The sequence below is a fragment of the Triturus cristatus genome, chromosome 8 (assembly GCF_964204655.1).
Source record: "Triturus cristatus chromosome 8, aTriCri1.1, whole genome shotgun sequence".
In the NCBI taxonomy this organism is placed as follows: domain Eukaryota; kingdom Metazoa; phylum Chordata; class Amphibia; order Caudata; family Salamandridae; genus Triturus; species Triturus cristatus.
In genome coordinates, this window is record NC_140591.1 from 600,700,665 (window position 1) to 600,844,843 (window position 144,179).

A 144,179-nucleotide genomic window follows, 5' to 3' on the forward strand; every position below is an offset into this window, starting at 1 on the left:
CATATCGGGGACCAAATCTTCCCTATATACCTCTGTAAAATAGTTAAAGAAGGCATCCACAATATCCTTAGTTTCTGTAGCTGTATCACCTGTTCCTTCTACTTTCACTTCTTTAAACATATTCCTAATCCTGTCTGTCCTAGCTTTCCAGGCAAGTAGTTTACTTGTACCCTCCCCATATTCAAAATGAGCTAATCTGCTAGCCTCCCATTTCTCTTTTACCCGATTATTAATAACAGAGGCTAGTTTCTCTTTCAGTTCTACCAAATTTTGAACAATCTCTTCCTTTTGTAAACTCCCCCTGTTTACAATAGCTGCTTCACCCTGCCTAATTGCCAATTCCAAACTTTCAACTTTAGAGAAATACTTTCTTCTTCTGCTGGCCCTGATAGCACCTAGTCTGCCTCGCAAAAAAGCCTTAGTCGTTTCCCACACAATGTCTAATCTAGTCGTACCCAGATTTTGTTCAATAAAAATTTCAAGTTCCTGCTGAAGAGACTGCATTGCCTCCTGGTCATATAAAACTGTGCGATCCAACCTCCATACTGAATCCAAATCGCGAATCCCGATCACAAGCTCTAAAATGACCGCCGAATGGTCAGATAAGTGTACCCCGACATGCATACTTCTTTCTACTTTACCCAATAATCTTGCGTCGATTAAGAAGTAATCGATTCTAGATTTATGGCGGTATTTTTTATTACAAAAAGTATACCCAATATTCTGACCTGCCCTCTGTCGCCATACGTCAGACAATCCAAATTGCTCCATCAAACCTCTTAATTTAGATGCCATTTTACTGTTTACATGGGCTCTACTACTCGCCGACCGGTCTAACCTGGGGTCTAATACTGTATTAAAGTCTCCAGCAAAAACTACAAAACCCGTAAGGCTCAACATCTCTTTAGCTAGCTCGTCTAATGGACCAACATCATCTTGATTTGGGCCATAATATCCGATAACATTATATAATAGGCCAGAAATCTTCAAATTCACTATCAACCACCTGCCCTTGATATCTGCCTTTTTCCCCTCAATCTGGCAATCTAATCCCTTCCTAACCAACACTAAAATACCTCTTGTTACAAATGTCTGTGGCGTATAGAACACATAATCTAACCACCGAAGCACACCAATAAATTTCTTACTCTCCCCCTCAGTTAAGTGAGACTCTTGAAGAATGATAATGTTTGCTGGAGAATCTTTCAAATACCTCATAATCCTATCTCTCCTGGATTTAACCCTTAGGCCATTTACATTCCATGACATCCAAGTAATTTGGTCTATCCTACCCTCAATCATCTTCACCCGTTTGCTCTCCCTAACACCCAGATGAAAAAGTAGCTCATGAGAACTGTTTTAATGATTATTCCCCCCTCCCCCCCTCCCACCCTCCCACAGCCCAAGCCCCCAACCCTAGCCCCCCCCACTTCCTACCTCCCAACCCCAAGCCCCCCACCCGGGAAAACCCAACCAATGACATTAGGCCCAACCTAGGCCTACCGAGTGCCGGTTCTAGTGGACGTGCTGAATCTATCACCTACATTTTATTGCCCTCAGTAACCTGTGACGGCGTTAATAATTATGAACCTCCGGACTGATCTCCGGCCTGACAATATTCCAAAAAACTATCGACATCTTCCACGGCTCTAAAAGTATGCATCTTATTGTTCCACATAACTTTCAAAAATGCCGGAAATTTCAACTGCACCGTGGCTCCCAACTTTCTCAAGGGTTCAATCCTCTTACCCAACTCCGCAGCGAAGGAATAATTTAAAAATGTTGAGGCTTCCAGAAGGGAAGGAAGAGGATGATTTAAGGGGCTTTATTGTCCATTTATTAAAAACAGAGTTACAGTTGAAGGAAACTGAGGATGAGATTTCGCTGGATATACAGAGGGTACATCGTGACCCTTTTAGACTGAATCCAAACCGCTCGAAACCTAGGAGGATTTTGATTAATTTTTTAACGTATGGGCTAAAAGAGAAAATTTTAGCGGCTGCGTTGAAGAAGGGTCTTTTAACTGCTGGTGAAGCAAGAATCGAGATTAGGTCGGACCTCTCGGTGGTAACTGCAAAAAGGGGAAATGTTAATGTTAATAAAAATTTATAGAGCGCACGTACGCCGAGTGGCTTCATGGCGCTAAGGCTCGAAAAGCTGTCAGAGAAAACATAGAGGCTAGCCCTTTGCAAATAGCCACGTTTTCAGGGATTTCCTGAAATGCAGGAGGTCTGTGCAAGATAGTATTTCCAGAAAAGGAAAGGGGGTGGTGGCGACCAACAGACAATTTGTTGGGGAGGGGGTGGGTTGCGGCTGGCTTGTTCGCGGGGGTGGTAGTCAAGAGACACGACTTGCTCACCTCCGTCACCCCCAAAAACAGTGCGCCCGGGGCAGACCACCCCCTAGCTAAAGTTTGATCAGAAGTACAGTGTTGCTGCAATAAATTTCAGAGTGGGCGTGCTGCCGTCAATGTTACATCACTGAAGTCATAGGGATTGTGAAAATTCCAAGCCTCACACAAAAAGAACATGTGTAGAAAATGTATTCAACAGGACAGTGTGTAGCATGTAGCTATATTACTAAAGTTTGGTGTTTAGCGCACTGCCATTTACAGACAGCCCACTTTCCATTGAAATGGCCACTAAATTTGCTCATCCAGTTTTTTACTTATTAAAATGGCACAAGAGATAATATGTGGAAATCGAGCTTTCAGGAAATATGTCTTGATTTCTTTTGATCCTATTAACATCTTTGTTTTTACCACACTTCAGAATTACAAAAAGTTTGGTTCGTTTGTGCTTTCCAAACAGCCCATATAGGCTGAAATATTTGAACAGTTCATTTACAGGTATTTAAATGTTATTGTGTGTGTTTAGAAAAAAAGACATCTACTGTACTCCTGCAAGATAAAATAGATCACTTTGCAAAATCATCTTGTTTTGCTGAACCGCCATTTGCCAGAGGTAATTGCCTAACATTTGATCTATGTCTTTGAAGCACAGCAAATATTACCAGATGAAAAGAAAACTTAAAGGCACCTTATTGCTCAGTCACCTTCTGAACTATAGCAAGGTTATGCTGTGGCTGCTGCGGCACCCCGAGCACCCCTAATTCCAGCACCTATGCAATTTGAAAAGTGTGGACATTATATATTTTTTACTGGTTTGTAGCGAGAGAAATCACCGTTAGTTGCATATTTTCAATGACTAGATACAAACAAATATAAAAATATCCAGTAGATGGCAGCCCAGACCACACGAACACCTTCAGCCATCATCTTTTCCTGCCATGTGATTTATTCACCGTCAGTCAGCTGATTCACAGGAAACAGGAACAAATTTAACGAGTAACGGCAAAAAGATCAGAACTGTGGGAGTCCGAGTTTCTATAACATTTCGGCTGAAATTCTTCGCTTGCATGGACTAGGAGGGTCTGAAGTGAAGTCCCAGTGGTGGGGGATGTGTCGCACTATGATTTTTCTGACGTGCTTGGTGTTGTTAGTGGCTGTGGTTTGCTGTGCACGAGACAAGGCTGGAACATTTACTCAGCATGGCTGGCCAGTGCCGTACAAGTGAGTACATTCATCTGCAAGTACTGAATGTTTTCTTCTGTTTTTATCCATTACCCTTAGCCTTAGGTTTGTTAGGTAAGTGTGTAACATGAAGCTGAGGTCACAGGTGCTTAATTTTTCAAAAGATTCAAAGCATATTGAGCTGCTCTGCAAAATAGTGCCACTTTTTTAAAAATTCATTCGGCAAGAATTTTAAGGTTGCCAAACTGCCTGGAGGTACACTTTCCTCAATTGTATTTAACTAACGCCAGCACGTTTGCGTTCTCTAACACGTAGTTTCGCTTTCTCGTTGAAAATTGTGGGCGTAAACATTCAAGGGCGCAAAATGCCATTGGCTAAAACGTCAGGACTTTTATCAAGCCACAGGTGATGTGGTACAGCCGCAAAATGGAAACAGTAACTTATGTATTAATTGTAATAGATACCTGTTCTCATCCAATATTGAACAAGCATTTGCAATGCAATAGGTCTCGCATTTGCAAGAGTTTGAGCTAATGCCATTGTAAATGGCAATGCCTTTTATTTAAGTGTTTTGAAACGTGCAAGCGGTGCGTAAACACACACTTTGTACTTATAGTCATTGCCTAAGAGAAGCAAGGTTGGCGGTAACTGCGCCTCTTTTACTGTCAGCCTTGCTTCTCGTAAGCAAGGACTATAAGTACAAAGTGCGTGTTTACGCACCTCTTGCAGGATTTCAAAACACATAAATAAATGGCATTGCTAATAGTTCAAACTCTCGCAAATGCAAGCCCTATTGCATTGAAAATGACTGTTCTGAGATTCGAGAACAAAGTTTCCCCGATGGGGAAAAAAGTGCAGCCTGAGTAACAGCAGAAAGAAAAGGCACGTGGTGACTGCTGTGAAAACAAATGTGGTCATATAACAGCTTGTCACTGTTCATACGCCTCTTGCGCTCAAGCACCTCCCTCCCCCCACTGCTAGCAAACTCTGAGGCAGTTTAGAACTGTTAGCCAGCATTCTGCCCCTTGTGTGAATGCTCAGTGTAGGAGCCCCTTCCGAAAAAGTCAGTGCCTGTCCTGCAATTTAAACATGTACTTAATCCGTGTCTCCCCCTCAAGTCCCTCCATTGCGTACACTGCTCAGAACAGCTGGATTGCAATGCCATGTTGTACGTTCATATAAGGATGCATGTGTCATAAAACCTCAGGCCAATATAAACACCCATGAGCACAACAGTAACATTTTTATCAGAACCCGAGAGAGCCAGAGGGCTAGCGTTGTGTAATAGACATATGGGAGCTTGTCCACTGCATGCGGGTCACTGAAAGGTATATACTGTGTATACCTTATGTTCCCTGAGACACACCATTCCGTCTGAAAACTGGTAAATTTTCAATACTGATAAATAACATAAATACAAGCAATATGTACACCACAAAATGCAGTGATATCGCTTGTCAACACAAAGTACAGTGGGAGGGGGAGGGAAGACCGACAACATGGACAACGAGAGGGGGAGAGAAATAAACAAACTACAGTGGGAGGGGGCGGAAACAAAGTGAACCCAAGGGGGGGAGAAATAAACAAAAACTACATCAGGAGGGGGCGGGAACAAAGTGAACACAGGCAACGGGAGGGGGCTGGAACAAAGTGCCCATGAGAGGGGGAGAGAAATAAACACAAACTGGGGCAGGAACAAAGTGAACACGGGCAACGGGAGGAGGGGGTGGGAAGAAAGTGCCCACAAACAACGGGAGGGAGGGCGGGACAAAGTGAATCACGAACAGTAAACACCATTCCGTCTGGAAACTGGTACATTTTCAATACTGATAATGAACATAAATACAGGCAATATGTACGCCACAAAATCCAGAGATAACGCTTGTCAACACAAAGTACGGTGGGAGGGGGTGGAAAGACAGACAACATAGACAACAAGAGGGGGGAGAAATAAAAACAAACTACGGCGGGAGGGGGCGGGAACAAATTGCCCACGAGAGGAGGGGAGAAATAAACAAACTGGGGCGGGAACAAAGTGAACATGGGCAACGGGAGGAGGGGTGGGAACAAAGTGAACATGGGCAACGGGAGGGGGGTGGGAACAAAGTGAACATGGGCAACGGGAGGGGGGGTGGGAACAAAGTGAACACAGGCAACGGAAGGGAGGGCGGGCACAAAGTGTCCACAAACAACAGGAGGGCGGGCGCAAAGTGAAACACGAACAGTAAAGTTACAAAATAAGGCGAGCCATCACCCCTACTACCACAAGTACTTAATTGGCAAGGCACAGTAATCAGGACACAGTTGGTCGATATAGCATTTAAAATACGAAAGGGACTGTACCTTATTAAAGCAGATGGCCTCACAATTCCTGGAGAACGATGATGGAAGTGAATAGTTCACGACAGATGATTTGGAGAAAAGAGAGCTATACAGAACAAGACAAGCCCGGCGGAGCGTGGCGCGCGCACGCTTAGGGGCGGGGGAGAGCATTCCAGGCAGGGGAGCGGACCCTTTGAAGTGCTCCCAAAAAGCGGATTGCATTGCGGCACGATGCGCGTGATTGTGCGCGTGCTAGCCATGCAATCCGCTTTTTGGGAGCACTTTTAAAACCCCCTTACAATAGTCTCGCTTTGCGATCGCTTACGCGATAGCAAGGCGAGACCTAAAAAGGGTTACCTAAGATCTGAGAGGGTTGACACTGTCTGGAACCTTGTGGATGCAAATGGGCTTCTCTGGTAAGACGGCGCACAAAGACACTCTACTCCATTGATAAGGGTGAAAGGCTGCTTTAATTGAACAGATCAGGAAACTGATCATAACCCCACTATTCCTAGGCAGGTGCCTTACAAAGCTAATAATATTCTCACTAATACATTATAAACTTCCTAATCCAACTCACCCTTCTAAAATCTCACCTCCCTCCTCAAATAATAACTCCTTTTACACCCAAACCAGCCATACAACTTCTGCACCCACTGACGTCACCAAAACACTGCCCTGTAGCCTTTGCCCAATCCATCCCTTTGCCCTATCCCAGCCTCACTGAGCAGTGTTCCCCTCCCTTTGAGAGCCCCCATACAATTGAACCGTTGCTACGCAACCAGGAAAACCCACACGTGTTTTCCTGCCCCACACCCCAACTCATCCCTGAACAAAATCTTGAATAAAGAACCCCCAGAAAAGTGTCACTAACTCCAGAACTTCTCAACCTACAGTTGCAATCCTTAACTGCAGCTCTAACTGATAATACTCATTGCCAAACATCGACAAGTGAACCCCATCCTGGCGGAACAAAGATTGTTCTTCCTGGAGAATCCTCTATATGTTTCAGTACCGAAATACCCATCGTTTTAAACAAAACCTCTAATTTCTCTGTCCTTTCTTCTTTTTTTCTCAATTGCACACAGGACATCCTAGCACCCCTCCAAAATCTTCTCTGTACCAACTTAGTCCATAGTATGTGTTCCTGACATGCATTCATTAATCTTGACAAAATCCATCTTCATTGCATTTAGTAATCCAGTGCCGGACAAAGAAACCGAATAATTTGCCCCAAGATGGAGAACCAATAAATCTCAGCACTCCCTACCTGTCTTACGTTTTGTCAGCATGCTTAACAATTCACCCCACCGAATGCCGCTCTTTCCCCACCAAGAAACTACCACCCTTGCTTTATCAAGTCCAAGTTGTCTGTTGAATAACCTGGCCTCTGCTTGTTTTTCCACCAAACAAACCAAGGAATGTCCTACAATCCACCCAGCAGAAGCATTACTGCATGCCTCCAGCAACATTAAAGATCAAAATGTTCCTTATTTAGAAACCAAATTATCAGCGATAACTGTTTTACCGCCACCTACCAAGTTGTTTTACTGTTTCATCAGAAACACCCAGTCGTTAGGGGCTCTGCCACCGTAACAATCCTAAATAAATGTGTTTAATACTCAAAAGCACACAAACTCAAGGCCCCCAAAACATGCAGTAATTTATGTAAACCTGATACGAGGTCAAGCTAGAACCTAAGTGTACAAACTCCACCTACCTGAAAACTGGACAAACATGCTCTCGGAACCGTTCTGAACATAACCTCCTGACCCCTCCCCAACTGGTCAGTTTTCCAATGAGATAACCATACTCTAATTTCATCACATGAAGCCACAAGATTCTTCCTTAACAAACCAACCTTTCCTCTCGAACCCAACAACTCTGAGATATGAAAGCCTCCATGAAAAAAAAACATACACAAGGAAAACAATGCCGCTTCCAAGGAAGAAAACCAAAAACAAGATTACTTCTAAACAATGTCTAAAAGCAACTTATCTAAAATTGGTCTACGCCTGTTACATCGGGCACCCCCTTCGTAAGCCCACATTGCCAATTTCCTGCTACATACTTCAATCTTCATCGAATCGGATCCCCAAAAACACTTTCCGTAAAAGGATATGCCTGCCTGTTTACCCCAAATAGTGATCTGTGAAAGACCCATATCAATATGGATCATTATGAATTTAACCACATCTGATTGGCCTTAGAGGGAATTCAAGTGAATTCATCCTCTCCTGCATGCTCCTGAACCTAGGAATGCTTGCCTGGCCCATTTGTTTGCTTTTTTAATAGAAATGGCTACCGACTTTTCAATTAGATCAAGTACTCTTCTCTACCCAGCTGCCAAAAGTTCAGTGGCACCCTGGTCCTTTCTGATTCTGCTCCTGGTGCTATCCCAAGGAACGTATGCCACTGTGAACAAGATAATGCATCTGCAATGTTATTTTCAACATGTGGAGGATATCTTGTGTTAATAATAATGTTGAACTTTAGTTAGCTTAGCAGAAAAACTCTTAAAAGCCTGAATATCTTATAATCTTTTGCTCCCCCGCAAAATGCATGGCCACTACCAAAGAAAAGAATTCCAAGAAAGTGATGCTTCACTTCTGTTGAATAACTGGGAGAAAAACAGCTGTGATGCACTCAAAAGGTCTTCTAATTTAAACCATACATCAAATATTCTACATTTTCGAACAATCTTTTAGGGTTATGTGTGCACCAGGATAAGTGGTTCTGCAGACCACTGAATACGAACGTACAACAGAAAACCAGAGGTGTGTCTGGGGATACCAAGTGCACTACAAAAATACACTATCCAGTGTACATCTTTCAAAGATTGTTAAATCACAATCATCACATGAAACCCATTGTATACTGTGAACCAAAACATTTATCAATGAATCAAACGAAATCCAAACAGAGTCGCGTGTTGATTGTGAAAACAGTTCTTTCTTTACTGTCACAGAAGATCAAAGTTCATAGCTGTTGCAGCGACATCCTACTGCAATAAACACATGTTCAAATAAATGGTCTCAATTTCAAAAATTTCCCAATGCATTTCGGGCTGATAAAGCAAAGCCCTTCGTCAGGGGAATCTACAAAACATAAATGACAGCAATGTACATAATTGTCAAAACTACATATATACACATTATAAAGCTTACAATTAAGGCCCATCAGTTAGGCCGGACTCGTGACTTGCATAAAGTGTGTGCCAATGGAAGTAATAGAACGTCAAAAATGAAACCAAAGATATTGGAACTGCCAAAAGGAATAGAAAAGCCAAAAGGAATAGAAAATTCCAAAAAAGATAGAGAATTCCTACCACCGCGGGTGCCGTACAGCTAAGCGTCAAGTGTTCTAATAAAGAAATACCCTCTCCCAGCTTTATACTAGGTGCAGAACAAACGAAAACCATAAAAGATATCGTACCAGGAATAAATAGTAGTAAACACTATATCCGCTACGTGCCAGGTCTTTGTGAAAAAATGATGATGGAGAACCTGAGCGTTAAATAAAGTAACATCAATTAAAAAGAAACGTAAACAGTCCACGACTCATTAAACAAGTGTGTTCGTGATCGTCTTACCAACAAAAGTCGATACTGCGTTCAGTGGTTGTTCCGAGAAAACAGAAATACTGTAAGATACGAAAAAGGCACGCAAATGCGTCAGTAACTCGGGAAGTTTAACTAATGCTCCGTAATGGTGCATAAACCAGAGCCATCGATCGCTTACCAGTCGTCATGTGGCAAAAAGTCCATCACCCAAAGTGTCGACCCAACCGGAATAAGGAGTAGGACGTTGTGAGAGACATGCAGGTTTTAAATAAAATCAGCGAAAATAAAAAGAGGACTGTGTTAGTGAACTCGCCGCAGCCATATTGAAAAGTGCAATGAAGAGTCCCGCGAGGAGTGCAACAAAGCGAGGAAAGACAAATAGAAAGAGGACTGAATTGATGAACTACCACAACCGTGTTGGAAGGTGCAATGTAAGATACAGCAATGACATGTCCTGATTAGAAGACTGAAAAGTCAACAAATAAAATCCAGAGCAAATAGTGAACAATAAAGTTGTACAATTATAACAATTAACAATACTTCTAAACGTTATGCAACGCTCTATAGCACTGTACATGAATTACTTTACAACGAAAATGAATGGCAAAATTGATAAAACAATTAATTGGTAATGAAAACATGATGAACAATATAAACACAATAAACACTAGAATACCAGACAGAGAGATATCAATTGTACACAGAGATGACAATGTGCAAAAACGATCAGAGGAAACATGATAATTCAAATTTATCATTCAGCCCCATAGGGGCAAGTGTTTGTAAAAACCAAATCCAATGCGACTCCCGTTGTGCTAGCATTTTAGACATGTTTCTCCCTGGGATGTCCTCAATAATTTCAAGAACCCCAAATTTAAGCTGAGCAAGTGAGTGTTTGGAATTAGTCCAATGTTGTGCAAGCGGAGAACTGATAGTTTTAGTTCGAATCCGACTTTTGTGTTCGGTTATCCTTGTGCGAAGCGCACGTTCAGTCTTGCCTACATAGCATAAATCGCATGGACATTTTATAATGTAAACTACATGATGACTATTGCAGTTCGCATTAAAATGTAAATCAATCTTTTTGCCTGTTCGTGGATGGGGTAGGCTACTGCCTACCAACACATTATTGCAGTGTGAGCAATTCATGCATTTAGACATTCCTTTGTGTGCCACCTTGGGTTTGATTATACTCTTGGTAAGCAGTTCTTTGAGATTCCGTGATCTCTTATAGGCAAACAATGGAACATCAGTGAAAAGGCCTTGGAGGTCTGGCTCACATTTAAGTAAATCCCATCTCTGCAATATACTTTTTTTTAACAGGTGAGAATCAGTCGAATAAGTGGAAACGAAAACCTCTCTCTTTTTCTCAGTAAGTGGCATTCTCTTTTTAAGCAAATCTTCCCGATTGGACGCTATGGCCCTTATAGCCGCCTGCTCAACAATTTGTACGGGATATCCTCTGTCAAGGAATTTACTTTTAGAGGCTTCAATAGCCTGCGTGCCAACCTCTAGATCAGACGTGATACGCTTGATCCTGAGGAACTGTGAGTACGGGAGTTGGCGTTTTTAAGGCCATGGATGGAAGCTTTGAAACAGCAAGGCATTGTTTCGATCTGTGGATTTAGTAAAAACAGTCGTCCGAATGGCAGAATCTGATAAAGTGAGTTGTACATCCAAGAATGCTATGCTAAAAGGGTCAATCAAATGTGTGAATTGAAACCGAGGATTGATCTGATTAAGTGACACAATCTGAGTTTCAAGGCTGCTCTGCGACCCCTTCCAGACAATCAATATATCGTCGATATATCGACGGTATACAAGGAGATTTGAAGTCCATGCAATATCTGTAAGAATGTGCTCCGTTTCAAATTTAAACATGAAAATGTTCGCGTAGCTGGGAGCCCCGGAAAAACCCATCGATGTACCATTGGATTGTAGGAAAAATTGACCCTTCCACTGAAAGTAGCTATGAAACAAGCAACAATTCAGGATTTCAACAAGAAAAACTTTACTTGCTCTAACATCATCCTGACGCAATAAAGCCCATTCAATGGCATCTATGCCATCCATATGAGGAATAGATGTGTACAAAGAAACAACATCTATTGTACATAACCATAGTTGTTCACCCTCAGGAATATGAATGTCTTGGAGTATTGTCAATAGATGAGTTGTGTCTTGAACATAAGATGGACAACTCTGAACAATTGGTTGAAGGAAAGTATCTAGATAACGACCAAGAGGATCATGAATGGAGTCACATCCCGAGACAATGGGTCTCAAGGGAGGATCGTCCAAATTTTTATGAATTTTTGGGAGCATATACAGGCTCGGCCTTCTTGGAAATTGAGTGAATAAATAGTCTCTTGTTTTGGTGGTAATCCATTGCATGTCTATTGCATGAGACAAAATAGAATCCAAAATCTTCAAAAATTCATCTGTGGGATCTGACTCTAATGGCAAGTATGTGGACCGATCTTGCAACATCTGATCTACCTTCAACTCATATTTACTACGATCCATGACCACTAGAGCACCACCTTTGTCCGCTTTAGTGAAATGTAACGAGTTCTGAGATTGTAATGATTTCAAAGCAAAACTCTCACTCTTGGATAAATTGGAATTACCCAGGGGACGGAAAGGAAACTTAGATATATCTTGTTTGACAAGAGTCTCAAACAAATCTATAGCCTTGTGTGTAATGGGGGATACAAAAGTACTGCGTGGCTTAAACTCAAGGTATTCAACCTCCATGTCTGACTGAGACTCTGTCACAATTGTTGAAAAAAAGAGTCTTAAGCGTAATTTCCTAGTAAATTTGTAGAGAGCAATCAGAGAATCTAAGTTTCTAGACTGAAAAGTTGGTACAAATGAACTACCTTTGTTAAGTACAGCCATCTGCTTGTCAGTCAATGACTTAGAAGAAATGTTAACCACTAGTGTTTCTTTGTGCGACGACTTGTTCCTGTTTTTGTTGAATCGGTGACCTCTACGTGTTTGACTTGTTCTGCAGGTGGCTGTGTAGGTGGTTGGTTTGAAGCCGGACTGGTGGCCAAAAAAGACACCTTAGATGTGCTAGGGACTGGAGATTGACGCTCACCCGATGGGGGTGGTGGTGGAACACTTGTAGTGACAGGTGGTCGAGATAATTGAGTGTCACTAGTAGAGGCTATGCTTTCTTCGGAAGAAGTGGTGGTAGGTTTTTGCCAATTTCGTCTCTGAGAATAAACTTCCGCCCAAGAATAAACTTCATCCAGCTTATAATCAATTGTGTCACGGCGAAATTTCCTCACTTTTCGCTCATGTATTTCTTTAGCATATGCATCTAGTTTCGTATTGATATCAGTAAGGGTACTGGACCATACTTCATTCTCCATACGTGACACCAAGTTAGCCTGAAGTTCCTTGATTTCTGTTTCTAAGCCACTAAGAACAAGTGAAAGTTCTTCAACAATAAGCAAAATCAAGTCAAGGGAGCATTTATTCAAAATAGTGTACCACTTCTCCATAAACTTTTTGTTCATTTTAAATAACATGGGCTTAATTGCTAAACGCAGTCCCCTGGGTATGCGGCTTGCTTTGTGGTATTGGATTAAAGTGGTGGCATGCAGGCGCTGGTTAATCTCTCTGCGCATCAGGTACTCTAGCTGTCGGACTTGTTGCTGAATAGGACCAGAGTTCAAGTCAAAAGTCCTGACCTCCTTGATGAGACCATAAATGTCCGCTGCTTCAGCAGCAGAATATGCTTTTGTTTGTGCTCTATTTTCAGTCAAATGTGCTATGTCGTCGAACGACATGATTACTCAATGGTAAAACACTTAAATTTGTGGTGTAACTGTAGCTGTGTGCAGAAAAATTGAATAACTGGGAGAAAAACAGCTGTGATGCACTCAAAAGGTCTTCTAATTTAAACCATACATCAAATATTCTACATTTTCGAACTATCTTTTAGGGTTATGTGTGCACCAGGATAAGTGGTTCTGCAGACCACTGAATACGAACGTACAACAGAAAACCAGAGGTGTGTCTGGGGATACCAAGTGCACTACAAAAATACACTATCCAGTGTACATCTTTCAAAGATTGTTAAATCACAATCATCACATGAAACCCATTGTATACTGTGAACCAAAACATTTATCAATGAATCAAACGAAATCCAAACAGAGTCGCGTGTTGATTATGAAAACAGTTCTTTCTTTACTGTCACAGAAGATCAAAGTTCATAGCTGTTGCAGCGACATCCTACTGCAATAAACACATGTTCAAATAAATGGTCGGATTCGAACTAAAACTATCAGTTCTCCGCTTGCACAACATTGGACTAATTCCAAACACTCACTTGCTCAGCTTAAATTTGGGGTTCTTGAAATTATTGAGGACATCCCAGGGAGAAACATGTCTAAAATGCTAGCACAACGGGAGTCTCATTGGATTTGGTTTTTACAAACACTTGCCCCTATGGGGCTGAATGATAAATTCGAATTATCATGTTTCCTCTGATCGTTTTTGCACATTGTCATCTCTGTGTACAATTGATATCTCTCTGTCTGGTATTCTAGTGTTTATTGTGTTTATATTGTTCATCATGTTTTCATTACCAATTAATTGTTTTATCAATTTTGCCATTCATTTTCGTTGTAAAGTAATTCATGTACAGTGCTATAGAGCGTTGCATAACGTTTAGAAGTATTGTTAATTGTTATAATTGTACAACTTTATTGTTCACTATTTGCTCTGGATTTTATTTGTTGACTTTTCAGTCTTCTAATCAGGACATGTCATTGCTGTATCTTACATTGCACCTTCCAACACGGTTGTGGTAGTTCATCAATTCAGTCCTCTTTCTATTTGTCTTTCCTCGCTTTGTTGCACTCCTCGCGGGACTCTTCATTGCACTTTTCAATATGGCTGCGGCGAGTTCACTAACACAGTCCTCCTTTTTATTTTCGCTGATTTTATTTAAAACCTGCATGTCTCTCACAACGTCCTACTCCTTATTCCGGTTGGGTCGACACTTTGGGTGATGGACTTTTTGCCACATGACGACTGGTAAGCGATCGATGGCTCTGGTTTATGCACCATTACGGAGCATTAGTTAAACTTCCCGAGTTACTGACGCATTTGCGTGCCTTTTTCGTATCTTACAGTATTTCTGTTTTCTCGGAACAACCACTGAACGCAGTATCGACTTTTGTTGGTAAGACGATCACGAACAAACTTGTTTAATGAGTCGTGGACTGTTTACGTTTCTTTTTAATTGATGTTACTTTATTTAACGCTCAGGTTCTCCATCATCATTTTTTCACAAAGACCTGGCACGTAGCGGATATAGTGTTTACTACTATTTATTCCTGGTACGATATCTTTTATGGTTTTCGTTTGTTCTGCACCTAGTATAAAGCTGGGAGAGGGTATTTCTTTATTAGAACACTTGACGCTTAGCTGTACGGCACCCGCGGTGGTAGGAATTCTCTATCTTTTTTTGAATTTTCTATTCCTTTTGGCTTTTCTATTCCTTTTGGCAGTTCCAATATCTTTGGTTTCATTTTTGACGTTCTATTACTTCCATTGGCACACACTGTATGCAAGTCACGAGTCCGGCCTAACTGATGGGCCTTAATTGTAAGCTTTATAATGTGTATATATGTAGTTTTGACAATTATGTACATTGCTGTCATTTATGTTTTGTAGATTCCCCTGACGAAGGGCTTTGCTTTATCAGCCCGAAATGCATTGGGAAATTTTAGAAATTGAGACCATTTATTTGAACATGTGTTTATTGCAGTAGGATGTCGCTGCAACAGCTATGAACTTTGATCTTCTGTGACAGTAAAGAAAGAACTGTTTTCACAATCAACACGCGACTCTGTTTGGATTTCGTTTGATTCATTGATAAATGTTTTGGTTCACAGTATACAATGGGTTTCATGTGATGATTGTGATTTAACAATCTTTGAAAGATGTACACTGGATAGTGTATTTTTGTAGTGCACTTGGTATCCCCAGACACACCTCTGGTTTTCTGTTGTACGTTCGTATTCAGTGGTCTGCAGAACCACTTATCCTGGTGCACACATAACCCTAAAAGATAGTTCGAAAATGTAGAATATTTGATGTATGGTTTAAATTAGAAGACCTTTTGAGTGCATCACAGCTGTTTTTCTCCCAGTTATTCAATTTTTCTGCACACAGCTACAGTTGCACCACAAATTTAAGTGTTTTACCATTGAGTAATCATGTCGTTCGACGACATAGCACATTTGACTGAAAATAGAGCACAAACAAAAGCATATTCTGCTGCTGAAGCAGCGGACATTTATGGTCTCATCAAGGAGGTCAGGACTTTTGACTTGAACTCTGGTCCTATTCAGCAACAAGTCCGACAGCTAGAGTACCTGATGCGCAGAGAGATTAACCAGCGCCTGCATGCCACCACTTTAATCCAATACCACAAAGCAAGCCGCATACCCAGGGGACTGCGTTTAGCAATTAAGCCCATGTTATTTAAAATGAACAAAAAGTTTATGGAGAAGTGGTACACTATTTTGAATAAATGCTCCCTTGACTTGATTTTGCTTATTGTTGAAGAACTTTCACTTGTTCTTAGTGGCTTAGAAACAGAAATCAAGGAACTTCAGGCTAACTTGGTGTCACGTATGGAGAATGAAGTATGGTCCAGTACCCTTACTGATATCAATACGAAACTAGATGCATATGCTAAAGAAATACATGAGCGAAAAGTGAGGAAATTTCGCCGTGACACAATTGATTATAAGCTGGATGAAGTTTATTCTTGGGCGGAAGTTTATTCTCGGAGACGAAATTGGCAAAAACCTACCACCACTTCTTCCGAAGAAAGCATAGCCTCTACTAGTGACACTCAATTATCTCGACCACCTGTCACTACAAGTGTTCCACCACCACCCCCATCGGGTGAGCGTCAATCTCCAGTCCCTAGCACATCTAAGGTGTCTTTTTTGGCCACCAGTCCGGCTTCAAACCAACCACCTACACAGCCACCTGCAGAACAAGTCAAACACGTAGAGGTCACCGATTCAACAAAAACAGGAACAAGTCGTCGCACAAAGAAACACTAGTGGTTAACATTTCTTCTAAGTCATTGACTGACAAGCAGATGGCTGTACTTAACAAAGGTAGTTCATTTGTACCAACTTTTCAGTCTAGAAACTTAGATTCTCTGATTGCTCTCTACAAATTTACTAGGAAATTACGCTTAAGACTCTTTTTTTCAACAATTGTGACAGAGTCTCAGTCAGACACGGAGGTTGAATACCTTGAGTTTAAGCCACGCAGTACTTTTGTATCCCCCATTACACACAAGGCTATAGATTTGTTTGAGACTCTTGTCAAACAAGATATATCTAAGTTTCCTTTCCGTCCCCTGGGTAATTCCAATTTATCCAAGAGTGAGAGTTTTGCTTTGAAATCATTACAATCTCAGAACTCGTTACATTTCACTAAAGCGGACAAAGGTGGTGCTCTAGTGGTCATGGATCGTAGTAAATATGAGTTGAAGGTAGATCAGATGTTGCAAGATCGGTCCACATACTTGCCATTAGAGTCAGATCCCACAGATGAATTTTTGAAGATTTTGGATTCTATTTTGTCTCATGCAATAGACATGCAATGGATTACCACCAAAACAAGAGACTATTTATTCACTCAATTTCCAAGAAGGCCGAGCCTGTATATGCTCCCAAAAATTCATAAAAATTTGGACGATCCTCCCTTGAGACCCATTGTCTCGGGATGTGACTCCATTCATGATCCTCTTGGTCGTTATCTAGATACTTTCCTTCAACCAATTGTTCAGAGTTGTCCATCTTATGTTCAAGACACAACTCATCTATTGACAATACTCCAAGACATTCATATTCCTGAGGGTGAACAACTATGGTTATGTACAATAGATGTTGTTTCTTTGTACACATCTATTCCTCATATGGATGGCATAGATGCCATTGAATGGGCTTTATTGCGTCAGGATGATGTTAGAGCAAGTAAAGTTTTTCTTGTTGAAATCCTGAATTTTTCTTGTTTCATAGCTACTTTCAGTGGAAGGGTCAATTTTTCCTACAATCCAATGGTACATCGATGGGTTTTTCCGGGGCTCCCAGCTACGCGAACATTTTCATGTTTAAATTTGAAACGGAGCACATTCTTACAGATATTGCATGGACTTCAAATCTCCTTGTATACCATCGATATATCGACGATATATTGATTGTCTGGAAGGGGTCGCAGAGCAGCCTTGAAACTCAGATTGTGTCACTTAATCAGATCAATCCTCGGATTCAATTCACACATTTGATTGACCCTTTTAGCATAGCATTCTTGGATGTACAACTCACTTTATCAGATTCTGCCATTCGGACGACTGTTTTTACTAAATCCACAGATCGAAACAATGCCTTGCTGTTTCAAAGCTTCCATCCATGGCCTTTAAAACGCCACCTCCCGTACTCACAGTTCCTCAGGATCAAGCGTATCACGTCTGATCTAGAGGTTGGCACGCAGGCTATTGAAGCCTCTAAAAGTAAATTCCTTGACAGAGGATATCCCGTACAAATTGTTGAGCAGGCGGCTATAAGGGCCATAGCGTCCAATCGGGAAGATTTGCTTAAAAAGAGAATGCCACTTACTGAGAAAAAGAGAGAGGTTTTCGTTTCCACTTATTCGACTGATTCTCACCTGTTAAAAAAAAGTATATTGCAGAGATGGGATTTACTTAAATGTGAGCCAGACCTCCAAGGCCTTTTCACTGATGTTCCATTGTTTGCCTATAAGAGATCACGGAATCTCAAAGAACTGCTTACCAAGAGTATAATCAAACCCAAGGTGGCACACAAAGGAATGTCTAAATGCATGAATTGCTCACACTGCAATAATGTGTTGGTAGGCAGTAGCCTACCCCATCCACGAACAGGCAAAAAGATTGATTTACATTTTAATGCGAACTGCAATAGTCATCATGTAGTTTACATTATAAAATGTCCATGCGATTTATGCTATGTAGGCAAGACTGAACGTGCGCTTCGCACAAGGATAACCGAACACAAAAGTCGGATTCGAACTAAAACTATCAGTTCTCCGCTTGCACAACATTGGACTAATTCCAAACACTCACTTGCTCAGCTTAAATTTGGGGTTCTTGAAATTATTGAGGACATCCCAGGGAGAAACATGTCTAAAATGCTAGCACAACGGGAGTCGCATTGGATTTGGTTTTTACAAACACTTGCCCCTATGGGGCTGAATGATAAATTTGAATTATCATGTTTCCTCTGATCGTTTTTGCACATTGTCATCTCTGTGTACAATTGATATCTCTCTGTCTGGTATTCTAGTGTTTATTGTGTTTATATTGTTCATCATGTTTTCATTACCAATTAATTGTTTTATCAATTTTGCCATTCATTTTCGTTGTAAAGTAATTCATGTACAGTGCTATAGAGCGTTGCATAACGTTTAGAAGTATTGTTAATTGTTATAATTGTACAACTTTATTGTTCACTATTTGCTCTGGATTTTATTTGTTGACTTTTCAGTCTTCTAATCAGGACATGTCATTGCTGTATCTTACATTGCACCTTCCAACACGGTTGTGGTAGTTCATCAATTCAGTCCTCTTTCTATTTGTCTTTCCTCGCTTTGTTGCACTCCTCGCGGGACTCTTCATTGCACTTTTCAATATGGCTGCGGCGAGTTCACTAACACAGTCCTCTTTTTATTTTCGCTGATTTTATTTAAAACCTGCATGTCTCTCACAACGTCCTACTCCTTATTCCGGTTGGGTCGACACTTTGGGTGATGGACTTTTTGCCACATGACGACTGGTAAGCGATCGATGGCTCTGGTTTATGCACCATTACGGAGCATTAGTTAAACTTCCCGAGTTACTGACGCATTTGCGTGCCTTTTTCGTATCTTACAGTATTTCTGTTTTCTCGGAACAACCACTGAACGCAGTATCGACTTTTGTTGGTAAGACGATCACGAACACACTTGTTTAATGAGTCGTGGACTGTTTACGTTTCTTTTTAATTGATGTTACTTTATTTAACGCTCAGGTTCTCCATCATTTTTTCACAAAGACCTGGCACGTAGCGGATATAGTGTTTACTACTATTTATTCCTGGTACGATATCTTTTATGGTTTTCGTTTGTTCTGCACCTAGTATAAAGCTGGGAGAGGGTATTTCTTTATTAGAACACTTGACGCTTAGCTGTACGGCACCCGCGGTGGTAGGAATTCTCTATCTTTTTTGGAATTTTCTATTCCTTTTGGCTTTTCTATTCCTTTTGGCAGTTCCAATATCTTTGGTTTCATTTTTGACGTTCTATTACTTCCATTGGCACACACTGTATGCAAGTCACGAGTCCGGCCTAACTGATGGGCCTTAATTGTAAGCTTTATAATGTGTATATATGTAGTTTTGACAATTATGTACATTGCTGTCATTTATGTTTTGTAGATTCCCCTGACGAAGGGCTTTGCTTTATCAGCCCGAAAGGCATTGGGAAATTTTTGAAATTGAGACCATTTATTTGAACATGTGTTTATTGCAGTAGGATGTCGCTGCAACAGCTATGAACTTTGATCTTCTGTGACAGTAAAGAAAGAACTGTTTTCACAATCAACACGCGACTCTGTTTGGATTTCGTTTGATTCATTGATAAATGTTTTGGTTCACAGTATACAATGGGTTTCATGTGATGATTGTGATTTAACAATCTTTGAAAGATGTACACTGGATAGTGTATTTTTGTAGTGCACTTGGTATCCCCAGACACACCTCTGGTTTTCTGTTGTCACTTCTGTTGAAGCCATTCATGCGGCCAGGGCTCAGCAGCCCAAAGCCCGTCCCAAAAAAGCCCAAACCTATGTGCACCACAAGTATCTGAAAATAATTGCATTCGCCAAAGTCAGTTATCCTTCAGTTTCCATACTGTCACACCATTAAATTCTTTCAAAAAGGTCATCCAAATCCTCTCTCTCGCTTGCTTTGATGTGCACGCTGGGATGCGGTAAAACTGTGCTTGAAATTGAAAAACCCAGCCTCCTGCAAAAGCTCTGCCCGCTCTCAACACTCTATGCCCAAGCAGCCTTTGCACTTTCGTCAGTTCCAACTTGTGAGAAGCTTTTGCTTCTTCAAACATTTCCATCAAGATATTGATCTTTTCTTGTGGTAATCGAACCTCTATGCATACTGAATCAAATTCAGTATCCAAAATGGTAAATGTAGTTAGAAGTCCATCGTTTTTTCCGGGGCCAATAACACTCCCTGTTCGCCATTGCCCATGAAAATCCAGAAGGGCTCTCTGGCATTCCCCAGAATGTCCTTTCCCCACCAACAAGAAATCATCCAAATAGTGAGTAACATTACGGAAGGCATAAGTGAATTGAAAAAACACTGTAGCAAGGAACTAAACATCTCAAACAAATAACATGAAACTGAAACATCTCATTAGTAACATTCTGTCAATGAAGATAACCCCAATGTTGAAATGTCACCTGGATGCACTAGCAGGCTCCAAAAAGCAGATTTGATGTCTGATTTTTTTTTTTAAATATCTTTATTGCATTTTTATCTTTCCTGTTACATAGGTACTAAGTATCAGCACATATTCCATTTATAACAACATCCTTGATATTATGTCGCAGTTACATCAATCCAATTATTTCAATCACAGAATTATGACATAGTGCATCTTAACTTCGCAGGGATTGTCGTGCGTTTGTAAAGTATCATAGGCAGTATCTGCCCCCCTGTCCTGCCGTCTCATCATTAAGTAGCTGGACATATCAGTCAAATGCGCCCCTTCCGTATTGCAATCTATAGTACTTTAGCTTGTCTGCCTCAGCTCCAACAGTGAAATCTTCACACAGTTATTTCTGAACAGGAAAGTGTGTGAGTACCGCGACCTGTTTACCAGTTGCGTACATTTCGTTTCTTCTTGTCTGTCTTTTCTGCTATTTTTCGTCTCTTATGTGTTTTCCCCTGTTCCCTGTTTTTCTTACTCTTTCTGCAGATTTGATGTCTGATGTTGCCGTTTTCACACCTGTCCCACAAGCTCTCAGCAAAACAATGGCCTCACACACTGAAGATTATTTCACTAAGGTGTCTTCACTGGCAATTAATTCATTAGCAGAATCTCCTTGAGGCCAAAACAGATGATGTATCAATCTTAACTCCCCATGATGTTTTTTGGGAACCACTACCAAATGTGAAATTGTAAGATTTTCCAATTGCCACTCCTAGAACGGGCCCACAATCCTGACTTCCTTCTCCAATTTTTGTCTAACCACATCTGCATTAGCCAACACTGATCTCAAGTTGTTTACCCAACGTCTCTGCCTCCGTCCTTGATAACAGAGCCTGAAACCTTCTGAAAAACCCCCAAACAGACAGTGCCTCTGCCTGGGATAAAATTGAAGCTAGTAACCCGGTATATCAAACTCCATTGGAGTAGGGCCTTTTGCCACCACTTGCTGTTGATCTTTCCCCCTATCAGTACCCGTGTATTGCCTCCTTGCCAATTCAAAGCAACACTTCCCAAGCTTTTAACTACTGGATGCCTCGTTCCACAATTGGCACAGTCATGCTGAATTCTCCATCGAGCTCTGGTACAACTTCCCCTATTTAAGGACCAACCTGTGCCATTCTATTTAAATTGCCCCTTGCCAGCTGTAACCACCACAAGTTGGGTGGCATGCCCTTGAAAGGGGTTGAATTGTAATGGTAAACCACTAGCCGTGTGTACCCATGGCGCCGGCCTAGCTGGCCGCATTAATTGAAATCACAACTCATTATCAATCTCTCCCAGTTCTTTCTCTGTATTCACTGCCAAGTGATCCCGGAACTCATCATATCGAAACCATGCAAAACCACCATAATCAACTTTGGCTCTCCTACCAACATCTATGTATTTAACCCCTTCCATGCTGCGCAGATTCCGCCGCTGTGCTGACGGAATCTTGCGCGGGCGTGGTCATGACGGAACGGTTCCGTCATGAGCACAGCTCAACCGTGGCTCATGACGGAACCGTTCCGTCATGAGCACCGAAGGGGTTAAACATTGCAGCAGTCTCCAGATGGCCGATGCAGAAAACACTGGCATATATTAAAAATGTTGATGTCCAATTGTAAATGGTTGTGGGAACTTTAGGACGCCTTGTCAGCTTCCGTTGCTCCTCTTTCACTTCAATCTCCCTATATAAGAGATTGAAAACTTCTACAAATTCCGTTTTCAAAATTTTCTTGCTGCTGTGTTATACCATGTAAGGCAAATTTTTATTTTTAACACTACCCCTAGAACCATCCTTGCTGTTATCCCCCTCATGTGTGTGTTTCTGCCTCCTTGCTCACATTCTTGTCATCACCCACAATTCCTTTTATCTTTGTCCTCCTGCGACTTCAATGTGTCTTCCTTACTTTCCTTACATTGTGACCCCTCACCTTGTTTACGTTCCTCAGCAGCAACAAGAACATTTGTTGGGCTGTTACCCACACCTACCGACACCATCAGAAGTACCTGTTGAGCCCTCCTTTTAATTTGTGAATACACACTACACTGATTCTTACTGGACCTCAAGAGACTCCGACATTGTTTTATCCTCTCTGCTGTTTTTTGTTGTCCCTGCGTATCTTATTCTATCTGCCCTTTGCTGTTCTTAAACTGCACTACACCAAATCTCTTTCCTCCATTAGAACCCTTACCCACTGTGTGTGACACCTCCGCCTGCACAGTCTCTTCTCCATCTCTTACATTCTCCACCTTCTTGTGAAAGCCCTTCATCCCCATAATCCAACACATTCTCCATCTGCGTATCTCATGCATCTGCACATACTTAACTACTTGTGCTTGGCTGTACCCCATCCCCAACACCGCCATCATCCATCCAATGTGAAAGTGATTGAGGTCTTGCTGTCAGGAAGGTCCCTTCTGATCCATCCTTCTCTTCGGACTGGTGTCCCCAAGTCGTTCTGGACTTGACCGGTGTCTGGAAACATTCACTTACGTGAGAAATCAGCGTTGCACTAGCCTAACCGCCCACGGTGCCTGGTCTGAAAATCAAGACATACCCAGGGGCCCCTCCAGTCGCTCCAAACTGTCCTTGAAGTGCCTTACCAGTCATCAAAAACAATAAATTCTTGCTTGCAGCCCCTATTTCTCTATCCCCACCCAAGTCAGACCGTCTTATTGTAAGTGATACCAACTTGTCCCTTCCAGCCATCCCTTTCATCGCATCAAACTTGCCAGGAGTAACCTCTCTATTTTTCACTTCCCACCTCTGCACCTTGTTAATCAGGGGGCACTTCTCTAAGGCTGCAATACGGAAAGCGGAAATTCGCACTCACCTGGGCACAGACTCTTGACAACGGGGCGGCAACGCTGTAAGTCTCCCCTGCCGCCGAACGACATCACCGGCCGCAGTTGGGGGAGACTACAGCTCCCAGGATACCTAGCGGCATCAGATCACTTCCGCCCACCAGCGCGCCCGGAGGCGCTCAAAAAGCAGAGGCTCCCTCGGTGGAGTGGGGGCACTTCTCTAAGGCTGCAATACGGAAAGCGGAAATTCGCACTCACCTGGGCACAGACTCTTGTCAACGGGGCGGCAACGCTGTAAGTCTCCCCTGCCGCCGAACGACATCACCGGCCACAGTTGGGGGAGACTACAGCTCCCAGGATACCTAGCGGCATCAGATCACTTCCGCCCACCAGCGCGCCCGGAGGCGCTCAAAAAGCAGAGGCTCCCTCGGTGGAGCGGGGGCACTTCTCTAAGGCTGCAATACGGAAAGCGGAAATTCGCACTCACCTGGGCACAGACTCTTGTCAACGGGGCGGCAACGCTGTAAGTCTCCCCTGCCGCCGAACGACATCACCGGCCGCAGTTGGGGGAGACTACAGCTCCCAGGATACCTAGCGGAATCAGATCACTTCCGCCCACCAGCGCGCCCGGAGGCGCTCAAAGAGCAGAGGCTCACTCCGCGTCGCGGGATGCGCGCGGACGGCGCCGGGCGAAGCCCGGGCAAAGGGCGGGCCGTCTGTGGCCATCAGGGGCAGACAGAGGCAGGGCCAGGCTACCCCCCTTTCCGCCTCCGAAAAGTCACCGCGAGGTAGAGGTATGCTATATTCCAGAGAGTAAGATCTGTACGTACATTTGCCTCTTATGGACTGGTTGTGATCATCTTCTTGAAAAGACATTTAGTTGCTAATACAACAGAGCCGGACTGTATTGCTAGTATCTGATTTAAATTCCTGATACCCTAAGTCCCTCCCTACTGAACAAATCACCTACCCTGATATTTACCTCCGACTCCCCAGTTCATACCCCTCAAAAATCCCCGGAGTGCACAGAAGTATCGTCAAAAACTACCCCCTCACAAACCCAAGGACCCTTAACTCGGGGGAAAACTAAAATAAAACTGATCGGTGGAAGGGGGGCACACACAAAAGGTCGCTCTCACATAGAGGGGAAGACTTTATCCCATCCAGTCTTCCGCAACACAGGCACACAGACAGAGGAAAGCTATCAAAATCCCTACGCCCAACTAGAAACCCTTGGTGCAATGATAGAGACGACATCTAAACAATGCAAAAAGTCAATTCAAACAGTAGTAAATCAAGCTATAGAAGAGAAAATGGGCGAAATGGTTTCTACGATTTCTGCTGTTCTTGAAGACAAATTCGCTCAATTAAAAAAACTGGTACTCGAGGGCAGATCACGATCAAATTCGCACAGAGCACAGGCCGTCAATAGTCAATCTATCCCCCAGGAGGCACACTCTTCATCCCCTGTAAAAGAATATCTTAACAACTCCACCGTAAATACCCTTATTCTCCCCTCTATAGTTACACCGGCAAATAATCAGGGTACTAAGGGAGATATAAGATCAAATGTAATAGTGGAACAATCTATAAGATCCCGCGAAAGGCTCCAACAAGATAAAATGACCGCTCCAAAAGTCTTCCCAATTGCAAACAAAGAATGCCTAAACTTACCGCCGGCCGCCTGCCCTTATGCCCTAGTTTTAACAGGCGTCCCACCTTTTAAATAAAGGTTCAATTGAAACATGGGTTTCACTTAGAAACAAGGTCACGGATTGGCTCATTAAACACACCTATTTTCACCCAAACCACATTAATCAGATTCTGATGGTTAGAAGAGTGGGTTGGATCGGGGATTCCCAGAAAAGTATTACCGGAGATTGTATAGTAGTAAATTTTAAATCACCTGGTCTAGTGCGTTCCCTTCTTAGGGTCAACAGGGGAACAACACACGAAAACACAGTAATTAATTTGGTGTCACTTGATTTTTTCTACTACACAGAACCAACTAACGACTACAGAAGGAATGGGTGCATTTTTTCACAAAACAGATTTGAACAACTCGCAACACTAGAGGAGGTGGACTGACAACCAACATTGTCAGACAATCCTACTCCCCCAAATGTAATCCAGACTTACACCGTATCTAAAAGCTACCCTGAGTCTAATCATGGTCAGGGCAAGAGTACGCCACATTCTATTCTTTGCCACCCCGTGCTTACAGCCCAAATAGGGTATTCCCCTACCTTAAAATCTAATAGCGCGCCCGAAAACATAGCTTCCACGATAGATAGACCACACAATTTGGGTAATATTAGTCCACTTATGGACCCTCCTGTAGCCAAATTAAATGTTCGAAGAATTCCCAATAGTTCAAATAAAACTTTTTCGACTGACCCAGATTTAAATATAATCTTCTGGAATGTATCGGGCCTCCGATCAAAGACCAATAATGAAGGGTGGTTGAATTTCATAAAAGAAAACAATATTGTCTCCTTACAGGAGACATGGGCAACCACCCCGATCCATATAAATGGCTACAAAACTTTTTTCAGTCCAGCTCTGGCCTCAACATCAGGTAGAGCAAAGGGCGGTCTAGTCACTTATGTCTCAAATCTAATTCCAACTTTAGAAGTCCAAGCCCTTAAAAATGAGACACATATCTGAGATTACGAGCAACCATAACAAGGATGCCACCCATCTTGATAGTCAACATATACAACAATCTTACAGATGTCAAGTTTATGGAGGCTATAAAAGAAATCCAACACTTTTTATCAGAACAAATCACTCATAATACAGGGAAAGAACCAATACTAATATGGGGAGGTGACTTTAATCTCACACTATGCGAGAACAGACATAATGGCAAATGCGGTTACACAGACCATTTAAACAATAATATTACACTTTTTCCCATTCCCAAAAGGGGTCGCTCTTGAACGAGACCATGATTCTTCTTCAATTAGTTTTTGCTAATGAACTGCATGAGCCTTCAGTTGTTTTTGCCCCAACCTTCAACGGTAAAGGACAATCTTCTTGTATTGACTTTATTCTGGTGGGAAACAATCCCTCAGAGTCGATTACCGCAGTTACTACCCACGACTGCGCATTTAGTGACCATTTCCCACTGTCTATTACTATTCGAACCACTGCTCCACAAAAAAAGGCACAAACATTATATCATGAAGATAACATCTCAATGCCACGACCAAATGGCTATGCACTCAAATGGTCCCACATCGACCCTACCGCTATTTTAGAAACCATACTCAAAGCGGCACGCCCAGCCTTCTTAGTATGTTTAATGGAGACTTCATCTCCTAGTGAGATTGTAGCTAACTATGATAAAATAACATCCGAAGTTAAGAACGCCCTGACAGTGATGTCCAACGGGCAGAAAATTCTAAAGAAAAAACCCAAGTTTCGGTGGTTTAACTCAGCCTGCACCATAGCACACAAAACTCTTAAAAAAGCTCTAAAAAATCCCCAAGAGATGCCATAGAGGTTTCACAAGTTAGGAAAGCATATAACAAAACACTAACATCCAGGAAGAAAGAACTAAAAGAGGCACATTGGATCGCCCTACACGATAGTTGTAACAACAAAGATTCAGCTACTTTCTGGGAGATCGTTAATTCTTTGTTTCTTTCAGGCCCAAAAGATCGTGGCCTACTTGAAACAACTATCACGGAACAAGAGTGGATTAACCACTTCTCAGAAATATTTTCAATCCCTGAGGGGATAAGCCGACAGAACTATATTTCTGCAACTGACCTGATTAACCCACTAGACTTAGATTTTAACCTCCTCGAGGTCAAGTTGGCTTTGAACACAAGCAGATCAGGAAAGGCCCCGGGCCCCGATGGGGTCCCTATGGACCTCTACAAATCGAACATCGACCTCTGGGCCCCCCTACTACTCAAAGTCCTAGAGGCAATGGGAAAGGTAGGACTACCTGATTCCTGGTCGGACTCGATCTTAGTCCCTATTTTTAAAAAGGGCAACAGAAACAGCCCAACTTGCTACCGACCCATATCCCTATTGGACTCTTTAGGAAAAACAGTAGGAAGAATCCTTCTGGCACGCCTACAAGACTGGGCGGAAACAAATAATATACTATCCGATCTCCAATTCGGCTTCAGGGAGGGAAGAGGCACCATCGAACAGGTCTTAAACCTCACACTTTTGAGAGGGAAGTATGTTCAGGCAAAGGGTGGCAGCCTCTGCATGGCATACGTAGACCTCTCCGCAGCCTTCGATTGCGTGGCCCATAACAAGCTGTGGAGCATAATGATTGAAATGGGAATTGACACCAAATTGGTTAATTACATTAGGGGAATCTACTCTAACGCAACCACAAGAGTAAGATCCGGTACAGGGGGGCAGCTAACGTCACCATTCGGGGTCGAGCGGGGAGTCAGGCAAGGCTGCGTCCTGGCTCCCTTCCTTTTTAACTTGTATACAAACGGCTTAAAAGCAGCTCTGCTGAAGGGTAGCCAGGACCAACCATATGTCCAAACGCGCCCGATCCCCGCTCTCCTCTACGCGGATGACGCAGTTATAATTGCTCGCACCCCCCTTGAACTACAACGGGCTTTGGATAGATACAAAAACTTCATGAATAACCTGGATTTAAACATTAACGTCAAAAAGACATTCATAATGACATCAGATAATCAAACCCGTAAAAGAAAAAGTATCTACCTAAACAATATAAGAGTAGAAAATACTACTACCTACCCTTACTTGGGAGTTGTAATAGATAACAAAGGCATTTGGAAAAGCTCAATAGAGAACAGAAAACTTCAATTCCAAAAAGCCACAACGGCATTGACTGTGTTCGCTCGGAGACTGGGCAAGAGAGCGTCAAAAGAAATGCTCGACATTTATCACTCAAGATGCCTTAGTACGGCAATCTATGGGGCAGGGATTTGGGGTAACGTACGAGTATATTCGATTCAAAAGGTAGAGAACACTTTTTTGAAATTCTTATTGGCCGTCCCGTCGTCCACTTCAACTTTTAACATCCACAGTGAACTGGGCCTCCCACACATTACAGATGTGATACGGATGCAGCCAATTCTTCTCTGGCACCGCATCTGGACCACAACTGAATTAAAATTCACGCAGGCACTCATTACTGACTGTATGAACCTGGATCATGGGTCTCAAATTACTTGGTTATCTTATGTTAAAACATTTTTATCAGACCTGGGACTTGACCATTTTTAATCCACATAAATTAAATTTAATCCCAAGAAAGAAACTACGAGATATGTGTTTAAGTCATCTAGCTGACCTACGTTTGGTTCTTGAAATAAGTAAAACCTCTGTACAGTACTCTCTCCCTATCCAAACCACAGATAAAATGGAGCCTTATTTGAACTCAAGTCTAAGTAACTTTGAAAAAATTTTTACTAACAAGACTGCGACTTAATATGTTTCACCGATTAATCACCTTCCTGGTGATAAACGATTGTGCAATCCAACTGACCCCGTGTCCTTGTGATGATCTTTCCGCCCAGTCGACCCTGCATGTAATTATGTTTTGTAAATTCTACATTGAACCAAGAAAGTTATACCTGATTCCTCTTCTGAAACTGTTGGGCCTAAAGCAATGTCGACCAGCCCTAATGGCTCTCCAAATGTTAGAAACAGAATTATTGGCAATAAAATTCTGTGTGCGGCATAGAACAAATCTCTAAACGGAAACCTGTTTTTTAGAAAGTATTTTAATCATGCACTACACAGTAACATAAATTCAAAATGACCAAAAGACGGCTACCACCAATAAATCAAAACATACCCTTTCTCTACGCCCTTTGACTTGTTGGGCAAAACTGTGGTTGAATCAGGACATTCCACTAACCCACTTGATTGTGAAAGACCTTTTGTCCCATGATAAGGCAATGCGTGATGCAATTCCAAATTGCGAATTCGCAATTAGGGATCGCAAATTACCATCAATTTGAACTTGATGGTAATTTGCATAAACTTTGAAAAATGCACTAAAATTTATTTTGCAAAGTTTCATGTTACACACACACACGTGCCCTTGGGGCATGTATGTGCGCAACATGTGGTAACATCTCAATTTCAGGGGTGCAACAGGGTGTCCTTTTGGCACCCTTGCACCCTTGAAATTGCATGAGCAATTTGCGAGTACCTATTTGGTACTCGCAAATTGCGCATGCAATAAGGCCCATAGAAATGAATGAGTAGCTATTCCTTAATTGTGACTCGCAATTTGCGACTTGCAATTAAAGAACATATAGGAATCGCAATTTTTTTTACGATTCCTACATGCATAGGGATTTGCAGGTCCTAAATAGCGATTTGTTAAAATCCGCTTTATAGGATTCGCAAATCCTGAGTTTGATGCATGCAGTCCTTAGTCCTTTGGATTACGTAACATTTCCTATACACTAATGTACACACGTATGATTGATTATCTCTGTGCAATGTGTGTGTGAGATGAAAAGTGCTCTGACACCCTACACTGGTATGAGTGGTGCTATATAACTTATTCAATGCATCTGATAGCGAGTGGTTTGGAGACTTGCTCACGGTTAAAGGGTGCTAGTGAGAGAGTCCGTGGTGGAGGTGGTCAAGGGGGGGGGCGCGCCAACAAACATTGTCGCACAGGATGCCACCAGCGCTAAAGCCAACCCTGCAATAGGCTAGTGTGACATTTTTTGTGGCTATGCGGAGGCAGCTCCTTTGAAATGTACGTGGGGCACAAACAGCTCTGTCCCACACCTCCTGGCAGGATGGCCCATTCCTGCCAACATCTAGCCTCCCCCTTTGTCTCACTGCTTGGGAGGAATACACAAAGGCCAACTGCCATGCTAAGCGGTCATATGGCCCAGAACACAGGCTGCAGGCAAACAAATGATTAGGACAAGAAAATACAATTTTTTTAATAGTGGCCTTTTCTGAATTGTTACTTACAGTCTGACGTTACCATTAAAGAGGATTTTAAATTACAATACTTTTGAGATCAAACATGTAATTTCTACCTGTTTCAAAATGGAAGTTATCACGTATTAAATTTAATAAGCTAACCCAATGTTATCCTATGGGAGACCAAGGCATACACAATAGTGATAAACTAATTTGGTTGTTTTTCACTACCAAACCTAAAGGTACATGTCCAATGTTTTAAATGCAATGCACACTGCCATTTGGTCTGCTTAGGGCCTACCCTAGGGGTGACATATGTATTCAAAAGGGAGGTTTAGATCTGGCAAAAGGTTTATTTTGCCAGGTCAAATTGTTAGTTTAAAACTGCACAAAGGATGCAACGGCAGGCCTGAGACATGGTTTAAGTAACTACTTAAATGGGTGGCACAATGAGTGCTGCAGGCCCACTATTAGCATTTAATTTATAGGCCCTGGGTACATGTTGTACCACATTACTAGGGACTGATAAGGAAATTAAATGTGCCATTTGGGTGTAAGCCAATTTTACTATGTTTAGGGGAGTGAGCACAAGCACTTTAGCACTGGTTAGCAGTGGTAAAGTACACAGAGCCATAAGGCCAATAAAAACCGATTTCAGCAAACAGGAGAGAAGAAAGCAAAAAGGTTGGGGGAAGAACACCCTGAGGGCTGTCGGCTCTAACATGAAACCCCCGACCCCAGCTGAAAGTGGGGAGAACTACCTATCCAGTTGGGAGTTCTTATCACTAATGCAGAAGAACCTAGATAGACCATTAGCCTTTGAGTGGTCGGCCCAGGGTGGTGTTCTAACATAAAGTCTATTCCCTGTAGGGATCTGGGCCACCTGAACAGTTTGAGATTCTCACCCCTCATTTGCATGAGCCATCTGAGGGACAGGAGGTCTGTCTGCACTCGGACGCGAGCCCCAAACAGGTATGGTCTCAGCTTATTAAGTGCCCAGACAACAGCAAAGGCTTCTCTCTCAATAGTACTCCACCTCTGTTCCCTGTGAAACAGCCTCCTACTAATGGAAGCTACAGGTTGGTCTCTGTCTTCCTCATTTAACTGTGATAGTACAGCCCATATGCCATGTTCTGAAGCACCTGTCTGCACTGTAAATTCTTTGGAGAAGTTAGGGGCCTTGAGTACAGGTGCAATGCACATGTCCTCCTTGAGGGTGTCAAACACTTTCTGACAAGCCTCTGTCCATATCACCTTCTTGGGCTCCTTCTTAGAAGTCAGCTTAGTTAAGGGGGCAACAGTCATGGGATAGCCCTTAACAAATCTTCTGTACTATACAGTGAGGCCCAATAGGCCCTCTTTTATGTCTGAGTTTTGGGGGCTTCCCAGGAAGTGATGGTCTAAATATTGGTCTTGAGGGGCTGCACCTTGCCCCCTCCCACCAGATGCACCACCGAACCCTGCACTATCTGACACTTGCTGGCCTTGATACCCAGGCCTGCCTGTTGCAGAGTCTGAAGCCTTTCCTGGATGTGAAACAGTTGGTCTTCCCAGCTGGAGCCACAGACCGCTATGTCAACAAGGTAGGCCGCAACGAAGGCCTCCATTCCAGCTAGGACTCTCTTTACCAACCTCTTGAAGGTGGCAAGGACATTCTTCAATCCAAAGGGCACCACCCTAAATTGGTAAAGGCCCTCTGGAGTACAGAATGCTGATCGCTCTTGAGCCCCCTCAGTCAGGGCAATCAACCAGGACCCAGAAGTCAGTTTAAAAGTGCTGAGGAACTTGCCAGTCGCTAACCTATCTATGACTTCATCAGTACAGGGGATGGGGGGAACTTCATTCTTGGTGACTCAGTTGAAACCCCTATAGTCCACGTAGAACCTTAGTTCTGGGAAGGTGACCGGAGAGGCAACTTTGTGTACCAGCATCACTGTACTGGACCAGGGACTATTGGATTGCTCAGTCACCCCCAATTCAAGCATCTTGGAAACCTCCTCCTAAATGCTAGCCCTCAACTTATCAGATAGCTTGTACATTTTGTTTTTGAAAGGCATACAGTCTCCTGTGTCAATATTATGGGTACACAAATGTGTAAGTCCAGTGGTGAGGGAGAACAGAGAGGCCAAATGCCCCAACTACTTGCTACAGCTGCTCTGGGGCTAGGGTGGGAGAGAGGTTGACACCTTCCACTGACCCATCCTGCTCCTTGGAAGATAGGAGGTCAGAGAGAGATTCACTCTCCACTTCCACGCCATCATCTGCCACTTGGAACATAGTGGCTTCACACCTCTCAAAATGGAGTTTGATCCGATTGACATGGAGTACTCTCTATTGGTTCCTGGGGGCCTTGAGATCCCCCAGTAGGTGATCTCTCCCTTTTTCTCCTTCACCTCATAAGGCCCTGACCAGACGTCTTGTAGGGCCCGGGGCTTCATTGGCTCTGCCACCCACACTTTCTGTCGCGGCTGAATCATAGTGGCCTTCTGGTCATGCCAAAGTTTTATTACCTCTTGGCTGGCTTCAAGGTCCTCAGAAGCCTTTTTCCAGGACCATTGAATCTTAACGAGGTGACCATAGAGGTGCTCATATGGACTGAATCCAGCTCCCTTCTTTGTTATGCCTCTGAAGGCAAAAAGCAAGCATGGTAAGAGGATGTCCCACTTTCACCTCATGGGCTGTGGCAGGTCCATAATTATCCCTTTCAGGGTGTTGTTCAACCTCTCAGCAAGTCCACTGGTCTGGGGGTGATAGGGTTGCGGTGAACTTATAAGTTACCCGACACTCATTTCACATTGACTTCATGTGTACAGACATGAAATATGTGCCCCCTTCAGACACTACTTCTTTGGGGAACCCCACTGTGAGACACTGCTTCCTTGGTGAACCCTACTTGGGTAAAAAAATCCCCTTCTAGGGCCTAGCAACTGCAGGTGTAGTCACAGTCCTCAGAGGTATGGTCTTTGGGTACCTAGTGGGATGGTCCACCAAACCCAGGATAAACCTATTGCATAAGGCAGTTTTGCGGTTCAGGGGCCCAACAATGTCGATGCCCACCATTTCAAAGAGGGTGCCACCGACAGGTAAGGGAACAAGGGGAGCCTTTAGCTTTTGCCCTGACTTCCCACTGGTCTAGCATGTGGGACATGACTTGTAGAATGCATCTGAGGCTGTCGTCTTCATCTGGGACTAATAGAAGTGGTTGACTAGGTCTTGTCCTGCCTCAGATGTCCTGCCAAGTGTATATCATGAGCCAAACTTAGTAGGAAGGCTCAGTAGCACTGAGGGCCCACCAACACATAAGTTGCCCCAGTCTTAGAAACCTTAGGCTCACTATATAGAAGGTACTTCTCCCAATATATGAGGTGATCTCCAGAGACCTCACCAGCTGCCTGGGCCTGAGCCTGAGCTTGCTGCCTGAAGCGCTTGAGTGTTGAGTACTCTTTCTGAGCTCTACGTAACTCCTCCCTGGTGAGGCCACCCTTAACTTGCCATACATCAAGCTCAGGAAGGTTTCCCAGGGCTGTAATATCCTCTCTAGTAGGCTCCAGGGTGGTGTCCTCAGGCAACTCTCCCTCCTTGACCGTGAGCATTTCAGGGGTTGGTTTTCCATGCCCCTTCCTCTTTTTGGCACCTGTCTCGGGCCATTTGTCCAGGCTCCAGGCCCCCATGACTACTCTCTTGGGCTGCCATGGACCTTGTGGTCAGGCAAACCCACTCAGACAACCCTAACATCTCCAGGTGGGACCTGAGCTCCAATTACTTTCTGACCGCATGCTCAAGCTCATTGCATAGGAGACAATCCACAGTCATGGTAGGACTCACAGCTAACTTTATATAACCTGACCCCCCGCCCCCACTCTAAAGGAGCCAGAGCCCACTGGGTAGTGCCTCTCATTGTTGTCTGCTATTACAACTTGGTGAAATGTATTGGGGATTACCTACTCCGAGGACACCAAATGACATCTTCCAGGAGTCATACTTGCTCCTATGTCCCTCAGAGCCTCTGCCCATTGATGGTGACCCGCTGTCTACTTGGAAGTATTAGCAGGCATGTGGGCTTTGGGCACCATCCCTTTATCACCTTGGGATACTGCAGTAACCTTTGTTAGAAATTGGGTTTTTGGTTGACGGGGGTGAGAACCCTTCTTGAGCAGAAACTACAATCCCGGTCAGGGTGAACCACAAAAGTAACAAAATTACCCTGTGCTTAACCCTCTGGTAGCTTGGCACAAAATCAGTCATGCTTAACTTAGAGGCAATGTAGAAAAATAGAGAAAAATGTAATAAATCATTTGACACCAGAATGACAAAACCAAATCATTAGAACCGGAGTTATGAGTTTTTAATGTGTTTAATAAAAACCTTTGCCAAGAAGATCAAAGGGCCAACAGCGGGCATCTAGTCAGGTGAGAATGGGGCAAGTTGAAAGTTATGGCTGACCACAATGGAGCACAGTTAGCCCCAGTTGGCGCTATTGCCGTGTATCCTATCGCCTCGTCGTGACCAACAAAATCCACAGTTCAGTCTGACCTCGATTGAGATGAGGGCCGGCTACGGCATCAGGAAGGACCTGCAAACAGTACCTTGGAAATTGAAGAGGCATCAGAGACCTTGCGGTGAAGTGCAGCAGTGAGGCCTCTCTGGCGTCGGTGTTGCAAGTCGGTGCAGGAGTCGGTGAGTCCTTGAAGTAACATGTGGTGCAGGCCGAACTTCATCCAATTGAAATCAGGAGCGCTGACATCGGCAGTGCTAGGGCTGTCGTGATGTCCTGGGCGGTGCATTGTGCACTTCATGATGTGGTGCCAGTGACTTCAGTGCAGGCAGTGGCTTGGCGTCTGTGTGAAGTGCTGTCATCGGTAGACCCGGGGTTGCGGTGTCGTCGTGGGCGGTGCGTCATGTTCGTCATGCGACGGTGTCTGTGGCTTCGGTGCAGGCAGCGGCGTTGGTTGGCGATGGCAGAGTCAGTTGCCTTGTTATCTGTAGACAAGGGCTGCAATGTTGTTGAGGGCAGTGAACATGGCTAAGGTGCAGGCAGTGGAGTCAGTGGCAGTGTGAAGCGGTGTCGGTTAGACCAGGACTGTGGTGTTGTTGAAGACGCTGCTGCAGTCACCCAACGAGCGATGATCACAGCGTCCGTGCATGCAACGGCATCAATGACGGCATTGGGAATGCTTTTCTTGAGGTTACAGCCCAGCAAACCCTCCAGTGTCCCAGAACTGCTATTGGCACCACTTGGCAGGTTCAGGACTCCCAGCAATAGAGTCCAGGTGCTGTAGATGAAGTCTTTGATGCCCTCAGAATTCCAACAGGAAGCAAACACACGCAAGCCTTTAGAGAACTTGGAAACCAGGATTCCAGAAAAGAAAGCAAAGTCCAGTTCTTTTACTGCCCAAGACAGAAGCAGTACCTGCAGGTCAGCACAGCAAGCAACAAGCAGAGTGGCAGTTCCCCCTCCTACAGCTTCTCCAGCTCTTCTTCTTGACAGAATCTCGTCTTAGTCCAAAAGTGTTCCAAAAATGTGGGGTCACAGCTCCAGTACTTATGAAAGTTTCTACCTTTGAAGTAGGCAAACTGCAAAGGAAAGTCTTTTTAGTGCACAAGACTCTGTCGTCCCTGACCTGGCTCCAGACACACTGCAGGGGGTGGAGACAGCTTTGTGCGAGGACAGGCACAGCTCTATTCAGGTTTCAGTGACAACTCCTCCCAACACTATAGCTCAGGAAGACCCCTCAGCCTGGTGATGGGCAATCATGATCTGCACGGCACACCTCATCACCTTTTGCGTGACTGTTAGAATGAATGCGCAAACAGCCCAACTGTCATCCTAAACCAGAAGTTGATTTCACAGACAGGCAGAGACACAGAATCGTAAAGCAAGAAAATGCCCACTTCTAAAAGGGGCATTTTCAAACACATCATTGAAAACCAACTTCATTAAAAGATGTATTTTTAAAGTCTGAGTTCAAGAAGCATGAACTCCAAATCTCTATCTTTTCCCAATTGAAACATACACTTGTAAGATGTTACAAGGCAGCTTCAATGATAACCTATGGGAGAGATAGCCCTTGTAATAGTGAAAAATTAATTTAGCAAACAGCACTCATGGACACTTCAGTGTCAGATCTGAGACATGGTAGCAGGGCTACTCACGTGGGTGGCACAATCAAGCTTCAGGCCCACTAGTACCATTTGAATTACAGGCCCTGGGCGCACACACTGTACTTTACTAGGGACTTACTAGTAAATCAAATATACCAATCATGGATAACCAATCATATTCACAATTTACACAGAGAGCACTTGCACTGTAGCACTGATCAGCAGCACTGATTAAGTGCCCAGAGACCTAAAACTAGCAAAAACAAAGTCCAGAATACAGTCAAAATGTACAGGACGTAGAATCAAAAAGACTAGGAAATCCACGTCAAAGATGCCAGGTCTAACAGTGTCCCATGAGGTTTGAGGATCTTAGGAAATGAAGATGCCCAAGGATCGAAATGTCTCCTCCAATGGCCGATATCGAGCCCCTGATGGACATTGGTTACAACAGCCTACATATGTACACATGTAGACTTTTCCCAATTAACAGAAAATCCCGAGGTGTCTCCATATAGCTGTAATATTTGTGCCAGGCGGGGTAATGAACTCTGGGTGTTGCAACTATAGAAGCTTGTCATCTGCCTACATTGACACCTTGTCCTCTGACTTGTCCACTGAGCAAAAGAATACTGCTCAATTGAGGGGGTGTACATTATTTTAACAACACTTGAAATCATACTCTGATTTGAATCATCTGTAAGTGAGCCACCCATACATTATACATTCTACAGCAATGTATGTCTCAGAATTTTCACTGAACTTTTGCAAATATTTGCACTTTATTAATCTCCAGTTTTTATTGAAATTGTCTTTAGCAGTATATAACAAATTATGAATAATGTGTTGCAAGGAGAACCTTTAGTTTTCTCACATATTTTCTCACATACTTTTAGTAAAAGGCTTTAATAAAGTACTGCTTGCGCTTAACACTTCACTGGTAGCTAAAGTATCCTCCATATAACTTTTATCATACTGAATAAGACTTGTCTCCTGTACTACACTGTTTCTGTTTGCGGCGCAGTAGCATGGATGAAGTCATCAATGATGTGATCAGTGATGGCATCAATTGTCATTTGAGATCTGTGATGTCGTCAATGATGTCATTTAACATGTCATAAATGATGTAATATGTGAGGTTACAAGCAGTGCATGGTGTTGGGTGCATGGTATGGATAGCTCAGCAAAGTATACAAGTTACATTTCAATAATTGTTTTAGTTTTTAATTGTTAGTCTTTATATTATTACAAGACCTAACTATAACATCACCTTGACCTTTGTTTTTCAGTAACAAAATATATATATATATATATATTCACTGAAAAAACCATAGGTTTCACACATGTTATACTTAGCTGGACATTTCACTCGTAAAAAACCATTGAAATTCCCCCGTTATAGTTAGTGCAGGCAACTATAACTCACGCTACCGCAATCCTCTGCTGATGACATATGTGTCTTAATGAAAAAAAAATATTTGTAATATATGTATAGCTAAAATTTAATGGAAGAAGACATGGGCAAATAAGTGTCTAAATACAGTATTAGCATCAGCAGAGGATTGCGGTCGCGTGAGTTATAGTTGCCTGCACTAACTATAACGGGGGAATTTCAATGGTTTTTTAGGAGTGAAATGTCCAGCTAAGTATACCATGTGTGAAACCTATGGTTTTTTCAGTGAATTTGCAAGGTTTTTAAAATGCTAATTCCTAACTATAACGTGTGTGAAACCTATGGTTTTTTCAGTGAATTTGTACGGTTTTTTAAATGCTAAGTTACTTTACGCCGTTCGTGGAGTGCGCGCCCACTTCACGCAGTTCGTTCCGTGCGCGCACGGTGCGCTTCGCGCACCGTGCGCGCACAGTGAGCACGCGGTGCGCTTCGCGCACCGCGCGCCCACTTTACGCAGTTAGTGCCGTGCACGCACGGTGGGCACGCGGTGCGCACATGGGGGACATATTATGCGCATCTTTGTGAAATTTATTCTTTGTTTATTTCTTACCTGTAATAAGCCATGCACAAATGGTGCCCTTCGGGCGCCATTTGCACACGGGGTGAGGAGGGTGTGGATAATTTTATGCGCTTCGTTGTGAAATGGTATCTATTCATTGTTCAGTTTGACCATATGCTACTCACAAAAGGTGCCCTTCGGGCACCTTTTACACACGGGGTGGGGAAAACGTGGATATTGTTTTTTTTTTTTTTGATTGTTTACCGTATGCGTACGTTAAGCGCAATCGGCGATTTTTAGGATTTTTTTTTTTAATTTTTTGGTCTTTGGGGTTCTTTTGGGACACCCTAACCATGACTAGGTGGTTAGGAGCTGTCTAGCCTGCCCCTTTTCATGTTATCCCACTTTGTTTTTCCTCCCCCCCCTCAGAGTGCGAGAGAGAAAATGGCGGCCGACACTTCCTGGTTTCGACCGATTCGAATGTTTACTAAGATCTAACAGCCAATCAGAATCGCGCTCGCGCACGGCACCGTACGCGTACGGTAAGCTTACCGTAAGCGCACGGTAAGCGCACCGTAAGCTGCCACAGATATATATATTGATTTAAATGCTATTTTCTCAGGAACTACTGAACAGATTTACATCAGACCTACAAAAGGCACTTCCTTGACCTGTAGACTACCTCTCTGCCAAATTTCAAGTAACTCTGTTCAGCCGTTCGGGCTGTAGCTGTGTCTAAAGGTCCTATGGAAAAATGCATGGGGAAAACGCGTTTTGGGACCCCCCTTTTTTCTCAGCCCCCGCTTGACGAATCCCCCCGAGACTTTCAGGGTAGGAGCGGAGCGTAGCGCCCCATTAGTTTTGAAAATTTCGCGAGGATTCGTCGACCGGCGCCAAAGTTATTCAAAATAGAATGTTGCGGTTTTCCTATGGAAACAGGGTCCTAACTATAACTACCTACTGGCGACCGCCAGTAGGTAATATATATATATATAATATATATACATAATATATTTCAGTTAAACTTGGCTGTGATGTAAATCATTCCTCTTGAAAAGTAGTTCATATATAGTTAAACATTTTTAAGCATTACTTAGCTCTACTACGTTGAGCAGGCTGGCCGGGTCTTGCTCAATGATATCAGCCCAGTGATGTGTCATCTGCCACTGTGGCAGTGCATACCGCACCGCACTCTTCCCCCATCACAGCTTGCGTCAGATTTTAGCACTCGCCGAGCCTAGTGCCTGCTGTCAGTATGAGGGGAAGGTGGCGTAAAGCAAAAAAACGTAACTTCCACCTTGCTAAAATTGTGGCCAGGCATTACCCCCAGGTTCCTTATGTCCTCGTCCCATTCATTACTATGTGGAGATAACCATCTCCCGACAGAAAAAAAGGATCAGAAGAATGCTGGGACACTAACCCCGCCCCTCCCACCGGGAGTACACAAGGGGTACTTACCCAGCATTTCACCTGTTCTTTTTTCTGTCTGGCGACAGAATGGTCTTGGATGCTTGTGCTGCTCCTGCTCCTGCTGGGCTGGGGTGGCGTGCGCATCTTCTCTCCTCCACCCCCCCCCCCTCCCCCGCCCGGCTGCCTGGCTTCTCGGGTGTTTTTTTTTTGTGTTGGTCTGCCTGCCGGCCTTGCTGGCAGGCAGGGCTGTTCCTGGCTGGAAATCCTGGTTACCGGCCCTTTGCGGCTGGTGCACCGCCTCCCGGTTGCTTCCGAGTCGCTGAGCACGTCTTTCTGTGGCCTGGCCGGGTGGAAGACGCGCTGCGCTTGATGTCCCTTTGGATTTCTGGAGCTGGATGTTGGTGTGGGGGCCTTGTTCTTGGTGTTCCGGTCCCCACTCCGGGTGAGTCCCGCGTAGCGGTGTTTTGTGTTTTTTTTTCGAAACTTTGCTTGTTCCCTGTTGTATGTCGGATCTCTCCTTGATCATGATGCCTGCCTTGCTTTCTGCCTCCATACGTGATTCGCATGGCAAACGTTTGGTGCTGCCGGGGATTGGGCCTCGTACATGCAATGCAGCAACTGTGCGGCATTGAGTCTTGACGGTTTTCCCTCCTACATGTTGACAGGTTAGGCTTCTGGAGAGAGCCAGGATGGGCGACGGAGGCTCCTGGAGATGCCGGGGATTGTACCCAGGGCCTCATGCATGCGCAGCATGGGCACTTCCACTGAGCTGCATCCCTGCTTCTACCCTCAACAGTACCCTTTCTCGCAGTTGCTATGATGTCACCCTTACTGTGAGGGACTGAGTCACATTTCCTGCGCAATGTTCTTGTTGGTTCGTGACTTAATACTGCCTTCTGTACGGCTTGTGGGACGCATTGTTTCCGGCGGCTCCATTTGGTGTTGTACTTCATGGTGCTGCCGGACTTGGGGCCTGGAGTCCCGTGTTTTTTGTCCCGGACAGTGAGCTTGCTTCGGGGTCGTGTGATTCTGGGCACATCACTTGATCTCCCATGTTTCTGTAATGCATTTGCTGTGTGGTGTGTCGTGTATTGTGTGATCCCTGCTGTATGTGCATGCTCTTGTAGCACGCAGGGATGCGACCTTGAGGCTTGCGCTCACACCTTTGGACCATGTCACTCGGTTGTGTGCATCATGTCTGCCATAGGTTCTGGTCTGGAGGGATCCGTTTTCCGCGCAAAATCCAGGAGTTACCGATTTTGTTTTGCTGCTCTTCACTCGTTCTCCCGGGTGGCGAGCTGCTCTCCGTTACTTTCTGTGTGGCATGCTTTACTTCTCCTGCCTTTTTGGTGGTGGGAAGTCTGTTGGTGATGCTGTGGACAGGCGATGTCTTTTGCTTCCTGTTACTTGGGCTGCTGCCTTTTCCTCACGTTTGGCAGGCTCATCCTGGCTGGGCTGGGGCATGTTGTTGGGCTCTACTCGGGTCATGTGTTCTACCACCATTGTGCCGATGGCAAACCATCGGTTCTATGCTCTTGTCTTCTCGGCTCTGGCGTTGCCTTCGTGGCTACCTTGGGCTGTCTGTTGGGGTGGGGGCCTTGTTCCTGGTGGTGTCCCGGCCTCCTCTCTGGGATTTCGGGGGCTGTGACCTTCCGTATTTCGATGGGTGCTCTGCTTTTCCCTGTTACGGGTTTGCGCGGGGGGGGACTTGCTTGTTTGTGGCTGCCTCTCCTCCTGTATGCTGAGGTCCTTTTCTTTGGGGATTTCTCGACCCTGGCCTGGGCCTTCCCTGTGTCTCTGGGGTGGTGCTCTGAGCTCCGCTGCCTCTGTGGGTCTCTGCCCGTTGCTTCTCCTGGAGGATGTGCCTGTGGCTGCGGTGCCAGGTTGTTGTCTCTGTCTTACTGCTGCTGTTCTGCCTCTCATGGTCCCTTTCCGTGTTGCCTTTACCTGTGCTTCTGCGTGGTTCTTCCTGTCACGCATGTTTGTGCTGCTTTTTGCCCTAGTTGTCTGCTAGCCCTGACATTCGGGCTTGGTGCTGGAGCTCCTTGGCTGTGTCCTGGGCCTGGTTGTTGTGATCCTGGCCTCCGGGGTTTTTGCCTGTGGCCTTTCCTCCCTGGGGATGGCTTCTCTCCTGGGTGGGGTCGCCCGCTTGGGTTTCTGGATGTGCTTGGCGGGCGCTGTGGTGCTGGTCTAGCCTCCTTTTGGGGTCTGTCTCCCTTGCCGGTGTGCTTGGGTTCCCCTGGTCGATCCTCTCTGATCCTCACTGCTGCATGGTGTTCTGGGCGCCTCGTCTGCTCTGGTGCCTCAGTGGGTTTTGGCTTCCCCTGGGGTGTCTTGTGTTTGGCCTCTTGGCTGTTGGCTGTCCTTCTTCCTTCAGCCTTTCCTCCCTGCTTCTTCTGGTCTCGTCTGGTATCAGTGGTGCTGCTGGGTGGCTGTTGTTTGTTGCCTGGATGGATTCCCTGGGTACTGTTGGCCTCTGCTGGGTCTCTTCTGGCCTGCGGTGTTCTTCTCCGGCTTGGTTCGCTGAGGAGTGGCGGGGTGTTGTCCCTGCCCTTTCTGGTGGTTCTTTTTGCCGGAGTTGTGCCTCGGCTTTTTCCTGTCCTCATGTTGTTCCGGGGGCCGTGTTTCGGTCGCTCCTGGTCTGCAGGCTTGCGGTTGCTTCTGCTTGGCCTTCGGCGGTACCTTCTTGCGGTTGCCTGTTGCCTTCGGCCTTCCTCCCTGTTGGCTCCTGTTCTTGGCTGGTCTGCTGATTTCTGTTTGGTACGACCTGCTCAGGGTTGCCTCTTGCTGCAGTCCTGGCCTGCTTGTTGGGGCTGTGTTGGAGGTTTGTTGGGTGGCCTGGCACTTCATTGTGGGTGTCTTTTCTGCCTGTGGGGTGGCTGGTCCCTCTGCTATCGGGTTCCGGTCCTTGCGGGTGTGGTTTGTTCCTGGCGTTGCGGCCTCTTGGTTCTGGCTGTGCCTGTTTGAATCTGTCACCTCTCCTGTTTCCCTGCTTGCCTCTTGTGTATCGTTTGGGCGACGCCAGGGCTGTTTGCTCTCTGGCCTGTGCTCTGCTGCGGCCTTCCCTTCTTTGGCCTTCCCCCGGTTTTGGGTTGGGCCTTCGGGTCCTTCAGGTCGTGCGGGTTGCGTGGCTTCGGCTTTCGCTTCCCGGCTGTCTCCTCGATTGCCGTTTTGTGCCCTGGGGGTTCGTCCCCTGCGCGTGCCCTGCCTTGGGTCGTGCCGGGCTGTGGGGTTTGGTTTGCTTGTGCGTTCCTCCCTGGCTTCTGTTGCTTCTGTGATCGCGTTGTTTTTGTGTTTCCTCTCCCCTGGTGGGTTGGGGTACCATGCTGTGCTGTTTGGGCCAGTCCCGCTCCTTCGGGTCCTCTGGGGATTGATGACCCTCGGTCTCGCTGGCCTCTGTGTTTTTGCCCCTGCCTTCTGCTTGGGCTGCGTGGGGCCGTCTCTGCCTGGCCTGTCTCTGGTTGGGCTTGTCTGTGGTTGATGTTGGCTCCCTTAGGGTTCCCTTGCTATGGTCTTGGGTTCTCTGGGTCGTTTGGCCGTCCGGTTGCACTCCTTCTCTGGTGTTCGGGGTGTGCCTTCTTTGGGCTGTTGCTTCCGACTCCGGTTTCCTCCGGTTTGGGGTGTTTTGCTGCAGCTGTGTTCTGGGGTTCCTGTGGTTCCTCCTGTTCCCCTTTGTTTTTCCAGGTCTCTTTGTCCTGGTTGGTGGGCCTTGTCGGTTCTTGCTGCCTTGGTTTTCCCTCTTTCCCTGTCCGTGGGCTCTGTCTCGCTTTCCGGGCTGGGTGCTGGTGGCTTGTCGGCTGCTGCTGGCCCTTTTCTTTGAGGCCTGCTGCTCTTTTGTGAGGTTCCGGGGGTTTGTCCTCTGGTCTCTCTGGGGTTGGGTCGTTTGCTTCCTTTCTCTTCTGGTTTGATCCTGCCCTTGGTGGGCTTCTCAGCCCTTTTTTTCCCGGGGACGACTTTGGTTGATTTTGGTTTGGGCTTCACATTTCTCTGGCCCTCTTGTCCCCTGGGTGTTTCTTTTCTTTCCGGGGCCTGGGTTCGGCTGGCATGGGTTCTCTGTGCCTGGGTTTGGCTCCTGTTGCCCGGTTCTGGCTTGCTGGCCTGGTGGCTCTTGGCCTTTCTCTTTGGGTGGCCTCCTCGCTGTTGTTTTCTTCTTGCCTCGGATGGCTTGTGTGTCCGTGCTCTCCCCTTCTCTGGTTGGCTGGGGGGTGTTCCTGCTGTGTGCTGGTTGGCCTCTGTGGTTGTCGGTCTGGTCGTCTGGATGTTCTCCCGTTGATTTGTTGGGTGCGTCCAGGATTGGTGGGGCTCCCTCTTGTCGGGGGCTCTGCCTGGGGTTTCGCCGGTTCTGCCTTTTGCTTCCTGCGGTTGCTGCCTTGGTGTGATTTCCTGGGTTGGCTTCTGTTTTGTTTGGAAAGGCCGGCTTTTCTGCTTTGGTATTCTCCACATAGTAATGAATGGGACGAGGACATAGGGGACCTGGGGGTAATGCTCTATTACTTACCAGTAATCTTAATTACTCTGGGCCCCGTTGTCCTCGTCCCATTCATACACCCCGCCCTCCCTCCCGGACGGCCGGCCTTCCTGTTTTGGGCTTGGTTGTTCAGGCAGAATGCTGGGTAAGTACCCCTTATGTACTCCCGGTGGGAGGGGCGGGGTTAGTGTCCCAGTATTCTACTGATCCTTTTTTTCTTTCGGGAGATGGTTATCTCCACATAGTAATGAATGGGACGAGGATAACGGGACCCGGAGTAATGAAGATTTCCGGTAAGTAATAGAGCATTACACCCTTGCGCCGCCATCGACCACTGTGGGCTGAGTGGGCATAGTGTTGCTGCCTGCCTCTGTCATAGTTGACAGAAGGTAGGTAGGAAAACAGAGAAATAGAACAAAAAATGGAAAATAGAAACATCGGGGCAGTCAGAAGGAAACAAAAAGTAACAATGAAGTTGAAAAAAGGGAGAGATATACAAGAATGAGGTGGATGGGCCTCGGAAGTTGGGAAGCTTCCTAGGCAGGAGCAAGCTTGAGTATTCAAAATGACTGCTCCCCTGCACAACGTGTCATGCCGGTTCCACGTTATTTTTTTAACAGGAAATGCTTCTTTGGTGTTATTTTTGAGCGCATTGCACATAATTACGTGCAAGTTTGTGTCATTTTGCTTAATATTTTGTTTTTTTTAGAACCTAGGCAAGTATTGCTCTCCCCTAATTGAGGCCACTTATGTATGACAGAAAAAGTGGATAAACCGAGGTAATGGGTGTTGCAGCAATAGGACTAAGATGGGAAGGCATAGCATTAGCATTAAAGAAGAAGCAAAGGACATCAGGTTGAGGAAGAAAAAGATAAGGAATCTAAATAGCTAGAATATTAGAAACAGGAGCGTTAGGATTGGCAAATGAGGAAATAGAGACCTTAGTAGTAGGGAAATTGAAGGGTGCTAATCAATGATGAACACTGGAAGACTAAGAAGTAAATCGAGACTTGGTCCATTGTGGAAAATTCTTCAATTTAAGGATGGTTAGAGTGAAGTGGTCTTGGCAAGGTGACCAGGAACTTGCCATGTTCATCTAGAATAGGGAGAATAATATTGAATGGAGTCAAGTGAAGTTATTGGTTTTCAAACCACACTGCTGCTTTCTCATTATTGTACCCAGTTTGTTTTTCAAGGATTAAAATAAGATTTTGATACATCTCTCTTGCCAAAGTGACCCTTTCTTTATCCACAATGCAGGCGTTTTGATTACCGTCCAAAAACAGACCCATACTGTCAAGCGCTGTACACTTTCTGCCCAACTGGTTATCCCGATGGACAGATTCCTGCAATGAAAGATGAGGACACAATTGAGGTCTTCAGACTGCAGGCCCCTGTGTGGGAATTCAAGTACGGTGATCTCTTGGGACATTTTGTAAGTACAAAATCACTTCATCTTGTACTTTAACAGTAATTTAAGATACTCGGGTTTATTACTCTAAATCTGATTTACAGAAGTGATATATTAGCTCTTCTGAATAAGAACTATCTTTTTGTGTAGCACTTACTGATCCAGTTTGCCATTTTGTCATTTTCAAATCACTGTCCATACAGGACAAAAAGTTGATTCAGTGTTGTTAAGATTTAAACTTGTGACATTTTTTTATAGTGAATTGTTATAATTAGATTTTTGTAAATATTGTGGATGGATTGCAGTTTATCTAATATAATAAATGCAAATGAAATGTGAAGTGAGCCCATCATCTTTCCTTGATTATGGAAACTTATCAATCTGACCTATGTTTATATATTTGCCCTGATATCTACAGCTCATGTTTACAAAGGGTGCCTCCTATACAGATAGCCATTGCCAGGGTATAGACATGCATTAACAGTCAAATGGGACCTCCATATGCAGCTTTCCTCTAGCACTTGATCCTCAGGATTACGACTACTAATAATAACAATACTCTTTATTTGTATACGGTTAGTAAAACCATTGCAATTATTTAAAAACATACAAACAATATAAAATCTCAAATCAAGGCAGAACACTTTCTTTGGGATGCGCGTCACAAATGTAAAAAAAGACAGTCATATTGTTCTAGTAAATTACAGATGGAACGTTTAAGTTAACGGCAGTAAAGTGCCTGTGCAGAGGGGGTAATAGCAGCAAAAGGTTGTGCTTGAAAGAGGCTGCCACCCATTAGAAGGACACGTTGTAGTCGAAGGTTCGCAACTGATAAAAGCCCAATCAGTTCAAGAGACACTCGCAAATAAATTCATGGCAGTGAACAGGGCTGATATTGAGATATAGCAAAGTGTTAGTAAAAACCTAATTTATCTGAAATAAAAAAAACATGTGCAGTGTGTTATAGCTATGTAAGGTTTACTTGTGGATTGAAGGCTGATGTGGGGGGCAGGTATATCCTGTTACAGGGCACAACGGATGGTCTGGCCTTGACCATAGTGAATACATATGAACCTAATACTGATGACGCAGGGTTCTTTCTTTCCATGCAGGACCTGCTGATGCAGGATCTCAACTCGCCCTTGATGTGGTTGGGTGACTTCTATTGTGTGTTAGACCCTAATCCGGTCAAATCTCCCCTGAAAGTGGGCATGAAATCTCACATGACGAATGCCCTTTCAAGGGGTAATACAAAACATTGGGTTGCAAGATGTTTGGCGGTTGCAACACCCTACACAAACGGTTTACACATGTCCCTCCCTAACACACAATACACACAGTAGGTTGGACAGAGTTCTGATTACTGGGTTCCCACGGCTGGAGGATGTTGAGGTCACACACCTAGCACAATTTTTATCTGATCACTCTCCCGTCTGTCGTAGAGTGGCCTTGCCACGCTGGGCGTCAGGTCTTAAGAGGATGCTGGTGGAAATACTTGCGAACCCGTTGGGGCACGAGGAGTTGGCCGGCAGTTACATTGCTTCAAATTTGGGATCCACAGCCCTTAGGCCCACGGAATGGGGAGCACTTAAAGTGGTGTTGAGGGGTATCTGCCTGGGTCTCACGTGTGGGGTGCACCAGCAACAAGAGGCGGAGCTCCTTGGGGAAGAATGTGAACTAGCAGAAGTGCAGGTTGCTTAGACACCCTGAAATACATGGTCCACCGTCAAATAAAAGACGTATGGGACCGGCTATATAAATACATGCTACAACAGTACCAACAGAGCTTGCCCCGGGAGGGTGAAAAGTTGTGCAGGCTCTTAGCCTGGATCCTGCGCTGGGAGAATGAATGCCCCTCCCCTCGTGACGCACTTAACACCCGGGGGCACCAGTGTCACATCAAGGGCAGACATAGTCCACACATTCAAACACCATCTACAGCGTGTATACACTGCAGACCCTGCTATCAAGGCACAGCAATACACTTTTTTTGGAGGGATTGGACATTGCTACGCTCAGTCCACTGGCATCGGAAGCCCCAGACACCCCTCTGGTTGTGGTGGAATTTAGGACAGCGTAACAGCTCTCCTGCGGTCGAAGGCTCTTGGGGAGATTGCTTCCCACCCAAATTTTATCAGGCATTTTCACGATCATTAACTCAAAGTCTCCTGGATGTATTCCTGGAGTCCAGCGTCAAAGGTCTTACCTCCAACTATGAGACTATGAGAAAGGGGGAGATATGCATGCTTCTCAAACCAGGTGGGGATGTTGCTGACCCAGCTGCATACAGGTCTCTCACAATGATTAATTTAGACATGGGGCTCTGCAAACTGCTAGCTACTTGACTGGCAGGTCATATGGCTCAACTGGTGCATGATGACCAGTGTGGCTTCATACCGGGACGTAACACTGGAATGTTATTCTTCGATCCCTTTTGTGGGTGGGTTGAAATAGCAGAGTGGCCCTGATGACTCCGACAAGGACGTATGAGGAGGGGGACTGGAAGCATTTTGTGACCAAGCCCTTCATCAGGGGAAGTATTACATCGGGTGATTCAACAAATCATTCCTGCGCTTATCAATCGCTTCTGTCGGCGTACCTCAGATGAAGGGCTTGGTCCTGAAATACATTGGGAACATTCAATACAAACATCTGTGGATTACAAATTGATTGTACTTCTACATTGAAGATGAAATGGGAACGTATTATTTCATACCTGCATTGATGATAAAGTTATGGGAGAAACCATTGTGACGGAACAAGGTTTAAAAATTACGTTTGGAGAAAACTTCAAGTTATTGCCTATGAACTTTTTGATTTTGATTTACATAACGGAGATTTAATCCCAGTGGAGTGCTTTTTGGGGACACTGTTGCTACTCTAACAGTGCTACCTTATTTATACTGCAAGAGGCCCATGTATGTCATTTACACTTCTTGCCCCAATCCCTAATCCTCCATTTTACCACATGGGGGCCCCCCAAAGGATGTAACTGTATGTCTTAAGTCATTTGTTTGAGACTTTGATGTTCGAAGGAAGAGCAGTGTATTGTGATGATCGTTTATAGTATAAAATGTTGAGTCCAGGTAAGTTACTTCACCGTCACTTCTTCTAGATGTTTGGTTATGGTTACTTCACCTGAGGCTCTTTATCACTTATTTCTCAAAACACCGATTACTGGAATAATACAAGCCACTGTATATATGTGTAGACACTTCGTCTATTTTTTGTGCAAATAAAAGAATGAACAACTCAGTTTGGCTGAACTTAATACTATGACAGCTTGGATCAGACCACAGAATTCAAATGTTTCTGTATTCTGAATCTTTCTGTTGTGATTTAACTCCACACTGAAATTTCTGTGAGAATAGAAGACTGTCTTTATAAATGAGTTCCATGTGAACAGTTGTTGGTAGCTAATGCACTAGGGCTTGTGCTAGAACCAGTCACCCACCATCAAACCAGCTCAACTATTCAGCCTCTATCCAGCACGCCTGTATGCAGCCTTGGTCTTGTAAAAGATCAACTTAAGAAAAGACAGTCTGAGAGGCTCAGAAAATCCAATAATAAACAAACCGTCAAAGGTCCTCCACCAGCACAGACTGAACAAGTCTATTCCATCTTCAGGCCACCCATTTAGTCTCAAGAAGTAGCCAATGACTCGCGAGAAGAAGAGGTGTTGCGCAGTGGACTAAATATTGCCAAAGAAGCTAATGACAAATCGGAGAATTCCAAACTCTCCCTTCAGTTTGCGACAGCTCTCACACCCATAGGTAGTTATCAACTGCTGACCAACTTAGATAGTGAACCAAGCACAAGAGAGGGAATCTGCCCAGCAAACCGCTTAACAACTAATGAAGCTAACTTGTCAGACACTCACTCCATCTAACTAGAACAGCTACCACTCTCTGTGGTGGTAACAGGAACTGCAAACTACTTATGAACAATCTATAGAGAAGGTTAGGTGCCTAATCAGCAGCTTAACTACTCAGCACTGGGACCCTTCTCAACTACACGCAACTATACAAGACCCATTCCTCATGTTACCATAAAACAGCAATCTCTCATAGATCTTAGCTCGCCGCCTACAAAGTGATCAACGACGAAGGCTGTCTGTCTCACTAAGAAACCCTGCAACCTCATCTTTACACCAAATTACAAATTGAGGGGTCAATTTGATCAAATCAACAGAAGCACTGTGCTTCTCATGGTGCTGGAAATCCCGTCTCTAATGCACATCAAATCATCCAATATCCATTCAGTCACCTTTATAAGCTCCCCAAACCCCGCCAGGGAGGAAACCAATCTTCAGTTGGGCAACTGGACTGCTCGCGGAGCAGGTGTGGGCGGATAAGCAGGCATTTGGAAAATGGGGAATTGAGATCTCCCATGAGGGGATTAAGCTTAACCACAATTCCATATGCTTCACAGCCCAGGAAAGGCCACTCTCCCCAGATCAGCCAGGAAAACGGGGCAAGCAAGATCAAACAAGGAGGCTAAAAGCCAAAGAGAAAACCCATACTATGTCTGTCCTCAGAGGTGCTCGGAGCCACTTGGTCTCAATGATAAGTGGTCAAGACATTGGCACAAATCGACACGATGAGGCAGAACAGCCACAAAGTCAACCTCACCATACCACAGAGGATTGGGCTTGGCTTTCGTGTACCCTGCTACCAGATCCATAATGGCGCAGCAAGAACCGGCAAGGTAACCATCTCACCGATTTCTCTCCAAAGGAAAGTTTCTCAATTTGCGCATGAAACATAGAGGGACTATCTATCTGAGCACTTTTTAGCTTGTATTAAATCCTTCCACTTAGTGATCTTCCAAGAAACGTGGTCTCTAGAGACAATAGAACGTCCGGCATTCTTGGGTTTCAGCAAATCGGCAGTCAAACCTCAAATGCTGCGCCGGTATGCCAGTGGTATCGCCATCTATGTAGCGGTGAACCTCAACTCTCAAATAGAAGAGATCAACATTGACCATCCTAACTTGAAAGCTGTAAAACTCGCCAACCAATGCTCTAACCCTGTTGATAACAAATGTTAATCTCCATCCCTCCTTTGCTAAGAAGCAAGAAACAAGCCGCATTTTATTGCCCTTCACTCCAGCCCAAACTACTTCAAACCTGGCTCCACTCATTATAATGACTGACAATTTTAATATGAACTTACTGCAGGATACAGCTCAAGACCAAATATTAGAAATATTCAATCAGATTTGGCATATTCCTTCATTTCAACCATTCACGTAGAGAAAAGATGCCATAGGGCGACTATTTTAAATGAAGTAGAGCACCGGGGTCTGAGAGCCTTGAATGGTTGCATTAATCGAGATATCCCGGCACAGCCAACCTATCTCTCGGCAACTTCCAACTCAATTGTTGGTTACACTTTTGCCTCCCTCGCTCTATTTTATGTGGTTACTCACTATGACCTGGGAAGCCAGCTGGAAAGCGACCATCAACCCCAAAGGATCCTGCTACACTTACATTGCTCAACGCGTGAACAGGCCCAGCCAGACATGGGCACAAATTCTACCACCAACTACAGAAGGCTTCACTGGTCAACGGGATCCATCGAGAAGGTGGAATGTAAAGCCAGACACAAATGGATACTGGTATGTGAAACAATCTCCAACCCATTGGATCAGTGGGCCCAGCTCTCATTGTTCCTTCTGAATGATCAAGGACAGTCCCAAGGGGCACCAAATGTTCCAGTTCCAGCATGGGTCGATCCCCAGGAGGGTCGCGGCTCAACTCATAACAGCTGAAAAGAAGTTGAACCATGCTCTGCCGTTACTTCAAAATAGTTCAAATCTGACCTTACAGAGTGAGACCCTCCCCTAGTTGAGATCACTTTACAAAAAAGCCACAGAAGTCAGATGAAGATTGGTACTGGTGCAAAATTCTCGTAGCCTCCAGAAGAAATTACGCAAGAGAGTTCAGACGACTGCTGAATCACGCCACAAGCCCACGTTTGCCTCCCTCAACCTCGAACATCTTGGAAGCCACCTGAACCATTTATCTCCAGGACATGTATGGGGAACCAAAGTCATCACAAGGGTCCCATTAAACAGGGTGCCCATGCCTGGAGGCGGTATGTCTAGTAAGTCCTATCGCTTCAGGAGAGGTGGAGAAAATAATCACTACCGGCCGTCATGATGGCGCCCTGAGCCCCAATGGCTTACCGCAAGTGATCTTCAAAGAGAACCCCCACTGTTGGGCTAAGCATCTGTCCACCTTGTATAATCATGTTCTAACCAACCAGGTGATTCCAGACAGCTGTCGAAGAATGATCTTGGTCCCGATTCATAAAGCAGGGTAGTCTGCTCTACCCTCCAACTATCAATTGATCACCCTACAGGACAGGGAAGTTAAATATTTTGGCAAACTTCTGCTTGCTGATTTTGCAGTCTGGGCTGACGCAGGCTCATTGGTTCTAACGTGCTGTATGCCGACAATGTCGTTCTGATCAGTGACACCAATGTCGGCCTACAGCGTTTAATTAATGTAACTGCCCTGTATGCTGCAAATCACGGACTAAGAGACAATCCTGATAAAACAATGTTAATGACCACAAGAAGATGCCCGCCACCAATTTTCCATATAGACGCCTCAGCCTTGGATAACATGCCAGAGTACAAATATCTGGGCATAATCGTCGATGCAGGAGGTGCTTTCACCGAATAATGCAGTGCAATACAAAGGAGAAATAAACCTCTAACCTCCGCTTTCTGCTCCTTAAGGAACTCTTTAAAAGGAATGTCTCTTCAGCCACTCCTTCAGGTCATGGCCGCTAAACATGCTCCCTCACTCACGTATGAGATGACGACCTGCAATAATGCCAAATACTGATGTGAGTTTGCTCTCCCTCACAGGCCATAAGTGACCCAAGAAACTCCCAGGCTCATGGCTACAAACAGCTTTTAATAGAGCCATAAATTCAACTGGGAAAAAAATCTCATCCCTCAAATGATAAAGCTGTGCCGCCAAGAGATCTCACGCTTGGATGATAATAGGCTCATACAGCCTTTTAAAACCCCAGTCATACCTAGGGGAACTGTTCGGGTTAAAATCCAAGCTCAAACTGCTGAATTTCTGTCTAGGAGATCTCTGCACTTCCTATAATTCCCCTGTCTGGAGGAGAACTTCCAGTGAGGCAACATGCTGGCTCTGTAACTACTCAAAGGAAGACATTTGCCACATCGTTTGCACTTGTCCAGCTCTAATGACGAAACAAAAAGGTCTGTTGAGACAGTACTTTATTAGGATCGGAATATGTACATGTCGGCAAGCGACCCTTAGCCTGTCTTCAAGGAGCAGATGCGATGTTCTGTGGCAATTCCTTAAGTTTATGTGCATCGTAGACTCAAAACTCACAAAGACAGAATTATAAAGGAGCACTTCCTTACTATGATTTGACACTGACTGCAAATTGATAGAGACACCAATTTAATAGACATTGAGCAATGATTGAGATGTCCCTGTCTCCAGCCACCTAACTTGCAGGGCACCAATCAATTCAGAATTAAGCAGTACGTTCTTTCTCTTTGCAGGGCACGTAACAGCCATGATTAAGCAGTATGCACTTCTTGTCTCCTTTAGGCTTAACATTAGTGACCCTGTTACAACCTATCTTTTTTCTCTTTTGGCTCAGTATTTCCCTGTATGTTGAAATTAAATCAAGACAAAGCACTAAGCACTTTTTCCAGAGTATTTGCACTACCGATCCTATCTCGTATTATGCCTTGTCATCTTCCTCTTCTGGCCCAGTATTTCCTGTGGGATGAAATTTACGCCAAGCCAAAGTATCCACCACGTTTACCTGAGTATTTGCACTAGCATTGCTATCACTATTTTATGACTTTTATAGTATATTTTTTTAATCTGATATTGGTGCTTAGTAGCGTCAAAATTTCTACAAATTTTGAAGGACGATTGCATTGAGATACGCAAAATGCCGGATTTTACATAATGATGTTTTTAAATTGTTATTGTATAACAATTGTAAGTTTTAATTAACTGAACAATAAAAGATTATTGACTTACTTTATCAAGTACTCCTAGGAATGTCTAAATGTGGCCTTTTGGTTCTTGAAGAGTAATGGTCTAGAAATAAAGTTCGGAGAAGCCGGCTAGAAGTTAAAACTTAGTTACAGCGCTATAGTGTCCAGGGACGCCCAATTCAAGTTGCTTCACTATAATCTAAATTAACCCAAAGCGAGCAGAATATATTCACTCTTGACAGATGCCTACCCAAAATGTGAAGAACGAGAAGCAGCATTTTACATGTTCTGCTCTCTGGTAGAAAAATACTAGGTGACAGTGTCTTATTTTCTCTGAAGGGGTGAAAAGAATGGAATTGGGGAAAGTTCCAACATGCCTATTGTGTTTGATGCTCTTCTCCAAGAGAAAGAAAGTTAGTTGTACATATACAGTTCTTGCTACGCTGCTGGCATAAAGGGGCATTGTGATGACCTGGAAGTTAGCCAGCGCTCCGATCACTAAATGTAGGAAAAATGAAGTGGTGAGATGACTGGGTCTGAAAAAACAGACACCCCATAGCAAAATAAATAGGAGTGTTGGAGGGTGTTAATAATTCATGCCTAGGATGTATTGTTGTTACAATTCAAAGCCAAGGGAAATGCGGACAGTTTGGAATTTCCCAAGAGGTTGTGTGAACATTTAGTGTGTGCGCCTGGGCAGTGGATCTTGCTCAACAGACTTTTTGTCTTGCGAGCCCTTCTAGATGTTGGGTTGCCCTTATTAGACCCTCTGTTGTGGTTCGTGCATTTCTTTTCCATGTGCACATGCTTTGGCCTCGTGTATTGTGATTATTTGTATGGTTTCGGCATGCTAGAATGCTAGGGCGATTCTCTTAGTCTGTTTCCGACTGGCGTTTGTACAGAGAGGATCGTGTTACCCTAGCTACACACTTTAGGCTAATAAAGAAGCTTTAGAAACTACATTGATTGGAGTCTTTCATCACTACACTTGACGTCAAGGACCCCTTTCCTAAAGTGCAGTCGGACCCACAGCCTTTTCCACGAATAAAAATTTGCTAGCATTCGCGCCAAGAATTTTCAATTCTATTAAGGACATGGAGGCGAGGATTATTGCTTCTCTTTCTTTACTGTCAAAACACAGCAGAAAATTACAAAAGTTTTCACATAACAAAAAACTACATTTCCCATGAAGCTCTTGCACCAATCATGTCCCATCAGACCGTATAGGAGCCATCATCTCCTTCCTATGAACCTCTTTCTTTGCTCGAGTCTTTTAGTCCAAGTGCGAACATTAATTCGAAAATCCACTAATGTTATCCTCCAGCGTGGAAGAAATTAACCAAGAACTGGGATATCGTCCAACCCCTTCAACCAGAAGAACTCTTTTTCTGCTTTCTTCTCAGAACCTGGAATAAATGAAGCAGAAAAACCCGTAATCTCTGTTGAGCAGAATCTGTGTTACATACGGATGGGTACTTTATTGCAAGAATTATTGAAATACAACCGATTGGGATAATCCTTGCCTCCGTGTCCTTGATGCGAATGCTAGCAAATTTTGTATTCTATTACAGGTCCGAAGGCTTTGGATTATTGCTCCTTTAACGCTTATCAAATACCACAGTAGTGATATCACCCACCGGTTTATAATAAAATTGTTTAAACGTAGACTCTGATGACCAATCAACTGACTTCATAATGTCTTGAATAGTTGAACCCAACGTAAAAGTTTTGGATGCCATGGCACCACATACTGAATGTGCCCCAAATATCTGGGTATCAATACCAGCTTCTTTCATAACTGATCTCAACCATCTGGCTATCGTAGCTGTAGATACTGGCTTAAACGGTTTTTGCAAAGCAATCAATAGTTGTGTTGAACCCTCTGGTCGCAAGGACTGTGTACATTCTTCATAGGCTTTTAGGCATTGCACCACACACAACTTAGCCTTACTGGGGAAAGCATTATATGCAATACTACGTGACAATGTCTTTTTCCTTACAGTAATGTTAAAAGAAACTACTTCCAGAGTGAATACTCTACCTGTAATGTCCAGAGTTCTCACATCTGAAGAACGCCTGCATACAGATAAGCACAACAGCATAGCTAGTTTAGCTGATAGTTGTTTCCTGGCTAGCAAGGCATTATTCGGCCACTTGTCTATTACCAGTGACACATCCCATAAACATGAATATTTTGGTTTAGGGGGATTAGCTACTCTAATTCCTTTAAGTAACGTACACACCACTGGATGAATACCTACCGGTTTCCCATCGACTTTTGTATGCCCTGCAAATGTGGCTGATCTGAAATTATTTACTGACCGATATGCCAAACCTTCTGAAGCTTTATCGGACAGGAAATTTACAATATGGGATAACTCTGCCCCCACGGGATCCATGTGTCGTTCCAAGCACCAACGTACCCAGCATTTCCAAGCTGATGAATACCTTTTCCGTGTGGAAGGGGCCCAGGCTTGCTTAATGAATTCGGAAGCTTTGTCCGAAAAGCCTGGCATTTCCTATTGTTGCCGGAAAGCTTCCATGCCATCAGGGACAACTGCCCAGATGTCACCATCGGATGCAGTTCTCCGTGAGGGCCCTGGATCATCATCTGAGACCAAGGGAGCATCCTGGGGAAGTTGCAACTCATCTCCAATAGTATCGGGAACCAGGGCTACGACTTCCACAGGGGGGTCACCAAAATCACTTACGCCTGTTGCCGAGCTATCTGAGTCGTCGCTCCGGGAATCAGAATGAAGGAAGGAAAAGCATAATTCAGGCTCATTGACCGATTCTGGGAGAAGGCGTCTGTCGCTTTCGATAAGGGGTCTGGCCTCAAGCTGAAGAACGTCTGTAATTGCCAGTTCAGTCTGGATGCAAAAAGGTTTATCTTGCAAGGACCCCACACTGTCTGTAACCAATGGAACAGTTGAGGTTGGGTCTGATGGGACAAGATTGGTGCAAGAGCATCATGGGAAATGAAGTTTTTGTTATATGAAAAGTTTTTTATTGGCTGCTGTGTTTTGATAGTAAAGAAAGAGAAGTAATCGATCAATCAGGTGTTTGTTAAGCGCGACTGCTCACCCGCTGGGGGTGGGGGGGTCGCAGGTTCCAGTCTATCATGGAGGGGGTCTGTCGAAGAGCCAGATTTTGAGGTTTGTTGCGAAGATGGGGAGCGATGTTGTCTGTCTGAGGTGGAGCGGAAGGTCGTTCCAGGCTCTGGCTGCGCGGAAGGAGAAGGAGCAGCCTCCCGATCTGGTCTTTCTGGTGCGGGGGACCACGGCATAGGAGGGCTGGGCTGATCGTAGGGTCCTTTGGGGTGCATGGAATTTTGAGTCGGCTGTTCAGGTATGCTGGTCCGGTGTCGTGGAGGACCTTGTGAGCGTGGGTTAGCATCTTGAAGGTGACTCTAGCTTCGATGGGGAGCCAGTGGAGTGTAAGCAGGGGCTGAGAGATGTGGCAGTGTCTTGGCATGTAGAGGACCAGTCTTGCGGCGGCGTTTTGGATGTTCTGTAGTTTGCGAGTGAGGTTTTTGTTTATTCCGGCATAGAGTGCATTGCCGTAGTCGAGCCTGCTGGTGACCAGGGCGTGAGTGACGGTCTTTCTGTGTTTGAGGGGGATCCATTTGAAGGTCTTACGTAGGAGGCGGAGAGTGTGGAAGCAGGAAGACGAGACGGAGTTGATCTGGCAGTCCATTTTGAGCTTTGAGTCCAGGATGATTCCTAGGTTGCATGCGTGGGGGTGGGTGGGCGGTCTTCCGAGGGCGGGTGCCACCAGGTGCCGTTCCAGGTGTCGTGGTTTGGGCCAATGATGAGTACTTCTGTTTTGCAGTTGTTTAGTTGGAAGCAGCTGTTTTTCACCCATTTGGCAACGGCTTCCATGCCTTCTCGAAAGTTGTGTCTGGCGGTGCTGGGTTCATTGGATAGGGAGAGGATGAGGTGGGTGTCATCTGCGTATGACACAATGTTGAGTCCGTAGGTTCTGACGATGGGGGTGGGCGGAGCCATGTAGACGTTGAAGAGCGTAGGGCTGAGGGAGGACCCCTGGGGGACTACGCAGGTGGTAAGTGTAGCGTCCGAGAGGAAAGAGGGAAGTCTGATCCGCTGCGTTCTGCCAGAGTGGAAGGAGCGGATCCAGTCGAGGGCCTTGTTTGGGATCCCTGCGTCATGGTGTCTGCGTATTAGGGTGCGGTGAGAGACTGTGTCGAACGCCGCTGAGAGTTCGAGGAGGATGAGGGCTGCTGTTTCTCCTTTGTCCAGTAAGGTGCGGATGTCGTCTGTTGCGGCGAGGAAGGCGGTTTCCGAACTGTGGTTTTTTTCTGAAGCCGGATTGGGAGGAGTCGAGGATGTTGTGCTCTTCGATGAATGTGGCGAGTTGGCTGTTGATGGCTTTCTCGATGACTTTAGCTGGGAACAGGAGCAGGGAGATGGGTCTTTAGTTTTTGAGGTTGGTGGGGTCTGCCAAGGGTTTCTTCAGGAGGGAGTTGATTTCAGCGTGTTTCCAGTCGTCGGGGAACGAGGCGACTGCCAGGGAGCGGTTGATGGTGTGGCAGAGCATGGGTGCGATGGCGTCGGCGGCTCTGTTGAAAATGTGGTGGGGGCAGGGGTACGTGGGGGCCGCGGAGTGGATTGACTTCATCGGCTTCAGTGTGTCTTCGGTGGTGAGGGCTGTCCAGTTGTCGATTGCTGGCTTCAGGGTGTCGGGGTGGTTGGTGAGGGTTCAGTGTGTTGGTTGTCTTCGTCGAAATTGTCGTAGAGGCTCTTGATTTTGTGGTGGAAAAAGGTGCTGAGTTTGTCGCAGAGGTCTTGTGAGGGAGGGATGTCGGTGGACTCGCTGGTGGGTTGGGCGAACTCCTTGATGATGTTGAAGAGTTCTTTTCTGTTGTGTGCATGAGTGGAGATTCTGTCTTCAATCACTTTTTTTCCTCTTTTTTCTGATGAGTTGGTGGTGGGAGTTGGTGGCAGGTCTGAAGTTGTTGTGGGCTTCTGTGGATTTGGTGTTCCTCCAGGCCTTTTCGAGGCGGCGGCAAGTACGTCTGGACTCTTGAAGTTCGGTGGTGAACCATCTAGCTTTCTTGGCGTGGGTGTTGTTGTTTTTCTTGAGGGGGGCTATGGTGTTGGTGCTGTCGGTGATCCATCTGTGCAGGGTTCGGGCTGCGATGTTGAGTTCGTCGTTTTCCACGATGGTTGGGGTGGAGTTGCTGAGTGATGAGGTTAGCTGGTCATCGGTGATTCTGGTCCAGTTTCTTCGTGGGAGCAGGTGCTGGTGTCTGTGGATGGTGGGTGTTCTGAAGGTGAAGTGGATGCATCGATGGTCAGTCGATGGGAATTCGGTGGTGTGGCTGAAGGTGATGGAGTTTCTTGTTGTGAAGAGGGGGTCGAGGGTGTGTCCTGCTGAGTGCGTGGGTTCGGTCACGATCTGGCGAAGTCCAATGTTGTGGAGGTTGTCCAGGAGGGATGTGGTGCTGGGGTCCAGTTGGTTGTCAAGGTGGAAGTTGAGGTCTCCCAGTAGGGTGTAGTTGGTGGATGCGATGGCATGCGGCGAGATGATGTCCGTGATGGAGTTGGCAAAAAGTCTGCGGGTTCCAGGGGGTCAGTAGATAAGGGTTCCTCGGAGGGTGGAGGTAGGGCTGGCCAGTATCTTGAAGTGAAGGTGTTCAATCAGGTCTGTGGGCTCGTCGGGGAGTGTGCTCAGGCGGAGGGTGGATTTGTGGACAATGGCGATTCCTCCTCCCAGGCGGGTTGGGCGGTCCTTCCTGGAGATCTTGTATCCGTGGGGAACGGCGATGGCGATGTCCGGTTCCCGAGGTGGTGTTGGTCCAGGTTTCAGTAAAGAATGCTACGTCCGGGGTGGTGCTGTCGAGGAGGTCCCAGATTTCTGTGGCGTGTTTGTGGATGGATCGGATGTTGAGGAGGATGCATTGCAGAGTCTACGGTTCGGTTGTGTTCTTGCGGGCGGGTTGCGCTGGGTCCATGGTCTTGGCGGTGCTGCAGGTGTGCCGGCAGCGGTGACAGCTGAAGGGTCCATGGGTGTCGGCTAGTGATGCTAACTTGCAGTTGTTGTTGCGGCCTGGGTTAAGAGCGTGGAGTGCCGCTGGGTCGTAGTGTTGGCAGTGCAGAGATCCAGGGTTCCTGGCACTGGTCGCAGTTGGGTCGCGGACGGACGCAGACGGGCTTTCCTTTGGCGCGCCACCGGCACGGCTGCTGCACGGTCGCGCAGTGGCCGCCATTAAGTAGGGGTCGGGGAGGGCTGGACAGCTGGGAGGCGGGAGTGGGGAGGAGAGCTGGATTAAGCCGGTCGCACTGGTCGTGCTGGGGGGGGGGGAAGGGCCGCGGGGGCAGCAGCGGCGGGGAAAAATTGGCTGAAAAAGGAAAAAGGCAAAAAGAGAGAGAAAAGTGCAAATAAGGCAGCAAAAGTGCAAGAAAGAGTGGAGGAGAGGCAACAGAAGGAGAGTGAAAGGGGGAGATAGAAGTGAGGGAAAAAAATGAGTGAAAAAGGAGAGAAAAAGCGGAGCGAGAGAATGGAGACAGAGGTCTGCTGGACCACCAGGGATGAGGTGCACGTGAAACCTGCGGGTGGAGGAGGGCCTCTAACACCAACACTCAAGAGTGCAGGGGCTCGGGGGAAGGCCTCACTTAATGGTGGAGCTGCGAGGGAGGGAGAGCAATTTCACTGACAATGAGTCAGTGGTCTTACAATAATCTGAAGCCTCCAGTCCTGTAATAGAATTCGCATTTCCAAGCTGTATTGCTTCGCCATACCCCGGCTGCTGCATTGTCCTGTGGTTCTTCAATAATACATCCTTAGGGAGTGTCTTGGGTGACACTTTCTATTCGGGTAGGTGCTGAATTTTGGATTATCTGCTTGCCGTTACACCTTGCACTCTGCACCTCGTGTAAACTGCTCACGTGCATGCGCGCATTACTCAACTTGGATTACCAGGCAACGCTTGAGGCCAGAGATCCGTGTCCACTGCCCTACCGCGGGCATGTTGCTGTTGCCTAGCAACGTTTCAAAGAGCCCAGCATAGTCAAGTTGCGTGTTTTACGTGCACGGTGACTGCTACGTGACCCAACGAAGGCACTGATTTTTATTTTCAGCGCATAAAGGAATCCTTGTTTACTTCATTTTTCTTCACGAGTGGAGGCTAATTTTTCTCTACCGCAGTGTGGTATTGGAATTATGTTACACAGCAATCCAGTTTCTTGCCATATACTGTAAAGTAAGTGGGATCTACTGTTTCCCTATTTCAACATCCTGCACTTTTGGAATTTTTCCTGCTCATTGTGTTTTATTGAAGTCTGCCTCTGATTCTCATGTTAAATGGTGAAGGTTTGACAGTAGCAGACACTATAGAGAAAGAGAATACCACTGAACTAGTCCATCCAAAAATGAGTCATTAAAATTTTACAATCAGTCCTCCTCAACCCTTCTGGTCCGCAGGTGCTGAACCACAATTAAAATGGACAGAAGGGAAAGAACATTTTACTAACTACATTGATGACGCAGAAGAAATGTCTTCTGCGCAAAAGAAACAAGTTCTGCTACATTCTTTGAGTCCTGTTGGTTTACAAATGTATCCACACATGACTAAAACACTTGTTGTGGGGGATGTAAATGTATTTTTAGCAGCTTTAAATTACAAAGATAAGCATTTTGCACCCAAAGTATGTGTGGGAATTAGCAGGTACTAATTCTTTCAACGCAAACAAACCACAGCAGAAGCTGTAGATGAGTACGTAAAGCATGCTAGCAATCTTGCCATACAAGAGAGGTTATGGATTAATGTTGATTCTCCTTTAGAAAACATTTCAACATTGGTCAGGAAAGCGGAAATTTCAGAAAAAAAGTGCTACAGCTTTAAAAGATAAAGAAAAAAGAAAGATTCTGTGAACAGGGTTCTTAAGAGTTATAGCGCGATAGATAGTGGTTTGCAGGTCAAATATAATAGCAGAGCAAGAAAAAGGACAGGTGCTGTAGGTGTGACACTAAGGATCACAAAGCTTATAGCAAAAATTGCCCCGGAAAGAATAAAAAATGCAGCAACTGTGGAATCAAGGGCCACTACGCAAAAGTATGCTCGAAAACAAATGCGTAAAGTGTGTTCATGAGAATCTGAAGTATGGTGGCGAAGATAATTCTGAGCAGGAGCTTGAGAGTGACAATTTAAACTCCTACTCTCTACTACCTACCACAGAGATAGAGGGGGCCGAGGGCCTTGGTTTCCTTTTGGGCATATCGGCCCACCAATCTATCGCTGGCGTAGTAATTTACCGACCGCCTGGGCCATCCGGAAAGTTTTTGGAGTCGATTTGTCATGCTATCTCCCCTATTGTGACCAAATGCAGGCACTGCTTGGTACTTGGGATTTTAATATTCACATGGACCTACCAGCTGAACCTGAGTCCTGTAGGCTGTGTGAATCCTTAGAAATGTTTAACTTGACCCCCTATGTCCTTCTTCCCACCCATGAAAGGAGCCACATTTTAGACCAGATTTTTTCTACGGCCAGAATAGATATGGATCTACCCCTCCCCAAAGCATGGTCAGTCCATTTTCTGCTGACCTTTAAAGTCCGGAAGGAATTTGGCAGGCCTCCATCATACTGCAAGCCACGCGCAAGCAGTTACAGGCCCTTATATCAACTCACGGAGCAGGCACTGCATAGTGCACTCAGGCTAAATCCTATCCCTTTTAGCGGAAACCTGGAAAACAATGTGTTCTCCCTGGAGAATTGGCTACAGCTCCATTCTCCGGAGCTTGCCCCTCCCAAAACTCGGTCAGCAATAGCCAGCAGAGCCTCGACCCCATGGTTCAAGGAGGCCTTTAGAAAGAGCAAAAGTGCTTGCAAGCACCTCGAGAGAGCGTGGCGAAAGAATTTTAATCCCGTGGACAAAGCCACGTACAAACTGGCCCTGAAAGCCCATTACTCTAAAGTCCGCGAAGAAAATAAACTTTTTTGTCCACTAAAATTGAACAGGCCGGGAACAAAAGTAAGGAACTTTTTGAAATTAAGACTTCTCATCCCCCGATGCAATAGATAGCCTGTTTACCCCTACCAGCGACTGGACTAACCACCTGGCTCGATAGATAGATATTTTTTTAAAATCTTTATATTAACAAAGCTTGAGAGACCATTCAGTACAAAACAATACCAAAAGTCCCTACGTGGAGAGACCCCAGTAATCAGAAGCGGATTAGATATGAGGGAGAAGAAAGACAATATCATATTACTCATGCCACCAGCATCTAAGTGCCCACCCCTAGTTTTCTGTACTTTCGCCATGGTGCCCACACTCTTTACCATTTCTTGGCACAACCCCTGCTTTTATATACAGTTTCTTCAGCACGTTGGCACCAGTCCAGATCACGTTTCAAATCCTCCAGCAATGGAGGTGCCGATGCCCCCCACCCCCTAACAATGTTACGCTTCGCAATCCCGGCAGCCAGGGCCAACCATGTCCCCACATATCTGGACCAGTCCGTTTCGCCCTTTATCATCAGTAGAAGCCACTTCGGCTCCAGCGGAACCGTTTCTCCCACCACTTCAGACATAACAGTAACGTTGGTCCAGAAGCGGACTATCTCAGGGCATTCCCATAGGATATGCAGAAAAGTACCCTCTTGCTGACATCCCCTAACACACTGCGCCAACGGCATCTTGCCCCATGTATATAGGTGTGTGCAAGGGTAGTAGGTGAGGTAATCTAAACCTTGAGCGTATTGCAATTTCCCTAGGGCTCTGCAAGGCCCCCTGCCAGTCCTCGTCGTCTATGTTGCCGAGGTCCCCGTCCCAGGCATCTCGGAGGGTAGTCAGGGGGTCCGGTACGTTGTTAATTAATTTAAGATATATCGTGGAGGTCGGTTTCTCGGTGATCGGGTCAAGTAGCAACCTGTCGTCCAACGGGGAGTACTCCGGGATAGAAGTACCACTATGCACATGCGAGCGCAACGCGTGAAGGAGTCTAACATAGTGGTATCCCTGTGACTGATGAAGGTTATATTCTATCTGTAGATCTGCGAACTGGCTCGATATTTTTATGACAAAATTAAAATCATCCAAGAGTCCTTCGAGGCACTGTCCCAGGCGTCGGAAGGAAACACAGGCTCACCCCCACGAGTTAACCTGAATTTAGGTTTCTCCCTCTCACAGATCCCACCTATCCCGTTGGACAAATCTCTCGAGATAATGAAAGCTCATAAATCCGGTTCACCCTCCAACCCCTGTCCAGCGAAAGTACTGGCATCCATCGCTGAGGTTATTAATCCAGCCGTTAACTTGATTCTGAACACCTCCCTCTCGGAGGGGCTAATGCCTGAGAGCTGGAAACACACAAAAATTCTCCCGCTCTTAAAGAAACCTACCGCAGATTCACTGGTAGCAAGTAATTACCGGCCAATATCACTGCTGCCTTTCTTTTCTAAGTTCCCGGAGAAATATGTAAATACTATCACCACGGAATATGTGGAGGCCAATCATTTATTGGTTCACCTCCTTTTTAAGTGGCCATCGTCAGACAATATGGTCTCCTCCCTTTCCGTCTCCTATCCCCCCCATGAAAGTAGGAGTCCCACAGGGTTCGATCTTGAGCCCGACTCTTTTTAATGTATATATGTCCCCCCTTGCGATTCTAGCGGAGGAATACGGCGCAAAAATAGTATTCTACGCCAACGACCGGCAACTACTGTTCACCTGCGATAAAGGAACCGTCTTTAAAGGCAGTGAGATAAACGCCTGCCTGTCGGAGGTGTTCTCTTGGCTTAGGCGTAACCAACTGAAATGCAATCCGAAGAAGTTGGAGATCATTTTCTTTGGCTCCAATCCATGCGAGTCATGGCGCCAATGGTGGCTACTGGACATGTCCTACCCGGCAACCTCAGTAACCACTGTGGTGAAAAACCTTGGGGTTAAGCTGGACACTGACATGGCCATGAAGGCCCAGGTCAAACTGTGGCCGGCACCTGTTTTCGGCTATTGAAGATGTTAAAGAACTTCCTTCCCCTGCTTCCGGTCCCACACAGGAAGACAGTAGTCCAGGCACTGATTATATCAAGGCAAGACTACATCAACGTCCTGTACTTGGGCCTACCGGATTATCTGCTAGGCCGCCTGCAGGTGGTCCAGAATGCGTCGGCCATGACTATTCTTATGGTGGGTCCTAGGGCTCATATGACCCCCCACTTGAGATCATTGCACTGGCTTCCAGTCCGGAAGAGGATCCATTTTAAAGCTCTAGTTTTGGCCTTTAAGGCCCTCCACGACTCAGGGGCCCCCTATATCAGGAAAAGGATTCAGCACTATGCCCCTCAATGGACCCTGAGGTCCTCTACACAGCGCTTGTCGACCATCCCAAGGTTCTTCCGCTCCCCTACGGGTGGTCGCTCCTTTTAAGTGGTGACATCCCAGCTATGGAACAGCCTGCCACTTTCTCTCAGACAGGTGAAGGATCTCCTAGTCTTTAGGAGAAAACTCAAAACCTGACTATTCCAACATTAGTACTAGGCCTACCTGCTTTAGTGTACACTGCCTGTCTCGGTCTTTTTAGCGCCGGGACACTCTGTGGAGTAGCCGCGCGCTTTATAAGTACCTAGTTACATTACATTGTTGAAGGGTGTAAATAATATATATATTTTTGTGCAATCAGGGGGGTGGCTATGGTTATGTCTTAAAGTTTTCGTTTAGATTTTCTCATTTAAGGGGGGGGGGGGGGAGTGTGTTGTGGCGCGTGAATGTGTTTCCCTGTGCGCATCTATTGGTCTCGTGTATTGTGATTATTTGTATGGTCTTCGGCATGCTAGAATGCTGGGGCGATTCTCTACTAGTCCATTTCCTACTGGCATTTGTATGGTTTGGCCCTAGTTGCCCACTTTAGGCTATAAAGAAGTTTTGGAAACCACATTAGAGTCTTTCATCATTACAACCTCTGCATTTATTTGGCGTACTTAGAATGTATTGGGAGTAAAGCATTATGGGTCTTTAAACGCTGTACGGTGGCCCCCTATGTGATAATACATGTACAAAACATCACCTCAAATGAGGAACTTTCAGCTGTTGGTTTCATGCCAACACCCAGGGGCCCAGAATCGACCTTCTTTCATCGTAGTGGGACTTTACAAAGATAAAAACAACAGTGTACTCCGCTATACCATGTTACTACCTATGTTTATCTAAACTTCTATATCCTCATATAAGATTTCCCAAATAACATGATCTAAATTCCAACAATAATATAAAATACTGCACTATACTGCCAGAAAGTCACCCAGCCGGGATCCACCTTAGTTATTGTTATTCAGTCTTTATCAGAATAAGACAGTGCATCTTGTGTTCCTATATTTATTCTAATGTCATGATTGCCAATAAGGGTTCCAGTTTTTGAGAATACTACTTTTCACCCCATAAGAAATACTTAAGTCTTATTTGTCTGTTTACTAATTTTGACTGATCATTATCCATACATAGTGTTTCCTTGGCTAAGAATGTGAAGTCACTGTTAAGGACAAGCTAAGATCTGATATTTATATTTTGTAACCAGTCTAACATCTTCGTACATTCTGACAGCATATGGCAATCCTCTTCCTAATGTTCTATACACTTGCACCAATTCCCCTATTCTAATCGACATATCTTTACTATGTTGTGAGTTCAGTAAATGTGTTGAATACTATTCTGCTGGACTACAGCTGTGCACACGTTGACTCTTACGATGGAAATAGCTCAGTCAATCTTTTTCTGGCATCCCACTTTCCATTTCAGTCTCAAACCATTTGTGTTCTAGGTAAATATTGTCATTTGTTATGTGCTTGAGAATGAGACCTTCTCGGTAATGATCCAAGTTATAGCACTAATGATTGTAGGAAGTATTTATCTTTTTGGGTGACAAGTAACTGTTGTCCAAGCATTGATGCAGTGTCGCAGTAGAGTCAGATTATCAAACAGCTCTGCTGTTCTGATTTTGTGAATATGCAATATTTTATGTATTTTTAGACCTAATCAGGTGTATTGTGATATATTGTGAGGTGAATGCATGTGGGGTGAAAGGTGGCGCTCACCTATATCGCGCTCACGTAATATGTATATATTGCGGTGCTCTAAAAGAAGAGGGATGGGGGGGCGTGGCCAAGATGGCGCGGTGAGCGGACGTCTTCCCTGCTGGCTCCCGATCCTTTAAGCCCCTAGACCCGGTTTTTGCGCAGAATCTCCTCCTGTTCTGCGGGGGAATTGGCAGCGGAGGCGGCGGAGTGCTGGTGGGGGCTGCTCTGCAGCTCGGAGCACCCAGGAAGTGCCTATGACACCCAGCGGACCGCCAGAGGGTTGACGCCAGGAGGAGGTGGAGCACTGAGCCGGACCTGACAGGGGCGCTCTCGGATGCTTGACTACGCGAGTGCCCGGGCCCGATGGTGCGGCCTGCCGGTACACAGCGGTGAAGTCCAGAATCTGGCTGTGGGGAATGGCGGAAGGCCCTGAGGGGTGAGCAACCCACTGGCAGCAATCGGAGGTGTGATTCGGCCCCGGGGGGCGCGCAACCCCACCGCGAGTGGCCGCGAGAGGCGGCTGCACGTGGCGCTCTAGCCCGTGAGTGGAGCCCAAGAGCCGCTGAGGTATGAAGAGGCACTGACAGGGGCACAGAGCTGGGCGCTGACCGCGGCGGCTGATTCACGAGAAGAGCTGGGTCGATCGACGCCTTCGCCAAGCACCGGAGCCCCCCCTGGAGCACAGAGGGTGAGACGGACCGCCGGCAGCGCTATAGATCTGGGTGCACTTCTTGACCTTCGGGAGCGGGGCTGCCGGGACGGGAGTAGACGGCAGTGGCAGGAGGTGGCTCGCGATGCAGGGGTGAGATGACCGATAGGAGAAGGACCGGCAGTGGAGGGCCCCACTGAGGGTCTGGGCACACGCGACCGAGTGGGAGAAGCCTACTGACCGCCCCACTGAGGAAGAGCGGACGGGGCGGACTGCCGGTTCGCGGAGAAGGCGGCGGCGGCTGGGCACCCCCCTCACCCTCCCCCCCCCCCCTCACCCCCCACCCCTACAGCAGCTGTCTTACGGACCGGCGGGTACCGTTGGAGGTACAGAAGAGCGATCGGGGGCCCACAGCCCAAGGAAACAGGAGACCGGGTAGGTGAGGGGGAAACTGAGGCCTGCGCAACCCCAGAGTCGGGACCCGGACGCTGGTTGGTGCAGACACGAGGGCACCGCCCGTTAAGGGGCCAGGAGCCAACGGAGGACAGACCGGGGCGGAGAACGGAGCCCCGGCCACGACGGCGGCTTAACGAGCACTGGTCCGGGTGGCTGAGGCTTGGTGAAGATTCTATTGCCTGGCGCGCGGGGCTAACGGGCACCGGAGGAGGGAGCCACAGAGGGAGGAGACTGAGGAGGCTGTCTGAGGGACCCGGAGGCGAAGGAAACGGGCAGAGGACCTCGCGGTGGGCTAGTGGCGCTGACGGCCCGAGCTGCATTACGTCCCCGAGAGCATGGCCGGCAGCAAAGGTGGGAAGAAGGGGGAGCGCACTCTCCCCGAACTACTAGGCAGGCACCAACAGAGAGTGGAACGGGGGCAGCAGTCGCCCCGCTCCTCCGGAGGAGCGCTGGAAACTGACGGTGGGGAGCCTCCGCTCACCAGGTCCCTCTTCGGATCCCTCAGGGAGGATTTCCAAGCCTTGAAAAAAGAGGTAGCCAGTGAGGTGCGGGAGATGCGCCGGGAAGTGGATGGCCTGGGAGAACGGGTAGCCACAGTGGAAGATGCAGGACGGAGGAGAGATGACGAGTTTGAACAATTGCAACAAGAGGTGCTGCGCCTCAGGGACCAACAGATTGATCTCCAAGCGCATGCCGAAGACCTTGAAAACAGATCTCGGCGAAACAACGTTAGGGTTCGAGGAATTCCATCCACAGAAGAGGGGACGGACGCAGCAAGTTATCTGCGGGACCTGTTTCGGGAGGTCTTGGGTGAGTCGGAGGAGTTCCCCATCCGAATTGACAGGGCGCATAGAGTGGGACCGCAGCGCAGGGCATCAGTGCCACCCCCGGATATTCTGGCCTTTCTCCCGGACTTCCCACTTAAAGAACGCATCCTGGCGGAGGCACGGAAGCGGCAGCCCTTGACTTTCCGGGGACATCCGGTCGCCCTCTACCAGGATTTGTCTGCCATCACGCTTCAGAAACGGAAAGCGTTCAAAATTGCCACCGACTTCCTGAGAGAACATGGATCGCCCTATGCCTGGGGTCACCCTTTTAGACTTGTATTCCGATGGAATGGCACTGTGCACCAACTACGCTCCCTGCAGGAGACATGCGGGGCCCTGGGCCTTACCACAATGGAGGACGACATAGCCCCGTAGCGGCGGGGGCGTTCTGGGAGGGACGGATGGCAGCGGGTGTCCAGGCGGCGCTCCCGCGGCCGACCCGTAAGACCGAACTCACCCACCATCAGGGCCAGCATGGCAAACGCGGTGTTGGAGGTGGCCGGGAACACTGGCTCCGGCGACATAGCGCTGACAGCGTAGGAACGCTCCGGGGGTAGATCACCACAGCCAACTTCAATTTGCAGGTTTGGGGGCTGGGGTAGGAAGGGGGCTGGCGGGGTGGGAACGGTGGCTGGACGTCCACTGAAGTACTCTACCAAAGACTTGTTCCCTAGGGGACTGGACTTGGACAATGATGGATCAGGATTTGGGGTTGGGGAGAGAACTATCGGAGGGGAGGGAGTCAGAGTTGGTGGCACGTTGCCGAGGGGTGGGCTGATGGGTAGTTGGGTTTTTTTTTGCTGGGAACTGGGAGGGGAGGGGGAGGGAGGGAGGTCTAAGGGTAAGGTGGGAGTGAGGGGGGGGAACCAGGGAGGGAGGGGGGGGTCGTCCAGTGTGTGACCGAGGTTACGGCGGCGGCGGCGCATATGACATAGTCCATGGGTCCCTGAGGGGCCGGCGCGGTCACACCTATCCCTCCACATGACGCCCACAACACTTAAAATTGTTACGCTTAATGTCAGGGGCCTCAACAACCCGATTAAGAGGCGAGCCGTACTGTCCCTATTAGAAAGCACCCAGGCGGATATTTGTCTTCTTCAGGAGACGCACCTCTTACCCCGAGACTGTCCTAGACTACGCTCTTCCACATTCCCAACACAGTTCTTTTCGTCTAGCAACACTAAAACGGCGGGGGTGGCGATACTGGTTGCTCGGCACTTTCGAGGAGAAGTACTCCACAAGCAAGCGGAACAGAAAGGCAGGCTCTTAGTCTACAGATTCAGAGTGGCAGGTCTCTCCTTCACAATTGGGTCCCTTTATAGCCCGAACGAACGGCAAGAACGCTTTCTTAGCTCGGCGCTGGGGGAGGTCACGGCTACAGAGGACAGGCACATTATTATAGGGGGCGATTTCAACATGGTCTTTGACGCGGCTCTCGATAGATCCGCCCATCGTTCGCCGCAGGCCGGGGAGTTCTCGGCAGGGTGCAGGGCCCAGCTGGCGGATATGGATTTACAAGACCTCTGGTGTCACCTGCACCCTACGGAACAGGACTATTCTTATTATTCACATGCACACAAAACTTATGCGCGGCTGGACCACTTTCTGGTCACTGGGCCTGTATGCGATTTGGCCACAGCAGCGGAAATGGGGGTGATCTCCATGTCGGATCACGCCCCAGTGACGGCTACCTTTTGCTTGCCGCCGGTCTCTCGCCCCCCTCGGGTCTGGCATCTGCGGGACACCCTACTATACAGACGAGACGTAGTCAAGCAAGTAACGACCGCGATTCGGGAATAGCTATCCCACAATGAGACCTCCGCAACCTCCCGGGCGACTCAGTGGGCTGCTCTGAAAGCGGTGCTACGGGGGGAATTTATCGCGATCTCCGCAGCAGATAATGCAAACCGGCGGCATAAACGAGAGGAACTCACACAGAAGGTCCGTGAATTGGAACACATGCACTGCCGGACAGGTGCTCCCCGGATTTGGCGGCAGCTCAAGGGGGCGAGAAAGCTCCTGACGGCTTTGGACATGGATCGCGCGGAATACGCAGCGCTCCGCCTCAGGCACGCCTATTACACAGGGGGGGACAAGTGCGGCCGACTGTTAGCGAGTAAGCTCAGAGTGGCGCGACAGAAACACATGGTGAAGGCGATCTCCGACCCCACGGGGTCGACAGTCACGGAGGATTCCCATATCGCGGAGCTCTTTCGCAGGTACTATGCCGACCTGTACGCCGGGGATCCCCCGGATGCACTCGCAACGCAGAGGTATCTAGACTCGGTCTCTCTGCCATCCTTGACACCTTTGCAGGCAGAGATTCTTGACAAGGAAATACGGACAGAGGAGGTTATAGCCGCCATTGCCAAACTTAAGCACGGTAAATCCCCAGGACCGGACGGTTATACTTCCCTCTTCTATAAAACGTTTTGTACATCGCTAGCGCCGATCCTCACGCGCCTTTTCAACACCTTCGCTGAACCAGGGGCCATACCGCCGGACCTGTTACAAGCGTCCCTCGCGGTCATCCCCAAACCTGGGAAGGACAGGTCGCAATGCGGCTCCTACAGGCCAATATCTCTTTTGAATATAGACCTCAAACTGTACACCGGGATCCTGGCGGCTCGCTTGGCCCCCCTCTTGCCGGGGCTTATAGACCCGGATCAGGCGGGCTTCGTCCCAGGAAGGCAAACGGTAGACGACACCAAAAGGATTACGCATCTCATAGAAAAAGGGTCGCGGATCCAGGGAGAGAGAATGTTGTTATCGGTGGACGCCGAAAAAGCGTTTGACCGAGTTCATTAGCCGTACCTAGAACAGGTGTTAGTGAAGGTAGGGATGGGGGACAAATTCCGCTGCATGATTTTCAATTGTTACAGATCCCCGACAGCGGTGGTGAGGGTGAATGGGTACTGCTCCAAGAGTTTTAATATTGAAAGGGGCACGAGGCAGGGATGCCCGCTGTCGCCTTTACTCTTCGCTTTATACATGGACCCCTTTGCACAGCGGATAAGGGGCAACTCGGCGGTGAGGGGAGTGAAGTTTGGCGGTTTTAGTCATGCCGTTAGCTTATACGCTGATGACGTGATACTATCCTTGGAAGATCCGCTTTATGCTCTACCGGCCTGTATTGAGGAGTTGACCTCCTTTGCGGCAGTAGCAGGATTCAAGATGAATATGGGAAAGTCGGTAGCCTTAGATCTCTCTCTCGCGCCAGCAACCAGAACCCTTCTACAACACCGTGTTCCAATAGTCTGGTCAAAGGATCCAGTGCCCTACCTGGGAATCCAGCTGGCTCCCACCCTGCCCGCTATGGTGACGGCAAACTACACCGCCTTGGGTAGAAAGATACGGGAGGAATTAGCTCGGTGGGACCGCAACACTCTTTCGTTGTTGGGTAGAGTGGCGGCCGTTAAAATGACGATTTTACCTCAGGTTCTATATCTGTTTCGGGCGCTTCCGCTGCAGCCGCCGGTGGGATGGATGCAGTCCGACCTGGGGCGCTTTATCTGGCAGGGCAAGAAGCCCAGAATGAGGAGGGCGCTCTCAATGCTAGCGCCGGAAGCTGGAGGCCTCGGCATTCCGGATCTCCGCAAATACTTTCAAGCGGCGCAGTTGCACTATCTCGTGGAATGGAGCAGGTGGGAGTCCGACAAGCACTGGCTCTTCCAAGATCAGGCAGTGGCGGGAATGCCTCTACAGGAGGTGCCGTTCTTGCGCAGGGCTCACCGCCCCGCTAATCTATATGCCTCCTTTATCACCAGAGTGCCCCTACGGGTCTGGGACGCCACAAATCTCACGCACGGCTTGACCACATTTCCCTCCCCGCTGACGCCCCTGGTGGTTAATCCAGACTTCACCCCAGGAATGGAAGGGGGCGCGTTTGCACACTGGCGTACGGCGGGATGTAGAGCTTTGTGCCATCTGTACACTACGGAGGGGGTCATTCCCTTCACGTGCTTCCGACAAGAATATACATTTCCAGAAACTGAGAGGTTACGCTACTTGCAGGTTCGCCTCTGGGCGCTGAACCCTCGGGTGCGAGAGACGGCTGATAGACGACTCCTCCCTTATGAACGCTGGCTCTTATCGCGCACATCTGACGCTAAGCTCATAAGTGACCTTTATAAATTCCTCCAAATACCCTCTTCGCACTACTATCATCCGGGAAGGGAGCGCTGGGATAAAGAATTGGGTAGGTCCCTGAGTCACGAAGAATGGGAACAGGTAGCTTACAGAGCCAGGCACTCGGCATATCACACAGGCCTTACAGAAACCTTCACTAAAGTCTCAACATATTGGTACTATACCCCGGACCGCATACACGCCATGGACCGTAGTAAAGAGGCCACCTGCTGGAGGGGTTGTGGGCGGGTAGGAACGTTGACGCACATCCTGTGGGATTGCCCCCTACTTGACGCCTACTGGAAGGAGGTGATAGACAATGTAGACTCCCATTTTGACACTGAACTGCCGCGCTTCCCGGCCTATATCTTACTTGGTCTCCCGAATGGGCTTATGTATCCCTTAAAATCCCGCAGAGGCAGGCAGATAGCCATAGCGCTGGGGTCGGCCATTCAGAATATTCTTATACACTGGCGTTCACCCACACTCCCCACGGTCACGTGATGGCTACATAGATTGTGGCATGTGCTAGGTATGGAGAAAATGTCGTTGGCAGTGGCAGGCGATGCGGAGCAGTTTAACGATATTTGGCAACCATTCCAGTCCTTACTGGTCACGGAATTTAGAGAACTGACCTGCCCGAGATACCTTCGACTTCTGCGGCTTACTACGCAGGAGGACTTAACCTCATGACTACGCTTGGAAAGGTGCACCTGGGAGAGGACCACGGGGACAATTGAGATCGATCGGAGGCGCGCACTTGTCGGGGGGAGGGGGGAGTTCAGGGGAAGGGGGATTTGGGAGTTGGGGAGGGGGAGGGGGGGGTTTGGGGTAGGAAGTTGTTTCTCCTTTCTAAGTATCGAAGCGGGTTGAGGTCCTATCGGACGGGTCTTAGTTGCAGAGCCTGCCGCCCCGAATGGAGCCTTGGCCGCCAAGTGATGGCACTCTCTCCGGCGTGTATCCTTTGGGTTCGCTTGTATATGATATACTCCATAACGGGTTTAAACCTACGGGATGGTTCTCCAACATTAGCCTCCTGCAGACAGGGGGACTTTCCAGTTCCCTCCAGTTTAAGACGCGGCCGGCCCCGAGGGGTTGTAGGCGGCATGCTGTGTTTAAGAATGAACTGACAACAGGGCCCTGGAGGGGCTTGAGACATGCTGATATCCATGTGCAGTAACATGGCGGCCCGCAGGGTTGTAGGCGATAGATGCTGATGCCGTTGACGATACTCTGTTAATATTAATAAAAAAGATTTAAACATAAAAGAAGAGGGATTGACTCTACACCGTCCAAATGGGATCAAAACAGTCCCTCAAATTCTAAACCCCAAACTCCTAAGCACATGCTTAAATTATCACAAATTATGTTGATAATTAGACACACTGATTATTCTTTGTTTTCTTTATTTTCGTTGTTCTTTTAGCCAGCCAACACTTGTTTCGTCATAAAGGGAATACCCATGACTTCTTTAGGGCTGTCTTCTCATGGATCCTATGTCTGATCAGTCCTTAAATCCGGTTCTAATTCCGCCCCTGGAAATCACCTGTATAGCGTCCCTGTTTCTCGTTTCTGTCCATATCAAATGGTATTGAGAGTCCCACTCCAAGAATCTTAAATCCTCTACCTGGTGTCAAGTAACAGCGCTGTCTGAATTCAACCGCTACGGTTGATTTCGGACAGCACGGTTACTTGAGGCCACTTAGAGCCTGCAAGCGTACCCTCTTTTAGGTACCCTCATTTCTGCAGAGTAGTTTTTGAAGGCTAACTTACCCAGTAAATGTGTGGACTAGCGGAACGGGAAGCACAAGATTACCGTATGAAAGAGGTGTTTAATTAGGATTCTCGGATTGAGACTCTCAATACCACTTGATACGTTCAGAAATATAGCAGTATTTAAGTTGGATTTCCATTCAGTTCCCCTTAGTCTACTGCCTGTTTCAGTTCTAAATCATATGAGGATAGCGTTATCCAGATTGGTAGGTATCACATGGTACACTTCAATGTCAAAGAAAATAATATTTGTTTATTTGATTGAGTTTTGTTGTTTATTTGATTGTTTTTTTTAAAGTTCTAACTTGTAAAATGAGCCAGTAATGTTTTTGCTTATTTGATATTTCCTTAGACCTTATTGCTACCATGATACCTTGTCGTCAAAGTGAACCCAACAAGAATGTCTCTGAATGTCACATTTGCCATTTTATATTAAACAGAAAATTATGCATGACGCCATTGGATTTCGAAGCATCTTAACAGGCAAAAACTACACAGCAGAATGGTATGAGCTGTTCCAACTGGGCAACTGCACATTCCCCCACCTCAGACCTGGAATAGAAGAACCATACTGGTGCAACCAAGGGGCTGCCTGCTTCTACGAGGGCATAGATGATGAACACTGGAAGCAAAATGGAACGTTAGCTATGGTGACCACAATAACAGGTAGATATCTGTATTATTGTCAACTTCCAGCACTCACCATCGACATGTACAATCAATGTTCTTCAGTTTTTTCATTCAGGCCTGACCAACCGTCTCCATCTATTTATATATCTTGTTTCAGATCTATTTGGGGTAGAAACTATTCATTATATTTGATCAAAAGGGTGTCCATAGCTGCGTAATAAAATCACTTGTACATGTCTTCAGTTTTCTACACTTCAAAGACAGTCATGTTTTTATCATAGATGAATGTGAATAAGTGATCAGACTGTGAGCATTCAGCTAATCATCCTGTATATCCGTTGGGTATCAATTCTTGTATATTAATACAAGTTGCTGAAGGTGGTTCGTGCCACTGATCGATTGAGGAAACAGTTTTGAAAATGACAAGAAACCAAGTTTTGAAGGACTGCTGAAAAACATATTGACTCCTCTCCTCTCATTGGACTAAGCTATAACATATATGCATATCAGGGGCAAGAACTACTTCCACTGATTACACTTTTAAAAGCTATATGGTGTACTCAGCCTGCATGTTATTTCACATAACTCCTCAGATAGAAAGTGACCACTACCACGTGACATAAGAAGGAGAGATGTTCTAAAAGTGATTGTATACCAAATGCCCAAGTAAAATGTATAATCTGATGGGTGTGTATTTGTCATAGTCCAGTGGGACCTGTTTCTCATATTCCAGGGGATCTCAGAGCGGTATTTAATGAAAGTTGTATGTGTTGCAGATCTTTCGCAGTAATTTCCTAATATGGATGTTGAAGTCCTACATCCTCAAGCTCCTTGCTAAAACACAAGACTTTCATTTTATGCTTGCCATCATGCCTGTTCAGGTAGACCTTTACCATCATTAAGGAGATTCTTTTATTATGACAGTGGCAGGGATTGAGGATAATTGCCTGTAGTAAGTATTTGAAGTGAATAGAAGTGATGAAATTAGTGTCCAGAGTTGTTGAAATATGTACGTGCTGAGACTACCTGACGGTCGCCCAAACCTTCTTGTCTTAACTGCTAGATGAAAAATTTCCTGGAAACCTTCTATTGGCAATTAGTCAGTGCTCCATGTGAGAAGTTGGCCTGATGTATGATGTCACTAGTTCTAGTGTACACCTTATATCAGTCCAAATACCCTTATGGTGATTGGTTGTAAAGTCAACCTTCTAGACCAGCTATCCTAGTGGTAGCATGGACAAGAGCAGTCTTAGGCTAAACTCTGAATGGCATGTGAAGCCAGCTGTGATACCATATATAATCCCTTGAATACCAAATGAAAGGACACCACAACAGATATATATAAAATAAAGTGTATTTATTCTAGTCAAACCCTCAGCACTCTTTATGAGATTAGAGGTAAGTACAACAGTCTTATTTATGCATACATTAAGTCACACAGGTAAGTAATACAGTTAGGCCCTAGGGGCCACGCAAACCATATACTAAGTAAGTGGTATAAGGACCACTGTCACGGAAATAGGATAGGCCTAGGCCTAGGGAATCGCTGGGGCTACACTATACTACCAAAGGTTAGGAAGTGGGAGGCCCACGGGATTCAGGTGCAGAGTGGAAACACTCACGCGTAATGCGTATAATCGATAGAAATAGTACAGTTTTGAATTAAATAGATTTAGGACACTTCCGGAGTAGCTAGGAAGTCGAGACTGGAAAACTAGACACTAGGATAGTCACTATCCTGATGAGCACCGGAGTACCCAAGTTACCTAGCCCACAGGCTGCGGGTGCATAGGGGTGAAGTTGCGTCGGGTTTCGTCGTCGACTCCTATGGATGCCTGAAGAAAGATGCTGACAGGCAGTCAGTGAAGAGTGTCCGGTGTATCCCAAGGCTGGGATCAGAAAGAAAGGATACCTGCAAGCAGAAGGGACAGAGTCAAGGTCACTAGCCAGTGACCACGTGGAACCAGGAAGGAACCAGGCGATGTCGTGAAGATTGCAGGTGAAGGTGAAGCTTGTCGCTGCAGCCACGAGGACCAGGGAACGTCGAGGACGACCAGGACCAGGAGGCAAGCTGTCCCACGAAGGCTCTTGCTGTCGGCGGCGTCGAAGTTGGACTAGGACTCACCAAGCCTTGGCAAGCGGAACCCACGAAGAACGGAGGACTTGCTTCTGGTGCAGACCAGGAAGGTCTGGGGTGCTTCTTCTTTGCAGAGAAGCGGGAGCCAGTCTGGAGGAGCCAAACCAGCGCTAAAGATTTCAGGGTGCGTCGTCACAACGGCCACTAGCCAGCGGGCAAGCAACCGGACAGACGCGGCAAGCAGGAAAATGCAGAAGGGCCCCACGCAGGACTCGTGGAGTGTGGGGGGCTGATCTTCGGTGCAGATGGTGCTTGGGGTTGGGGCTTCTCAATCCCCGGTGCACAACTTCGAGGGTGCCTCAGAAGCTGCGCTTGAAGATACTAGCCACTTTTCCCAGGTAGCCGGTCCCATGTCTCTCGTCGCCTCCACGGATCTCAGCACGGCTGTGGATGTGGATCAGGGTCGGAGAAGTCTGGAAGTCAAGGCTCTGGTCGGGCTCTGCAGTCGGTCCCTCGTAGAACTGGAGCAAAGCAAAGGGTAGTCTCTTGATGGTGCCTGTTTGCACAGGGTAGCCACTCCTTGGCCACAAGGGAGATTCTTCAGTCTTCTTCTTTAGTCGAATGTCGAAGGTCCAGAGTTTCTGTTCAAGTTGCAGGTTCAGGATAATCTAAAGTCTTGAGGCCCAACTCCCACTCTTATACTAATCTGGGGGGCTGGGATACCTGCTAGGTCACGCCTTATGGGTGGGACCTGGGAGGGGGGTGGTTACACCCCCTTCCCTTTGTCCAGTTTCGCGCCAGGACTGGGGCTGGAGTGCCCCAGCACCGGTTTGAACTGGACTATGCATGGGACACCTTGTGTGCCCCAGGCATGTCTCATTCCTTTCAGCCCTCCCTGCCCCAATACACTAAAGTCTGTCTGGGGAGGTGCTAGCACCTCCCCAAGCAGGAAACCTATTGTCCAAGCCTCCCTTGCCGGGATCACTCCCAGCAGCAGGAGGTCAGACTTGTGTCTGTGGCAGCAGCATCCATTTTGTGATGCTGAGGCTTTGGTTAGAGTTAAACAGCAAAGTAGGATTTTAACATGTCTCTCCCTCTAGAAGGGAGGAATAATATCCTCATCACCAGAAATGGGATGGGGGTATTATTCCAAAGTGTTAGACACCTTACACGACATGTTTTGATAAAGCCAAACCATAGTTACCATAACCGTTTAAGATTATAAGGCACTTTAAGAGTATATGGTAGGCTATATCATAGAACAGCTATAAGGACATGGTTCCGAAAGCTGCAGACAGGCTCAGCTCATGCTAGAGCACCATCTCACATGTTACCAAGCACTCTGCCTCCAGGATTGTTAAGGCCTGCCATAGGAGTGGCTGATAGGTACACATGTGTCTATATATAAGGTAGATATAGATATACTATATCTAAGCAAGGGGTGATTACACAACCTTGCCCCAGCTGAGTGATCAGCCAGTTGTGTCTGGTTGGAAGGCCAGACCAGGGGTGGCATAATACATGCTGCAGCCCCTGGGAGGCCTAGGGTACACCTATGCCCTGGGTACCTAGGGTACACTGTACAGGGTCCAATAAGGTGATCCTTACCAATTGGTTATGTACCTAGGGTACATGGAGTCCATTTTAAAGAGAGAGCAGACAGCCTGAGACCCTGAATGGCAGGATCTCAGGCCAACTAAGTCGAAAAACCAGCTAGACACTAGGCAAAAAGTTGGGGGTAACCATAGTCAGATATCCACCTTCCTACACTCCAGGTATCTTGACGGCATAAGATATTGTATCTGGTGAGAAGTGTGACTGTTTCATGATGGTCTAAGAGCTTACTAAGTCCAGTGACATTCCAGGAGATCAGTGATAGATGGTTAGCCCTGGAGCAATTCCCAGGATCAGGTTCAAGTTTGGGTTGATGCTAGAAGTACTGCTCACTCCGCTCACTTAAGGAGGAGCAGCCCAGCTCCAGTCCTTGGGTCCAAGGCTGAAGCTAATAAGTCTGTTTTGCATTGTCTCTTATTGTATTTATCTGTGTATACATAAAGCTGATGAATTAATGTTAAGCTCAAGTCAAAACATCCTCATGCCCCCCCTCAAAACTGATCAACGTTCTATATTGAACAGTTGCTCTTGCAGCTTTAAATTCTGTAATAGCGTCTCGAGTTGTTGGGGCCCAGGCCAACGGTCAAGCAGCGACTGAGAGGAGTGACCTGGGTGGTGACGTACTCCCTCCGCCACTCTTCTTGCAAAGCTCAGCTGTCCTCCATTCTTACTCTGAACTTTCTAGGAGCCCTGTGCTCTGTCCGACCTCGGACAAGGAATTTCCTACTTGAGAGTGCAGCCGCAGTCCTCTGCCAGGTGCCATGACACAACGGATTCCTCGCCTGGCCACCTCAACCTGAAACAAATCCACCTTTTAGTAGCAGCTAGTTTTGTTTAATCTTGTCGCCTGTATTAGTTCGCTCCAACCTTTTGAACAGACTCATTAAGAAACTACTAAGCTGAGTTCCATGCTTTTGTTTCCTTGGGCGACAGATGCTTCTAGAGTAGAAGAATGGGGTGGGGTGGAAGTTGGGGGGATGCGGTTCTTGCTATGCGTATTTGTGGTTTGTTCATGACTTCTTCTCATTTTTAGGTACCGGCACACTTACTAAGCTCCCCTGCAACAACGACCCTGCAGATCAATTCCTTACTAGTGTCTTCAGGTCACTCACTTTACTGCTGCATTAGACTCCCTCGGTGGTCCCCACCGAACACATGCATGATCCTACAAGCACACTTAACCCAGATTAAGGACATTCAAGGTACTATCATGGAATGTCAGCGGTCTGCTAGACCGGGTTAAATGCTAGTCAATCTTCGCCTTTGCTCGCCGCCACACACCAGAGGTTCTACTCTTACAAGAAACCCACCCACAGGGCGAACAGTGTCCTTTCTTGGCCCGCAAAGGCTACGACAGGGTCTACCATGCAGGGTATACGCGGGGGTACGGGGAGTCACCATCCTCCCGCACCGCTCATTTCCTCTCACGGTCTCCTAAGTTTCCTGTGACTCTCAAGGGCGTTATATAGCGTTGGAGGGCACCCTGGAGGGGCAGATGATTGTGTTGCTCTCTATCTACATCCCCCCTGGTCACCCTAAGGGGGTACTTTTCTGACCTATCATCACTTCTCTCCCGACTCCCGCATGGTTTCACCATACTGGGCAGTGACTTCAATGCCGTCCCCACACCAACTTTCGATTGTACCCATCAGCTGCCTCCAGGAACCCTGGGACAAAACTTCTCGGGGACTGGATGGCGTCCTGGGGCATCTGTGATACCTGGCGGGTCTGGCATCTGACATTCCAACAATATACAAACACTTCAGCCTCCTATCTCACACATTCCTGTATCGACCTCATACTCTTACCAGCCCTATACTGCTAATCGCTAAACCACATCGACATACTCCCCAGAAGGATTTCAGACCACTCGCCCATCCATCTCAGCCTGGGAGGCTCCCCCTCAGCATCCTAGACCCATGTGGCCCCTCAACATGTGGTATCTCCAAGACCAAAACTTTGTCCGGGCACTAAAGACAGAGCTCCAATCCTACTTCAATCATAACTCCGGAACGGTAGCACAAGTGAGTACTCTATGGTCGGCCGGTAAAGCAACTATTCGGGGCTTCACAAAACACTTGATTAGACAATGGGAACGCGAGCGCCTCTCCCTTATCACGCAACTAGAAACCCAAGCCTCCCGTCTGGACCAACGCCTCCTCATTGACTGTGAGAAACCGTTTTTTGTCAGTTGTGCCTCATTCGGGAGGACATTAGTCTATATTCCTTAGAGGCGGGCAAGCTTCTCTGGTGGGCAACGATAGCCAATATCTACCATTGGGGTGATAAAAATGGGAAAAAATTGTACTGGTTAGCCTCCCATCATCAGGGCAACAGACGAGTCCCAGAGATTAGCGATGCCGCAGGCTATACACCTCGAACCCTAACCTATATTGCATGGACCTGCGCCCTGTATTACTAGGAATTATATTCCTCACCGGCGGGCAGAGGCGAGGCAACCGGAGACCGTCTTTTGCATGAGCTCACCCTCCCATCACTCTCCCAGGCGGCCCTTCTGGTCGTAAAGCGCGACATCGCAGCAAAGTGGTTGAACCCCACCTCCCCAACCATTACAATGTGGCGCAGTGGGGTCGATTGGTGTGCTCAACAGGAGAAGGTGGTGTTTGAGGCTCGGGCTACCCTCAAAAACATGATCGAGTTTTGGGTAAATTGTTGCACCTCTGACGTGGGGGTATCTTAACTGCAATGTGACTGGGACTCGAAATTTCAAAATCTCTTTTGTATAACTCTAAGGTCATCTGGTTGAAGCATGTCTATATGATACTCTTTTGATTCACTTGTGCCTTGCCCTTGTTAGCCACTACACAGCGGTTAAAACCCAATAAAATGTGTTTATAAAAAAAAAAGAATTCTGTGATCGCACTCTTGGGTATTTCTCTGTTTCCTCCCATACGACCATGATGCTCCAGTCAGAAAATGTTGACTGTCTTTTAAGGACTAATTCAGCTGTAGCTGTGGAGCACTGGGTGACAATAGTTTTTTTTCTCCCTTCTTTCGTTGCCCCACAAGCCGCCCGCGCCCACAGCTCCCTCGGCGTCTCTGAACTTAAGTAAACTCTCAGTTTACTTTAGTTCAGAGACGCCGAGGGAGAACTGACAATCCTGTCAGTCAGCATGACGTCGGACCGCCCACCCCCTTCAGAGTCTGAAGGGGGTGGGCAGTCCAATGTCATGTTGACTGACATGATTGTCAGACCAGGGGCAGCAGGCAGCACCACAAGAGCGCATGAATGGGGAAGGTCGGCAAATTTTTCTGCCGTGCCCAGTCATGCGCACTAGTGTCTGCACAGGCTGGCGCATGCCCATTAGGAGAGCGAGGGTTGAGCAAAGGCTCAAACCTCGGTCTCCTAATGGGCAGGCGGGCGGAGAGTAACCGTGCCCCAAGGCAATCCTGGCGCTGCTGGCAGCGCCAGGATTGGCTGAGAGGGGTTGCCACCCACTTGCCAGCAGTGATGCGGCTGTTCCGTTCCTGTAGGCACCAACGGACCCGAGGCAGCGCGGACCTGCTCAGGTAGAATTTCTTTATTTATTTAAAAAAAAAAACCCTCCCGGCCACCACCTCCGTACGACCCTCCCCCTCGCGAGCCGCATCATGCTGTTGCTTAAGTGTAAAACGACCTGTTTCAGCAGTTAAGTTAATTATTTCCAGATGAAAGACTGGTAATTTTGCTTCTCTCCTGCGAGTTGTGCAGCACCCCACTGCAAAAGTGTCAAGTATAAAGTGTCTGTGTTAAGGGTTTAATAGGTTTCCTACTATGTGTGTGGTTCCCATATGTCATAGTCGTGTGTCAGCTGTGGGGGATAGGGAGGGAAAAGATGTCTCTCAGATGCTGTCCAAATCCCCCTCCCATATTGGCGTATGCTATGTTCACAACTTCTGTCAGGAGTGGCTGTCACCCCACCCTCACAGGTGGTCTTGTTATCAACATGGTTTTAGGGGTTTAGGTTGGTCATTTGTCAGATTTTGCCACCAGTTTGTCCATTTATATATCCCACACACCATCCGACTGTCCATTGACTCCTAATATAGACAAAGTGCGCCATGTGTCTATCTCTGCAGTGGCCCCTTTGGTGAGATCCCAGTCAGTTCCTCAGGAGTGGGGCAGAGAGGGGATTTCCATGCCACCACTAGCTGCCTTTTGGTCAAAATGTATGCCAGGTTTATGAATTTCATGACATATTTTTTCTTTTTGGTATGTAGAGGTGCCCCCAGTAAGCATACAAACTAATATCGTGATTGCACCACTCTTGTTAATATATCAGAATAGTTCATATTAAGTCCAAATACTGATTGATGTTCATCTTTATTGGTGATTCATATTCTTCTTTCTCTTGATATAAAACAGAGCAAACAGCCAACGCGTTTCGTTCTCCACTGAGAACTTCTTCAGGGCATTTTAAATTTCCAAAAAACGAACAGAGTTGGTATTTATAAACTGTTGTCTTGGTTTGAATAAGTCTGTCCGCCCAATAATCGTCAGTCAGCTTGTAAGTTGAAGTAAACGCCGTTACTGTATTTCAGTATTCAGTTGGAGTCATCAAATGGTGATATAATAGTCACCATATGCACCATAATGCATGCTTTGAATCAAAGTATCATGGCATTACCCCATGTTGCAGTGACAACGTAGCCATCAATCTCGTAACTCGCGTGAGCCCGCCGTAGTTTCGACAAGTGCACCCAGTAAGCATGTGGTGGGTCCACTGTAAGTGGTCTACCACTTATTTCAGCTGTCTTTGCTACCGATTGCATCCAGAACTGTGTGGCCTCCGGGCAAGACCACACCATATGGTAAAAGTCCACTTCCAGGCACGGGCATAAAGGGCAATTAGGCGTTATACCTGGGAACATAGATTGATCTGCGGTTACGTAAGTTTGGTGCTAGTGGTTACATTGTGTACATTTGAGGCAGGGTATAGTTGAGGCAGGGATTCCTGGACACATTATTTAAAAAATGTAATGCGGACTTCCACTGTTTATCAGTCAGCTCCTGGGGTATGTAGAGGGCCCATTTAGTCTTAAGGTCAGAGTAAAGTTTGTGAACCCTCAGAATCCTACAATATTCGAGAGTGACTGCCGTTTTGTTATCTCCAAGAGTAAGTAGACACAGTGTTGCAGGGATTCTGCACATACACAGAACTATCCACAGGTTTATGGGACCTCGGTGTATAGGGGCTAAGCCTTCCTACCGCCTTAGGTCCCACGAGCTCAGGACCGCTATAGTGTCTCAATCGCTCTCCTACTCACAAACGGAGAAACCAATGATTAGACACCCCAGAACACAACACTCCCGGATCTCTCCGGAATCGTGGTAACAAGATGCACCTTTTTGTAAACACTCTCGTACTTGTCCACAGTAAGATCTGACAGAGACACGCAGATAGTTTAAAATATTTATTTTAACTAACGTGTTCAAAAATGCAGTATACGAGCCACCACCAGCAGCAAAATGCATAATATCAATATAGTTAGCATTGCAGCAAGGCCATATACCATAAAGGGAGATGTAATTTTATAAAGACAGTTGTTAAAGGACTATAAGGCCTAACCACCCTACCCTTGGTAAGCAGAAGTATTATTATATAATAGAAGATCTCTGGGCTTTGTCAGCAGACCCCATACCTCAGGCCATAGATCGTATTTCTACATCACAGGTGCGGGCTGCTCTTGTCACTGGAAAGGTCCCTCGCCAAGTGTGTGTTACCTAAACATGCATCCTCATAATATCAAAGTACGATTCTCCTGCTGAAACAGCTGCATTGGTATGTTATGTCTAAGTGCTAGGGCCTGACCTGAACAGAATAACAAGAGTCAGTGTTTATCGACCTTGCTCACAATGTTCAGACTAAACTCCAGGAACAGGCAGAGAACAAGCACAGCAGAGAGTTCTCATGTGAAAGGCATAAACAAAGTTGTGCAGAAAATAAAGACATGCAGTGTCGTGCGCAAAAGCAGTATCATGGCTACCGAGCTCATGCTAACTTAAAGATGTCGACAATGACTCCAGCTACCATGTGAGAACCGCTAAGTAGCAAGAGTCAGATGGTTGTGGTTCCGTGCGAATGCAGGCTCAACTTAAAATCATATTCAATCAGTTCGGGTTTGTAAAGCACAGCTTCTCACCCATGAGGGTCTCAAGGTCCAGGGAGGAGGGGAGGGGCGCGACTGCTGATCTGTTGCGCTATGGTGTCCAGTCGAAGAGCCAGGTCTTGAGGTCCTTCCTGAATTGGGTCAGTGACTGGGATTGTCTGGGATGGATCGGCAGGGTGTTCCAGGTCTTGGTGGCGAGGTAGGAGAAGTTTCTTCCTCCACTTCTTGTTTTGTGGATCCGAGAGACCGTGGGAGGTGTCTGGTGGGGACATGGAATTAAAGACGGTGGTTCAGGTATGCTGGTCCTGCTTCGCGGAGGACTTTGTAGGCATGCATGAGGAGCTTGAAGGTGATCCTTTTGTTGACTGGGAGCCAGTGGAGTTCTCTGAGGTGTTCAGAGATGTGGCTGTGGCGAGGGATGTCGAGGACCAGTCTGGCTGCGGCGTTTTGAACGTTCTAAAGTTTTCTAAAAGTTTCGGGGTGATGTCGGTGTAGAGTGCATTGCCGTAGTCGAGTCTGCCGCTGATGAGTGTGTGGATGACCGTTTTTATGCATTCGATAGGGATCCATCTGAATGTCTGTCGTAGCAAGCGGAGTGTGTAGAAGCATGATGAGGCGATGGCATTGATCTGATGGTTCATTATGAGCGAGGAGTCCAGTATGATGCAGAGTTTCGTGCGTGGTCTGTGGGGGTGGGTGGAGTTCCCAGTGTGGAGGGCCACCATGAGTAATTCCAAGCAGAGGGTGAGGGTCTTAGGATGAGGACTTCTGTGTTGTCCAAATACAGTTTGAGGCAGCTACACTTCATCCAGGTGGCGACGGCCTTCAATCCTCTGTGGGAGTTGTTTCTCGTGGTTGTTGGTTCATTGGTAAGGGAGAGGATCAGTTGGGTATGTTGAGTCCATAGTTCCTGATGATGGTCACGAGGGGGGGGGGGCATGTAGATGTTGAAGAGGGTGGGGCTCAGGGAAGCACCCTGGGGGACACCGCCACTGCATTCAAAGAGGAACAGAGGTAGTCTGACTTGCTGTGTTCGTCCTGTGTGGAAGGAGTGGATCCAGTCCAGGGCCTTGTCGCGGATGCAGATGTCGTGGAATCTCCTGATTAGGGTGCATGGGAGACGGTATCGAAGGCGGCTGAGAGGTCCAGAAGGATGAGGGCTGCAGTTTCACCTCAGTCGAGGAGAGAGTAGATAAAGTCGGTGGCACCGAGGAGTGCAGTCTCGGTCCTGTGGTTGCTCCTGAAGCCAGATTGGGGGATGTCCAGGATGTGGTTTGCTTCAATGAACTCAGAGTTGGGGGTTGATGGCCTTCTCGATGACCTTGGCTGGGATGGGGAGCAGGGAGATGGGTCTGAAGTTTTTGAGGTCTCTTGTGTCGGCAGATGGTTTCTTTGGCAGAGGTATGATCTCTGCATGTTTCCAGTCATCGGAGAAGGTGGTGGTCTCGATGGAGCAGTTGATAGTGCCACAGAGCTCGGGCGATGGCGGCTCTGTGGAAGATGTGGTGCAGACATGGGTCCGAGGGGGCTCCAGAGTGGATGCTCTTCATGGTCTTGAGAGTGTCGTCAGTAGTGAGCGGGGTCCAGTTGAGCAGGGTTTGTTGAGGTGTGGCGGGATTGGTTGTGGTGGAATTATTTAACTGATAAGATTTTTTCCTATATTGGAATTACTTTTCCACAAACTTTCTTCTAATGAGTGCTTCAGAATCTCTTGAATCCTGACGGCCCAACTCAAATTAGACAACCTTCCTTTATGAAGTGCTCCAAGGGGCCACCTTCTTTTACTTCCCTTATTTCAGCACTTGTTTTATGGCTCCTTTGTGACTTTTATCTTAACAATGATTTATGTAGACAGCACTCGAACTCCTCCAGCCTAAACCACCCCATGTTGTCTGCCTTGAATATGTTGTTGGCATTGTCCTATAGCTCCTGTATAAGGTTTTATTGTCTCATGTCCCAATACGAGCAAAAACTCTACTGCTCGCCAATTACCGGGTTCCGGACTCTGCCTTCTGTCTCTTCTGTTGCTGAGTTGAGGATAAAAAGTTGGTAGAGTCATCTTCGGGGGTAGTTTGCTTCCCCCTTTTATCTCTCCATCACTCTTACAGCCCCATTGACCCCACTGTTGCTCTTGCTATTCATAGAAGTCTCAGTGGCCTAATCTACCCTAACTCAAAGGACAGATCCTTCACAGCTGTAGCACCACGTGGGGCCACCCAGCCCCCATTTTGTCGTGTTTTGTTTAGGTTGGAGGGACTTTGGTCACTTAGCACGGGAGCAGTCCATGACCCACCTGACCCAAAAGACACTTCGATTGGGGATGACCCTATTCCCACTCATGCCTGGAACTAACCCTTAGTTCTTGCAGTAGTCTCAGGATCAGCGCTAACCCAAGCACTGCTGTTTCTCATAACCTCTCACCTCCAGTGTTTCTGTCTTCTTGGCTGCCGCTGATGCATCAGTTAGGCACAACGGACATTTTCCCTCATGATGTGCATGCCCAGTCCCATTCATGGGTAATCAATCTCTATTTCCTGCACTCACTTCCACTTTTGACCTTTCTCTGACTGCCAAGACTTCTTTTGCACTAGACCACTGCACTGGTTTATTCTTTTCACTTTATCTTCACTTGAATATTGGTTTTTACTAGCAGCAGGTGTGAAGTTCACTCCTCAGGCATATGCCACCATCGTGACCCAGGCTATATCCCCAATATCTTTTAAAATGGAATGGGTTGGAATTAGTCAGAAAATAGATGATGAACCTCAGACTTGCATTGGAGAATAACTGGGTCAGCCCTGCTCCAAGCAGTGACTTGTGCAGCGCCACTCCCCCTGCTATGGCGGAGGAGCATCGCCCCCCCCCAGCCCGCAGAGGAAAACAAAAAATAAAATGATAATAAAATAGTTTTATTATCATTTTTTTTCACAGTTGGTGCCGAGTCTTGGAGGCAGGGCCATCATAATGACAGCAGCAGGGAGGAGGAGGCAGAGGAGTGGTGGGCATAGCTGTCAGTGCACATGTCGGTTTGGCCGGTCATCTTAAGAAGGCTAAACCATACCCACACTGACATCTTTCCAACCCAGCTGCGTTGCTGGGTGAAGAACAACAGCAGGCACAGGCTCCCAGCCCTCTGATGGAACGCAAAACCAGCCTGCTCTGCCCAATCCTGATGCTCCTCTCATGGGTATTACCACCATAAGAGCAGTGTCTGGATTAACCGTAGGGGAGCCTCAGCCTTTGACCAGAGGAGCAGAAGAACAGCAAGCAGAAGAGCGCGAGCGGCAGGTAAGTTTTTATTTTTTTGTTTGTTTTGTTCCTGCCATACCACCTTCGCTGCCCCCAAACCAACCCGTGCTGCCACACCACGCTTCCCCAAAACCAGCCGCTACTGGTCTCTTAACAACACATCAACAGGTCCAAACTTCCTCCAGTCTCACCTCATCTATTTCCAAAGAATAAGGCACCTTGGAGGACTATGACCAGTAAAAGACACAGAGTCCCTGACACTCCCTATGATGAATGGACAGGGTAAGTGACTAAGTCAACCTCCTGTATGGCTTCAGCAAGTAGCCTTAAGGGCTGGATGCATCAGCACCACTGGACTCCAACACCTTCTAATGTGAATCGAGTTGTACAGATGCTATACATAAGGGTTAGGTCCCATCTGATGTATCTATGCATAGAGTGAGCTGCTGGCTTGTGCTGGCAGTCTTAACCTTGCTCAGAATGAGGGTCATGTAGACCTGTACTGAAAATATCGCCTATAGACATTTTTCGTGTGTATACAGGTAAAAACACAAAGGCCTAAATTTACTAAGATTTCATGCAATGGGGAAAAGCGGAGCAACCACGTAACAAAGATTGACATGCTGCTATCGTTTGTGCGGACGCACATACCGGCAGCCTTGCACAGTGGCACAGAGGAGTGTGTGCACTGACTAGTGTAGAATGTGTACTGGAGGCCTTACAGTACAGGGTCAGGGCAGCACAGCACACATGTAAAACGTTGGTTTCTGGAGAAATCAAAACAGTCCCTTTGGTCTGCATCTGCTTCCACAAAGCAGGAGTTTCTATCTTCGTTAAGTTTGAGTTGAAACCTATGAGTGCTTACGCTGATACACACCCTCAACACCTTCTTGATAGAAAGTAGTGCAAAGTGGATTTAAAGTTGTAAAAAGAGCACCTTTCCAGTGCAGAATTCCCTTTGCTCTGGAAAGAAAATGAGTGCAGCTGCTTTGTCTGGCAGTAGCGCTAGCGCAAATCCTAGGTCAATCTTGGCCAAAATGTTAGTGTGGGCTGAAAATCAGGGACAGAGGCCAAACACCTTAATCTAGAAACCACCACTGCTCAAGCCAAAATATTTAAAAATTCAATTCAAATTATTCCCTCAGTTTTGAGTGAGGAGCTGTAACTATTTTTGTGAAATGGGGGGAAAGCCATACCAATCACTATCCCTGAAGAGTATGGTTCTGTGAGAGACTACGATATTTGGAAATTCCCATCTAGATATTTTCCGATCACATTTGATTGGTTGACGTATCCTCTAACTGTAAGCCTGTCAGCTGAATTCAATATACATACATTGTTGCCTTTCTTGCCATTGTTCCTTCCTCCTTCAGCTTAGACGTTGTTATAAAAGTACTCAAATAGTATTTGACTCAACGTTATAGTTCAATGAAATGAACCTGTCATGCAGAGCTAATTTCCAATTAACCTGCCGAAAATTATTAAAATAAGCTTTGAGTATGGTTTTCTGGACTATTTACAGAGCGGATTATGCAGTTCTTACCTGGCCAGGTTGCCTTCTTAGATGACCTAAGAATACTGGCAGAAAGTTCGACTTTCTGCGTAGATTTCCTAGTAGTGTTCCACAATGATTACTTGCTGCATCAAGACAGTGTACCCTAGTTTGTTTTTACAGTGAATATCTTCTATTTTCTGTGCAATAAGCCAAATTCCGAGTTTCTCACATTTTTGCCAAGAATCTTTCATTTTTTTTTTAAACAAACTTTATTGCAGTTTTATTAAGACATGACAGTAATCACAGCAATCACTAACGTGAGATGGACCGTGCCTAAATAAATCATGTTCACTAGGGCTCCTGTCAAGGCCTCCCAAACAAATTCTTTTGCATCAGTATTCCTCTACTAGCATCATCATAAGACAGGATCGTTTCCTAAACACTCAATGATGAGTTCTCAGCCTGCACGTGCAATATCAAAGGCACCTGGAAGGAACATCACTCCCACTACCCCTATTCCCCCTCTTGGTCCTGCAATCCCGCACATAGTCGGTAGATCCAGGTTAGGCACGATCTATAGTCCCATCCGGAGGATCCAGTTCATAAGTGTCCCTGCGAGACCTCACTGCAAGCCTCCGCAATAGATGACGGGTTAACAAAACACCCTCTGCCCTCCCCCACCCCTCCAACTCCCGCCCCCCACACTGTCAGACATGTCGCTCCATCCGCTATCTCTCAGTATTAATAATGAGCCACGCTGATTGGACCACTGGTATCACAATATCAGGGGACAAATGGACGGGAGCTACCACTCAATACCCACTACCCTCCAGCCCCGCCACCCGCTCTATAAGGGCGAAGCGGCCATGCGTGTGCACTAGTGTTGTCGTGAAGGAGATCAGTCAATGTCGTCCGTCGGGTTCTTAAGCAAGTCCACCATCGCCACTCATGCTCTGGCTGCAGTCAACATTTTGTCATTATCGGCTCTCTGGGCCATTTGTAGTCTGAGAGTCCCCTCGCAGTCGGCCCACTTTATAAATTCTCGCAGCCATCGCGCAGCATTAGGCGCCGTGGCCGCTTTCCAATGACTGGTGATTTCTCGTTTAGCAAGGACTAGCCCCAAGTCTATGAATTTACTGGTCACTTTGTTACGGGCAGTGTGGGGAAACCAGTGAATTAAGCAAAAACCCGGGGTCTGATCAATGCTCCTATCCGTTATTTCGCCCAGTTTAGCCGTTACCCCCCCCAATACTCATGTAACAATGGACACGCCCAAAACATATGCAAAAACGATTGCCAAGATTCTTTCATGTTGGATTCCACACATTTTCTTTTTGGAATGACCTATTATTATTAGGTAGTTCATTGTTTCAATCATTAAAAAATCTTTACAGTATATATAAAAAAAACATTAATACAACTCTTGGCTTTGCACTGTAATGGTCTCAATCAAGAAGAATGTAACGATTGGATGTTGACATTTGCAATTAGATGAAAAAATGTGCTTCTAGAAAGAGATAACTCATGGTGCAAAAACAGGAGCAAGGTAGTGCTAAAGTGCTTGAGTGTTTACAGTCTGTTATAAAATAAAAAAAGCTGTCATATTCCGAAGATTGGTGCAGTATTATCAAAAAGTACATCAATGATACAGTCAGTGGTAAAATAATAGGCAGTGGATCGGGTTTGCTTGTGCCACCTAAGCCACTGCTGTTTAGTGCATATTTCGGGGTTACAGAGATCTATGGAGAGGAGTTGACATTGCTTGTTTCCACTCAATCCCGCAACTTATTGTTTCATATTCTAAGAGCGGTGTTCCACCATTCTTAAGGTTTGTCAAGTCATTCAAAGTGATGTAATCACCTATTTGGTATGTCGGTTTTGTTTTTATGTGCACACACATTCTGTTAAAGATTAACATTCTGAACACCAGTGGTGCCTCAATTTATTCCCACCAATATTTTGGATGTATCAGAATCAGCTTAAATAAGATCATAGGATTTTGTAATCACCCAAAAGCATCTCTGGACAGACACTTTGGGACCCTCCCCTAAGGACCTTGTCCTAATCCAGTGATCCCAGTCCGAGACATTCACTTTCACCTTCCTGAAAATGTCCCCTCGTTCTTTAGTTTACCCGTATTTCTCCCACCAAGCAAGGACACAACTCGCACAAAGAAGATGAGTTTCCCTTAGTGTTGTGCAAGGCTTCCCTATGTAGTCCTGCACAGTATCCCGGAGGAGGTTTTTTAAAAAAATTATTTCACTTTTTCTGCAAAACAGTGTTTGAGATTGGAGTCTATTTTAAGCATATTTTCTGTATCTTCCAAGATTTCAGCGTTCTGGTGCCAAGATCTGATTTTTAGTCTAGGTCTGTACATTTCCGTGGACTTTCTAATGCCTGCCTGGTCTGATATGCAGATATGGGAAACTCTAATGGATATAGATGAGAACATCTTCCAGTTATCAGTACAAAAATAACACTGATTTAAGGAAAACACCAAAATCTTTATAACTCATTTTTTCTAGTAGTAAAATCTAGGCGAAAATATGATTTTTGTTTTCTGGGCGAATTTCCACTATCTCAAATTGACAGTTCTCAGCTATGAAGTAGGAAAATCTATCACCCGCCCTTGGTCAGTAAAAGAAAACTATTTATTATGAATTATGTTTCTTTAGAATTAAGGACCATATGTACTACAATACTAGTGGCAAAAAGTGGTTGCAAATTGTGACTTGACGACTTGTGTCCAGTATCTAATTTTGTGAATCTTCCTATGTGCTTATAGCTTGATTCTCAAAATAGGGAAACATTGGGGGTCACGGACTGACCTGTCTACTGAATATTAATTAGGCAGGTCATAATTTGCGACCCCCCCCCCCCCCCACACACACACACACACAATTGGCTATATTCACAGGGAAGCTGGCTTGCAAAGGACAGCAAACTGTCATCCCTTGATTGCATTTAAAAAATAAAAATAATATATATTTTTTTTAAAGTACCCTGATTTCCTTAATAGAAAGGAAAACGTTAGTGAGAGCTGGCAGTGGTCCTCTAGATCACAGCCTGCTCCCCCTGAAGCTGCCACCCTGATTCTCCTAGGATAAGAGGCCCGAAAGGGACCTCTTCTCCTTTGTCAATCAGCTAACTCCCCAACTTGGGAATTGGTAACTTATCAATGGTTTGTGACCAGAATTGCATTTGCAAAACACTGATACTTAAGGTTCCAATTCTTTTTTTTTGATGGGATGCCCAAATTACACCCCTTCCAAATCTCCCAAATATCAAATAGGTAACCATTTCTAAACTAATTCTGCAATTCGGAAAACATTTTCCGAATAGTAAAATGTGGTTAGTACAATACAAAACAATTAAACTGTTGCAAACCCTCAGATTCACTGAAATGCATGGTTCGCTACCAGTAAAAAGCTTTTCACATCTGGCGCTGAGTTTTCAGATTATGGTAGACCCGAGACACATATGGCCTCTTGAGATTCGGGTTGGTATATACATCAAAACCATGATGCAATGTTCATTGTAAAAGGAAGACAAAAGTATGTACTGTATTTTATCTTTAAAACGTCCCCCCTACTCATTAGCCCAATGGAACCTGTTTTCCAATTAGGTCTGAAATGAGTTTAAGCATCACATTGAGTAGGATTCGTCTTCATGGACGTTTTAACTTCTGGTAATACATGTTTTGTATTTTGCAGGAAGCATGTTCAATCAGATGGCCAAGTGGGTGAAAGAAGATAATGACACGGGTATTTATTACGAGACGTGGACAGTCCAAGCAACTCCTGAAGTGAACACAACCGTATGGTTTGAGTCATATGACTGCTCCAAATTTGTCCTGAGAACATTTCAGAAGTTGGCAGACTTGGGTGCAGTCTTCACCAAGAAACTGCAAACTAATTACACAAGGATATTCCTTTATAGTGGAGAGCCCTTTTATATAGGAAATGAAACTGTTGTTTTTGGACCTGGAGAAAACAAGACAGCAGCTGCAGAAATCAGGAGCTTTTATTCTGCATTCAGGACTCCTCAGTCAGTCAAAGAGTTTCTTCTAAGTCTTTTAAATATATATGATGAAGTAATTTTGAGAAAAACATTTTACCTCTTTTATAACTTTGAATACTGGTTATTACCAATGAAGTATCCCTATATCAAAATAACATACGAGGAAATCCATCTACCGTAGACATTGACCAATAAAATGATCAACATGACAGACAGAATTCCTATTGCACCAAACCTCTACAGACTATCTGACATGATCCAAGACTGCTTCACTCCACAACCAACAACAAATTCTCAGCACAGACCTCTGCTTCAAAAAAAGAAGTTACCAAGAAAATCAAAACAGTGCTTTATCTTATCGCCCTCTTGATAAACGTGAAATGCTTCCTACCTGAAACAGAGTTCAGGACAAAAGTGCAAGCCTTGGTACTCTACAACAGTGGGGAGAGGCAACACTCTTCTCGGTGGCCTCCCCACCACAGTAGCACTCAAATAAACAATCCCACAAACTGCGGCATGTCTCTACAACATCATCTCAACACTTAAGACACTACACTGCCTCCCAATCAGATCCTAAAGATCAGCGGCATCACCTGCCAGACCATCATCGATACCCAGCTGAGTAATTAACCACCTAAGGCTGAGAGATCGCCAAACCAGAAGCGAGGCCAGTGCCAAGATGAAGATTAAAATAAAAAAAGAAAGAAAAGACCAGAAGGCAGGACTCTCCATCTATGCACCAAAAGATATGGAACAACATCCCAGTCAACATTAAAGCAGCTTCTTCTGTAATGAAATTAAGAATGAACCTAATCTATACTTATGACACAAATTTTTAAAGAGCAGTACCAACCAACATAAGAACCTATATACTACCTGGCTCTTGTAAACAATCTTGAGTCATATCTCAGAGTTCACGGCCACTGCTCAGCGCTCTGTTGCTTCCTAACAATGCTTGTGTAATATAAATATTACTACATGAATAGCTAAATGCCTTTTTGCTGTTTGCTTTTATTAATTGCCCACCAATTAATTTTTTGAAGACGAGGATAGCAACACATTGAGGAGATTAAAAATGTTTTCAAATAGGATCAACACCCACTCTTTAGTCAACGTTGTTACATTGATACTACAGAAATCAGTCTGCCTTTCTCTTCGAGGTGAGATCCGTGTGCTACTGATGCTTTGAGAGCTGCAAAGTTGATATGTGAAAGTAGAAGCTGCAGTGCGGCAACATGCTGCTGCTCAACAAAGAAGCGTGCATGACTTGGCCCAAGCCCGCCCCAGTGACATGATACGCTGAACGTTATTTGGCGTTCGTCCTAAATCTGCACTCCTGTGTACTGCATCATACTATCAGATTCTAAATCACACCCATCCTAGAGATTTAACTGAGCTTGTTCTCACAAATTCGGACAATGACATTAGACCCTTCCCTATTTTTAGACCCCCCCCCCGCTACGTGCCCTAACAGGTTTTGGCAGGTCTCATGCTTTTGAAAGGGTATTACGTTTTTTTCTGCAGCCTATAAACATGAAGTAAGATGTAGACTGACCATAATTTATTAAGACTTGGCATGTCCTACATCATTAATATGACCGGATGTCTTAATCCTCTCAGCTGGGCACAATTTCAGGCTGGTACTCGCATGTTAGTTGCACCATAAATGTCTTGGGTCTGTCCAGGGTAAGTGTGGACATACCCAAGACGTACACAAGTGGGGCTGAGCATAATATTGACCTATGATATATAGTATGCTTTGCGAATGGTGCGCCCTAGAGTGTTGTATCAACATAAGCACCCATCACTGTTACTGAACAGTGTATGGTTTTTAAAAACTCAAACATTCCAAACCTAAGATACATGCCTCGTGCAGGCTTGGACAAGTTTCAATATACCCCATCCACTTTAGAAAGCTTGTTTTCTGATTCCAGTAACACTGAATCCACGCATTGACGGTGAAAGTGCCAATATGTCTTGAGCTGTTTAAAGTAATTAAATAATTTAAGACTCCATTCTGTCATCAAGTGAAAATGTGGCCAATTATTTCAGTGATCCAGTTGCTAAATATAGTTTGGATATTCTGGAGGAAATGTTTCCAGCCTCTTCACATACTTCATATTGTGGTAAATTAATTGGTTCTCAATGAAAACTAGTTCTGTAATTTATTGGCCTTAAGTAGATGTTCAGGCTTCAGCAAGACTGTTTTTTCCACCAAACCTCACAACCAACTTTGTAAAAGATTCTGTATTGTAGCCCGCGTTACACGCCATGGTACTCCTGGCAACTAGGGAAAGACATGTTTACATGTAACCCCCACATATAATTATCTTGAATTCTGAATTAGCAAAAGCGGATCATTACATTGTCATCTGGCCACCTCAAAAAATAAATGTTTCTCTTTGGCATTAATTTGAGAGCATCTTGTTTGCTCACATGTTAAAAGTAATCAGAACTATGCTTTTTCCTACTCTATTTTACGGGCCGGGGACTTTTTTAGTGAGAATGTATAGACCTGCCTCGATTTAATGCAATATAGGAGCAATTTTTGCCTTTCTTCTTTATCTAGCCATGCTCATTTAAGGTTAAAGTGAGGACTCAGGGGCGTGGCCAAGATGGCGGGGTGAGCGGTCGCACTCTCCGTGAGCTCCCGAGACCCTAGACCCCTGGACCGCTCTTTCTAGCAGGATCTCCCCCTGTCCTGCTGGGAAGTCGCTGTGGCGGTGGTGGAGGTGCGGCGACTTCATTTTGCAGTTTGAAGTGGCCCCTGGAAAGTGCCACGGGAGCCCAGAAGTGCGGACGAGGACAGGAGCGGCGCGGAGGCGGGGCCGAGGCCTGGAGGCACGGATCGTGGTGTGGAGCCGGAGTACAGGCTACGATCGAGCTGCCCGGATCGTCTCCGCACAAGCGGTCAAGTCTGGAGGAGGCCCGCTAGTGGAGCTGCGCGGGGTGGAGACGTTGGGCGGCAGCTGGAGGCAAGACCAGGCCCGGGAATTAGCACCGCTCCCCTGCGTCTGGCCGGGGGCACGGCCTATCAGCGAGGGGCTCCTGAGCCAGGGTGCTGGACGAAGCGGCAAAGAGCCCGGCGACTGCCGGTGCGCAGCGGAGGATCGACGGCCGGGGGGCACCGGGCGGGGGTCCCGGTGCTCTGCCGGTGGAGGGACTCGAGACGGGCGGAGCCAGTCCCTAACAGCGCGGCCTCCTGGGTGAGCGGACGGAGAGACGGCTGGGCTGCGAGGAGCGGGCCCCGGGGGAGATTCCGACCCTCGAGGAAGCGAGGTGCAGCAGCGGCGCTGGAGGGCGAGAGCAACGGTGCAGGGACCACAAGCCAGGGACGCCGGTGAGACGTGGCGGCAGAGGGAGCGGGCGAGGGCGGTGTCCCGCGTGAAGAGGACCGAGCTGCAGAAACTCGAGGCCTAACTTTGGCGGGTGTGCTTGTAGAGGAGGCCCCTGTCCGGCTGCGGAGGAGCTTGGGGTCGGCCGGGGCCCCTGTGAGCGTCCCTCTGATCTTCTGACACCAAACACCACTGCTTGGGTGGCCTGGATACAACGTGGGGGACCCCGGGGCCTCGCGGTGCCCAGGGAGTGACTGGAGCAGTAGCCCCCCTGGTCGGCATTCACTTCGGAGATGGATCGGGGAGCGGGACTCTAGAGAAGAGGTGGGCCTCATTGCCTTGCGTGGACCCCCAGAGGTGAGGGGGAGTGGTGACCGACGGCGGCAGCAGCGGATTGAGCAACCCCCCAGCGCATGGTGGAGACGGGTCCGAGGAGCGTGGAGTGGGCCTAGCGGGACCCAGGTGATTGGGAGCGGGCCGCGCCCGATTGCCTTGCCCGATGAGACGACGGTGAGGGGCGGAGGGATCCCCTGGGGCACGACGCTAGAGGTGGGTGCGCAGCAGCACAGCGGATCGAGCACCAGTGACGCTGGAGGGGCTGGCTGCCCTCTGGTCCCTTAACAATGGCAGGCAACAAAGGCAGCAGGAAGGGGGACCGCACTCTCCCTGAGATGCTTGGCAAGAACCACCAGAGAGCGGACAGGGGGCAGCCGTCGCCGGGCCCCTCAAGGGGCTCGCGGGAAGCAAGCGAGGGGGAGCCGCCGGTCACTAGATCTTTCCTGGAGTCCCTCTTCAGCTCCCTCAGGGACGACTTCAAAACGTTGAAACAGGAGGTCGCCGGGGAGGTGCGGGAGGCGAAGAGAGGTGGATGGCCTAGGAGAACGGGTGGCCACCGTGGAGAATGCGAACCAACGAAGAGACGAGGAAATCGAACAGTTGCAGCAGGAGGTGCTGCGCCTCCGGGACCAACAGCTAGACCTTCAGGCGCATAACGAGGACCTTGAAAACAGATCCCGGCGGACCAACATTCGGGTCCGGGGAGTTCCATCCACGGAAGAGGGTTCCGATGTGGCTGGTTATCTTCAGGCCCTGTTCAGGGAGATCTTGGGAGAGTCGGCGGAATTCCCCATTCGGATCGACAGGGCGAACAGAGTGGGGCCACCGAGACGGGCGTCGGCCCCACCGCCGGACATTCTGGCCTTTCTTCCGGACTTTCCGCTCAAGGAGCGCATCCGGGCTGAGGCGCGGAGGCAGCAGTCCATGACCTTTCGAGGTTACTCGGTCGCTTCATACCAGGATTTATCTGCCATTACGCTTCAGAAACGCAAGGCCTTTAAGATCGCAACTGACTGTCTGAGGGAGCGTGGGACGCCCTACACCTGGGGTCACCCTTTTCGTCTTATCTTTCGGTGGAATGGCACCATGCACCAACTACGCTCATTGCAGGAGACATGCGGGGTCCTGAGCATCACCGCGACGGAGGAGGAAGCGACTACGCCGCGCCGGAGGTGCCCGACTAGGGATGGCTGACAGCGGGTGCCGGGGCGGCGCTCCCCTGGGCGTTCTGGGAGACCGGACTCGCCTACCATCCGGGCTGGCATGGACAGCGCTGTGCTCGGGGTGGCCAGGGACACTGCCTCCAGCGACATAGCGGTGACGGCGTAAGACCTCTCCGGGGGGAGATCATCACAGCTTACTTCATTTGGCAGGTTTGGGAGCTCTGGGGGGGGGAGGGGCTGCGGGGCAGGGACTGTGGCTGGACGTCCACTTAAGTAACTTACCGCAGACGTGTTCCCTCGGGGACTCGACTGGGACTCTGGTTTGCTGGGGTTTGGGAGGGGGAGGGGGGAAGAGCGGGGGTCAAGGGTTGTTGGCCTACGGCCGGCGGGTTGGTGGGTTGGAAGTTCGGGGGTTTTGCACAGGCGGTATGGTAGGGGTGGGGGAGGGGGATAGTTTGGGGGGGGATTGGGGAGTTGGGGGGGAACCGGGAGGGGAGGGGGGGTCGTCCAGTGCACCACGGGGGTTCTGGCCGCTGTGGCGGCTTCCATGCGACGGACTCTGCGTATGCGGAGGATTTGTGCTATCTCTTCTGTCATTCCCTATGCCACTTACAACTCTCAACATTGTGACTCTTAATGTTCGGGGCCTCAATAACCCGGTTAAACGGCGCGCGGTGTTGTCCCTACTAGAGAGTACCCGAGCAGACATTTGCCTCCTTCAGGAGACCCACCTGTTACCCCGAGACTGCCACGGACTACGCTCCCACAAATTCCCGACGCAATTCTTTTCTTCCTGCAACACTAAAACGGCGGGGGTGGCGATCTTGGTAGCCAGGCATTTTAAGGGGGAGGTCCTCCATAAGCACACAGAACAGAAAGGCAGGTTGTTGGCCTACAGGTTTCGGGTTGGGGGGCTCTCCTTCACGGTAGGGTCCCTATATAGCCCCAACGAACAACAGGAGCGCTTTCTCCGCTCAGCGCTGGTGGACGTCACTGCTACGCAGGACAGGCACATTATCCTCGGGGGCGACTTTAATATGGTCTTCGATTCGGCCTTGGATAGGTCCGCGGCTCGCTGTCCGCAAACGGGGGAGTTCTCGACCGGGTGTAAGGTGTGGCTAGCGGAGTTGGACCTCCATGATCTCTGGCGCCGCATGCACCCTACTGATAGGGACTACTCTTATTATTCCCACGCACATAAAACCTGGACCATCTCCTGGTCACGGCGCCGGTGTGTCCGCTAGCCACCGCGACGGAGATAGGGGTGATCTCCCTGTCTGATCACGCCCCGGTGTCCGCTACGCTCTGTCTGCTGCCGATTTCATGCCCGCCAAGGGTTTGGCGTCTCCGGGACACCCTGCTGCACAGGAAAGCGGTTGTCACACGTGTGACGGACACGATTCGGGACTATTTGTCCCATAATGATGACTCTGATACACCCCGGGCGACCCAGTGGGCCGCGTTGAAGGCCGTACTCAGGGGGGAATTGATAGCTATCTCTGCGGCTGACAATAAAGAGCGGCGGCACAAGAGGGAGGAGCTCACCCAGCGGGTCCGCGAACTTGAACACATGCACTGCAGGACGGGGGCTCCCCGGATCTGGCTGCAACTCAAGGAGGCGAGGAAGCTCCTGACGGCCTTGGACATGGACCGCGCGGAGTATGCGGCTTTGCGCCTGCGCCACGCTTATTACACGGGAGGGGACAGGTGTGGCCGGCTGCTGGTGAACAGGCTCCGGGTGGCGCAACAGCAGCAGCTGGTGAGGGAGATTTCCAACTCCGCGGGGGCGATGGTTACGGAGGATGCCAGTATAGCCGAGACCTTCCGCGGGTTTTATGCGGACCTCTATTCTGGGGACCCCCCGGATGAGCGTGCGACTGCGACGTACCTGGACTCAGTCTCTCTCCCGTCCTTGGCGCCTCTGCAGGTGGAGTACCTGGACAGGGATATCCGAGTTGAGGAGGTGATATCCGCCATAGCCAATCTTAAGCAAAGCCAGATGGCCAGATGGCTATACGTCCCTCTTCTATAAAACGTTTTGTGCAACGTTGGCCCCGATCCTCACGCGCCTCCTTAATTCGTTCTCTACTCCTGGCGCCATTCCGCCGGACCTGTTGCGGTTATCCCCAAGCCGGGAAAGGACCGGACGCAATGCGATTCTTACAGGCCGATATCACTACTCAATATAGACCTCAAGCTGTACACTGGGATCCTGGCGGCGCAATTGGCTCCCCACCTGCCGGGACTTATAGACCCGGATCAGGCGGGCTTTGTCCCCGGACGGCAGACGGTGGACAACACCATGAGGATAGTTCACCTCATAGAAAAGGCATCACGGATTCCCGGGGAGAGAATGATACTCTCAGTGGACGCTGAAAAAGCGTTTGACCGCGTCCACTGGCCTTACCTGGAGCAGGTTCTGCTGAAGGTGGGTATAGGGGAAAAATTTCGCTCTATGATTCTCAATTGCTACAAATTCCCGACGGCGGTGGTCCGGGTGAATGGCTATAGCTTTCGGAGTTTTGACATCGAGAGGGGCACGAGGCAGGGATGCCCGTTGTCTCCGTTGCTCTTCGCCCTGTATATGGAGCCCTTTGCCCAGAGGATACACGACAATGCAGCGGTGAAGGGGGTGCGGTTTGGCGGCTTTACTCATGCCAGCTACCAGGACATACTTACAGGACTGTTACCCGATGCTCTGGTCGACGGATCTGGTGCCCTATCTAGGGATTCAATTGGTTCCTACCTTACCGGCTATGGTAACTGCTAACTATGCCGGCTTGGGCAGGAAGATTCGGGAGGAAATAGGCCGGTGGGACCGCAGCCACCTTTCGTGGTTGGGCAGAATAGCGGCCGTTAAAATGACGATCTTACCCCAGATTCTGTATCTGTTTAGGGTGCTGCCGCTGCAGCCCCCGGCTGGATGGATCCAGCGGACGCAGTCGGACTTAATGCGCTTCATATGGCAGGGCAAGAAGCCCAGGATGAGGAGGGCGCTTTCCGTGCTGGCGCCGGAGGCTGGGGGACTGGGGATTCCAGACCTCCGCAAATACTTCCAAGCGGCGCAGCTGCGCTACCTGGTGGAGTGGAGCAGGTGGGAATCCGACAAGCACTGGCTCTTTCAGGACCAGGCGGTGGTGGGCAGGCCCCTGCAGGAGGTGCCTTTCTTGCGTAGGGCTCACCCCCCTGCAAATCTATACGCCTCCTTTGTCACGAGGGTACCCTTGCGGGTCTGGGATGCCACCAACGCCATCCATGGCCTGACGACATTCCCCTCGCCGCCTACGCCTCTGATTGATAACCCTGACTTTACCCCGGGATTGGAGGGAGGGGCCTTCGCTTTCTGGCGTGTGGCGGGGTGTCGGGCCTTGTGCCATCTGTACAACCCGGAGGAGGTCGTCCCCTTCTCACGCCTCCGACAGGTCTGCGCGCTCCCGGAGACCGAGAGGCTGCGTTACTTGCAGGTTCGTCACTGGGCACTGCATCCACAGGTGAGAGAGATGGCCGACAGGCGACTCCTCCCTTATGAACGCTGGCTTATATCGCGCACGTCCGACGCAAAGCTCATACCCGACCTGTATCGGCTCCTACAGCCGCCTCCCTCACCCTTCTATAATCCAGGCAGGGAGAGGTGGGAGAGAGAATTGGGCAGGTCCCTCAGTCACAAAGAATGGGAACAGGTAGCGTATAGGGCCAGGCACTCGGCATACCATATGGGGCTCACTGAAACATTCACCAAAGTGTCCACCTACTGGTATTATACCCCCGAGCGGGTACACGACATGGACCGCAGCAAAGATAACACCTGCTGGAGGAGATGTGGGCGGGTGGGTACACTGACACACATCCTCTGGGACTGTCCGCTCCTCGACTCCTACTGGAAAGAAGTGATAGACGATATCGATTCCCACTTTAACACCGAACTGCCACGCCTCCCGGCATACATATTACTGGGCCTACCGAACGGGTTGATGTATCCCTTGAGATCTCGTAGGGGTAGGCAGATAGCTATTGCACTGGGGTCGGCGGTGTAGAACGTCCTCGCATACTGGTGCTCCACCACGGTTCCCACTGTCACGGGCTGGCTTCATAGATTATGGCATGTGCTAGGAATGGAGAAACTGTCGCTTACAGTGGCAGGGGATGCGGAGCAGTTCAATTACCTCTGGCAGCCGTTTCGGTCCCTGCTGGTTACTGAATTTAGGCAACTGACCTGCCCGAGATATCTTCGCCTCTTGCGGCTTACGACGCTTGAGGAATTGACCTCTTGAATGGACACGTGGCGGGGGCCCTTTCTGAGGTGGTGACGGGAGAGGGCGGGGAGGATCAGACCCATGCACTGGACGAGGGGAGGGCGAGAGGGAGGGGGGGGATTTTTGAGGGTTCGGGGAGGGTGGTCAGGAGGAGGGGGCCTTTGATGACTTTGCACTGCCCATAGCGGACTACTGTTTTGTCGGAATGCTCTTTGACGGGCCCACTGCCCGGTATATGGCCCTGCCGCTATGCTTTGACACTGTTTATGATTTGTAACTTTGGTTTCGTCTTTATGGGTTATACCAATAAGATTCCTTAAACGTAAAGTGAGGACTCAAACAACAGGATTTTGTTGTAAAATCAGCCCATTTGAAGCGTTGTCTTTGATTGAGAGGTTCAGATCGTGCAACTTTGAAAACAGACTTGAGGAGCATTGTTGTCCAACCTGAGGATTCAAAAGGAGACCTTGTGCTCCATTCTTGTCCAGTGCATCGGATATTTTAAAAAACAGTGGTTTATGGTCTGCATGTTTGTCACTATTGGCTTTTATAGATAGATAGATGGATAGATAGATGGATAGATAGATAGATGGATAGATAGATAGATAGATAGATAGATAGATAGATAGATAGATGGATAGATGGATAGATGGATAGGTATTTATTAATTGTATGATTAATTAAAATCAATAAAAATTTCAAGTAAACATTTAAAATGTACTAGACCAGAGGGGTGTTATTATGGCGATCTCCGCAAACAGACATGGAAGGTTGTTACATACTAGTCCGCAGCTCACTATACTGGATGAACATTAGCCTTCCGAATAACTACGCTTCCAACACAGATGACAGGGGGTACCTTTACACATTACTCGATCTGGTAGCCCCTTAAGCAGGTATACCGTTGATATGGTTGTGGGATTTTAACTGTGTGATATACGACTATTGTGATAGGCACCTGACTAGACCCTGTCCTGGATCAGCAATGGCCAAAGGCCTCAAGCGTGTAATGCAGGATCTAGGATGTGAGAAGTGTGGCTCAATGGTTAGAGCGGCAGACCCTGATGCAGAGGTCTGGCCCGGGACCAGGGTTCAATTCCCGCCTCGGCGGGTCTTGGGCTCATAATTCCTCGGACCTGATTTCTCGCCTCGGTGCCTATTCTAATCATGGGTCCCACGCTGCAACTCTGGGCAATAGCTTGCTTAATCTCCACAACGGCCCCAACAGCGCTGGGATGCCTGGCTTCACCCTGGGGATGCCCAGGAGTGGACATTTCACAGGGAAAAGCCAGGAAGGGTTCCCTAGCGGTATGAGTACAGCGCCGGGACACCCCGAAATGGGGTAGCTGTGCGCTATATAAGTACAAACACATTTACATTTGGCGAGTAAAACATTCAGAAGTCCGTGAGTACTCCTTCCACTCCGCAGTCCATGAAACAAATAGCAGACTGGATAGATTCCTGAGTATTGCAGGCATAGCCCCTGAAATAGACTAGTGCAGTATCTGTTCAGATTCCTATCGGACCACTCACACTTCCTCAAGACATATCGCCTGATACCAGAAAGGACAAAAGTCCCTATGTGGCAAAGATTGGGGGACACATGGGAAACATTGGATAGATTAGTGACAAAGGACTATGGATAAGGATTCCACCAAGAAGGTGATAGACCAGGCAAATGCTCTCATGGCTCCTGAATTGAGAGTGCCTCTCCCCAACTGTGCTGTCACTGCCGGACTCAAACGGTGAGCAGGTTAACACCCAATCTGCTATCTACGCAACTTTATTCAAATGGTGGTGGACCCTGTCCTGAAGGCAACCTTGGTGGCACTAGACATCGAAACAATGTTCAACACACTGGATTGGGATTACATGCAGGGTGTGTTGGCGGGTATGGGATTTGGCCCGAAGTTCCGGGAATGGATAAGATTACTCTATACCAACCCAGCAGCCTGAGTTAAATCTGGGAATAGCGTATCCGAATGATGGGATCTAGCGAGAGGCACTCAACAAGGCTGCCCACTCTTGCCACTGCTGTTTGCACTAGCTGTAGAAATTTTAGCCCTCAGACTTGCGAGCATCTCAGAGAAGGTGGAATTAAACTAGGGATGATGTATGCATATGACACATTAATATACCTGAACCATCCGAAGAAAGTGATCCCAGGTTTGCTCCGCAAGCTTTAAGGATTTGGAAATCTCACAGGTCAATGGCTTAAAAAACACAACATGGTATTATTCCCCCTGCCAATAAATGCCAATCTCACCTGGTACAGTTACCTGCAGTAGGGCTGCGATGGGAAACGGGAAGTTCCGTTACCTGGGAATACAAATTACACACACCCTGGAGTGGCGATACACCTAGACGTGGGCAAGGAACTCAAGGGGTTGGAGGCATTGGTTACATTCTGAAATAAACTCTCTATTTTGCTTATGGGTAGGGTGGCACTGGCAAACATGTTTTTTCTTCTCCACCTCGTGTATCAACTGGAGAAATGTAATACACCACATCCCACCCCAGACCTTCAAGACACGGATACCCTGTTGATTTCCCTAGTCTGGCTGGGAAGAGGAGCAGGGTCTGATTTACACATATTAAGAGAGACAAAGTGGAGTGCCGCCCTGGGCTCCTGAACCTAGAACTATATTACATAGTGGCACCGCTCCAGCATACGACACATCGGTGCGAGGAAGGGGCCAACTGAGAAAATACAGTTGACGGTCACAGTAAAACAGAAAAGCTACCCACAACTTGATGCAGGGGTCCAAAATGACACACAACCCATAATAGCCCAGAAAGTGGCAGCAGCATGGGGAGTAGTGGCCATGAGGGTACTGAGCAGACCACTGTTTTTCAGGGCTTTACACCTGGAATGGATAAAAAACATTCAGAGATACGGGATGGGTCATGTCCCTGGAGCGGTAGCGGGGGGAGGAGGGGGCGCTGTTCCGCTCTGGGTGATCTATAGCCAGTGGATACGTGTGTAAGCTACACTGTGTCCTGTGTGACTTTTGGGGCAGGTGGGGGCCAATTCCTGCAATTCGCAAAACTGCCAGGGAGGTCTGTACAGGGTTCCCGAACAATCCTACGGTGTCAGTCACACTGGAAACGATATTAGAAGGTGAAGGGGTTTGGCAGTTAATATCCAGATTGTACAAAACCCTGAAAGGGGATATAAAGTGAAGGATCCGATGGTGGCCCGGGCGAGATGGAGGGAAGACCTATGGGAACCCCTGCTAGATAAGGAATGGGTGTCTGCATGAGAATTAGTCTAAACAATAACTAGCAATCCGAGGTTTAAATTGACAAATTGTCCAGTACTACACTGAACCTAGCTAACCCCAGTGAGGCTACACAACCTCTACCCACAATGCCCTTCGATTTGACCTAAGTGCGGTGCCGACAGTGTAGCCTTCAATCACATGTTCTGGGTATGTGAGCAGGTGAGGAGTTATTGGTAGAAGATTTTCACAACCTTAAGAAGGGTGACCTGCATATTGTTCACTGCCACAGCAAAGCAATGTGTGTTGTGACTCTAGCCGCAGCCCGGCAACGCCAAAATGCCACGCAAATTCACGGCCCTGGGGTTGGTACTGGGGAAGAGGTGCATAGTGATCCACTGGATCTCCCCGACAGTACCCACACACTGTGTGGCTGAACGATAGACTAGAATGGGCATTAGCAGAGGAAAGGCGCTAAGAAAAGTCAGAACGGACAATAAAGCTACGCATGGAATTGCTCACTGGGCAGAAATGACACACAAGCTCACGGAATGTTGTAAACCTGCGTTGTTGGTGTGACTCCTGCCTCCTGTTACAATTGTTTCACGTAAAGCCAAAGCAAAGTACACTTGTCTTACCCCCTACTGTGTCAATCAGATGGGATTTTCTCCTGTAAAGTGATCAGTTCACTAATAAATAAATACTAAAAAAAAATATAACAAATGTACTTGTAAAAAGATGTAAGAGGTAAAGTGCATAGCGCAGTAAAAAGGGACAGAAGGAAAGCGTCCTGATATATTTCGCTGACAATGATCCTTGCCTTTGTGTATCATGCTTACTGAACTAATGTTACTTCCACATAATTTCTGCATAGCTATTTAATAAAAAGAATTACAAAAAAAAAAATCTGCATAGCTGGGGACGTTTGACTTTCTTCAGTTTGTTTACACAACGATGAATTTACAAAATCTGGCTGTCCTTTGACACGATTCTCCACCGGGCAGCATTCTATTGCCTTAGTGTCCTTTTGTAACTTTAAACTTCGCAGAATATTGGGAGCAACAAGTCTCTAATTTGGGCCAACAAATTCCTTCACATGCATAGGACATAAATTAGTGATTCTGGTACCGACCCGCATAATTGATCAGTATTGCCACTGCGTTGCCCATAGAGGTATGCCGTAGTGGTATGCATCCAAATCTGAGTCATGCCAACGGTCTTTTTGCAACAAGGGGGAGTGGATGTTTTAAGTATGCCGGTCAGTTTGGGGGGGGGGAAAGGGGGATGCACAAATAACATCAGAATCAATAGCGTAAATCAAAAATAATAGTATTAGGCTGCAAAGTAATCAAGAAGGGAATATGGCACCTGGAAAATGAAAGAATGCAGAGGGTGAAATCATACAAATAGCTGGGTGTCTCGATAAATGAATGGGGCCACTTGGAAATTCACATGAGTGTGTTAAAGGGCAATGCTTCCACAGTAATTTACTCATTCCAAAGATTGTTAAAAAACCTAACAGGTCTGACTGCAATACATAAGGTGGTCAAAGGTGAATGATTGCTGTCATTAACATCCGGAATGCTTGCATTCAGAAATAAGCTGAACATATGGCTGGACTAAGCCCAATGCAGATTCTATTGACGGCTCTTTCACTTACCTGACTCCACGGTCCCAGCACAAACGGCCTCAAATTTAGTCTAACAAGGTAAGATTTGGCACAGTGCCAGATTCGTAGTGTACTGCATGAAGTTAAAAGTAGTTAAAGAGGACTCTCTAAGAAATCTTCTATGGGAAAGCACAGAAACAAAAGGGGCATGTCCCACTGGAATAAATATTTCGATGAGAAAATTCAAAATCTAAAAGCAAAATAATTATGGGAAAGCAATATCCCCCATCAAACAGCTAGCAAAACTGCTAATTTATGAAAAGTGTTGCATCGCTGCGTGAAACCAGAGCGACACCTTGGATGCGCCGTATTCACTGTACGGCACTCCATGTCACAAGTAGTCAACAGATATATCGGTATTCCTGACGTATCTGTTGGCGCAATAATGATGCATTGCTGGAGTGTGTCGCAAAACAGACACAACTCCAGCAATGTGTCCTTTCACATGGGGCAAGCCTGTGCCAGTCTTACGCCTCCTGTGAGGCAGGCATAACAATTTGATGCAGTGGCATCCTAGAAGTGGCTTATTGAAATCTGATAGATTTCACGGCACCACTTCTACGACCCTTTTTTGCTGGGGAATGCCCACCCTGCATACATTATACCTGACACAGTAGTGCAGGGGTTTACAAAATGACACATCTAAGCTTAGATGTGTCACTTTGTAGATATGTCGCAGTGTGGCGCATATTTTGTACCGCTAATGCGTCACAAAATGTGGCGCAAGGGGCTCATAAACAAGTCCCTGTGTATCACACAATATGCTTGTCATAGAACAGGTCATAATTTCCTTTTTTTGTTTTTTTTAAATATATTTATTAGCATTTTCCATAGTTGCAATACAGTAACAGTTCCCAACAAGAATATGAAGACATTTCATCGTCAATACCACAGCATCAAGTTCTTTATACAGTAAGAAACAGTAGGACGACAGTAGCATGTCCCATTGATCCCACTCTGGTCCGCCCCTCCCAACCCTCTGCCAAGCTAGTCTCAAGACCTCACTGAGATTCAGTAAGCGTAAGTCCATAGTGTTTAAGCCACGGCTTCCATATTCTCCAGAACGTTTTGGGACAGCCCCTTGCCCGATACGTTGTTTTCTCTCCCAGCATATACATGTCCATGCTTCGCTTCCATTCAGTCAGTGACGGGCATAGCACCGCCCCCCAGGTCCTGGCCAGGTCACGCTTTGCCACCACCAGTCCCAGCTGGAGTAGTTATACTTTCGTCCCAGGAAGATCAACCTCGGTTTGAATTCCCAGCAGAACTAACTGCGGGTTTAATGGGATTGTCCCCTCCAGAATAGCCCCTAGTTCTTCCAACAGATTCACCCAGTACCTCTGAATCTGGGAGCATTCCCAAATCATGTGGAAGAAGGTGGCCTCCGGCGCTCGACAGCGCAGGTAGTTGGGTGCCTCCGCTGTCCCTGTTCTTTTTTTTTTTTAAGTGGTTTTTTTTTCAATGCAGAAGATACATAGATTTGAGTTTATACCAACTCGCACCCCCCCCCCCACCCCCTCTTACTGTAAAATGACAAATTTCAAGGACACAAAGAAAAATGTACAGTTTAAGAATAATAAGTACGAAAATCGTCAAGGAAACTTTGAGCAAAGTGAAAAGAAAAAGCAAAAAGAGAAATACAAAAAAGGAAGAAAAGGCAGTCCGATTAAGCATATGATCCCGACTGATCTGGTTGTTCCAACCAGGTGGAAAGAGGTCCCCAGATGTCTAGTCCCTTTTTTTGTCCTTTGCACCCTTTATTAGCGTATATGGCCTTTTCGAGGTGGTAAGTTGCAACTAGCCTAGCTAGCCATTGGGGGAAGGAAGGTGGATCAGTCTCAATCCATACTGATGCCACACAGATCCTCCATATTGTCATAGCAACGTAGATAAGCGCCCCACCTTTTTCCCTGTTGACCTCTTGTTGGGTTCCCAGTAGTATGGTTATAGGAGTCAGAACTATAGTCTGTGTAATGACCCTTCCCAGAAAATCCTGAATTCTGAGAAGAACTGGAGTAAGTTTGGGGCAGGCGGCAAACATATGTACTGCATCAGCACCAAGCTCCGAGCACCGGGAGCACATTGTCCCTTTGCCTGCTCCCCACTTTGCAATTTTACTGGGTGTAATATATAGAAAAAAGATGGTTTTGAAGTGTTGCGCCTGTAGTTTTGCTGACAATAAATCGCTTTGGGAGAGTGCCAGTGAATTGTAAAACATGCTGTGCGGGGCCTCTAGTTTAATATGCCACTTGTCTGCTATCTTAAGCAAGTCATCTGGGGTTTGGCTGTTTAGAGCAGAGTAGATGAGACCTATTCGAGGGGTCGTTGGGGCCCGCAGTGTATTATTAAGCTCATTCTCCAAAAATCCTGCAGGTCCCCCGACTTTTCGGGCGAGAAAGTCGTGAATAGCAAGGTATTTGAAGGTGTCATGATTTTTCAGTCCGTTTGATTTGTAGCTCTGGAAATGGCTTAGCTCCTTTGTTGGAAATTAGGTCTCCTAACTTAGTGATGCCAGCCGTATACCAATCCAGTAGGTAAGACCTGCCAAAAATGGCAGGAAGATTGGGGTTCTCAATAATAGGAGTGTAATAGTTAAATATTCCTAGCCCATAGGTTTTGCGGATATTGCGAAAGACCTTTAAAAGAGTTCATCAGTGTCTTGAACTTAACACGCTTATAGTATCCGAAGGATATTTGTCTAAATAAGCAGCCGCGAGTCTCTTCTCCCAATAAAAGCCGAAATGGTGAAGGAAGGCCGGTTGGGAGAGGGATGGAGTGTTCCTTCAACAATTCAGTGCTGTATTGTAGAACTGAGGCCCAATAGTAAAGTGCTATATTAGGAAATACCCAGCCACCTCGTTCCCTGGGAAGAGACAATTGTTTTAGTGCCCGTCTAGGTTGTGAGTAAGCCCAAATAAATTGCGTAAAAATTTGTTGAAGTTTCTGGAGCTTGGCCTTGCTAAATTCCAATGGGATGGAGCGGAAATAATATAGAAATTTCGGGAAATAGGTCATTTTGATTACATTACATCTGCCTACAAGAGTCAAGTGTAAATTGTCTATTTTTTTCAGGGCTTTTCTGGTTTCGGTAATCAAGGGGGATGTATTTTCAGTTACAATTTCATCTATGTTGGCCGTGATAATGACCCCCAAATATTTGGCCTGTGTCACGATCCGGGGATCAATCCAATTGATTTTCCTGTTTATAATTATCTGAGTTTTATTTTTGTTCAGCGCATATCCCGAAATTTTCCAGAATTTTCGTGCCTCCAATTCCAATGCCAAAATAGCGCTCTTAGGTTCAGAAGTGGTTATGGCCAAGTCATCAGCATAAGCCATGATTTTAGTGTCGATTCCCTGCATACTTATTGCCAGAATTGTTGGGTTCTTTTCAATCCTCTTGATTAGGGGGTCTATATAAAGGGCAAAGAGTAGGGGGGGAGCAGGGGCAACCTTGCCTGGTTCCCCGAAAGATGTTAAATTGCTCGGTCAGTCTCCCATTACCAACACACAGGCCGTCAGGCTTTGGTACAGAGCTTGTACAGCCTGCGTGAGTTTTGGCCCGAATCCCATCCTCTTCATGACACACCACAGGAGCCGCCAGGAGACCCGATCAAATGCTTTTTCAGCATCTAGTATGATCAAAGACATTGGGTCTCCTGTCACCTGTGCTGCGTCAAACAGAGTAATGGCCCGTCTAATGTGCTCAGTGGTGCCTTTCTTGGGGATGAATCCGTGTTGCCATTCTGACACCAGGGATTCAACTACAGTAGATATTCTTGTAGCAAGTATTTTGGAGTATACTTTAGAATCGCAGTTTATAAGTGTAATTGGTCTATAAGAGCCCATTTCTAGAGGTGATTTGTCTTTTTTAAGAAAAATCGAGATTTTGGCATTTGACCAGGAGGCCGGAGGAGAAGCCCCGTTAAATATGGTGGTTATCACAGCAAGAAAGATAGGCTTAATATGGGATGCGAATATTTTATAGAACTCCACGGGAATTTCATCCATTCCCGTGGCTTTCCCGTCTGGAAGGCTGGTTAGGGCTTCCAGGATATCATCCCAATTCTGGATAATTTCCAGTTGGTCACGATACTCCTGGCTGAGCTGTCTTAACTCTATCTCTTTTAAATATTTGGTAGTTTCAGGATCTTCTAAATCGACTGGCGTGTTATTCTCCTCTGAATATAGCTTGGAGTAAAAATCTTGAAAGCCTTTTTGTATTTCACTAGGATCGCTAGTTTCAACTCCTGCTGGTAATTGAATCGAGAGTATTTCGCTTTCTGTGGCCTGTTGTCTAGTTTTGACAGCAAGGTGATGACCAAAGCGATCGCTACATTCGTAATTTGTTTCTCGTGTCGCTGCCCATTTAGCTGCGGTTTTTTCAACAAATGCCGCCCCTATTTCGGCCTTGATTAATATAACTTCATTTTGTAGGTTCTCGACATCCTGACCAGTGTGAACCATTTGGACTAGTTTAATTTCTGATTCTTTAAGCTTTTCCTGGAGATAGAGCATTTTCAATTTATCTTTCTTATTTTTCCTGATCGAGAACCTTAAGGTTTCTCCCCGAATACCCGCTTTTAGTGTATCCCAGACTACCATGGTTGAGGCCGTTCCAGTGTGTATCTCCAGAAACTCCTGAATCCAGGTTTGCATGTGAGTTCTATAGCCGATGTCTTGTAAAAGTGTTTTCTCAAAGCTCCATCTTGGGGGTTCTTTCCAGTTCTCTAGCCCCTTAATGTCCAAAATAAGTGGGTTGTGGTCTGACATAAAACGCGGCGCTGTGTCTATGGTACATTTGCCTAGTAGGGATGAAGAAATAAGAAAATAGTCTAGTCTAGCAAATGACCGGTGGGGTGCAGAAAAATAGGTATATCCAGGTTGGTTGGAGTTAAGTTTAGACCAAACATCACTCAGCCCATGGGTTTGGGCTAAATTAATGATTGCTTGATACACTAGCGTTTTTCTGCCTTTATACTTCCACCTAGTGTTGGTTTTCCAGTCGTAGGGCAAATTAATGTTGAGGTCACCACAGATAATTATTGGAGTGGGCCAGTGAACTAGTTCTCCAGAGATCAGGTTGATGACCCCTGGGTCATCAGAGTTACAACCATAGATAGAGCATAGAGTAAAAGGGGGATTAGAGAAGAGATGGCATTCGGTGATTACCCATCTACCTAGTGGATCAGATTTGACACGTGGGTTTTTTAAAGGAAGTCTCCTGTCAGCCATAATTCCTACCCCCTTTATTTTAGCTCCTTGTGTAGTAACCCCTATAATTTTTAGCCCTAGTGAATTTAATAGGTGTTTTTGTGATCCCTCTATATGTGTCTCCTGGAGACAGATGATATCACCCCCTAAAGACCGTATGCCTTGCGTGACTTTCTGCCTTTTTACGGCGTCGTTTAGCCCACAGATATTTGCGGAAATAAGCCTGGGAGTATTTATTTTAGCCATTGGGATGTTTTGAATAAACTAGACCAGAACTTTCTTGATTCATTAAATATGCTTCCTTGGAAAATTCTTTAGTTGTGTTTGCTAAAGGAGTGAGTAAAAAATTGTGTGAGAAACGGTGTCCTTGATTCCATTGTGCTAATCTAAAAGGGACCCTTTTCGCTACCCCCCCACACCCCCCCCCTTCTTTGGAGCGATCAGGAAAAACCTGAATGATGGTGATCATTAGTGAGACTCCACCGCTGATCACGCCTTACAAGTTTAATTGTGTGCTCGACTAGTCTGCTCCTTGAAGATTTAGTGTAGGACATTACTACATCAATAGAATTTGTGCTTCGCCTGCAGCTAGGCTAGCATTAAGAAATTAAGAAAGTCAAAAAAAAAAAAAGAATTAAAAATGAGAAGGCGAAGGAGGAGGAGCCTAGCGCGCAACCAAGATGGCCGCGTAGGTGCGAGGCTCCCGAGGACCTCCGCGACCTCCTGCATAAATCCTGACCATATCCTGTCCTAGACGAAGGGACTGTGTTCGTGAGACCGAGCTGAGGTGCCACCCGTTTTCCGTTTCCAAATCGGACCTCGGACACCGGCGGGAGCATCTATTGAGGTTTGCGGCCTTCTCCACGCCGGCCCCCCGGATTGGAGTTGTGGGGCGATCCGGAGACAAAGTGAACAACAGCGGCGGGCGCGGCTGGGCGATTTGCGTACCCTGCACTTTCACTTTCGCATTCGCGCCCTCCTTGCTGCCAAGCGAGGTGGGGTCGCGAGGCGGCGTGCGGTGGTGTGGCTTCATCGGAGTGCCCTGCCGGCCCGCCAGCTGTGATCCGCCCTTCGGAGCCGTGGTCGCCCTCCCCCGGGGCCCGTGAACTGGTTTGTTAGCCCCTTTCAAGGAGATTGGCACGATTTGGGGACTGGAGCCATGTCCACGAAACAAGATGGCGACCGGGCAAAGGTGAAATCGACCCGCCGTGGCGCAGCCTCTCAGTCTAACAGCATGGATCGCTACACCCTCCAGAAGGGTTCTCCAGAGGCGCCGCGTAGGTCCCCTGTTGGCCCGACTGATGCTCCTGCTCTGCCCGCGGATCTGACCCTCCGGGACGTCATGGGCGCCATCGCCGAGATGAAGGCCTCAGTTGACCAGCGCTTTGACACTCTGGCGCAAAAGATTGACTCGGTCCTCGTGGATGTGGGCCTGGTGAGGGCCGATCTGTCCAAAACGAATGACCGGGTCGACTCTTTGGCCCACACCACCTCGGGCCTCACGACGGACGTGGCGGCCCTCCAAAAGGAGGTGCGCCGACTGGGCCAGGCGAGCGCCCTGATGGATCGTCGACTGGAAGATTCCGAGGGTCGGGCCCGGAGGAACAATGTTCGCATTGTCGGGGTGCCGGAGGGACGTGAGGAGGAGGCGGCGGATCTGTTCGTGGAGGACCTAATCCTCACCCGTCTCCAGCCCCGGGGGCTGAGTAAACTCTTCGCAGTGGAACGTGCCCACAGGGTCCCCGGAGGGAGACCTAAGGTCGGAGCCCCTCCGAGGCCTCTCATTGCCCGGATCTTCAACTTTCGGGACAGAGACGCTATCCTGCAGACTTCTAGGCAACAAGGACCGGTCAGACTCGGCAATATGGACGTCAACTTCTATCCTGATTTTACTCCGGCGGTCCAGAAGCAGAGACTGAGTTTTCTCGGAGTCAAACGTCGCCTACGTGACCTGAACCTCAAGTATGCGATGCTTTTTCCAGCGAAGTTGAGGGTAGAGGTGGATGGCCGCACGCACTTTTTTGATTGTCCCGAGGCGGCCGGGGACTGGTTGGACACTTTGCCCGGGGATCGGGGCCGGGGGGGTGGGGGGGGCGCGGTTGGTGGGGAGGGCTTGCCGGATCAGGACTGAGGGACTAATAGTAGGCCTTGCTCTGGACAACATTATTGTCATCATCGACTGATTGTGTAAGTTCCCCTCCCGTGGAGGTCGTACGGGGTCTCTTGGGGGCTTTCCCTCCTCCTCTGGGGGACTAGTTAGTGTTTTCATCTATGGGGCGACAGGCACACTGCACTTTGGGGGGGCTGTTTGGGCTCATGCAGGGGTGCAGGGAGGGGGGAGTTCTGTTGGGACGGGTGGGTTGGGGTGGGGTGTTGTTCGTTTTTACCGCAAGGCAAACCCTTTACTGTATTGGTGTTTTTGAGGTGCTCTCGGGGGGACGAATGATGGCTTCTATATGTGATGGGGGGTAGGGATTTGACTGTGTTGTCTTGGAACGTTAATGGACTGGGGGATAGGATCAAGCGAGGTGTGGTCCTGCAGTATCTGAAACGTATTTCGCCAGATGTGGTCTTTCTGCAGGAGACACACCTTATTGGTAATTCCTTTTGTGCCATGAATCGGCGTGGCTATCGTTTGGTGGCCCACTCGGGCTTCACGTCTGGCTCGCGGGGGGTGGGCATCATGGTTAAGAACTCGCTCCCGCTGGAAATAGATGAGGTGCGCCATGATGAGAGGGGACGCTACACTGCTTTGGTGGGGAGAATGGAGGGCAAAGTGGTTGTCTTTGTCTCAGTGTATGTCCCACCGGGGCTACAGTCCACCACTTTTACGGACTTGGGGCGCCTCCTCCTTGACCTTCCGGGGGGGCTTCTGGTGGTTGGGGGGGATTTCAATGCGGTGGTTTCTGGGACTATGGATCGTCACCCCCCTAGGGACCTCCCCCGGGCGCAGGCGTGGCTGTCCGGCCTTTTAGATACATTGGGATTGGTGGACTGCTGGCGCTTAAAACATCCCACGCAGCTGCAATACACCTTCCATTCGGGTGCCCATGGTAGCCTCTCGCGGCTTGACCATATCCTTGTCCCTGCGGCCTATGCTGGGAGGGTGGGAGAGGTGCGCCATCTGGCGCGGGGTATTTCAGATCACTCCCCGCTCCTGCTGCACTTTGGTGTCCTCCCGAGGGGGAGGGCAGGGTAGCTCCAATCAATGCCTGGTACCTGCGCGACCCCACTATTCGTGCTGACCTGATTAAATCCTTGCAGCGGTATTTTGAGGAAAATGTGGGGTCTGTTCCTTCGGCTATCTCCCTCTGGGAGGCCTTCAAGACAGTTATTAGGGGGGAGGCCCTCTCCTTCATATCCCATGCCCGGAGGCGCGAGCAGGAGGAGGTGACCCGAGTGGAGGCCGAAATTACTGAACTAGAGGATGATTTGGGGAGTGGGGCGACGGATGCTGCACTGCATGTTCTACACCTTAAGCAAGCGGCCTATAGGGCCCTCGTCACGGAGGCAGCCAGGGGCCTCAGTAGAGAGCAACAGGGGCGACTGTATGATGTGGGTGATAAGGCTGGTAAATTGATTGCGTGGTTGGATAAAAAGGAGAGAGCGAGTCGTGTGGTTCCGCTGATTGAGAGGATGGATGGTGTACGTGTCACCGAGCCAGAAGACATTGTCTCTTGCTTCGCGGATTATTTCCGCGAGGTGTATTCCCCGGTTTCTCCCTGCTCGGAGGCGGACTCTCATGCCCTGCTTCGAGATATCGCGCTGCCCTCCCTTTCGGTGGAGGACAGGGAGTCGTTGGATGCTGCTCCCACCGCGGACGAAATTGCCCTCGCTATACGCTCGGTCGCATCTGGCAAGGCCATGGGCCCGAACGGCATCCCTATCGAGTTGTATAAGCTGCGACCGGACGTACTGGCACCCCACCTCCGCGCGATGTTCCTGGCGGCCCACTCGCGGGGCTCCCTCCCGCCGGACCAACGTCTGGCTACAATCGTGGTGATCCACAAGGAGGGGAAACCCCGAGACCGGGTTACCTCCTATCGGCCTATCTCGCTCTTGAATGCGGAGCCCAAAATCCTTGCCAAGGTGCTCGCCAACCGACTGGTCGGCGTGGTGGGCGATTTGGTCCACCAAGACCAGTCTGGCTTTATCCCCCATCGCAACACGGCCCTCAATCTGCGGCGCTTGCACGGGGTGCTCGCACGTGTTCCGTTTGTGCGGGAGCCGGCCATCTTGGCGTCCTTAGACGCCACCATGGCGTTTGACACGCTCGAATGGCCATACCTTTGGGCGATGCTGGCGTAATTTGGATTTGGACCGGGATTCATCAGCTGGGTTAAATTGTTGTACTCGGGCCCGTTAGCACAGGTGGTAGTGAATGGGCGAGTCTCGGCCCCGTTCACGCTGGGACGGGGCACGCGACAGGGTTGCCCCTTGTCGCCGCTCCTGTTCGCATTGGCCTTGGAACCCCTGGCGGAGTGGCTGCGGTGGAACCCTTCCATCCGTGGTCTCCGTTGGACCCCCGAGTATGAGGACCGCGTGTCCCTCTACGCGGACGATATCCTTTTGTACCTAGCCTCCCCGCGCAAATCACTGATTGTCCTGGTTGATGTCCTGCGCTCCTTTGGCCGTAACTCAGGCCTTGTCATCAACTGGGCTAAATCATGTGTCTATGTGCTTTCCGGGGAGGCTCCCGTCCTCCCGCGGGGATGTCCGATCCAGATCGCCTCGCAGGGGTTTCGGTACCTGGGGGTCTATATCACGCTGGACCCGGAGGCCCGCTACGAGCGAAACTTGCTTCCCCCCCTCCAGCGCCTGAAGGAGGACGTCGCGCGCTGGCGGCGTCTGCCGCTTTCGCCGCTCGGCCGGGCGGCATTGTTTAAGATGATGTCGTTGCCGCGCTTCCTGTACGCTCTCCAGAACACTATGGACCTAGTCCCGGCGCGCTACTTCCGTGAGGTGGAGAGTCTGCAGCGTCGCCTGTTCTGGGACGGGAGGCCGCGTATAGCCCTGGCGAAGTTGACGCTCCCGTGGTATGACGGGGGGATTGCCCTCCCGGACATTAAGCGGTATTACTGGGCCTCCCAGCTAGCTGCAATTAATCACGGCCTCTATGGGCCCGCCTTGAACCCGGCATTTGAAATGGACAAGATGCTCCTGCCCGGTGGCGACTACAATCGAGCGCTCTACTCTGGCGCGCCAGATCCCCGCTTGACGGGGCCCACGCGTGTCATGGTGCGGGTGTGGCACGCGGCCAATGCAGCTATGGGGTGGAAGGACCGTTTGACCCGGGCGTCGCCGTTGTATGCGCCTCAGCGGTTGGGCTCCCTGTGGACCTCGAAGGGCTTCGAGAAGTGGGACACGATTGGCATCAGTAAAGTGGGGGACCTCTGGACGAGAGGGGGATTTAAAACATTCGAGACGCTGCAGACGGAGTTTCAGCTGCAGGGCAGTGAATACTTTCGGTACTTGCAGGTCCGTCATGCGCTGGGCTCCGTCTTCCCAGACGTCGCCTCCATCCCGGAGTCTTCCCCCCTGGAGGATAGAGTGCTGGATGGCCACGTTCCGGATAGCACGATCTCCCTCATTTACAAAAAATTGATTAATGACCGCTCGGGCCTGCTGACCGGCCTCCGTGAGGCTTGGGTTGCCGACGGGCTGGAGTTGGACGACGAAGACTGGATTTCCGCGGTGGCCTCTCCGAAGGAGGTGGCCATACCGGCTCGCCTTCGCTTCGTCCAGCTTAAGATACTCCACCGGGTTTACATGACGGGGCCAAGGCTTCTGCGTATGGGTTATGCTGAGGATGGGTTGTGTAAGCGTGGGTGTGGTGCTTTGGCGACTTTTTTGCACATTTTGTGGGAATGCCCGAAGGTGGAGCGATTCTGGCGTGGTGTGCATGAGGTCCTGCGTCTGGTTACGCATGTCGCGCTGTTGCCTGAAGCGAGGAGATGCTTGCTGAATGTGTGGGAACCAACTGATTACTCGGTTCCGCAGACGCGATGGGTGACTCTGGGATATATGATTGCTAAGCGTGACATCGCTCAACTGTGGGGATCCCAGCGGCCCCCGGCGGTGTCGGCCTGGAAAGAACATATGGATTGGTGCATGTTCCGAGAAAAGGTGGTGTATGTGGCGAGGGGCAAGCCTGGGGCGTGGGTGAAAATATGGGGCCCCTGGAACGCCTACCGCGGGGGTATCTGCGCGCCACCACTGCTGCCTGCTGCCTCACCGGCTCCGTCCCCCTAGTTGACCCCCTCCCCCAGCCCCGGGCACAGAGTTCCCCCAGTCCTGGACTTGTTTCCCTTCCCCCTCTTTAGACTCCTGTGTATGGTTGGGGTCCCTCTCTTGAGGAGCACGTGTGGTTACCTTCGACTGCGGGTTGCCTTGCGGGTGTGGTTTTTCTATGTTGTTGTGTTTGTATAAAATGAAACCGTATTGTGGGCTTAGAGTCATGTGGCCCACTTTGTTGATGCCTCCTGCTTTACTTCTTTGCAACGCCAAGTGCTCTTTTGTAAGTTTGTCAGATGCTCCTGTTACTCTAGCGGCCGGCCGGAAGGTTGTAGGCCCATACTTGTATATACTTGAGATTGCAATAAACGGTTTAAAAAAAAATAAATAAATAAATAAAAAAAAAATGAGAAGGCAAAAAAAGGGGTGGAGGAGCCAAAAGACAAAGAACAAAGGACCAAGAGATCCCTCTCTATTTAACCCCCCCATCCTCCCGTTGCATTATCCATTTTCCGTGTATGTGCATGTGTCTATGCTTGTACCGGTGGTGATTTCTCTATCTCTCTATCTTGGACCCTTCTTGGACTTAATTTCCTCTAGGTATTCCCCAGCCTTTATTTCAGACAGAAATATTTTAAATCCCCCATTAAAAATCACTTTAAGTCTAGCAGGGTTCATGAGATAGACTTCTGCTCCTAACTGCTGAAATGGGGAAATTAATTGTCTTAAGCGCCATCTGCGCTCCACGGTCTGATGGCAGAAGTCGGGTTTTGCGAAGAAGGTTATTCCGTTGGCCCCCTTCTTGGAGTTTGGGCGAGCCTGGTCATAAATCAGTTCACTCAGTAGGAAATTCCCAAAGTATACCAGGAATACTCTTGGTTGTTCTTCTGCTCCCCTGTTTGTTACCACCGCGCTGTCTCCTTATGTTGAAGGGGTAGCGATGTGCCCTCTGCACCTCATGGTCCCAGTCCCAGCCTGGATGTTCGGGGAAGGATTCTTGAAGGAGTTTTACAATGAACCGCCTGGGGTCTTCACCTTCTTTCCCTTCCGGAATGCCTAGTAAGCGTAGGTTGTTTCTGCGTTGGCGATTTTCCTGCTCCTCCATTTTTGACATGATATGTATTAGACAGGCGGCATTGCTCTCACTTTGTTTTTTAGTAGCAGTGTACTCTGATTCTAGGTACTCAGTGCGCCCCTCAACCAGGGAGACGCGGTCGCTTATGTCGGTGCATGTCTTATTCAATTGCCTCAGACCTCCTTGTAGCTTTTTAGCGGCCCCTTTGGCTGCTCGGTTGTCTGCCCGAACCTCTTCCTGGAATTCTTTAATTGAGGCTAGGATTGACGCTAGTGAGGGCTCTGTAGCGACCATTGGTACATTCTTTGTCTTTTCCCAGATTGCTGGTTGGGAGTCAACTTCATCCAAAGGATAAGACATCTGTGAGTCAGAGTAATCCCATTTGAGTTGACTACGTCTCTTCCCTTTGTTTTTATTTCTCTTGGGTCGCTGGACCGTACCGGTGTCTTTGATTGACTCCTCGCTGCCAACTTCACTAGAGTCAGTCCCTTTTTCATCAGAGGTAGTTTCTATACCGTCGGAAACTGAGTAAAAGTTCTCGGGCCCAGTTTCCGGAGTCCAAGGTGCTTGTGCACCGATCGCAGCTCCCAGGCCCTGACTGTAATTAGCGACATTGATATCTGGGGCTATAGAGGGAGTGTCAAGACAGCTCAGATGAGTACAGTCTTCATTATTTGACACTATGCCAGTAGGGGTTGGGTGGGTTTCAAGTTCAATCGCCTTCTTATCCCTTTTATCATTATTACCTTTAGGCAAACCAAGGGAGTTGCTCAATATTTTGGCTGAATCTGGTGAATCCACGGTAGTTCCTCCACCAGATTGTAGCGCGCCCACTGTCTTTGAATTTGCCAGGCTGGTCTCTTGACATTGTTTTAACGTAGGCGATTGGGGGTTAGTGGATCCAGGGAGGGGGCCTCCGGGGTCTCTGATAGAACGGTCTTGGCGCTTACGGTAGGTGGTTGTGTCTTGGCGCACAAAATTTTTTTTGTAAGTGGTGGCTGAGCACCAGCTGAGTCTCTAGATACCCCTGCCCCCCCCCCCCCCCCCCAGTCGCCCCAGCGTTTTTCTGTTGCCACTAACCTCAAGTCTGGGCCTGGACGTGTTCTCAGAAGCCGTGTCTTTAGAATCAGTATTGATGGCAGCCTTCGGTTTGGTTCCCTTCTTGGGCCCCCTGCTACTCATTTTCAAGAAGCTTCGATGGTGCTGTCGCTGCCGCCGGCAATTTTCCTTGTGTCCAGAGATGTCGATCGTTACGCAAATCGAGGCGGTGGGTACAGGTGGATCAAATGCCAAGAATAGCATAAACGGCAGAAGCCGAGCTAGCAGGCTCCAGGCGGGTAGTATCCGGTGATTTACGATGTTGAGGAAGCAAGTTGCAATACTTTTACGAGACCACGAGCCCAGCGCTGGCAATCCTCTCGCTGTCAATCTGTGCGTTGAACTGAGCATCGTAGCATCGCAGGGCGTCTAGTCGATCAGCTACGCGACCGGCGTGAGCAGCGGATTGCTAGAGTACTCACGTTGACACCATCATCGCCCGCTCTCCCTGTTCTATGGAGACGTGCCCTATCGTAATATGCCCTGTGTAAATACTTGAATTGGATCAATCTTAGTCGCGATTTAATGGCCACTTCGCGAGGATGCATCAGTGCAATTTCCCAGTCCAGATCCTCTATTTCTCCCACATCCCGTTCCCATTTAGCCTTCAACTTCTGTAAGGAGTCCGGCTTATTATTAATGATGGTCCTATATGTCCATGAGACTGCCTTATCTCCTATCTCTCCCATCAGGAGATGACCCTCTAGTGGTGCGTACTCCGGAATTTGTTGTGCCCGCCACGCATGTACCAGTTGTAAATATTTGGATTTGGACATAGCATATTCAGTCTGGAGGTATGAGAAAGTCACCAGTTTCCCTTGATACAGTACGTCTTTCAGCTGTGAGATTCCCAGCAGGTCCCATTTCCGGAAACCTTTCAATTTTGCGATTTCCTTAAGTCTGTTGCCCACCCAAAGCAGGGTTTCCCTTGTCACTCGACCTGCCCATTTCATCCGTCATTCTGCTTTTTTCCAGATTGCTATCACTATCTGTGTGGCCGTTAGGAAACGTGTGGAGCCCTTTCCCCCATAGATGTAATGCATGTATGGGTGTTCAGTGAATTGTGTGTGTTCAAGTGCATAAGTAGGGTGGTTCCCAGCCATTCACCACTATTAGATGGGTTGCCCAATAATAGGCCCGTAGATCAGGCAGGGAAATGCCTCCATTGTATTGGTTGCGTTGTAGTGTCTGCAGCGCTATCCTCAGTGGTTTCCCATCCCAGAGGAACGTCCTCCGTGTGCCCTCAATCCTAGTGAACACCTCATCCGGGATCCATTGATACGTGTTTTGCAGGACATATAGGAACTTCGGGAGCAATATCATTTTGTAAAGTGCAGCCCGGCCCAGCAAGGTTAACGGCAGAGTCTGCCATCTATCAACATCCCTCTGGAGTTCCTTGTGTATTCTGTAAAGGTTTTGTTCCAGTGCCATCGCTTTGTTCGTCGTGACATATATATACCCAAATACTTAATACCTTCTGACGCCAATTGGAGTTGCCTCGGGCACACCTCCCACCCACTACTGCCTCCCACCGGGTAGAGACACAATTTCTCCCAAGTAATTGTGTACCCCGCATGGGCTCCGTATGTTTCACAACTATTCATTATGTTAGGGATGGATGTCTCCGGTTTTGTGACATACATCAGTATGTCGTCTGCATACAGTGATATGCGTTCGTCCGATCCCTCGTCTCCTAGACCTCGAAATCCTGTTATGTCTGGGTGTGCTCTAATAACACATGCAAGCAGTTCCAGAACCAGTGCAAAAAGCAGGGGAGACGGGGCATCCCTGTCGTGTACCCCCGCCTATCGGGAATTCCCTAGACACTACCCCATTGACTCTAGTTCTGGCCAGTGGTTTTTCATAGAGAACTGCTATCCACTGTCTAAATACCAGGCCAAACCCGAACTCTTCCAGTACTGACATAAGAACGGCCAGTGGACAGTATCAAAAGCCTTTTCGGCGTCCAAGGACAGGACGAAGTGTGGGTGTTCTTTAGTGGTTGCCATCTCTAACCATTTATTGTAATCTCCGGAGGTTGTGTCTCGTCGACCTCTTAGACATAAAGCCAGATTGATCCCGGTATAGGAGTCCTGCAACAACCCCAGTGAGTCTGGTGGCCAATATCCTAGCCAGTATTTTAGTTTCCATGTTGATGAGGAAAGTCGGTCTATATGATCTACACTTCTGCGGTGGTCTACCCTCCTTGGGGTCACCACAATTGTGGCAGTCCTCAAGTCAGTAGGAAGGCCACCTACCTCATATGCCTCCAGGTACATTTGAAGGAAGTGTGGGCAAAGGAGTGCCACGGAGGGAGCCCATTGGGGCCAGCGACCTTACCAGTCTTCAGCTGGCCGATGGCCATTAAGAATTCCTCCTTGGTGATTGTCTCATCCAATATCTGTGAGTCACTATCTGCCAACTTTGGAACGTGCACATTCTGGAGGTAGGCCTGTATCTGTTCCCGTCTTACCAAGTCGCGTTTGGTATAGAAGTGTTCATAATAATCTGCAAATGCGTTGGCTATTGCCAACGGGGTATCATGCGTCTGGCTGGTATCAGTCTGTATCTGTGCCACCCACCTGCTTTCCAATTCCTTCCTACTAAGCCATGCAAGCAGCCTGCCTGTTTTATACCCTGCATCATATAACCGTCGGTGCATGGCTTGTAGCGCATGTTGTGCATCCTTCTTAGCCAGTGCAAAATTTTCCCTTCTGAGAAGTTGCATACTACGCTGCAGCGAGGGGTTACTACTTGCGCTGGCCTGTGATTCCATTTGCAGTAGTTGAGATTCGAGCCCTGCAATCTGTTCTCCCTCCCCTCGTTTCTTATATGCTATAATGTTCTGGGCTCTATCTCTCAATACTGGTTTGTAGGCCTCCCATAGTGTAATGGCCGAGTCCACTGACCCCACATTCTCACCGAAGTAAAGTTCGGAGTCCACCCTAATTTCTTATGTGACCTGCGGGTCTCTGAGTTCCCACGGGTTAAGTTTCCAATCCCCTGCTGGGCGTTGCGGCCGAGTACCCACCGTAAGCCACAGTGGCGAGTGATCTGAAAGGCCTCTCGCCAAATATTCCACTTTGTGTACGTCTCCCAATTCTCCCACTGGAGTCAGTATATAATCTAGACGCGAGAAGGCGTTGTGTGCCCCTGAATAAAAGGAGTAGGCTCTGGTCTGGAGGTGTTGCCTTTGCCATACATCTGTGAGCGCCAGTGTGTCTGTGAACCTCTTTAGTGGCGTCTTCCTAGGACCTCCTGTGGGGGATCCATTACATCATTAAAATCCCCTCCGATAATGTGTGATTCTGATCCAGCCTCTAGCAGGACTGTCGCCAGTTTTTCTAGTGTTTGTTTCTGCAGCCTGGGGGGTGCATATACGCTAATAAGAGTAATGTTTCTCCTGTCCCACATCCCCTTCACTGCAACGTATGTACCACCTGGGTCTGTCCACGTACGCTCAATTCTGAAAGGTGGGGTTTTCCTAATCAGTATTGCCACTCCTCTTGCCCACGTAGAGAACCCAGCATGCGCCAGTGTCTTGTATGCCCCGCAGCCTATAAACCCACAGAGAGTCCCCTTTAGGTGTGTTTCCTGCAGTAAGATGACATCCGGTTTCAGTCGTTTGAAATACGTCGCCACCAACCCCCTAATCATTTTGTTACCCATCCCGTTCACGTTCCAGGAGAGGACCGAATATATCCCCGTGTTAGGTGTAGCCATCCCGTCGGTATACTGTGTCTGTCCTGCTATTTCGTCCGTCTCCACCACCCCACTCCAGCCGTGTCTGTGTTTCTTTGATAACTGCCTGCTCACTGTGATTCCATTTAATGATGTAAACCCCCCCCCGTCCCCCTACCCCCCATCTCCACCCCCCCATAATCCAACTGACTATCCCTTGGGTCAACAGGACCAACTGTGTCGTGTGTGGATTAGAGAGGTCTGTCGCCCTCCCCCCCGAACTCATCCTCTCAAACTGGTCCCTGCCCTTCTGAGCTCTATTTATATAGATCTACCTACCACCAGTCGGCTATCTGATGTTAAAGCCTGCTCACCGCTAGTGGTTCTTATTATCCTTCGGGCAGGGATATCCCGCATCACTTGCCCCACACAAAATAAACAATCCTAGCACTCCAAAAACAACAAAAATCAAGGGAAGGAAAAAGAGAAAAAATCTAATTTAGAAAAGGATATACAGCACACGTGGGGCGGCGTGCAAGGTCCACTGTCTCTAGATTGTCCTACAGTTCTCCGGGCCAATTTCTGCACATCATTCTTCCACGCCTGCTTGCGGTGTCTGATTGGTCATCTCGGTCGCTGTATGTGTCTCTGTCTGGTTCTCCAGGAGGTTAATGTTCTGTAACAACGGATGCTCACCCTCCGAGTCTGTTGTGATATCTTGATCTGTGCAATCCACAGAACGCTGTCGTACCATGTCCTCGGTCCGTGATGATCTCATGGGTTTCTCCTTTTGATGTAAGCTCTCTGAGTCGGAGGCCTGAGGTGCTTATCCTGTTATTCTCCTGCTACGATATGGCATCGCTCTCTGAGTTCCGTTGCGTGCAGTCTCCATATTCCTCCCTTTAAGCTGCTGCGTTTTGGGCTTGGCATTGTCCCTGGAAGGGATCCTCCCCGAGAGCGCCATCACACCCCCTGATGTCCTCGACAAGGGGCGCTCCTCCAACCAGTGCCATGCCTCCTCTGGAGTACGGAAGACGAGCGTCCTCTCTTGATAGATCACTTTAAGTTTGGCAGGGAAGAGCATATATGTGATTCGCATTTGGTGTAGCTTGTCTTTTACCGAATCAAACGTTTTGCGTTGCTTCTGTACCTCGCAGGAGTAGTCCGGAAACACCATTATCTTTGCGTTGCCCAAGCGAATGTCTCCTTTTTGCCTGAACTCCCGGAGAATGAGGTCTCTATCTTGGTAGTTCAAAAACCTCGCAATCAGTGGGCGTGGGGAGGCTCCGGGCAGTGGTCGTGCTCCGGGTATTCTGTGCGCTCTTTCAATCACGAAGCATGGCGAGAAGCGGGCGTCAGGATATGTGTCCACCAGCCACCGCTGCAGGTAGGCCCCAGCATCCGCCCCCTCAATGGCCTCTGGAAATCCAAGAAAACAGATTATTCCTGCGCGCCCGATTTTCTGCGTCGTCAACCCTCCAGAGCACGTCTTTTATGGCCGCTGATAGGGCTGTGACCTCATTCCTGAGAACAGTGTTGGTGTCTTCAACCTCTGATATACGATGTTCCACCTGCGTCACCTTTACGCACTTTACGCAGGTCTTGGCGAAGTAAGTTAACATCAAGCTTGATCTCGTCAATCTTGTCCTCTTGGGCCTCCCTGGAGGATTGTATCGCTTGGAGGAGGACACTGTAAGGGTTTAGTGAACTTGTCTATCTTCCCCTGTTTCTGTGTTTTGGAGTCCTTATCTCACGCCATCTAGATCCACCACCCTTATGGGTCGAACGATCACAGCCTGTTCAAGGCACCAGGCGCCCCTTTTTCAGACAGTGTCCCCAGATGTCGCTGCACTACTGCTCGTTGAGAGCTGTTGCCCTCCCTGGGTGCTCACCTCTGGTTTTGGCCGTGGTTCCCACCCCCTGTCACTCTGTGGGCGGGGGGCGAAAGGGAGGGTGTAGGTCTTCCACTCACCACCATCTTTCTCAGTGTCCAACCGCCTGACCGTTGGTCCTGGGACCTCCCCGGCACCTCTTATACGTATGTCCCCTTCGTCCAGTGCCCCTCACTGCTCGGTGGCGTTGTCTCCATGTAATTGTGAGTGCTGATATGGTCAGTGGGGGAGAAGAAGCCTCTGCGACCACCCTGCCTCATATTTGCGTCCCCCGTCTTTACCTGGTGTCCCTCCAACGGGAGATGGGAGAGGGATCCGCCCCCACAATATGATGCTCCCGCCTGCTACCAACAGACACCAGGGGTACTTTATTAAAAAAGGGGGCTCATTGCCACACTTCTGCCTCCTTCAGCCAGCCACCAGGTCTATAACCTCAGTCAGTGCTCTTGCCTCTCTGTACCCCCCCCCCTCTGTGTCTCCACTGATGTCAGCTGCACTAGCGAGAGTGGAACCTCAGTGGGCGTCCACACCTCTCACCATCTCAGGGTTCGCCGGCCCAGATGACCCGTCCGCTGGTAGGCGCCGGTTCAAAGGTGTCTGCGTTTCCCTCCAGCCACAGCACCTTTGCCAATACGCCCCGGGTGTCAAGGCAGATGGCGTCGGCTGTCTCTGCACGAGTCTGCCTCGATCTCCGTAGTGCGGAGCTACGCCTTGTGTCCTCCCTCTGTCGCACAAACTCGAGCTGCTTCACCACACCCCCAGCGGGCGGGGGGGGCTCCAGAGAGATCCGGGGGATGCGGTAAGAGCGACCGGGACACCCACCGCACTCCTCAGCTGCTCGCTCTCCTCCTCGCTCGCCTCTGTGTTTCCCGCCCTGTTATGTTCTGGGTCCTAGGCCCACATGCTGAGTGAAAGACCACGCAGACACTGGAATGTGGTACTGATAACTCCCCCTCAGCACGTGCACTCCGGCTCTTTTATTTGCGGGGTCACCTGACTGGTGACACCCGTGTTGGATGGGTGAGGGGGTGTGTGTGGGCCAGCCCTCGGGGGAGTGGCTGGCAGAAACACTAGACTGTGTCCAGCAGGACACAACATTCCTCCCAAATTTTAATAAAACGAAAAACAACAAACAAAAGTCCAAACTATGGGAAGGAATGAGAAAAACAACTAAAATAAATGGAAGTCTGGGGGTCTCTTCTTCTTTCTCCACCAGCCTGGGGGTCTCTTCTTCTTTCTCCACCAGCCTGGGGGTCTCTTCTTCTTTCTCCACCAGCCTGGGGGTCTCTTCTTCTTTCTCCACCAGCCTGGGGGTCTCTTCTTCTTTCTCCACCAGCCTGGGGGGTCTAGTCTTCTCTCTCTCCACCAGCCTGGGGGTCTCTTCTTCTCTCCACCGGCCTGGGGGTCTTTTCTGTGGGCCGTGTCTTCATGGGCTTTATTGTTTCTCAGCTCAAGCAGTAATGGGGCTGGTAGCTAGTCCTCATGGGTCCTGTCTGCTTGTGCCCTGTGTGTTTGCACTCTCTCATAGTTATGACGTCCTGCTACCAGGAGCGTGAATGCTCTCTTTTAGGAGAAATTCCGTACGTTTTCTCTTCACTGCCAGGATAGAGTTCTTGGCTGGTGCAGCTTTAGCCTCAGGAGTCCTTCGTGAGAGTTAGCAGTCACTGTGGGCACTATAAGTAAGCTCATTTGCACTGCCTCTCTTATCACAGTCTGGGCTCTCTCACTCTTTTCAAAAACAGGCTCTTCCCCTCTAGGGGACACGTCTTGGCCTTTATCCTTCTCATGCATGGTGCCTCTGCTCTTGGCTGTGTTGCAATGTAGCGCTTGGTGCAGGCTCTACAGACGGTATCTTTTGGTGGGCCTATGACTCAGGCAGTCCTTTCTCTCTCCCTTGTACAGGGTGCAACGTAGTGGTGAGTGGTTTGCCCTGAGGGACTGTAGCCCTTCTAGTGCTTCAGCTTCGCCTAGGCCGGTAATGCGCAGCAATCCTAGCGAGGCTGTCCTTGTTATGCCAGGCTGCTTTTCCTCATTGAAAATGCGCTGTCAGGACCGGATGCAGTACCGCAAAATGACAGACAGATGGCGCTGTGAGAACACCCCACATCAAGAAGAGTGCAGAAATACGAACTGGAGGGAACAGGCAGGCAGCTTTCCGAAACCCACGATCAGGTAGGAACAGCCGTACAGTTTATTTTCTCTGAAAACAAATGCCCAAAGGGCGGCAGCCATACCTTCTTTGCCCGGTGAGTTTACTTTGTTTTTCTTTAGGCCTTGCGCCCCAGGCCTTTCATTGAATGTATGTGCCTACCTACGATATGGGGTTTGCACAGTCCTGGCCACACCACGTCTTCCCTCATGCACGGCCAGCCTGCCACTCTCCTCCCCTTCCCCGGGGCACAACAGCTTTCTCGGCAGGGACAGCAGCCTTTCTCTTCTCCCCTCAGCAAAGTATCCACAGGCACGACAGGCAGTCGGTAGGCTGCCAACACCTATGCTTATCGCGTCTTTCCCTGGGGAAGCGCTCTTGCTTGGGCCACGTTATGGATTTGAGCCATACATCTTGGGGGAGGGGGGAGTGCCACTTTTTCCTTGCACTCGGTGGCAGTCATTGATGCTGATGGGCACCTCAGTAGACAGGAGGGGGGGGGGGGGGGGGTCATACCTCTTGTGCTGCTGGGGCTAGTTCGCCTCGCTGGCCGTGTTCTTTTTTTTTTAAATTATTATTATCACCGGCTTCCTCTGAGATGCAGGCCTCGTGCCGGGTCCAGCCACGCGCTTCCGCTCCCACCCAGCAGCTTCTCACTCAGCACGCGAGCTCCGTGGGGGCTGGAGCTGCCGCCTGGGAATCACTCACTGGGCAGGTCTCTCCGACTCTTCTTTTTCGGAGGTGGGGGGCACCACTTCGCTGTCTTCCTTGTAACCTGCGGGCTCACTTTACGCCCGCCAGCGTACATGCGGGGTAGGCTCCCGCTTCTATGGGCACTTCAGTTGGGGCCTCCTCGGTCTCACGGCAGTCAGCAGCGGTGGCGGCGGGTGCGTCAGTAGTCCAACACCGCGCTCATCCGCTCTTCGCCAGCAGGCGCTTCTTCCGTCGCGCCACTGTAACCCTGGGGGCACTTCACACCACGGACCACCCGCTTACTTCCAGTATCACGATGGGGGTCTCGCCTCGTTGTCCTGCTGGCCGCATCCGCTGGGTCATGGCGGGCGATGGCGTTGGCTTCGGTTGGGGGCTCTGCAGGTTGATGGCAGGGCTCGCCACCGGCTCCTCTCTCGCCACGCCGGAGCCTCAGCAGTTTTTTTTTTTTGTTTTGTTTGGGTGCCGCCATGCACTGACGGACACCTCAGGTGCGGGGAGGGCTCCCGATCACCACACTTACACCCCGGGGCTCTTCGCACGCCCCACAGGACTTCCGCTGAGCTGCGCCAGCTGCAGGGGGTGCCCTAGACACAAGCAGCACATTCCGTTCACGCCACCTTCACAAGCGGCGGCTGCACACGCGGGCAAAACCCGCTCGTCGCCAGTTGTTATGTTCTGGGCCCTAGGCCCACATGCTGAGTGAAAGACCACGCAGACACTGGAATGTGGTACTGATAACTCCCCCTGAGCACGTGCACTCCGGCTCTTTTATTTGCTGGGTCACCTGACTGGTGACACCCGTGTTGGATGGGTGAGGGGGTGTGTGTGGGCCAGCCCTCGGGGGAGTGGCTGGCAGAAACACTAGACTGTGTCCAGCAGGACACAACACGCCCGTACCTTAAGGCACCCTATCTCCCGCAGCAACTGCTGACCTCACAATCCCGATCGGACCGCCGCCATTTTCTCAGCTGCGCGAGCTCGGCTATTAGTCGAGCCCTACGCCTCCTCCGGTGGACTCCCACAGGTACAACCCCGCCGCCGCACAGCCCAGACGTTCCGTCACCTCGCCTGTGTGTTTTGCGTCTCAGAACACACATGTGCGTGTGTAATATTTCAGGATCTCTTTGTTGGCCCACGGAGCACCGATCGGACACTTCTAGTCCGACATGCTGGTGGCCACGCCCCCTGATAATTTCCTTTCTGCTAAATTCTCTCATTTTGAGCCAGGAACTTGTCAGTGTTTCTCTGAAGGCTGTAAGTTGGTTGTTCAAAGTTTTAAATCGAAAAGAGTATATCCATCAGGGTCCAGACCACTGCCATTTGGAATTTGCTTCCGTTTTCTGGTAGTATCGGATCTAATTTCGTAAAATTATGTAAAGACAGAAAGAAATACATGGCCGTCTCTAACCAGGTGATTTGACAAACAGTGACAGTCTCATTTTGTTAAATAGCTTTAAGAAAACCACATGTGTTGAATGTACTTTATACTTTTTTTAAATTTAAAAACAAAACCGTGACTTCATATTCAAGAATCCCAGTGAGGAACTGTGGTATGTCTTATTTCCAATAATAAACAGGATGACTTTCTGGACGAGCGTTTACTGGTTGGGCATTGTTCAGCCAAGCCTTCATGTATTTTTATGTAGGAGCCGAACTCATATTGAGCAAGGCCTGCCAAGCTCTGTTGAAAGCACTGATGTACCTTGGCATCAGGCTTGGATTGGAATTAAAAATTGGCCTGGGCACGCTAAAAAAAAGTGGCATACATTTGCATATTTCCCTTCCTTAAAACACTGCTTTGGCGAAGTTTTATTAAAAAAAAAAAAAGAAAAGTGGGGGAGGGGGCAAAAATGCACAGATTTGTTTACACTGGTGAAACACACCTGAAAACAAGTGAGCCCACTTCTGCTTAGGCTCCCTGCCCCCTCTCAATATGCATATATTAATGGGCCAGCCCAGCGGGAGAAAGGGAGTGACACCTCTGCCCGTTGATAAAAGGGAGGTAATGGACGCCCATCTGCCTCCAGAAAGGCCACTCAGGCACCCACTGAGCCGCTGGCGGCATCAAACAACACAGACACTGCACAAATCGGCCCCAGGCTGCTCAAAAAAGCAGCCCACAGCTGGAATTTGGATACCAGCCCCTCGGGCATTGCCCGAATGCCTGAATTACCAATCCGACCCGGCTTGGCATGTCTGAGAATCAACACTTTTGCTTGTTTGTCTGTTCCTTCTGTGCAAGCATGAAGCGTGCCTGCATTACTCTGACATTCGGATCAGGGCAGCAGTTCACATCTGCCTTAGAATCTCTGAGGTCGCTCACTTTCCTATAAGTGCATACCTTTTTATCAACAGAACTTTTTTCGGACCTTTGTGAAATAGGTGCCAAAAACAAATTAATCTGCACCGGAAACGTCAGATCTTTATTTATTTAATCAGTCAGCATATTCAGAAGGGTACATGCACAAATGTTATTTGCACCTGCGGAAATTGCTAGAGGTGGCAGATTTTAGCCAATTCTGTTAACTTGCTACAATGGCCACAAATTGCTTTAGTTTGCCCGCTGCTCTGGATGGGGGGGATGGGTAGGGAAGGCAGGGTTCTACACTTCTTCCCCAATTGGCTAGCCATCATGTCCAACAGATGGATCTCATAGATTGTTCAAAAGGGCTGTGCTCTACCTTTTCACATCTCTCCATCAGGCATGCTTCTTTTACGCCTATTGCTCTGATATCACGGAGCCCATGCAGCATTGGCTGTAGCAACACTGCCAGGTTCAGCACTTCACTTTCAGTGATAGCGATGGGAAGCAGTTACTGGCTTCTCAAGGATGGTAGTGTGGGGATATAAGAGGCACAGCATTCAACAACCACCCAGCAACATAAAAACTTGATGGGATTGGTTCACCTTTATAATGGAGAAGTACTTTAAAACATATGAGTACACAGTACAAACATTCTGGTATTCATTCTCTTCCATAAGACCACTGTCGTGCAAGTGATGATACCCTCCCTGCTTCTTCTCCACATCCCCTCACTCTGTTTAGGCATTAGGGTGATTTTGATATGCGTCTCAGGCACAGGTGCACTACCTTACTTGTCTCCCAGGCAGAGTCTTGCACTTAGTCTCTCAGTCTTATGTTTCTCACCAAATGCAAATCTCTGCAGTAGATTCAGCCAGGCCTCCTTGTACTTCAGTCTGTATCCTTCTCTCTGTGCAGGGAAGATGTGCCTGCTGCAGGAGCACCAGCCCTCTCCTCCCTACCCTGAAGCAGCCGTGCTTCAAGTTCAGAGACTACAGCAGCCAGGAGTGTGGCTGTCTTTGGAATGACATCCCTTTTACTGGCACACAGTGAGTAGGCTGGAGTTTGGTTTCCATGGGTTGTGATAGGGTCCGCCTTTACTCAGGCTATTGGTGAGTCTGCGGCTCAACTGGGCAGACACCCCTGGGATTGAGGCGGCGATGTGGTCTACTTACAGAATCTGGTCCAATGGCAACATTAAGGTCCTGTTAAGAGAATCACAATTCAACTGCAAAAGCATAGTATGATCAGTTGCACTTTCGACAGGGCCTCAGATACCTGCATGGTTACTCGGGCAAATGCCTTGAGGCAGATGCTTCAATCACAGAGGCATAGTCTGCTCAGATACACTTTAGGCAAGAGCCATGTTCAGGCACTTCACACTTGTGCATTTGCCAAGGGCTTGGTAACAGTCATGTCTTCAGCGGAGAAAGCCATGGGCTGCCACTGCAGGGGTCTGTTGAGGCACACCTCGGCCAAGTGCCACAGACCAACAGCAGGCAGTTTCATTGGAATTATCTGCTCAGGCACACCTCAACCTCGGATCCTCTACTTCATGTAAGGTGAGAGGCTCCGAACCAGAATTGTACTGGTCGCGCTCTTTGGAGCCTCTGGTCGGAGAGGGAGGGAGTGATCCTCGGTTCCAGTGTCATCGCTCTAGGCCATACAGGTAGTTGGCTTCTTCTGCAGGATTGGCTTGTTCCTTCCCTGTTCTCTCAGTCAGGTCATTTCCAAGTGTTCAAGGACATGGAGACAGTTCTTTTTTCAGATCCAATTCCAGGTGAAGTCCCCTCACTTTTAGGAAACTGGTTGTTAGGCAGATACCAACTCTGGTTGCGCAGTAGTCCTCTAGATCACCCCCTCATTGGTCACAGAGAAATTACAACTGGAACAAGAAGTTTGTCAGCAGCTCCCATGTTTATACATGTAGAGGAGATGCGTATTCTTGGTCTGCACTTTCAGAACCGATTTGGGTGAGTTTTCCTTTCACATTCTGGACTCAGTATTTGTCTCGAATGATACTTCTTTGTCTCCCCCGGGGGCACAACGAGGAGTGTGCATTTTGCACCTGGCAATCAACAGCAACACTGACCGTGATAAGGAATAGAGACAAAAGGATAGCTTCTTCTAAAGGACCCTTCACACTGTGGTCTATAGCACAATAGGTGGGACTGCAGTCGTACCCTATGCCAAATGACTGAACTTAGGAAGACTATTCAGAAGCTCATTTTACAGCATAAGGGCCTTATTGAAATACTCAGGGGAAGTGTGTCTTTTTTATTTTACTTGAATTCGATATCTAGGTCCCCACCCCAGTCTCAGGAATATCACAATACACTTCCACGGTCTGGGAAAGTAGCCTCGCCTCCATCATATGCACATGAACAGATCAGGGGTTTCCAAAATGGAACTAACAGGCCTTCTTCGCTCTGGTTCACTCAGAAACAAATGATGCATGTATCATACGGGCAATACACATGCCTACAGACACTCACATGTTGGCATGTTAGCACAAGAATCTGGATGTAGCTTGTAGCAGGTGAAGTTCACACTAGTGGGCCCTTAGGCCACTACTCCCATGATACAGATAAAAAGGTCTAGACTCCAAACCACCCAGAATGCCACAGCCAGACCGTGAAGTAAAGCATTTCTCCACATCACAACAAGCTCCACTGGCTCCCAGTCCAGGAAAGAAATAAGTTCAGCCTACTCATCCACACAGCTCTCCACAATACTGGTCCATCTTACCTCAATTTCTACCAACCCACCAGACACCTTTGATCTGCGTCCTAGGCAAGAGCACACCTTCTCTGCAGCAATAAGCCCAGAGCAGCGGAAGCTCCGTCTCATACCTCGCAGCCAAGAACTAGAACAACCTCCTGAAACACCTCAGAACCTTCCATTCCCTCATGGACTTCCGAAGGAACCTCAAGACATAGCTCTTCCAGACAAAACTGGCCTGATCTTCTCCTCCAGGCCTGTCCTACTCAGCGCCTGGATATCCTCACGGGTGACTAGCCATGTTCTACAGATTCACATAACATCTAATCATTGAAACATGGTATGCTGCCAGTACCACTCTTAATGCAAGGATCCTTAATAGGAACTGTAGTCCGCTGTTGTGAAGAGAGGACACTTGGTGTGCACCTCCAGATCAACTGTTCCATCAACAGACAGGCCTAGGCCTTTGGATACACCCTAGACTAGTATGAAGCTGGGAGACAAAAATTCTAAATACCAGATAATTGCAATTCTGCGCTCAGGACTGTGGACACGACAGCACACTATGGTGGACACATTAGTGTCGTAGTGGTTAATCAGAACTTCCTATTAACTATGTTTTAGGCTTGTTTTTTTCATGCAGATGTCAAACAGGCCTATTGCATCGAGTGTGAGTTCTGGTTAGCCAGCTATTGTGAAAGTTATTAATTTCTGTGTTTTTAAATTTTTTTATTTCCTAACCAAAATTGTACTTTGTGCTTTTTAAGAGAATCTCAAACGTTTCATAAACATATGTTTATGCATTTTGACCACACCTACCCATATTTTCACTTAAACTGTGTTTTAAAGTGAATTTCTGCCGAATTTCTGTTTTTGAAGATGTACTCTGCCCAATCTCTATTAAAGCAACTGCTTCCCCACTACACACAAGCTTGGCGCCTGAACACTCATAGTTGGTCAACTACTACTGTGAATGTAGAGTGATTATTGCCAGGACCTGCACACAAACTCCACTCGTTCCATACTCCACTGCATACAGCCTTTGACCATGTACAGCTGAGGTGCGCCAAATTAACAAGTTATTTACCATTGGTAACACTGTATATGGTGCTTCATTTATGCTCCTGCAGAGTCCTCATTCTGAATCTCTTCCAGGTGCCCAACTTGATCCTGACACTTGAAACTGCTCTGGAAGGTAGATGGGCTTGAGCACATGATTAAACTAAAAATTTCCCCAATGCATATCTGACAAAATGGCCACCCATTTAGACATCCAGGTTGAAGCAATATTACCGGGCGGGCTGGACTCAAAGCCACATCACAGCTCAGCAAATTTGAACTATAGCCCAAATCACAGTTCAGCAAATATACTGGAAATGACACCCTTAGACATTGCCCTCATGCACTCCTGGCTAGACCATAGCAGAACTTAATGCAAGGCAGGAGATGGTCCACTTATGATTTACCTTGCCTTTCTTCGATCCAGCATAGCTAAGGAAAAGCTGTTCATCAAGCTGGTACTCCTGGGTACTGACAATGTAAAAACTAAAGACCTTGCGTGGATCCGGGTGGTGCAGTCCGTCCTTCTCTTTGGGGGAAGGACTTGAACTTAACACAGAGCTACATAAATGGCTTGCTGGCACAAGGAAGGATCAGGGCTTCAATTTCTGACTTGGTGCGCCAACAGAGAAATTGAGACCAATGCCCAGAATCACCTGATTTGGCAGAAGGGGTTAATGCTGAAAAAATCATGTTCACCACCTCAAAGGCAGATCAGAGGGCACTCGGATTGCCCTGCTCAATTACCAGGCATGAGGCTGGAGGCACTGAATTTTCTGATACAAAACCTGCCTTATTCACTCTGAATAGGGAGGGTCCACCCTGAGCAAAAGAGAAGGGCACTGAGACAGGTGGAGCAGTTCCACGTACCACACCATCGGTGATCAATCCAGTGCAAATAAAATCATCTGCACACAGTCCTGACACAGCCAGAGGAATCATAGGGAAGGAAGGAAATGCGTATTGGAGATTGAAGTCCCCCCCCCCACCCCCTCCCCCCCCCCCCCTCAGATGAAACACGTTTTTTAAGGGTTCCTGCAATGGAAACTACAACACACAGATGTGCAGGTAGCCAGTGTTTTCATGAGTGGCAAAGTAATCCACTGGGTACAGTCCCACACAGCGATGATGGACTGCATCCCCTTTGGGCCGTGATACCACTTGTGTACAGCAAAGTGGCGCTGACTCCGATCATTGTCTTGCAAATTATGGAGCCTACGAAAGGATTTACGCCATCCCGACATCATGCACCTAAGCCCAACACCATAGCTTCAGAGTTTCCTTGTAAAGGGGACTCAAGCCCATGCGTATCTTACTGTTGACACACCACATTGCTCTAATATTGTTCAACAGTACTTGGATTGATCAACCACAGATGGAACCCAGGGTTAGGCAAATCGCGGGCAACACAAGCAGACTGATATGCAGCCACTGCACTGAAGGAGACCGCAGGCCACTTATATCTAATGCATCAAAATGACCACTCTTCCCCTAGGAAGGAAGCATTTGTAACCACAAAATTATCATTCTTCTCCTACAGAGGAAGAATCTGTAACCTCCACGGCCACCACCGCCAGAAGGCAGTTGAGCTTCCCGCATGTGAAGTGGTCAAACATCATCCACCGCTGCAGTTCTTACATTGCAGCCAGGGAAATCACAGTGCTTTAAGTCAGGACTCCACGGTGCTGGGGCCAGTCAAAATGGAGTGAGATAAATATGTGTGGGGCACCAGCAAGATGGAAGGGACAAGCAGTCCCAAGAAATAGAGGACTGTCACGGCCAATTGTTTCTTACCTGTCACTCCAGTTCTCTTGTAGGGGAATTTCCATGATAAGTCATAAGAGTTGAATAGTCCCTCCCACATGTGGGAACTCCAGAGTACTTCTTTAATATATCTTCTTAAGTGGAGATTTTCACCTTTCTTCAGGAAGGCCTGCAAATACACTTAAGAAAAAACAAATATTGCAGCCTAGCTACATAGACTACAGTGGCCCAATTCTTCATCATGAAGTCAAAAAAGGGCAGCACATTAAATATGAGAACAATTTAAGATGTTTTGTAAACAGCAGAAATCTCCCTCACAAACCCCTTTTTACAATAGCTATGCAGGAGTGCAGGACAGAGTAGCCTCATAGGCTGTTATTATATGGCTAAAAGAGGCTGTGCCTTTAAGAACCCAGACACCACCAGTATCCCACCATGCACAGGTGGTAGCAGTGACCAGTTCTTTTTGAAGGCGATGTGAGATATATGTAGATTGTAAGGATATCTCTGTCTATTTCACCAGGAAGGTAGGATGGTGTCTTATGACTTATCATGGTAATACCCCTACAAGAGAACTGGAGTTACAGGTAAGAAACTATTCCTTCTCTCGTAGAGGATTTTCAAGTATAATCATAAGTGTTCAATAGAATAGCAAGCCCATCCCCCCATAGCACGGTGGAGGATGAACTAGACAGTTTAAGCAAATAGGTCTCTGAGGGAAGCCTGTCCTACCTCAGCATCTGCTCTAGCATCAAAATCTAGGCAGTAGTGCTTGGTGAATGTATGAACTGATTTCCAGGTAGCTGCTTTGCAAATTTCTGGAATAGGGATATTTTACAGTAAATCTGCCCTAGTGGAGTGTGCTTTTGGTCTAGCTGAGAGTATTTTGTTAGCTTTTTTATAGCAGAGCAAAATACATGAGATTATCCATAGGGAAATGGATTGCTTAGAGGTGGCTAAGCCTATACAAAGCGGACCGTAGATGACAAACAATTAGTTTGATCTCCAGATGTCCCTTATCTTGTCTAGATAGAATTTAAGAACTCTCCTCACATCCAGGGAATGAAGAGTTCCTTCCACTGGAGTAGAGGGCTAATGAGAAAAAATGGGTAATGAGATTGTCTGGTTGACATGGAAGTCTGAAACTACCTTAGGAAGAATATCGGGTGAGTCCTCATGGCCACTTTGCTAGAATGAAATACAGTGTATGGTTCATGTGAACAGAGGACTTGAATCTCACTAACCCTGCAGGCAGATGTGAATGCCACAAATAAAAGCGGTTTTCTAAGACAAGTGTTGGAGAGATGCCTTGTGTTTGGACTCAAAGGAGTCCTGCATGAAGCTTGGGAGGACTAGAAAAGACACACCCTGATAGACGGAATGCAGAGCAAATCAAACATTCACCCCCAGTCAAGAGATCTGGGTTAAATCCATCGTTATTTTTCTCCTCACCATACTACCCCAGTTTAGACCCAGCCATATGCAAATCAGTCTTGATCCTGTGCCTCATGGGAACATTCTAGCCTGAACTGCCAAGCCAGATCCTCCCTGGACTGGAAACAAGCATCCTGGGACCAGTTTCGGGCATCACCCCATATCAGTCAGGCTAGCTTGAACCCAGTGGCACAGTGAACCCAGGACGCACATCTGGGCATACCCGACGCACTTAAGGTGAGAAAGCAAAAGACACACAAATGAGGGACGGAATGCAGAGCAAATCAAACATTCATCCCCCAGTCAAGAGATCTGGGTTAAATCCATATTTCTTTTTCTCACCGTGACACCCCAGTTTAGACCTAGCCATATGCAAATCAATCTTGACCCTGTGCCTCATGGAAACAGTCCAGCTCCAAGCCAGGTCCTCCTTGGACCAGAAACAAGCATCCTGGGACTACATTCAGCTCCTACGGAGGGGAAGGGCACCTCATGGGAGGAAAGACCTACTTCAAACCTTCTAGGAAGTCCTTAATGATGGGGACTCTGAAGAAAGTGGTTTGTGACGGACGTTCTCTGTAGGAAGTACTAGCTGCCAGGTGAGCCTTTATAGAAGAGAATTGCAAGCCAGATTAAGCCAAATGGAGTAAGTATGGAAGAATGACATCTTCCTGGCAAGTGATAGGGTCTTTGTTCTTAGACGAACACCATATGCAGAACATTTGGACGGCACTTCGCCTTCCTGAGGATATTCATGCAGTCCCGCTGGAAGTTCAAATGTCCATACTGCACTAGCTCAGGAGCCATGCAGCCAAACTCAGAGAAGAGATTGGGGTCTACCATCTGGCTTCCGAATTCCGTCAGTAGGTCTGGTCTGTATGGCAGTTTGAAATGTGGACGGACAGACCGGTGAAGGAGGTCCGTGAACCACCATTGATGAGGCCATTCCGGAGCTATGAGTATCATTTTGGCTCTCGTGTGGGAGAGCTTGATGAGGACTGCTGGGATCAAGGGAATCGGCGGAAAAGCATAGAGCAATCTGACGGACCAGCTGATCCATAGTAAAAGAAAGTAGGCTCTCTCTGACATGGTTGCCCCCACTTTCTGCCTTGTGTCAGTGTGTTTAGAGTTTAATACACTGGGATCCTGCTAACCAGGACCCCAGTGTCGGTGCTCTCTCCTCTAAATTGATTGGTAAGTACTTTGTACACAAGAAATGAAACAGAAACTTCCGTTCCTGTCTCACTGCGCGCAGCAATAGTCCCTAAGGTTTCAACAACAAGGTAAAATATGTGAAATTCGTATGAAAAAACTTTTTAACATATTTATCCAAACATTAAAGATTTGCAATCAAAAGAGCTTTTTCCATACATCTCAATGTTTTATAGTCACATTGTAAGGGATTTCACATTAACAATAATCTGTTTTTCAAAATATGAATGTGTCCAAAATGAAATAAATGGGCTTGTTTAACAATTTTGAGTCAAGTCCCAATGCATTTCAGGTTTAAAAACCCTTCTTCAGGGGCAACAACTATTCAGATGACATGGTCCAAGTGAAAGCACCTGCCAGAACAGTCGAAAGAAAATGTAAATCAGAGTACAATAATAGCGTTATATGTATATACTATCAAATACAAAAATACGGAAGTCTGTGCTTGTGCCCACTGCCTAACAGAAACGAAGCGCACATGAAATCTATGTGAACAATAGCGATCCATAAGCGAGTGTCTATAGTGACCTAAATGTGCACCTTATGCGTGTCAATACAAGAACAACTAACCCTTGGTGTTGTGATAAAAACAATATAAGGGCTGATGCGAAGAAGTGAACACGCGTGCAATATTCAAATCGGTATGCATGATATGACTGAGGGTTACCTCGGTGAACGCGATGCACTAAATCTAAAAATAAGAGAACCGAAAAAATACGTGAGTGTAACAAAATGCGCAATATGGAGATATGTGAATACCAATGAAATGCCTTGTGGCTTACCGAATTCCGCTGCGTACGAACTTGTAAAGCTATGCTAAAAAATAACGAATATGGAAATTCACTGTTTATGCCGTTGTTGCTAACACAAATAGTAATAAAATTAATGCTCACCAGAGCCCTACCTTAATATTGGTTTCGTACCTGCGGAGATTTCTACTAAAAATAAAATGATAACGGGTTAGTGCCACCCGCTGTAAATGTAAATTCAAAGACGTTAACGCAGGTAACATCAAGCTAACTTACCGGCGTCTGACGTATCCCGGAAGTCCAGATCACGTGTCCTCAAGAAAGCTTGTGTAAGCCAATAGAGAGCGATGTTCATTTAAATAGTGAACACAGCGACCGGACAACTATTGAACGATTTAGGAACTTTATTGATAAGAACAAAAGTAAACACTCGTCGGTATTATCAGTACAAGTTGTTCTGTCTAGAACATGAATGCAAAAAATAAATTGAAGTGCGGTAAAAATCCCGATAAGTGTTGATCGGTGTACAAGTGTCTATTAACTCAATAGTGTCTCGTGTGTGTCTCGAAGAGCTAACCGAACAAATAGAGAATAAGATACTCCCTGTCAGTGTGTCAGAAAAGCCTTCTGAAATCTTCAGATGCACAGGAGCAGAAAGACGATAATTCCCAATGCCCCACTATGGCCTCCTGCAGCTTGTGAAAACACTCAGCTGGCTAAGGAGCCCACAGGGGAAAAGGGGATGGGACAGAGAAGAGACTGCCACTTCAGGATTTCAGGTTCCGTTCTGGGTCTTCTATCTTTTCTCTTGCCTTCTAGTTCTGAACCAGCCTGCTTCTTCTTGGAACTGAAAAGTAATCTGGTTAAAGTAACTTCTATTAAACTATTAGTACTTAATAATTAATTTATACATTTTACACCTACCCAACTCCTAGGTGACTTGTGCCTCTCTTCTTTCTTCTGTATGATGTAAATTCTGTTTGGTCTGCAACTACAATGACATTGGTGATTTATCTCTCTATCTGCTTATATGCTTAATATTGGTTTCTCAATTTTTTGGGTCTTACCTACTAGTTGCACAGAAGACTCCTAGTGAAAATTCACCAAAACACACTGGGGGAAAACTTCCCTCACAGGACTTCTAATAGTTAGACCCTTCTTGGCTCTTTTCATAAGCGCACTGGATAAGAAGGAGCTAGGAAACCTAAAGCGATACTAATGTGCACTCTCAAACCTAATACCTATGGAAACGAATACTCTAATTGCTAAGGGTTTTCCTCTAGTAGGAAGAAAATGTATTAACTACAATATTCAATATTGTTCAGGCAAACTAAAGGCACTGTGTACCAAAAACACTTCACAGCTCTCAGTATTTATGATACTTCCTTCAAAATAAACTTTTGTGACTAAATGCTCATCTAAGAATAATCTTCTGCTCCCTCTAAATTCAAGCTCAATACAAATTCGTAATGCTTCATTAAGCTCCAGGCTCCTCTCAAAGTTCGAAAAATAACAAGCTTACTACCGCTTCTCCGCCCTCCGAATAAGCACTGCCGAAATATGAAGCGCGACGAAGTTAGCCCGCCGCTTCTTCCCTGACTAACTTCGCGCCGCTCCAACCGTCGAACCTTCTTCCTCCTAGTCTTCTGATGAAGTGCGCACTTCTGCAGGCACCTCACCTGGGCGTTCTCAAATGCCGTTCTGCACCGGGAAACTAGACCGCTGACCAGCGGCGGCCATCTTGGATCATCTTTTCAATCTCAAAAATCGGGAAAGAAATATACCTTGCCTCCCATACCTTTTATTCTTCAAATTCACTGAGTAGATTTAGAGTGCTTGAACCGGGGTGCTCTGAATGGTTCTGACAGTACCCCCTCTCAAAGCAGGCTCTCCCGGTTTGGGTTTGCTTGGATACTTCTTATGAAACTCTCTAATCAATCGAGGAGCATGAGCCTCAGAACTCAACTCCCATGACCGCTCTTCAGGACCATAACCCTTCCAATCTAGCAAATAGTAGACCTGACCCTTAGTCTTTCGTGAATCTAAGATTTGCTTGACTTCAAACTCAACTCCTTCCTCTGTTTGGATGGGTTTAGGAGGTGTAACTGTTCTTAGCCCTAGTGACGTCTTTTTTAATAGTGAAACATGGAATACAGGGTGTATCTTTAGTGATTTTGGTAGTTTCAATTGGAAGGTCAAAGAGCTTAATCTTTTTTCAATAACATATGTCCCTATGTATCGGGTTGTAGCTTCCGATTACCTTTTAGTCTTACATTCCTAGTACTTAACCAAACCTTTTCTCCAACTTGGAAATCAGGTTCTTTCCTTCTCTTTCGGTCAGCATATTTCTTGTAGCTCTCTTTCGCCTTACAGAGGTTCCTAGTGGCTAAAGTATGCACTTGGGTTAAATGTTCTACCAAATCTTTGACTGCAGGAACATCCACTTCTTGGAAATTAATTGATTGATTAGGATGTCTACCAGAGTTTAAATAAAAGGGAGAATAACCTGTGGACACATTTCTCGCATTATTATGAGCGAACTCTGCTGCCCAAAGGTACTCTGGCCAAACACCCTCTTTGTCTAGTAGACATAGCCTGAGGTACTGTTCCAATTCTTGATTAGCTCTTTCTGTCTGTCCATCTGTCTCTGGGTGATAGCTAGTGGTGTACCTGGTTTCTATGTTTAATTTTTTGGCAAAAGCCCTCCAAAAATGAGATAAAAATGGGAATCTCTGTCGGAAACTAACACCCTAGGTATACCATGAGCCCTCACAACTGTCTAGTTAAAGATGTGAGCTAACTTAGCAGCT

At 47.5% G+C, this 144,179-nt stretch overlaps 1 protein-coding gene across 1 annotated transcript; it reads left to right on the forward strand.

Moving 5' to 3' along the window:
- Positions 1-3,301: 3,301 nt before the first annotated feature.
- CLN5 (CLN5 lysosomal BMP synthase) lies at positions 3,302-95,085 on the forward strand. Its single transcript, XM_085622051.1, has 4 exons — positions 3,302-3,571; positions 45,873-46,047; positions 75,339-75,564; positions 93,788-95,085. Exons 1-4 carry the CDS (start codon positions 3,459-3,461, stop codon positions 94,273-94,275), a joined length of 1,002 nt encoding a protein of 333 aa, XP_085478177.1. The 5' UTR covers positions 3,302-3,458; the 3' UTR covers positions 94,276-95,085.
- Positions 95,086-144,179: the final 49,094 nt, after the last annotated feature.

Excerpts from the sequence above, each read along its gene's own strand:
- CLN5 (XM_085622051.1), top strand. The coding sequence starts at position 3,459 with ATGTGTCGCACTATGATTTTTCTGACGTGCTTGGTGTTGTTAGTGGCT. Across the intron at positions 3,572-45,872 it reads GGCTGGCCAGTGCCGTACAA|GCGTTTTGATTACCGTCCAA; the intron begins GTGAGTACATTC and ends TCCACAATGCAG. Across the intron at positions 75,565-93,787 it reads TATGGTGACCACAATAACAG|GAAGCATGTTCAATCAGATG; the intron begins GTAGATATCTGT and ends TGTATTTTGCAG.